Source organism: Lissotriton helveticus, chromosome 4_1 (genome assembly GCF_964261635.1).
Source record: "Lissotriton helveticus chromosome 4_1, aLisHel1.1, whole genome shotgun sequence".
Lineage (NCBI taxonomy): Eukaryota > Metazoa > Chordata > Amphibia > Caudata > Salamandridae > Lissotriton > Lissotriton helveticus.
The window spans coordinates 1975738977-1975883155 of NC_136063.1; positions in this window are offsets into that span (position 1 = coordinate 1975738977).

Genomic DNA, 144179 nt, shown 5'->3' on the forward strand with positions numbered 1-144179 from the left:
AGAGAAGCTGTGGTCTTTACTGACCTCTCTTGGGGCAGATCAAGAACTGATTAAGACTATGAAAGCCCTACATTGGAACACTTCGGCCAAAGTCAGATACAACTTAGAGGGCGGATGCACTGAGACCTTTACTTGCACTAGTGGCGTGCGACAGGGGTGTATCTTGGCCCCATTCCTGTTTTCCCTATATATAAATGGTCTAGAACAAGCCCTAGTAAGCCTAAATGTGGACTCTCCTAGAGTAGGCAGAAGAGTAATCCCTGTTCTGCTCTATGCAGATGATGCGGTACTGTTGGCACGCATTCCACTGGGACTACAGCGACTGATAGTTGGTTTCGTGGAGTTTATAAATAACTTAGAGCTGTCTGCCAACTTGACCAAGTCATATGTAATAGAAACAGCAACCAAATCAAGAAAAAGTTTCAACTATAGAATAGGTGACCATAAACTAGAGAAGGTGCGATCATTCTCGTACCTGGGCATTTTATTTGATAGACATTTAAATTTTAAATTATTAACCGAGGAGCATTGTAATAAGTTAGTGTCCAGTGCAGGGGCCATTATGAGTTTTGGCCGCAGACTTGGACGCTGGTCCCCGGCTGAAATTATGAAATTATATAATTCAATCTGTTATTCTAAAGTGGCGTATGGGGCGGAACTCTGGGGGTTTGCTGATTGCAACAAATTGCAGGTAGAGGAGAACAAGTTTATGAGAAGGCTCCTCAAAGTCCCACAGTGCATCCCCTCCCATATTGCTCATGAAGAACTGAGTGAGGTTTTGTTCATAGAGGACAGGGCCCAGGTCAGACCCCTGATAGCATGGCTAAAGATCTGGGACAATCCAGAGGCAATACTGACTAGACAAATAATCATGGATTGTCTTGCGAGGGACAGGGGAATGAACATCCCATGGCTGAAGTATCTAAAGGCGGCTTTTGAAAAGATTGGCTGTAAAGATCTCTTCTCAAACCCGACCGGAATTACAGGTTGGGATAAGGCTAGTGTGAAGACGAAGTTTTTTAGGCACAAAATCCTCTCTAGAGACGAGAAGGAATGGGGTAAACAGTTGATCAAAGATTACAGCTAAGTGAGGACCAGCGATGGAATGGAACCGTTTCTCGCCCTCATGCACAATGCTCAGGATAGATTTTTAATCACACATTTTAGGCTCAATCTTTTACATTATTTGTTAGCCGATCCGGCAGGTTTTACTAGTGTAGCTGAGCCAAAGGGTCCCTGCGGCTGCGATCAACAATCTCCACAGGATACCCTTCATTTTGTATTATTTTGCCCTTTTTATTCATTGCCCAGGCGCCGTTTTCTAGTTAGTCTGTTGAAGAAAAATACATTCAAACATGCTAAGGTGGCTCTTCTATATTTACAAATGGCACAAGGCTCCTTGACCCTACTCTCCATCACACGCTTTTTGAGATTAGCAGTCAAACTAAGAGAGACAAGAGGGATCTGCTGAAAGGAGTGACCCTAAAGATAATAGCAAAATGCGGGGGAAGGGTTTGGGTCAATGTATTATAATTGAATCAGTTTATATGTATATATTAATGTTATTTTAAACTGTACTTTTATGGTGTTTCTTAATGCCGAATAAAGATTCTATTGAGTACATATACAGACTGGGCAAATCTGCTCCTCACAGAAGTGCCATGCACCTGAAGGTAATATTCTCCCTCAAACTCGTAAAAAAAACTACGAGTTGGCACCAGGTGGGACAGATACAAAAAACTCATATGGTGTGATGGATTCCCATTTAGTGCACTTTGAGATCTTACTACCCCTAATGTGGCTTCCTGTGGAAAGATTAGTGACTATGTGAGTTTTGGGTTCTGCTTGTAAATGTGCATATTGCTCGGTATACTTTGAGCAAGGGCATTGTGCTAATAATCCTAAAAGGAGGATAAGAGAATGGGCTATACTGTATCCTTTTCCCATATTTATGTGAGTGTAGCCTGAGTGATTGAGTATGAGCAAGACGTGTGAGACTAGGGAAGTGCTCGGTGATTCTCTGAAGAGTTCCTGTGGTGCAAATACTTCTGTCATTAAATATAGAGCCTAGAATTATGCCTGCTAATGTTCTTTATGGTGGTCGCACTGAAAGTATATAGTTGCACCGAGGTGCTGGTGGTGATTGCATTTAGAATGTTCAATTCGAGCAACAAGTACCTTGTCTTGGAGCTTGATGCACCTATGCCATGTATATACCGTCTTGGCACCAATGAAAAGTATGAATGGGCTACATGATCTTCAGCCCACTTCTACCTACTAAATATAGTGTGAGGGACTGATAAAAAGAGCATTCGCTTTAAAATGAATGGGTGTTCAAGAAGGAAAGGGGAGATTTGGTGATATTCATGTTCAACACTTATTATGTGCTATTTTCCTATAATTTTCCGTGATTAGTGTGTGACTACAAAGGACACCACCACCTCCTTGATCAGATAAATAGTATCCTGTAAAATCTCCTGTAAGAAGTTGTTGTTCAGTAGCTATTTTTAGATTACTTAATGAGGTGTTATGAAAGAGTTTATAACAACAATACTTCTTATATAAGAGGGTTGTGTGTGGCTTCAGGAGGCGTAATCACCTTTTACTCATCATGTGTGACCTGCTGCAGTGTTTTACATTGCATTTGATTTTAATTAATTGTTTTAGCTAGAACATTACGGCTTTATAGTATATACAGACAGATCAGCACAGCCCGCAATTGGGGGAAAACAAGCTTACAGTGCTGCATGCAAGATTGTTAAAGGTCGCTGGCGTGATGGTCAATTCAGACCTATGATCACAAAAACTCAATCCCTAGGAGACTGTACAGCTCTGCGAGCTGAACTACAGGCTTTCAAGATGGCACTTGAAAATACCGATCGCGAATTCCCCACTCTCATAGTGTGCGATTCATATTACTGCGTCCAGTCTTACAATGAATGTCTGCAGAACTGGGTTCAAAATGGTTTTAAAGACACAAAAGGTGGCACAATCAAGCATAAAATGCTTTGGGAACAAGTAGTTCTTTTACAGAAAGAACTACAAAAGACTCACATAATCCATACACTGAGTCATCAGCGTGATGGTGTTCACGTTGAAGGGAATTCATTGGCTGATGAAGCTGCGAAGGGACCTGTGCAAACGGCTTCCGTAGCTGCAATCACCCGTTAAAAAAAGAAAATAGACGGTAAAACGATGCTCACTGTCATTGCCATTGAGGTACTGAAATTCTGAACCCGTTTTTATAAAAGTCGTCGTATCATGACGATTTTGGTATCAGCAGACCGAATATGGCGAGTGTAAGATGTATGAGTATTTTCGTCATATTCGAGTGACGAGATCACCATGAAATCAGGGAGTCCGTTCTGAACCCTCGGGTTCCAATTTGTGTGCGGCAGCCATTTTGTGGTTGCCCTCACATAGGCAGATGACAGTGGCCGAACGAGTCTCCAAGCACACGTACACTTTAGCTGACTTCTGAATGACCTGAGCGAGCGACCCTCTTGCCTGAAGCCAAACTTGTTAAGCCAGTCCCTTTCCCAGTAGCTGATCAAGATTACTGATCAAGACACAAGACACCATCAAACCTTTTATTGCGCATAACTATGTCTTATCTTGCTCACACCTGTCTCTGCTCCTTTCTTTATGATCCGTTTACGATGGGAATGTGCCCGTTTTTATGGTGGGTTCGATCGTCCTGTCTGATGAAGAATGTTGGGTTTGACCAATAATTGATTATGGGCTGGACAAACTGAAAAATGGGCTTTTCATCATGATCCTGCCTTTTCTTTTTCGTGAAAACATGTGAGTGGTCAACTGTAAATAAGGAATATTTGCCTGAAGCATAATATTTGGTATAAAAAGGGATGACTGGTTTTGTAAAGTTGAGCAGTCTCCTGAGAACATACACCGTGTTGTACTTCTAGGATCTCTGTTACAGGCTGCAGCTAATAAAATTGATCTTTGACGTCACCAAAAGTACCCCGTGTCTCTGTACTCTAAGACAGGTGGACCCGGAGACTAGGGCGTTTCAGCGGTACCGGTCCAAGCCTGAGGTTCGTGAGGAGCTTCGTGTGAAAATTCTGGTGGAAGGCCAGCCACTTCATCGGCCCCTGTATGTTGTCGTGGTCCGAAAGTCTTTGCTGCGAGGTTCCCCGCTTTCCGACGGCTACGAAGGACTGCTGCCCTGACTGTCGCCCTGTCTTGGAGCCTTCGTTGATTTGTAAAGCGAGACCATAGACGGGTCTTCTGGTGCCGACATTGATACCTCAGTTAAGTATGAGTGGAGCGTCTCTCAGTCCTTAGTTTTTGGGTATCCCCTTGGGATCTTTGATTTGGGACTTGCAAGTACCAAAGCCGAGGGACTTGTGTATTCACGAGACTATCGTATTCGATATTCCCTTGAAGTTTGAAGCTAGACTAATGAGCGAAGATACCTGGTCTTAGCAGACTTGGAAATTTGTTTTGTTGTGGTCGAAATAGGGATTCCCGATTGGAGGACTCGTGTCCGGTTCCTCCGATTGGAACTCCAACCTATGAGCTCTATGTGAAACATGGCGTGGGCCCCATCACATATAACGAAGTATGGATTCGTTACACGAAAAAGGACGGTGTTCTACAATGGCCCCAATATGGTAGTTTTGACACGGAAATTTTAGACAATCTAGAGGTTAGACTTTTTAAGAAGAAAACCCGGCCGGCGATGTTTGACTCTTTCCGCCTATGGCGAAAGGAAGCCAAACAGAAAGAAATTAAATTAGCAAAGAAAAATAAAAGAGAAAGGGGTATCTCGATAATGCAAGCTGCTATGCAGTATAAAGATAACGAAGAAGAACAAGCGAGTGAGCAGTTGCACAGGCAACATAAAATGGCGATTGATAAATGCTATCCAGTTTTGCCGCTTCTTCAGCAAGATGCAGCAAAGGAACTTGAGAAAGATCCTTTAATGTCACATTTGTTGAGTTCGCCACCCCCTTATGCGCAGAGTGCTACAGCACCTCCGCAACCTTTAGTTGCGCAGCAACCTCTGGTTGCTTTGCCTCTTGCTATTGCACAGCCGCCAGCTCCTCTTCAGTTGGCTCCTACTCCTCTGGTGCAGCCTTCTCAAGGGCCGCCGACTTTGCTACCTGTTCCGTCTTTAATTCCTACGACTCTTCCGCCTGTTCTTGCTGCCTCTTCTGCTACTGCTCCTACATTAGCTCTTACTCAGTCCGCTCTATCTCCTGTTCTGTCAACTTCTCCTTCTGTCCGACAGAGAATGACGGAGACTGTTACTAGTCTTTTTTCTCCTTTCTTTGGGTCATTGAGCACGACCCCCATTTCAGAGCGTAAACAGTTGCGTAGCCAACTGCCTGATTCTAGAGAGAAGGGAGTATTGGATCATTTGGCGCATAAATGGGTTACTGACCCTACAAGATATGAGTTAGAGTCTGTTATGGATGTCTTCAGCCAATGGGAAGCACCGAAGCAGAGGTATGTTTTTCACAAAATGTGTGATTTTCTTTATGAAGAATTGGAAGATGGTGATCTGGGACAAACTCCGCATGAGTTGTGCTGTGTACGGTTCGAGTTTGCAAAAGGCACGATTGTGGGTCCCGACGTTGAAAGAGCGGTAGCGACACTGCTTTCGTTTAGGAACGAGTCTCCTTCTCGGTCGTTGTTTGAGCCTGATCCTTCTGTTAGGAGGAAAGTGAGACAATATCCAATGAGAGAATTTCCTCCTGTATGGAAGGAAGCAGTTCAGGCTGATGCCGCTCATAATATTGATGCTGTACCAGCACACTTTCAGCGTGTTTGGGTACATGTTCCGTGGAAGCGAGCTGAAGTTCTGGCTCTTAAGCAGACTTTGCCTGATCCTCGTAAAAATCCTGCAGGGTACTATAAAGAATTATCACAGACTGCAGACTCATGTGTTATGAATCTCGCTGATATAGACATGTTGTTTGGAAATGTGGTCCCACAACCTTTATGGGGTTTAATTCCGCACACGGACCATGCGCAGGAGTTAGGTGATACCTGGGTTAATATTAGCGCTGCGGATGGCTGACAAGTTGATGGTGCTAAACCTGAGCCTGTAGTTGCAGAATTTCCTGGTAGGATCATTACTTACATGAAGACTTTAATGCCGGCTATGCGAGTAAACTGGGACAAATTGTCTGCATGTAAGCAAAAGAAAGATGAAACTGTGTCAGATTTCTTCACTAGGTTTGAAGAAACATTTATTGACCACAGTGGTCAAGACATGAGTACTGAAGGTGGTCAACGGTTGTTTGTTGATAAGTTTGTGCATAATTTGCTTCCCAAATTATGCACCCAGTTGAAGGATTCCGAGAGTTCGTGGGCTGTTTCCTAATCGGCACAGATATTGGCTATTGCACAATACTATGAAAATAGGGATAAGGATGAGAAGGATAGAGCAGACAAAAACACTAAAGAGGTAAAGACAAAGGTTCTTTTACAGCAAGCGTATCCGCCCCGTAGTAACCAGCGTGACTATCAGCAGCCTCAGCAGTTTCAGCGAAACTCGCAAAGGTTCGAGCCTCTTCAACAACGTTTTCCTGTAGGCCCTAATCAATGTGCATATTGCAAAGAAGAGGGTCATTTTAAGAGTAGTTGCCCTGTTTTGTCGCAGCGTATGAATGGTGTTACTAGCGTAAGAGGTCGGAGTGTTCCACAAGCTCCTAGATGTAGAGGACGTGGAGTGTTCCCCCTGAACGCACGTTCCTTTCCTCCACAAAATTCAATGAATAGTTTTGATCAGCAGAATAACGCGTCTGGTAGGACGCCTCAGTACTATGCTGACGACTACTATGTCGAAGGTGAGAATATGGAGGGTAATGATTGCTAGGACAGCCATAGACAAAGAGAGGGAGTTGTTTCAGTTCCAGTAGATCAGAGTGGACCTTATGTTGAGGTGATTATATCAGGTGTGTCAGAGCCTTTTCTGATGGATACTGGTGCTACAAAGAGTTCTATTATGCACTCTAAACTCCCTGGCGCACCTTTGTCTGGCGAGACGAATGTTTCAGTAGGTTTTTCTGGCGCCCCGGTTAGGAACCCGATTTCTAGTCCTATATCTCTTTCTGTTGGACCTTGTGAATTCGAAGCACCTCTTATTCTGATGACAGGTTGTGGTGAGAACTTGTTGGGATTGGATCTGTTGAAAAGATTGTACGCGACATTGTATTGCTCTCCTTCGGGAGTACAACTTACATTAGGTAAGAAAGTGGTCTCCCCGATGTATTTGTCGAAGGATAAATTTCCGACAGAATTGTCTTCTCTTCCTGATATTCTTTGGGCTACTGGTCCTAATGATGTGGGTCTTTTGGAGATACCACCATATGTTGTGACGTTGAAAGCGAATGTTAAAATGCCACGTATTCCCCAATACAAGATCTCTAGTGAAGGTGAAAGGGCGTTGCTAGCGATCATTCATGACCTGATTGAGAAAGATGTAATTGAAGAAACGAGAGGTAATGTGTGCAATAGTCCGGTTTTGCCTGTTCGCGAGGTGAATAGATTGTAGTTCCGCAATTTCCTGTTGTTCCAGATATTACTGCCTTACTGACCATGATTCCAGCTTCAGCCATGTGGTTTTCGGTGATTGATTTGAAGAATGCTTTCTTCAGCATCCCGATTGCCGAGGAGAGTAGGGATATTTTCGGCTTCTCTTTAGGAGGTCAAAGCTTCCGGTTCAAGCGCGCTCCTCAAGGCTATTGTGAGAGTCCATCAATATATAGTCAGGCTTTGAAAACACAGCTTGATACAATTGTTTTATCTGATGGTGCTGCTCTTATTCAGTACGTCGACGATTTGTTAGTAGCTGCAGATACTGAGGAGATTTGTAAAGAAGCCACCTTGTCGTTGTTGCGTCATTTGTCTGATCTGCATCATAAAGCGTCTCTTTCGAAATTACAGCATTGTCGACAAGAAGTGACCTACTTAGGTCATCTCTTATCGAAGGAGGGAAGAAGATTGACCCCAGAACGAATTCAAGCGATTGCAAAATTGAGTGTGCCAATTACACAGAGAGAAGTGCGCACTTTCTTGGGTATCACGTCATATTGCAGACAATGGATACCAAATTTTTCTCTGCTGGCCAAACCTTTGGTGGCATTAACTTGTAAAGATACACCGAATCCCCTCCCGTGGTCTGATGATTGTCAGAAGAGTTTTTCGGAATTGCACGATGCATTGTGTTCGGCTCCTGTGTTGGGTACCCCCGACTACAGTAAGCCCTTTACAATGTATGTCCACGAGAGAGAAGGATGTGCGTTGTCAGTATTGACACAATCTTTTGGGGACAAGCAGCGTCCATGCGCGTATTTCTCGTCAACTTTGGATCCGGTAGCTAGAGCGTTGCCAAGTTGCTTGAGAGCCACGCCGCAGCAGCTGTTTCTATTCGACAGTCTGCTGGTTTGGTGATGAATAATACGTTGATTGTAATGGTTCCACATGCAGTGGATACTTTGCTAAACAGGACCAAGACACAGCACTTAACTAGTGCTCGATTGTCAGGTGAGTTGACACTTTTAGCGAGTCATGTGCACATAAAGAGATGCAACATGTTGAATCCAGCTACGTTGTTGCCGATTGTAGCAGAGACAGATGTTTCTGAACAGCATGATTGCTTTCTCAGGACAGAGGAGGAAACGAAAGGGAGAGTAGATCTTAGGGACACTCCTCTTGTGAAGTGTGATGGTACCTTATGGGTGGATGTTTCATGCTTCAAGCTTCCAAATGGTGATACGACTGCGGCTTATGCTGTCACGACTTTGCATACGGTTGTTGAAGCTGCACGTATCCCACATAATTCACCTCAAGCAGCAGAGTTGATTGCACTTACAAGAGCGTGTGTATTATCAAAAGGAAAGAAAGTGACCATATATACTGACAGCCAGTATACGTTTGGTGTGGCTCATAGTTTTGGACGATTGCGGAAGGAACGTGGGTTCCTCACTTCTCATGGAACCAAAATTCAGCATGGTCAGTTGGTGAATGAGCTTCTTGAGTCACTTACTTTGCCGTTGCAAGTTGCGATTGTGAAATGAAGTGCAAATAAGAAGGTTACTGACGACGTTGGTCGCGGTAATGCGTTTGCTGATGAAGTTGCGAAAGAAACAGCGAGGGATGTGATGAGTCGAATGTATGTTGCGGGCCCTGCAAGATGGATTGGTGACGTTGGAATGTGTGAAGATACAATAGAGAGTGTGAAGTCTATTCAAGCTGAAACTACAGAGAAAGAGTTGAGTTTGTGGAGAGAGAGTATGGGTAAATTAGATGCGAATGGTTGTTGGGTTGAGTTGTCAGAGCATCAGCGATGGTTGTTACCCGATGCGTACGTGCTTGCGGTGGTTACAATGGCGCATGGAATGGCTCATATCAGTGTGAAAGGGATCTGTAAGTTGTTGGCTCCAGTATGGCAAAATACTGGAATTCCTAAGTGTGCATAGAATGTGGTCAAGAATTGTATGGTTTGCCTGAAATACAATCCTGGCAAGGGAACTCCAACTCCAGCTGGTCATTTTGCGCCTCCGACGTATCTGTTCGAGGTTTTGCAGCTAGATTTCATCCACATGGAGAGATGCAACAACCTAAAATACGTACTCATGGTTGTTTGTGCCTTCTCAAGATGGGTAGAAGCATATCCCCTAAAAGATAATACTGCCTTGTCCACAGCTAAAGCACTGATCAAAGAGTTTTCCCTAGGTATGGTTTGCCGAGAATGGTCTGGAGTGATAATGGGAGTGAATTTGTGGGTCAAGTGATGAAGAGAGTGTGTGAAGGGTTAGGAATCCGCCAAAAGTTCCACGCTGCAAATCACCCCCAATCAGCTGGTCTAGTGGAGTGCTATAATGGCACCCTCAAATTGAAGTTGGCCACAATACAAGCGAGCTCTGGTCTTAAATGGCCTGATGCTTTGCCATTAGCACTCTTGTCGACTAGGATGACTGTGCATTCACGAGTGGGACTTAGTCCTTATGAAATAATTTTTGGTCGCCCGGCAAACATATGGGGAGTACCGAGGCTGACGAAATTTAGCGAGATTGAACACCCTGTATTGCATGACTATCTGTATGATTTGACGGCTAAATTGCGTGTCTTAAACCAACAGGTTCATGGTACACTGCCTCAGGCTCCTGAAGATCCAGGGCATGCAATCGATCCCGGATCGTGGGTGCTGATCAAGAACTTTCAAAAAGGGGGTGGTGATGGACAGAGTATCTGAGTTAATCAGAACACTCCTACCCAGTCAACAGATCAGGGCCCGATCCATCACCGTTTTTTAGCTCACTGCACCATCCCAGTTCAGAACCTGGCTATATGCAAATTAGTCTGTCCCTGGCCCAGTGCATCATGGGAACAGGGCAGACCAAACTACCAAGCCAATTCTTCACTGGAAAGGAAACAAGCTTCCGGGGACTGGTTTCTGGCATTTCAGCCTCGTCGGTCCGGCTTGCTTGAATCCATCACCACCCCTTGTTGTAAATATTTTTGTACACCCCAAGCGTGGAAGGGTATACTCAGATGTGAGTCCCTTGCTCATTGCACCATCAGGATTCAAGCAAGCCGGGCCGAAGACGGCTGAAATGCCAGAAACCGGTCCCCAGAAGCTTGTTTCCTTCCCATTGTAAGAATTGGCTTTTGTAGTCTGGTCTGCCCTGTTCCCATGATGCACTGGGCCAGGGACAGACTAATTTGCATACAGCCGGGTTCTGAAACTGGGATGGTGCAATGAGCTAAAAAACGGTGTTGGATCTAGCCCTGATCCCTTGACTGGGTGAGAGTATTCTGCTTAATTCAGAGACTCTGTCCATCACCACCCCTTGTTGTAAATATGATCAAGAACTTTCAGCGGACAAAGAATGATCAGCCCCGCTGGACCGGTCCATACTTGGTGCTTTTATCTACGAGAACTGCAGTACGAGTGCAAGGGAAGAAAAACTGGATCCACGGCGTACATTGTAAGAGGGTTCCTCTGCCTCTGCCGTACGACCAGTGGGTCCAGGAGGGCATTCCTGATTCTGAGACTGAAACTGTGCCTCGTTTTCTGCCTTTTAGCGATGAACGTTTAATTGGGACAAGTTCTGAGCATGAAAGTGACGATCTTTTGCAAGAAGCCGTGCCACCATCAGTGCGACTGGACACTACCGAGCCTGAACTCTTATTCTGCGATCACACAGTGCCCGGCAAAAGCCGTTATAATTTGCAACCAAGAGTCATGGGACTAATAAAATAAAAATCCTTTTCTTTACTATTTTTGTAAGTTCAGCTCTCCCATCTGAGAAACTGTTTTGACCGATTTTTGTTTTTCGAACCGCCATCCGGGTTCAGCTGTAGGGTCGCGGCGTCAAGTCTTTGGAGTGCAAGCCGAAGACACAAGGTCGACGGTTCTGGTTGGTCCTAGGGCGTTTCCTGGACTGACAGATGCATTCCTTAGCACGGAAGACCCTACCTCCGCGAGCAGCAAGGTTAGAGGATGGAGTTTTTCGAGATGGAGAGACCTGTTGAAGAAACACATTTTAGAGCCAAAATATGTGAACTAATGAGTAGAAAATGTTTTTTAATATTGTGCCTTTTCATGTTGCTTAGCTTAATGATGTTTTTAATGGGATATGTTATATTCTCTTTTCAAGTGATGTTTGCACCCACTACACAACCCATACCTTCTTCTACTGTTTCTTCGCATTCTTTCCATCCTCTGCCTGAACATGAGACCGTTAGAAGATTGGAATTCGTTCAGCTTCTGCACCAACACCAATTAGTAGTGAACACGACTAACTGTTGGGTGTGTGGTCTTATGCCTCATACTACTGATAAAGGTATTCCTTATCTGGTCCTGCCATTTAGCTACAATGGTTCTGTATGGGCATACAGAACGATGTTCATCTATGCTCATGAAGTCCACCCCCTACGTTCTGTGAAGGATAATCTAAAGAATAGTGCTCTAGTTAAGGGAATAATGGATATGATTAAGGGAGCTAGTTCCTATGAGATTATCCCGAAAGATGAGACACTAGCGTATATTGGATGTAACGTGACTGGATATGAAGCGAGTCTGAGCGAGAACCAGCGAGCAAAAAGATCCTCTCCGATTTGGATTGTACCCCATCAGGGTCATCTATGTCTGCAAGGTAATGACAAGAATCCGAGAGCTCAGTTAGGGAGTAGTATCTGCACTGAGACTTATGTTTTTGCGACCCAGACTTCCCCATCGTTCCTAGCAGCTAAGGGTACCTATTTCATCTGTTATGATAGAGCATACATATGGTTGCCCCCTGATTTCTCGGGCCCATGTTTTGTCTCGTTCCTGTTGCCTCCCACCTACACAGCCGCGGCAGATTACCACAAGACAAGGGTACTCAGAGGTGTCTTCAGTAAGGAAGATACTGCAGGACAAGAATTAGGAGATTTCTTGAAGGGTTTTCTGCCGTTTTGGGGACCTATGGTGAACAGCAGGAACATACGACAATTGACGAGAGTGGTTGAGTCCACCGTAGTTGAAACTGCCGGTGCCCTTAGTAACTTGACTGCTGAGCTCCAGTCGGATCGGCTTATGACTCTCCAGACAGAGTTGCGTTAGATGTCATACTTGCAGATCGAGGTGGGGTATGTAAAGTGATCCAATCAAGTTGCTGTGTTTTCATTCCAGACAATGCTCCGACAGTGTACCAGGCCATTTCCAAACTTTATAAAATCTCCGAATCTATACACGTGGATAAAGGAGATTGGTCGTTGATGGGATGGTTCTGGGAACTGTTATCCATGTGGGGATGGAAGATTCTGATGGTCATTGGGGTGATCTTAGCCATCCTTTTCCTGCTCTGTCTTTGTGTACATTGTGCTCCTGCTATATGTGGTCTCTGTGCTACATCGTGTGTAAGGAAACCTGTATCAAGAGACGTGCTAAGTAATAGGATGATGCTACAGCAACATCTTGATGATCTGATGAGTATAGACCTGGACTCAGACTGACATGGGTTTAGGTTATTGCCTATGTAAGGGCAAAAGGAGGGCTGAGGTACTGAAATTCTGAACCCGTTTTTATAAAAGTCGTCGTATCATGACGATTTTGGTATCAGCAGACCGAATATGGCGAGTGTAAGATGTATGAGTATTTTCGTCATATTCGAGTGACGAGATCACCATGAAATCAGGGAGTCCGTTCTGAACCCTCGGGTTCCATTTTGTGTGCGGCAGCCATTTTGTGGTTGCCCTCACATAGGCCGATGACAGTGGCTGAACGAGTCTCCAAGCACACGTACACTTTAGCTGACTTCTGATTGACCTGAGCGAGCGACCCTCTTGCCTGAAACCAAACTTGTTAAGCCAGTCCCTTTCCCAGTAGCTGATCAAGATTACTGATCAAGACACAAGACACCATCAAACCTTTTATTGCGCATAACTATGTCTTATCTTGCTCACACCTGTGTCTGCTCCTTTCTTTATGATCCGTTTACGATGGGGATGTGCCTGTTTTTATGGTGGGTTTGATCGACCTGTCTGATGAAGAATGTTGGGTTTGACCAATAATTATTTATGGGCTGGACAAAATGAAAAATGGGCTTGTCATCATGATCCTGCCTTTTCTTTTTCGTGAAAACATGTGAGTGGTCAACTGTAAATAAGGAATATTTGCCTGAAGCATAATATTTGGTATGACTGGTTTTGTAAAGTTGAGCAGTCTCCTGAGAACATACACCGTGTTGTACTTCTAGGATCTCTGTTACAGGCTGCAGCTAATAAAATTGATCTTTGACGTCACCAAGAAGTACCCTGTGTCTCTGTACTCTAAGACAGGTGGACCCGGAGACTAGGGCGTTTCCCCTGGCGCCGCTGGGTCTTAAATAACCCGGTTCTTCACCATAAGGAAAGGCAGCGGAGCTGCATTACCTCTTAACTATCCACTCGAATATACATACATAATTGATGCAAACTCCATTCTGGAGTGGGGGAAAGGGTAATCTCAAACAGGAATCGGAGCGGTGTTTTGATACAAGAAGAACATATGGGAGAGGGTCTGATACATCAAGGGATCTCTAAATCTTTACTAGAATTACAAGAGATGTACTGGTGGCCAGGGATGAATGCCCACATTTACGAATTTGGAATTAATTGTGATGACTGTTACAGAGATCACAGCTTGGAGCACCACCAGATTCCTGACTACAATGTAGCCAGCCCGGCACATACACCATTGTTAGAGAGCATCAGACTATCCACGCTCAGATGTCCCTTTGGACAAAAGCGGTCCAGAAAGTATTAGGGACAAGATTCATTTGGATGTGGCCTCAGCGCTCGGCTGATGCCCGAACTGTTATAAAAGATTTGTGAGTCTTTATCGGCACATACGCAATTGGCATACTACATTCTGACCAGAGTCCTGCTTTTAGATCTAGGGCTTACAAGTAGGCCATGGCCAGCTTGGGTGTTGCGTTGCAGTACTCAAGGCCATTCCATCCTGAGGGAAACTCGGCTGTGGAAAGAAAAAATGTGACATAAAGCAATCTATAACAGCTAGGGTATTAGGTTTTGGTGACGGGTTGGTTAAACATCTAATAACTGTCCAAAGTAGTCTTAATAACCTGCCATGAAATTCTCTGGATAGAATCACTCCATATGAAATCCTTTTTGGTACTAGAATGTGGTTGAAGACCTCGATCGTCATACTTCAGTGGTGGAACAAAAACCCTTTGATATCAAAGATTGTTTGGCTGTTTTGCAGGACTTAAACGAAACAAGAAGAAGTTTAAGCAACACCATACAGAAGCCAATGACCACTGAAGAAAAACCACCTGTCCCAGCAAGATCTGTCTGGATTCCAAAGATTGGGGATCTGGTCAGAGAGAAAATAGCGGATAAGAAGGAATTTGAGCCTTCTTATAGAAAAGCTGTACCTGTAATAGCAATCCAAGGATGAAGAACAGTGTTACTGCCACCCCTTGCTGGAAGAAAGGAGAACTGGTTTGTATCCATCGACCTGGTAAAACCACACCATGTGGCCGATAATAAGTAGTAGGCCCAGTGGACTCCAAAGATGTAGCAGAAGACTATATCTTGCTACTATCCAAGAGGTTCAAACTGAAAGACTCCTCACCTTTGAAGAATCTGCAGTAAGGAAAGAAGGACTATGCAACAAAGCCATGGAACTTGTGCCTCTGGAAACGCAAATAACAGTTTGTCAAGAAACTCCTGTCTACAAAGATGTAGCATCTGACTATACTAAAATGTCAAGGGAACAAGCAGATCCAGCGATTTCAAATAATCTGGATGCAATACCAACAATTGACAAAACTGCCTCTGGCTATTTCATCAAGTTCAATACCTTTTCTGAGGATCCCAGTGAGCCTGAAACTATGGCAACAAACAAAACTTTCAAGGAACGAGTAAAATAACTTTTTCACCAGCTTGCAAATACATATCTGGTTTCACCATCGGTTGAACTTTGGATTGTGTTGGGTATACTTTTTCTTCTACTATGGCTCATTCTTATTTTAGGTTTGGGAAAGCTGATAGATGGAAAATATAGTAAATGGAGACAGCAAGTAAGAACATCAACTTGCTCCTGAACCACACAAATCATCTCATCGTGAAGAAAGAGACCTGTCATCAGTGAACCTCACAACTGTTCCCCTACCTGGTGGAATAGCATGGGATAGAACTGATTATGACATTTATGTCCCGGTTGAGCTGTTGAAGATTCTACACCAATTTAAGGTTTCCTTGAGTGATTTTGTTTCACTGAGTACATTTTCTGATGATTGGGACTTTGAAACTGTTATTAACATGATGGCAGACTTAGAAATGTCAGCAAAATTTGCAAAACATGAATACTTAGAAGGTTCATCAAATTATGAAGAAATGTATTGTTTTAATCATTTTGGTCATCATTATTTGCACAAATCTGCAAATCCTAGTAATGTTTTAACTTATAATCAATGGGAACATTGTCCAACACCACCAAAAGGTAGCTCTAAAACATTCTGTAGAAAGTTTCCATACTCTACAGGTTTTAATGTCACAAATCCAGAAACCTTTTACTTTAAAAATATTAATAAGACGGCCATGAAAACTATGTTAACCAATACTAAACAGATTTACTCTGTGGCTTTTTATGCTCGATTGTCCACATTAGGTTTTGACTTTTGGAAAGACAACATTGAGACAAAAACTGTCTGGGGCACAAAAGACTGGCAGTTACAAGGTTAAGAAGCATTATTCAGAGCCTGCATCATCCCAGAACAAATAATGTTCTTAAATGAAACTGTTCAACAGACATCTTGTCTTGGCCTGGCTAAGATAAAAGATCTGTCCATACCTAAGCCCACACCTGATAGTAATAGAACTACAGATGAGGAGGTAGACGTAAATTATATTTTACAACAAAACAGAACTAATCCTGAATGGAAACAATGGTTAATCTAGCCCACAGACACGAATAACTGTCAAAATAGATTCCTGAACAAGATACAAGGATTTACAGTAACTAGGCCAGATCCAAGATATGTCCAGAGACAACATCCAGGGATAATAACGACTTACAGTGTAGGGAAACTGTGCCTTGAGTGGCTACAAAAATCCATACTCCCAGAAATAAAGCAACACTTGACTTTACTGAAAATGACATTGATTTACGAGAATTCTTACTTGGACCTCGCAAAACACGTCATAAACGTTTCATATACGCCGGTATCTACTCTGCTTACAATGAAGCATGGAAAGTCACGCAAATGAAAACTGCAGAGCAAATACGAGAAATTGATCGTATTAATTTAGACAAAGCTCTCTCTGTAGTTGACAATGGGTTAACAACTCTGTCGTTCAGAATGTATTCTTTGGACAGCATTGTATCCTCTGCCATAGACATAATGGAACAGGACATGCTAATGTTACAACATGGCCAGTCTCAATTACGTTCTATAATGCTGCTAGGCTGGAGATTACAAAACCTTCATTCTGGCTATGTGCCTTGGCGTCTAATCAACACCACGTCATTGTTTACTGTAGTTAACCTTACAGATAAACAAATCTCTTTGTCACAGAGGGGAGCAGACTATACGGTGCTGAGCATAGAACAACTGGAGAGATTACCATTGACCGTTTCTGAGAAACCATCAGTTGAATGGATAATACTTGGCACCATCACGATACCAGTGACGATTTTCCAGTTTCAGTATTGCTTAAAACACATACCAGCAGACCTGTATGAAAGGTTGGGTAAGGAGTACATAACGTCGACCTGGGATTTACCATACACACACAAATGTTGGAGTGGGGGAAAGGAGTTATTTCTAAGTGTTAAAAATTGCAAAAAAATGTTAAGCGGTACACTTCTATGTCAAGGCATTAATTTACATGGGTTCTTCAAACAACTTATCATGCCACCTGCAGGGTTCCCCGGCAGCAGTGATAGATCCAATTTTTAGGCAGCTTTCCAATGGAAGCTACATACATCTGAATGATCACAGCTGTTGTGAAATGATGCCAGGGACAGCCTATCTCGTTAGTGTGTCAGCCAGGGTCACTTGTTGTATGCAAGTATTGTTTCCAAAATCTAAGACAGACGGGGAGTCACCACTAGGGCCTTCACTGAACATCTCTTCTATACGAATTGATACTTTAAGCAGAATGAAAGCCATTCTTTCCAAAAAACGGTGCCACTGACCTTGTCCAGAGAGACGTATGATCTGCAAGTTACAAGGTTCTCTGCGGAGATACATGCATTATTATCAACAAACTGCCCCATACATTTCGCAGAAATGTTAGGTTGTGTCTTAAACATGTCCGATACCAGTGGCAGTGTACATGTATTTAAGACGATTTTTTCGGGACTGTTAGCATTTTTCCTAACTTCGTGCATTCTGTGTTTGGCGGCCTGGCTCTCGTCTTGGGACTCGTAGCAGGGATACTATTTTTATTTCTCCTGCTCCGCTATGGCTAGTCCGGCTACCAGCGATACCCAAATTACCATGGAGAATGCTCTTCTGGCAATGCAGTATCGGGAACGCATAACGCAGATCCTTGGCTTGGCTTGTTTGAGAGATCTGAATACCACAAGGTTCCTGTCATTCAGACTAATCTGGCAAGATTGCATCTTACCCGTTCTACGATGCCTGCTTTGTGGAGAGGAATGCGTGATAGATATCTGTCTAACACTTCCTTCGGCAATGCCAACGGATGTGGACGCATTACTGGGTCCAGTAATGGCTCATGTATTGTGTGGCCCCCAAAGGCTACCAATCCTGATGACGGTATTCATTGAGATCTCACCGGCAATTCCAGCTGTAGGTGTGATACTCGGACCAACAGGCACACAGGTACCACCAACTGCGAACATTGCTAATGCGATTGACGCTGACGGCTATGCTTCACATCTGTGTACAATTGACATACTTAATGAAGTGGTTCAACTTTCACCTACTATGGTAGACGATTTCTTTGCCAGCCTTGACAAATTAATCTTTTCTCCTGACTCCGAGAATAACTTGTGAAGTTAGCACACAGCGTTCTTTCAACTCTGAAATTCGACCTTCGCTTTTTTCAAAACAAAAACTTCTAACTTTGGAACTCTATTTTTCTTCAATTTGATTAGACTTTTTCCAAATACAATGAACTTTGGCACAAAGCAATCTGCTTAAAGTAGAACTATTCTTAGAGAACAAGAATTCATTGAACACTTCCTAGAAACAATATTGAGATAATCGGCAAACGAAAACAACTTGTATATTCTGCTATGGGCTGGTCTCGATTTTTCTTCTGTAACTAATAGCCATTTCATAAATGTAATTTCATGATTCATTCGGTTAGCATTTAAAATATGACATTATGTGCTTACGATGAATTCTTTGCTTTTAAATGCGTTCAGTACAAATGCTCAGTTTTTCGTGTACAACCATTTCAAATGCATTTTTAATGTATTTTGGGGTGGGATTGTAAACACATGCTCTAGATTATGTGTTTTAGTGCTTGAACTTAATAATGATGAACATGATAACGTGGAGTGGGTGTTGTATAACATTTTAGGACCTTATTGTAATTTTCCCAATTCATGCCCTTATATAGGTATAAATCACCATATCCTTATATAGGCATAGAAATCCTAACCATATTTAGACATAGCTCATGCAGTCCAAATACGGCAGGGCTACTTCCACTAGTTCCGAAAATCCACAATGATTTCTTGGAAAACTCGTCTTAAGCAGCTAGGGACTTCCCCTTGCTCGAATACGGACTTATCCAAGAACACATGGAGTTTTCAAAGAACTGAGACTCTTTGATGATGTTATTATGTCCACCTTTACGTCAAACTCGGTACCTTCTAGGTATAAATATGCCCACACTTGCCATAGCAAACACACGGTGGTTTGGAGCAGTTTGACTATCTACTTGCCCGACGCATCCTGCTACTGTAAGTGTCGAAGGAAGCCGACCCTCCAGCAGACGCACTGAGAAAAACGCTGTCTTTTCTACTGCCGAGAAATCCAGCTCCAGTGTTTCCAAGCTACCCTTGCAGGTTGTTGGGAAGTCGAGTCCTGAGACTGCCCGTCTTCCTTCCACACCAAGGTACGGAGCAGATTAAACCCTTAGAGAAATCTTGGATAGATTCTTGGCAAAAGATTACTACATTTATGCTACACCTCACTTACTCCTTCCCTCGTACTAAGCTTAGGTTAGATACATCGGGGTAGGCGTATTTTGGACGCAGCAGTCGAATACTTTTTAGCCTCTGTTTTTTATGTATGTATTCATCTATGGTCTAGGAGCCACACAATGCTCTTACAGTATTATTTTATTCTACTATTTCTACTGTATGCATTATATTTCGCAACCAGTATCACGATTGTAGCAGTTCATTTCTTATGCTTGAGAAAGAAGGCAGTTCAATAAATACCTTTTATTGAAAACGCCCTTCTCTCTACTTCTCTGCTGTTGAAATGACTTAGTAAAATATCTATCTATTATTTCCACGACTCTGAAGATCAGTTTTATCTTGGGTAAACAAAGTTGTCATGTTTATGCGGTTGTCAGAAACTAATTCCCTTCTTGTGACCTCGAGAAAGTTTCTAATGACCTCTGAGCTAGCTGGCACTCACAATTAAGTCTAATATATTCGATAGAGACTTAGTAGACAGAAGTCGTACGTCACATCTATAGGATAAATTATTCCAATGCGCAGAGCCTATTGGAAATACAGGAACTACACTACACTTATAGGAACCCATCCAGGGCCTGTGAACATCCAACACACCTGAAGGAATCTCCCTTGAAGTGAAAGAGTCACTTTCCTGCACCTGCAGGCACTGAAACTAAGCTGACCAGTCTGCTGATCCTGGGCTCCTACAGAAAACAGATGGCTCATCAAAGCAGGTGGTGGCTCCTCACATCTCTCGAGACCTGCCCTTTCCCCTCACCAAGTTTGAGGCCAGAAGTGCAATATGTTGACATGCAGTTGCAAAGGCTTGTTGGCTTCTTTCCACCATGATCTTCGGGCTCCCAGTAGCCCTATCCTGAAGCATCACAAGTGACCAAGATGTTTGTCCTCACCACATCACTGGCACTGTGTGCCTGCATATTTGGTGAGCTGCTCAAGGTCCTCTGCGACTCCAGTGCCTCCGGCTTGTGGTTCCACTTGAGGGTCACTTTTGAATTATTTTAGGATTCTCTGATTGCCCGGGGCCTGCCCTGACTCCCCTGCTTGTGGTGAGTCTCCTGGACTGTTGCTGGTCCAGACATTGCACCTTCTTCCACTTCAACGTTATTGCAGTTGTCATGGCTGGTCGGTGCTCCAGCCTGACACCGACCCCTCATCTATCGACATCTGACACGGGCCAGCTTGTGTATGGCTCCTGGACTTCCAGAGCATCACCTGATCCACATAACTCCAGTTCCAATGCCACTGTCAACTCTTTTACAGCAGCCAATATTGGTGGGCATTCGTCGTCTGTGCCTCCTGGTCACTTCCAAGTGACATAGACTATGTCTCCTCGGCTTTCAGGTACTGCTCAACTTTAAACCACCTTTGGGTTCCACCAGAAGGTACTTGGCTAACTGGTTCCTTCTATACAAGTGGCTTCCTTTTCCTTCTCTTCTTTGCTTTATTTTGGTATACCTGCTACTCAACAGCAGGGGCTTGTACCCCAGGAACTTTGTGTTGGGGGCTGCTCTGGGCAGCGACCCACTTGGGATCTTACCAACCTCTGGTGGGTCATTTCTCAGGAGGTAATCCAAGGTGAGGTCAAAACTGACAACCACCTTGTGCTAACTAAAGGCACCCTCCCACTCCAGGGGCACTAACTGAGACATTGCATGAGGCTACTATTATTTCCTGGTTTTTCCATTCACATACTGATCTGGGGGTCATCAACCGGTGTGGTGTGACTGGCACACGTGTCTATCAGGCCAATGTCTCGGATCCTAGACACCTGAATGGAGTGGAAGTGCCTACTCCGACCTTCAGGGATTACCAGCTTACCATATGGTTCTGTTTCCCAGAATAATGCTAAGAGGGCTTCCTCGTCTGAGGAATCCTCCCCTTTGGGTACACTGAACAGCCCAGTGCCACCTTCTTCCTGGAACAGGCTGGGTCACCTCTGTAGTGACCTGACTGCAGGCAGTCAAAACACAGACTGTTGCCCAAAAATGTGTTATGTCATGGGTCCCCTGCCTCTGCTTGTTGGAGTTGGGTTGAGATTTACTCTCCTCCTTTTTAGGGTTCTGGGGATCAGAGGGATTCTCTTTGGTGGGATTACCACCTCCCTCCTCTGACTTTCGTGGGCCTAACCCCCCTGTTTGAAGTCACCCTCGTAAATTCCTGGGTACTCTTGACCTTACCCACTTATCTGCTTTCTTCCACAACTAGGTTGGGGAATTCAAATCAGAATCTACTAGACGATATTTCAATAACTCTGTGGTACAGTTACTCATGTCTGTATCAGTCTCTCTCTTGTTGTGTAAGCTTTATAAATAAACAAATAAATAAATGAAAACTTGTGCCTTCATAATTGAATTATACAGCCCACTTTATTACCTACTATCTAGTCACCCAGTGCTTTGACGGAGAAGTCAACAAAGTCCCACCAAGTTTGTTCCTGCCTCCTTTGGGTCTCTCTGAACTTTACTTTGTTCTCCTCTGTGGTGCATCCAAACCCTTCAATCAGTATCTCCTTCATGTGTGAATAGAACTTAGCCACAGTCTCATCAAGGGTAAGAAGTCTATCTCTGCCCTTCACTTAGAATAACTCCCAAAGGAGAGAGTCCCCGTGTTGGCAATTTAATCTCCTCAGTCTGCAAACTCTCTCAAAAGCTGCAAACTGCATGGTTATATCTTCTCCATTACTAAATCTAGGGATAATCTCTTTGGGGATTCTGGAGTCAAACAACTCCTTTTTCCTTTGTTGCTGACACCATCCTTGGAAACTAGGCCCCACCTAACCCTATTTTCATTCATGGCTAGTATCCTCTCTTCCAGTTCCAGTCTTGTCTCCTCCAAGGAGAGTTCATCAAGCTGGTCAAGGAAATTTCATACCCCTACACCTGTGGAGAGGATTCCAGAGTGACATCGGTCACTTCCTACTGGTGAAGGGGGTCTGGGGAAGTTATGTGATTCAGGATCATCTGAGTCTTCTCCTTTGTCAACTTGGGCGGTGATCAACTCCTCTTATTCCTCTACTGGTTGACCAACAGAGGAGTTATCACCCCTATCTAGGTGTTCTACCTAATATTCTCTGTGGGCCTGTTCCAGGTACTCTCTCTCAGTAGTTGCTCCAAAGCTAATGCCTCTAATCTTCCATAATGCCCTTAGACCATTGATCTTCAGGATGGAGAGAACGGACTGATCGATAGACATTCTCCATTATTCACTAATTTTTGTAGCTGGTATGGAAACTTATTAAAAGCGTTAACAGCTTTTTAAACCTTTATCCTAACCTACCTACTGCGACCACTTTTAACTCTTAATGTAATTAGAGCAGGGATGTAACACAAGGCCCTAACAGCTTACAATTAAATATTATTTTCAGAAAAATCATACAAAATACTTCTGATGCTAAAGTTAATTGAGGATTCCTCATGTACATTAACCTATGACCAGCGGTACTACAAAACACACATTCAGGATCCTCACCACTGGACACCAATGTGCAAGGTGGAATTGTGTCTGGATTGGCTGGGAGGCATTACCAGGCAATATTCTCACAATACACAGAGAATGATCCTTAGATTATACAACAATAATCCTGATAGTGTGGCCAAGAGCAGTCAGTGGTTACAGGAGGAACATGTGTAAAGCATTTTACAGTGACATTATGGTGCATAAGAAATTGAGGCAACTTGCAAGAAATCCACCAGCTGTATAAAAATAGAGCTTATCTTTATATAAATATATACATCAAAATGAACTTTGGATTATGCATAGAACCAGAGTTGTGGATTTTCAAAGTGCTCAAAATAGATGCATTACATCTATCAGACTGGTCCCATTGAAGTCAATGGGGGACAATACTCTTGTGGATAAGGTCATGCGGGTCCCTAGACCAAGTTCCAACAGTTGTTACTTTGTTACCTTGCCCAGGGAGTCCGAGTGCAGAGGTGAATTGGCTATCCTTGGTACTGAACGTGATATGGTGGAGATGTCAAACGTGCAGCAGTTTATAATTTCACACTTGAAGATGGCGTCCCACTCCACTCACGAAGAGTGGAGGCCTTTGGGGTCCAAGGAACTGGGTTGTACAGCTGGATTACTTCTACCTTGCTCGGTGGATTGGTTGCAGAGGTAGCTGGCAGCTGTCAATCACAGGGGCAGGTTGCACCAAAGATGTTTTGCCACACAGTCAGCTACATCAACTTCAGGATGCAGTAACATAGCAGCGGCTCGTTGCCGACATTGGTAGCCATCGGTATGAGTTGCTCTCGGACTAAAGACTTCACTCAAGGGGTCAATCACCTGACTGGTGATCACCAAACCTTGGCTGCGGCAATGTAGTCCATCGTTACTTTATCAGGGCAGGGCATGGTTGTGTAAATGGGCCACCTTGTAGGTGGAATCCCATTTCAGCCCTTGCAACCCAAGTTAGGACATTACTTGGCTTCACTGGGTACTAAAGGAGGTTTGTGAAGGGATATGTGTCCATAATGGCCCCCCTCACAGAATTGATCTTCAAGAAGATGTTCAAAATGGTTAACTGGACATTGAGCTGTCAAAAGGCGTTTTACAATCTGAAGGAAGCAATGGCTCAGCACCCATTCTGAAAGCTCCAGATTATCCCAAGCAGTCCATAGTGCAGACAGATGCCTTTGAACATGGATATGAGCAGTCCTATCCCAGATAATGATGATGGCCATGACCAACCAGTTGCTTTCATTAGCAGGAGGTTACTTCCCAGAGAGCAGCGTTGGATTGCTATTGAGAGGGAAGCCTTTGCTGTGGTTTGGTCCCTGAAGAAGATGAGACCATAATTGTTTGGTTCTCACTTCCTAGTTCAAACTGACCACAGGCCTCTAAAGGTAACAAACCCAAATGGTTAGGGTGGTCCATGTCTCCATAGGAAATTAACTTTGCAGTGGAACACAGACCTGGGACCGACCATGCCAAAGTAGATGCCATTTTCAGGTTCCTAAACTTAGAAGATGAAGAATTTCTAGTGAAAATATTGCGTCATCCTCTTTTACTTCGAAGGACCCATGTAGTATAAAAGTGGTTCTTTTGACATGGCTGGTCCCCAACTTTTGCTTGGAACATAATGTGATATTGAATGAAAGTGCACTAGGTCCCTGGTAATCCAGTTCCTTGTGCCAGAAGCTATTTTCCCAATACTATACCATGATTGTCATAAAGTTAGCAACCCTAAAAGCCCCCAGTAAATGGTACCCCTGGTATCTGGGCATTGGGACTGAAGATGGTCCAATAGGGCTGCGGTAAGGAAATGTGCCACCCTAAAGACCCATCACCAAGACTATGCAAACTACCATTGGAGAAAAGTGAAGAGTCAACATGGCTTACATCCCTGTGTGCCATGCCCACTGACCCTGCATGATAAATGGGTAAGTCACCACTACTGATGGCATTCTAGCCCTAAGGAAGGGTACAGTATATCACATGTGTGGTCATATCTGCACTGCAGTGGTCTCTGATTGACCTGCCCATCACATGATTCCCTCCATGGCCTGCGATACTAAATTGTTTGAAGGTGACACAGGTTACTGGCGTGGATTCTGCATTGATCATCATGGTAAATTCTCAAGGATGTTTAAGTATTATCTAATGCAACTGAATTCTACTGCAAATGCTTTCTACTGCAACTGATTTCTACTGCAACTATTTTATACTGTATTTTCAAAATGAAACTGCATAATCATATGAAACCACTCTCCTTGTTGCAACAGATGACATCTGCACCCTCCTCGACTGAAGCGAGACTGCTGACTCATCCTCCCAGACATCAGACCCACCTTTGATACCGTCTCCCACCACACCCTCTATTCAAGACTCCATAACGCCGGCATCCACGACAAAGCCCGGGAATTGATCTGCTCCTTTCTCACTGGACAAACACAGAGTCAGACATCTGCTGTTCACCTAAGAACCCACAAAGAGCAGTTCATTGTGCCTCAGGGATTCTCCCTAAGCCCCACCCTCTTCAACATCTACATGACCCAGCTTGCAGTCACTTTCAGAGTCCACGGACTCAACATTGTCTCCTGCGCCGATGACAACCAGCTGATTCTCTACCTCACAGATGAACCCACAGCCGCTGAGAGCAATACCCACAATGGAATGAAGGCTGTCGCCACATAGATGAGGAGCTGCTTCTAGTTTAGCTCAGACAAGACTGAAGTCCTCATCCTGGGCTCCTCCCCCTCCACCTGGGACAACTTTGCTCTAAACCCCCCACTCTCACAGGCCAGGCACAAAACCTATGCATCATCCTCGCTCTCAATGAAGCGCCAAATCAGCACCACATTATCCTCCTGCTTCCACACACTCTGCCTACTTTATAAGATCTCTAATTGGATCCAACGTGAGTCCAAAAAAACAGTCACCCATGTGCTTGTCAGCAGAAGACTTGACTACCGCAACACACTCTACGCCTGCACCTCCCAGAAACTCCAGAAAATACTGCAGAACATCCAGAATGCCTCTGCCAGACTCATGGTGAATATCCCACTCTGCAACCACATCACTGACCGTCTGAGAGACCTACACTGGCTGGCAGTCAATAAAAGAATCACCTTCAAACTCCTCATGAACACCTACAACACTCTCCAAAACTCTGGAGGAAGATCCTTCTCCTACCTCACTGTGAAGACCTGGAGCTCCCTACCTCTGCACCTCAGACAATCACCATTGCTGCCACAATACAGGAAAGACCTCAAGACCTGGCTCTTCAACTGAACAGCAGGCCCAACCCCCACTTAGCACCTTGAGACCCTCATGGGTCAGTAGTCGTGCTGAATAAGAATACTGGTTGATTGATACTGATTTTATTGCCTAAAACATCTATAAAAACACTTCTTATTTTTACAGATTTGTCTTGGATTTATTCTTGAGTCTGTGTCTCATTTGTTGCCTCTGTGAGTACAACAAATGCCTAGCACTACACTCTGATCAGCCTAACTGCTCACTCACACTACCACAAATATAATATTAGTGTTATCTACCTTTGCCGCTATATACTAATCTGTGTCTCTACAAAGTGTACTTCATTGCAGTGCACTATATAGAGAGCCGGCTTCCTACAGCCCGTCTTTCATCCAGTCATAGAGCATGTACAAGCTGTTTTTCAAGTCTAAAATCCATGTTTAGTACACATAACTCACTTCTGAGGCATGCTATAGGTATGTCATAAAGCACAGTGCTTTGTGCTGAAAAGATTGAGAGATGTCCTTATCAACTTTTAGTAAGTTTAAGTTACTCATGCAGTTGCTGACCTTTAGTCCAAGTGCTACACTCTGATCAGCCTAACTGCTCACTCACACTACCACAAATATAATATTAGTGTTATCTACCTTTGCCGCTATATACTAATCTGTGTCTCTACACAGTGTACTTCATTGCAGTGCACTATATAGAGAGCCGGCTTCCTACAGCCTGTCTTTCATCCAGTCATAGAGCATGTAAAAGCTGTTTTTCAAGTCTAAAATCCATGTTTAGTACACATAACTCACTTCTGAGGCATGCTATAGGTATGCCATAAAGCACAGTGCTTTGTGCTGAAAAGATTGAGAGATGTCCTTATCAACTTTTAGTAAGTTTAAGTTACTCATGCAGTTGCTGACCTTTAGTCCAAGTGCTACATAGAGTATGCCACCTATACTACAACTAACATACACGTTTACAAAGCATAGAGCCTGTCTCTCACCCAGTCACAGAGTGAGAGGGAGATTTATACATTCACTCACATACCTAAAATCTGCTTATGTTTGCGCAAGTATCAAAGCCAGTTGCACCAACACCTACATACCCATCTATTCCCTAACATAGGTACTGAGGTATTTGTCAGGTCAATTACATACACATTTAAGAGAGTCATTAAGGTACTAAAACAGACAGTCACATACCGGCACATTTACTTAAACATCTCATGGCACCTTTATAGTTGGACCCCTACACTTGCTGAAATATACAGCCAAGTAGTGGCACAATCTCGACATCCATTCAGACAAATAGTCCTTTAAATATGGAACAGGCCTAGTAGTGCAGACTCTGTCTGTGCACTCTCACTGCTGGCTCCACTTGGCTTGTAAAAGCTGTTTAAAAATCTTAAATCCATGCTTTAGTATACATAAATCACCTCTGAGATACATTGCAGATATGACATAAAGCATGGTGCTTTGTTCTTAAAATATTCAGAGATGTCATTTGACTTTCAGTAAGTTACTCATGTATTTACAGACCCTTATGCCAAGCACCACAAAGAGCATGCCAAAGGATAATGCAGCTGACATACATGTTTCAAAAGCATAGAGCCTCTCTCTCTACAGTCACAGAGCAACAGAGAGACTTATCCATTCACTCACATACTCATAAACTACTTATTTGTCTACCAGTATGAAAGTCAGTTGCACAGACCCCTCTATTCCTTAACACAGACACTGAAGTATTCGTCAAGCGACTAACGTACACATTTAGAGAGCAATTGAGGTGCTAAAGCAGTCACATACCACCACATTTAATTCAATGTCTCATGGCACTGCTGTAGGTACACTCCAACACTCACTGAGATAAGTAAGCAAGTAGTGACACAACATTGTCATCCATCCAGACAAATAGTCCTTTAAACATGGGTCTGGCCTACTAGTGCTGACCCTCTCTGTGCAATGTCACTGTCAACTTCAATTGGCATGCACTAGCTGTTTGTCACATCTTGGGAGATGTCCTTTCGAATTTTAGTAAGTTGCTCATGCATTGCTGACCTCTATGCCAACCATTACATAGCGTATAGCACCCATACTACAACTAACATACATATTTCCAAAGCATAGAGAATGTCTCTCACTCAGTCACAGAGTGAGAGATACTCAGTAACTGCTTTTGTATGCAACATTATCAAAGGCAGTTTCCCAGACACCTACATTTCCCTCAATTACCTAATACAGGCACTGATGTATTTGTCAGGCCAGTTACATGCACATTTTGAGAGCCACTGAGGTACTAAAACAGTTACATACCCGCCCATTTACTTAAACATCTCATGGCACTGCTATAGGTGGACTTCTATACTCACTGAGATATGTAGGCAAGGAGTGCTTCTTCTTTCTCATCCTTCCAGACAAATAGTCCTATAAGCATGGGTCAGGCCTACTAGTGGAGACTCTGTCTGTGCAATTTCACTGCCAGCTTCAATTGGCATGTAAAAGCTATTTGGTAAATCTAAAATACATGTTTTAGTACACATAACTCACTTCTGAGATGCACTGTAGGTATGCCATAAAGCACTGTAGTTTGTGCTTAAAAGACTGACACATATTCTTTTGACTTTTAGTAAGTTACTCATGCAGTTCCTGACCTCTATTCCAAGCACTACATAGAGTACACCACCCATCCTACAACTGACACAAATGTTCCCAAAGGCATAGACACTCTCTATCACCAAGTCAGATAGTGTCAGAGAGATATATATATCCACTCACATAGTTAGAAACGTGTTATGTCTGCACCAGTATCAAAAGCAGGTGCAGACACACCTACATACATCTCTATTCCATAACGGAGGGACTGAGATATTTGTTCAGTCACTTACATACACACTAGAGAGCCATACAGTTACTAAAACAGACAGACATATATCAACACTGTTACCTAAACATCTCATGACACAGCTACAGTTGGACCCTGCTACAGGTGGACTCCTACACTCACTCACAGTTATCTGCAAGTACTGACAGAACCTAGTCTCCCTTCCAGACAAGAAGTCCTTTAAATATGAGTAGATACTCTAGAACTGAGTAATGAATATGGTAGTATACTCAGTAACAGGTTAATGCATATAGTGTCACATAGAAAGACACAGAGTCATTAACATGAAAATTAATAGAATAATGTTGCCTCTAGTATAGTATGAAAACTATTTTCATTGGTAGTTAACTAATACAAATATATAATGTTATTGTCACATTACACATGTTAAGTAGTCAACTACCAATGTAGTTATCTACTAACTTATTTTAAGTGGTTAACTACTAACTATTTTTTTTCCTTTCAGACATCAATTCCTAGCTAACTGCAGACAATTACAATGTCATCATAAAGTGAGAGAAGAAAGAAACAGAAGCAAGGATACTATTTAGTCACATTTAGGAAACAAAAGGGGCAAGATGTGGAAAAATGTGGTGAAAGATGTCTGCAAATGTTTTCAACTTAAAAACGGGAATTTGCAAGTTCAAGTTCAAGTTCAAAATTTGTATAGCACACTACTCACCCAGAGGGTCTCAAGGCGCTTGTGGGAGGGGAGGACTTTACTTATCGAATATCCAAGTTTTGAGTTGCTTTCTGAAGGAGAGGTGGTTCAGTGTAAGGCGGAGGTGGGTGGGGTGAGAATTCCAGGTTTTGGCCGCTAAGCAGGAGAAGGATCTTCCTCCCATGGTGGATCTATGGATGCGTGGAATTGTGGCAAGGGCTTGATTGGACGATCTTAGTTGGCGAGTGGGGGTGTAAAAGGACAGGCGCGTGTTGAGTCATTCGGGTCCTAGGTCGTAGAGGGCTTTGTGTACGTGGGTGAGGAGTCGGAACGTTATCCTCTTGTTGACGGGGAGCCAGTGGAGGTCTTTCAGGTGACCGGAAATGTGAGCTTGGCGGGGGATGTCTAGTATGAGTCTGGCTGAGGCGTTTTGGATGCGTTGGAGTTTTTTCTGTAGTTTGGCTGTGGTTCCGGCGTAAAGGGTGTTTCCGTAATCCAGTCCAGAGCGTGGGTGACCGTTTTTCTTGTTTGGTGGGGATCCAGCGGAATATTTTTTTGAGCATGCGTAGGATGTTGAAGCATGATGATGAGACGGCGTTGACTTGTCTGGTCATCGAGAGGCAGGAGTCCAGGATGAAGCCCAAGTTACGTGCGTGGTCCATTGGTATGGGTGCTGTTCCCGGGGCCGGTGGCCACCATGAGTCGTCCCAAGCGGATGGGGAAGAGCCTAAGATTAGGACGTCCGTTTTGTCCGAATTCAGTTTTAACCGGCTGATCTTCATCCATTCGGCTACATCTTTCATTCCTTCGTGTAAGTTGGTTTTGGCGGTGTATGGGTCTTTGGTGAGGGAGAGGATCAGCTGGGTGTCGTCTGTGTAGGAGATGATGTTGAGGTTGTGTTGGCGCGCGATGGATGCGAGGGGTCTCATGTATACGTTGAAGAGGGTGGGGGTGAGTGATGTTCCTTGTGGTACGCCGCAGATGACTTTGGTGGGCTCCGATCTGAAAGGGGGGAGGCGGACTCTCTGGGTTCTTCCAGCGAGGAACGAGATGATCCAGTCCAGTGCTTTTCCTTGTACTCCGACGTTGCTGAGTCGTTGTATGAGGGTGCTATGACAGACTGTGTCGAAGGCTGCGGAGAGGTCAAGTAGGATGAGGGCAACTGTTTCTCCATTGTCCAGTAGTGTTCGAATGTCGTCTGTAGCTGCGATCAGGGTGGTTTCGGTGCTGTGTTTGGCTCAGAAGCCGGACTGTGAGGGGTCGAGGGAGTTGTTTGGTTCGAGGAAGGCGGCGATCTGACTATTGACGGCTTTCTCAATAACTTTGGCAGGGAATGGGAGGAGCGAGATGGGGGCGGTAGTTCTTAAGTTCAGTGGGGTCTGCTATGGGTTTCTTCAGGAGGGCGCTGAGTTCGGCATGTTTCCAGCTTTCCGGGAAGGTAGCGGAGTTGAGGGAGCAGTTGATGGCGTCTCGGAGATGGGGTGCGATGATGGAGTCTGCTTTGTTGAAAATGTGGTGTGGACAAGGGTCGGTTGGCGATCCTGAGTGGATGGAGTTCATCAGGCGGATGGTGTCTTCAGTGGTGATCGGGTTCCAGGCGCAAAGGTTGTTAGAGGGGGGTATAGGTTCGGGAGGGGGTGGAGTGGACTGGTCTCCGGACTGGTTTTCAAAGCTGTTATGTATGTCGGCGATTTTGTTGTGGAAGAACGAGGCTAGGGAGTCGCAGAGGTCTTGGGATGGAGTGATGTTGTTGGTGCCGGCGGTGGGGTTGGTAAATTCTTTGACGATGTTGAATAGTTCCTTGCTGTTGTGGGTGTTATTGTCAAGTCGATCCTTGAATGCTGATTTCTTGGTGGATCGGATCAGTTGGTGGTGTTTGCGGGTGGCGTTCTTGAAGGTGGTCAGGTTGTCAGTGGTTGGGTTTTTTCTCCAGGCTTTCTCGAGGGTGCGACAGAACTTCTTGGATTTCTTAATGTCATCGTTGAACCAGGAGGCTTTTTTGCTATTTTGTTTGATTTTATGGTTTTTCAAGGGTGCTAGTTCGTCTGCGCTGTGGGTGATCCATTGTGTGAGGTTGGTGGCTGCTTGGTTTGGGTCCGATGATTTGGCGGGAGGGTTTTGGTGGAGCGATGTGAGGAGTTGGTCGGTGGTAATTTTGTTCCAGTTTCTTCGAGGGATTGGGTGTGGGAGGTTGTGGGTCGTGGTCTTTTTGTAGTTGAAGTGAACGCAGCTGTGGTACATCCAGTGGAGAGCTGTGGTGTGGTTGAAGGAGATGTGCTTGCTAGAGGTGAAGATTGGGTCGAGCGTGTGTCTGGCATAGTGGGTGGGGGTATCAACAAGTTGTTTGAGTCCGAGATTGGCCAGGTTTTCCAGAAGGGCGGTGGTGTTGCTGTCGTTGTTCTTTTCCAGGTGGAAGTTGAGGTCTCCCAGTAGAACGTATTCTTTGGAGGGGAGGGCGTGTGGGCTGATGAAGTCAGTGATGTCTTCGCTGAACTGTGTGCGGGGTCCTGGTGGTCTGTAGATGAGGGTGCCTCTGAGTGTGGTCTTGGGGTCGGTGTGGATCTGGAAGTGAAGGTGTTCGGCGGATGTGAGGTTATCGTCTGAGCTGGTCGTGATGCGGATGGAGTTCTTATGGACGATTGCGATGCCTCCTCCTGTTTGGAAGGTGCGGTCCTTTCGGATGATCTTGTAGTCGTCCGGGATGGCTATGGCGATGTCTGGAGCTGATGAGGCGTTCATCCAGGTTTCTGTGAGGAAGGCGACGTCCGGCGATGTGGTGTCGAGTAGGTTCCAAAATTCAATGGCGTGTCTGTGGACCGAGCGGGTGTTGAGTAGGATGCACTTTAGGTGGTTGGTGTTGTTGCTCTGATTGGAGTCTGTGTATTTGGTGTGGGGCCTGATGCAGTCGAATTTGCAGGAGAGGCAGGTGAAGGGTCCATGGGTGTGCTCTCGGGCGGCTTGGTAGCAATCTTGGAGATGGCCGGGGTTGAGTGCTGAGAGGGATGCGGCATCATATGTAATGCGGGTGGAGTGGGATTTGCGAGGGCCAGGGGGTCTGGCGCTGGGCGCGGTCCAGGCGCGGACGGGCGTAGACGAGCTTACCTTTGGCGCACCTTCGGCGCGCATGGGGCGCGACCGCTGCGCGTGAACACTGCGCGTAAGCTGCTCTGACATAAGTGGATAGTGGGGGGGGCGGAGCGAGGGAGGGTCAGCTGGGAGGCGGGAGCGGGTGGAGGGCCGGGCTGTAAGGCACAAACAAACAACAAAATGGCAGCAAGCCAAAGGACGAGACTGGGACCCCAAACGAAAGCTGAGAGAGGGAAGCGTCACCGGCACACACAGAATAAACAATGAAATCAAAGCGCAGCTCAGCAGTAAAGCGCTACGATAAATTTCCTATAATGCACACAGTAAATTCTGTAGCAATGCGAGCAAAGCAGTAAAGCGCTACGATGAGTTTAAAATTTGGCACACAAATAGATCTTGAGCAATGCGAGCAAAGCGCGACAGAGAGCAATATCAGGGAAAGTAGTCTGCAAGTATAGCGCTACGATACCCGGTTCAATCTAGGGAGCAGCGTGAGGAGCGACCGCTTCTGAAGAGTTCAGGACGGTCACAGCGCTAGCCCTGGAGGGTCGAGCCTAATCTTTCAGTGTGAGGGAGGGGCAGCTGGGAGGCGGGAGCGGGTGGAGGGCCGGACTGTGAGGCACAAACAAACAATAAAATGGCAGCAAGCCAAAGGACGAGACTGGGACCCCAAACGAAAGCTGAGAGAGGGAAGCGTCACCGGCACACACAGAATAAACAATGAAATCAAAGCGCAGCTCAGCAGTAAAGCGCTACGATAAATTTCCTATAATGCACACAGTAAATTCTGTAGCAATGCGAGCAAAGCAGTAAAGCGCTACGATGAGTTTAAAATTTGGCACACAAATAGATCTTGAGCAATGCAAGCAAAGCGCGACAGAGAGCAATATCAGGGAAAGTAGCCTGCAAGTATAGCGCTACGATACCCGGTTCAATCTAGGGAGCAGCGTGAGGAGCGACCGCTTCTGAAGAGTTCAGGACTGTCACAGCGCTAGCCCTGGAGGGTCGAGCCTAATCTTTCAGTGTGAGGGAGGGGCAGCTGGGAGGCGGGAGCGGGTGGAGGGCCGGGCTGTGAGGCACAAACAAACAACAAAATGGCAGCAAGCCAAAGGACGAGACTGGGACCCCAAACAAAAGCTGAGAGAGGGAAAGCGTCACCGGCACACACAGAATAAACAATGAAATCAAAGCGCAGCTCAGCAGTAAAGCGCTACGATAAATTTCCTATAATGCACACAGTAAATTCTGTAGCAATGCGAGCAAAGCAGTAAAGCGCTACGATGAGTTTAAAATTTGGCACACAAATAGATCTTGAGTAATGCGAGCAAAGCGCGACAGAGAGCAATATCAGGGAAAGTAGTCTGCAAGTATAGCGCTACGATACCCGGTTCAATCTAGGGAGCAGCGTGAGGAGCGACCGCTTCTGAAGTGTTCAGGACGGTAGGGTTCAGATCCATACAAACTAAGAGAGTATACTAATTTACAAGGTCATTCACTGGCATGTCTATCAAAGAAAGTGTGCAGAAGTACCTTTCATCACTTTAGAATGTTAGCAGTTCACCACTCTGAAATTTGAAAATTAGTATAGGAGGCTTTACTATGTTAAAATTCCTGCCCTATATTTGGGAGACATGAATAGAGCAATTTTGCATGGAATAGTAGTAGTGTAGGGAAAATGAGGACTTGGTATCTACAGGTCTTGCAGAACAGGACACAGGTGTCACTGTTGATAATTTTCAAGAAGAGATTGGAAAGTTTAACACAGTGTGTTCAGAGAAACCGGACTATGTCTGATAATGTTGTTGATGCACTCAATACAAAACTCAAACTTGTTATGTTATTGTGTCTTCAAAAACTGGCGAAGACAACAGAGTTAAGTGGCGAGAATTTGCAGGGTATTTTGGTTGGTAGAGAAATATTTTGATTATTCCACATGAAAAATTATGTGTGAGTGCATTTATATTAAGTTGGAGGGTACTAAAAGACCAGCTGTGGCTCCACAACAAGTTAGAATTAGTTCCAATCCGAAATGTTTATGAATCAATTCTAATACAGCGTTTTCACTCATTCCAAGCTATAGTTCGTATGGAGCCAAAGACAGAGAAGTTACTGCCAACAGAGTTACAGAAAGGTCTTAAAGGTATAATTGCGTACTTGCCATTAGATTTCAAGCAGAATATTGAGACTGGAGGGGTACAGAGACATATAGAAGTACTTATTATTCTAGTTAATGGTGTCCCTACCAAGAGCAAAAAAAATGGCAAGAGTTAGTAGATGTTGGAAAAGTGAAAAAAGCAACATGCTATCTGGTACAAAATAATATTCATAATAAAGATGTATATGTTTTTCAAAATATAGCACATATTGAGGATGACACATCAACATCAAGACGTCATATTGAAAAGGTCGATAGAATGAGATACAAAGACATTTATGAACACTACAGTAGCCATCATCTGCATTCTAAAGAGATTATTGATGATGCTATTAAATGCTATTAAATCTCTTTCAAAGAAAAAAAAAAGGGGCTCACTTGAGTGTGTGGGACAAAAGTTTAGAAGCTCACTGTCCTCCACATCTGTTTCCTATTGGAGTAGGTGGTAGATATGATGACGACATTCAGAGGATACTATATTTTTCCTATATATTCCCTATATATTACATCTACTATTTGAGAGTGACTTGTTAGGACTGCCTTATGCAGTAATCTGCACTCTCAAGATAGGAGTGAATCTACAAAATCTCTCAGCAAGGGGATTTTTTGAGAAAGTTCCAGGAAAAGACAAAACCCTGGAATATAACTTGATTGATTTAATGGCGTATCAATATGGTACCAACGAGCATTGGTATTGTAGTCATGGTGAGCTGAAATGCATGTTGAGAAAACTAGGAGCAGTTCTTTGTTTTTTTTAACACTCAGTTGTGCTGAGTATGCATGGGACGACCAGCTTGAATTACTGCAAGAAGCAAACTCAAGCATAAAAGACATCAATCAATCTGAAGATATCCAGAGAACTTTGCTCGTTGGACCCTTCAAACGGTTGCAGATATTGTAACCTCAGGTTTTAAGCAATGATGACTTTCATCTGCAAAAAAACGAATCCTCCTTCTTGTTGGTGAAATAACTGATTTCTTTTAGGGAAAAGAGTATCAAGCTAGGGGTTCTCCACATATTCACATGCTGTATGGTGAAAAGATGCCCCAAAATTTGGAACACACGCTGATGAGTCTATCTTGTCTTTCATACAACAGCATGTAACATGCGTCATCCCAAAAGACACTGCTGATGAGGGCTTAAGAGAACAAGTTCTATGATTTCAAACTCATAGATGTGGTAAATAGTTTCATTGAAAATACAGATGCAAAGGAAACTTTTACACACAATCTGGCAGATGCATCAATCAAAATAGCTCCCGGTAAAATGGCGAATCGGTAAAACAGGCCGTTACCGAACACAAAACCTGAAATCCCAATGCATCAACCCCAATACAGAAAAATTAAAGAATCACAAAAAAACTCCCACGATAAACTACCAAATCGCAAAATAGCGATTCGGTAACACCGAGAAAAACATTAGCTCCCGGAAATACCGAATCGCGATAAAAAAGTCGCTACGAAATGCATCAAAAATCGCAAATAATGAAAATGCACAAAAATCGATATTTAGCATGAGCAAAATAGGGGAATCTCAACCAGGATGTAAAGTTGTTTGATCGAAAAATAAAAAAGATACAAAAATCAGACAGGTGTATACAATCAAAAACCCTTCAAATATGCATCTGGAGACCCCGTATGTCTTCCAAAATGGCTTCCCTCTACGTGCTTGCTAGGAGGATGAGAATCAATGCTGCAGCACAGCGCAGGAGGAGGATCCAGGAGAGGCTATTCAGGGTACACATCACATTGCTGGACCAGACTCAGGAACTAATCTATGACAAGTACAGATTGAATCATGCGATGATCATGTGCCTCATTGCTGACCTGGAACCACTACTGCAGCACCAGACCCGTAGGACCAATGCCATCCCTGCCCACGTCCAGGTCCTATGCAGCCTGCACCTGCTGGCGTCTGGAAGTTTCCAGGGGATTATAGCAATAGCCGGAGGCGTGTCGCAAAGTGCACTTTCATGCTTCTTCCGCAAATTGCTAGATCCCATTCTGACATTGATTCATACCCACATCACCTTCCTCACAACCTCACAGCAGTTGAACCGCACCAAACAGGATTTCTACCAGGTGGCACAATTTCCCCATGTCATAGGATGCGTTGACTGCCCGCATGTCCCCATCTGTCCCCCCTCAGCCAACGAATACATATTCCGCAACCGGAAGTCCTATTACTCCATTAACGTGCAGGTCGTGTGCAATGCCAAGCACATCAAAACGGACATTGGAGCACAATTTCTTAGAAGCACACACAACTCATACATATTCCGACACAGTGGCATCCACAGGCGTCTGCTCAACGGTGAATTTGGAGAGGGACACCTACTAGGTACATACTTATGCCTAATCATTAACCCCATCTTCACATATGTAATTGCATTCATGCCGCTAACCCTTTGCTCCTCACCCTGCAGGTGACAGCGCATACGCCTTACGTGTATATCTCCTCACTCCCTACCTCAACCCAGCAACACCTCAGGAGCAGCGCTACAACGCAGCACATATCAGTACCAGGAATGTGGTAGAGCAAACCTTTGGCATCCTCAAGAGTCGCTTCCGGATCCTACACAAGATAATAGGGGTGTGTGCCATGCTGCACAACATTGCCACAAGATGGGGGAAACCAATAGAGGTGGATGGAGATGACATCTTTCATGCACAGCACCCCCCCCCCCACAACACCAACAGGCACACGTGCCTAACACAGCTGAAGGTCAAAGGAGGCAGACATACATCACACAACATCATTTCAGAGACAGGTAAGAATGAGCCATCACTACATAATATGGTGTGCAAGTGTTTAATACACATGAGCACTTGTCAGGTGAATATGAATGATATGTCTACATGACGCAGACTCAAAAGATTGTTAAGGATACATATCCGTTGTCATCACAGGAGTATCTTGAAGTAATGTAGGTGGCCCATGGTTACATCACCATGGCCAAATACCCGGTAGTACATGGCTATTTGAGCCTTCCACGTACCCCCAGCCTCCTGTCGCGTGACTCCTCCACATCACCACGATGTGTGTCATTGGCTGTGGAGCTGCGCGAACTACGCCTCCTATCGCTGGGATCCGGCACAGAGACACTGCTGACGCTTGATGCCGCCTCACTCCCCTCCTCCACTCCCAAATTGCTGGCACCAAAAGTCCCAGACTGCAGATGCTCCACTGCAGTGGTCACTTGGCCCAAGGCCTTGGCCACATCACCACAGTAATTGCCCAGGTTGACCTGCAGTGACACAGATCTCAGTGAAAGTACAGCTGTGCTGTTGCAGAGCTTTGTGATGGCCCTAATGGATGCATTGGGACAGAGCAAGTTCTGGTGTTGCCTCCTGTGCTCGCTGTGTTGCCCTGCTAGGACGGCACGGGTTAGCTCCTGTAGGCACAGTTTGATGTCTCTGTTACCCTCAGCAACGGCTGTGGTAATTTCACACACAGCGTCTGTCATCGTGCCCATTTTGCTAGCCAATTTTGCCATGTTAATGTTAATTATTCCCATATGTCTCCCCTGCAGGATCTGAACACGCAACATCCGTGACTCAACCACACCATAGCCATATGTAGGCTCTTCAGATCCCTCTGCAAGTCTTCCCAGGGGCCTGACCCGCTGTCTCACTCGGACATGTGCTGGTGTTTGAGCTGGCGGAGTGACAATTGACTGTTGTGGGACATTTGTGGCTGCTGGCCTCTGCTCCGTCTCCATCACCTGCAGGGAGGGGACAATTGCCCTGCGACTTGGTGGTGTTGTCCGCGGTGGTGGTGGTGGTGATGGTGTTGGTGGTGGTGGTGGTGATGGTGTTGGTGGTGATGTGGCATGACTTCCCTGCGGAGTTTCTACATCGGTCCCTGCCGATGTTTCTGATATGATGAGGCCTCCGCTGTCATCAGAGTCCAGGGGGTGATGCATCTGTGTGTGAAACAGTGCATTGTTATACTTTTGTCTAAATGTATATGTTTTGCATTCTTTCTACATCATAAATTACATATTTGGACAGACTGTTGGCCCTGTGCTGCTGGTCTCATTTCTTTAACATTGGTGATCATACATGCACACTTGGATGACATGACTACAACTCCTACGATGCAACACTTCGGTGAGGGCATATGCGTTAGGCACTTCTACCTGTGCACTGTGATTGGCCTGGGGGGATGGGCATGGGTAGACAACACGCTGCGTATCAGCACTGGCATGCATCTTACCTTGTTCTACTGGGGCAGCGCCGGAAGTGTCCAATTGGGTGACCCCCACGACTGCCTTAGGCACAATGGTACCCTCAATGAGGTCCTCAAGGGCTGTGTTGGGTGTTACTGTGGATGTCCCCCCTCCTGTGCCAGCTGCATTCTTCGCCCTATCAGCAATCCTCTCCTCCCTTTTTCTGAGGTCATACCATCTCTTCTTTAGGTCATCTATGCTGGGGTGCGTGACTCCAACGCATTTATCCTCTCCTTGATGCACAGCAAGATCTTGCGCTTCTCCGTCTCAGGCACCTTTAGTGACAGCTTACCAAACAGCCTGTCTAGCTTGATGCTCACCCCCTCGATCAGAAGTTCCAGTTCTTTGTCAGAAAACTTCCTCTTCCTCTTTCTGGGCGTGTCTGTGTTTTGGCGTGCATCCTTCTCTATACTGGAATGCAGCGGTATTGCTGGTTTGTGGGATCAGTGTTTTTCTCCTCAGCTCCTGTGCTCTGCCTCCTCCTCTGAGCTCCTCATGGCACTGAATGAAGCATGGGCTGGAAGACTTCCTGGTTGTGATGTCATCAACCGGCCTCCGATGCGACTATTTTATTTGCGAATTCGCTAATACCAAACTCGCAAATACCGATTCGGTATTTGCTAATTCGGTATTTGCTATTCTTTATTTTGGACTCTCGATATCGTGGTTTCTTTATATTTTAATGATTTTTAGCAATTCGGTAAAAAATACCGAATCTGTTGATGCATCGCGGAAAACGAATCCTTATTTGCGATTCCTTATTTATCGCAAATAAGGACTCGTTTTACCGATTTTTGATGCATATGCACAAATGTTGTTTTGAATTCCCACGACATGTCATTTGTGAAGAAAAAGTAAATAGCTTTTTGTCTGAATTCAGACATACGCTAGCATGAAAATCACCAAAAAAAATACAATCTCAGAAGAACAGAGGGTTTAAATGACTACAATCGTGTTATTTTGAAGATGTGGAAGGCGAATATGAATTCACATTTTGTTGCAGATGACTCCATTGCTGTTGCTCAGTACGTGACTTCATATATAACAAAATCTGAGAAAACAAGAATGAAAGAAATGTGGGAGGAGATTTCTGCAGAAATTAGTCTTACTAAAAAATTGTGTTGTTTCAGCTTGAAGATGCTTACCCACAGAGAAGTAGGTTCCTATGAGTGTTCGGACAGTTTGAGCTTGGCTAGTTTTTTCTCAAAGTCGAGGGGAACTGAATGAGTAAGTCTAGGTCTTGCAAGCAGTCAAAATAGAGTGCTAAAGTATTTTAGTAACTGTACCAACATGATTAGCTGTACATATTAGTAAAGGAATTACTCTACATTGACTACGAATGCTACCTGTTGACAATGACAACAAACTGGAATGTCTGAAATTATCTGATGACGCTTGCTATGAGGTATCAAGAGTATTGAAGAAATTGAAGCTTCTAATGATTGATGAAGTGAGCATGGTATTGAACTCAATGCTTGCCTTCAGACACATAAGAATGCAGCAGATTTTAAGAACAAACTGCAATTTACTCTTTGGAGGAAAGCATTTAATTGCGTTTGGTGACCTCCTGCAATTTACGCCCATAAAAGAGCAACCTGTTTTCAAAACACTTGCGTATAATGAAAAAGATATTTCACAGGGAGTATTGGAAATGGCAATATTTGGTTAAACTTCGTATACAAGGAACTAGTAAAAAATATACGTCAAGTATCTGAAGTGGAATATGGAGATATATTAATGGTTATTAGAGTAGGATTTCCTACAAGAGAGGAGATACATGCTTTGGAAAGTTGCCTTATCAAGAAATCATTTCCTTCGAACATTACAGCACCATAACTAATGTACAAATTCATTGAAGAACAGAAATCTACAGTTTGTCTAAGCCTACACTTTAAGAGTGCTGCAACTTCAACCCCTTCAATGCTGACGATGTAATTTTGACGTCCTCGGCTGCTGTACTGCTGTGCCAAAGACTTAACCATTACATCCTCCGCACAGCAGTCAGAAATCCCTCTGCTGTAAACAGCAGAGGGAAGTTTTTTTTCAGCCACAGGAGCTGTGGAAGATCTCATTTCACTTTCTTTTTTAATTTTTTTTATTTCAATCCATAACATGATTCAATATACAAAATACAACAATTTCATTAGAAAATAGAAGCCCCGACCTGATCAAGGTCCTTAGCAATTTTTTAAAATCATCCGACAGTTACAAACATGGTAAAATTGTGGTACCAAAATAGGGATATGATACAAATTAGTTTTATTCATTCATCTGTGCACCCAATTTCCATCTGCATGTGCCCTTAAGGGAGTACAGGCTGTATTCAAGAATATATACAGCAAAAAATCTAGCTCTTCACATCTCAAAGGTGGGAGCTTCTTTCTGTAACCAAACTGAAGCAGTACATAACCTTGCCACAGCTCTGGCTATGAAGATTAAATAGCTAAACGTATGCACCACATGGCCCTCCGTCAAACTATCCTGACTCGTAGTGACAATAATTCTGGTGAAATATGAATTCCTTCCTCAGTAATCTCTGTTAAAAACCCTTTAATGTTTCCCACCAGTGGCGCTAGGTGAGTACAGGAATAGAAAATATCCACAATATCTGCCTGCTCCTCCCCACAACTAAAGCATTTCACGTCATTTGTCCCTCCCTATTTTAACATTTTAGCAGGAGTGTAGTAAAGATTGAATATTGTCTAATAATTTTGTGCTATTAGCTTTGCTGATACCAAAGTATTTTCGGACAGGTCAATAGAATGCTCCATGAAAAACCCTTGCGGCCCCAACCGACTGTTCCATTTAAGAACTTTAGCAGCAAGGTCATCCTGCTGTGTGTCCAACAGACAGGTATATTAAACACCTATCTTATCATTATGTCTTATGGCCTAAACCAAAGAATTAAGATTTATCACCCTCTGCTTCTGGCTTCGATATAAAAAATCACAAATCAGTAGGTATTTAAAAAATTTGGTTTTAGGTAGAATACATTTTTCAACCAAAGTTAAAAAAGAGGAGATACCTTCATCATTGTAAAAACACCTATCTATTGTGTTCCCTTAGATCTCCATCTATCAGTTCTGCAAACCCAAAAGATAGTGGGCAATAATGTTGAAGCAGCCGTGGGTGTAAAAAACAAATCCCCTCAATCTGAAGGCTTCTCCGCACCACCTTCCAGAATTTAAAAGCAGTTAACAACACCTTAAACTGTTTTTTTTTATAATAGCTTGGATCCAACATCCTTAATAAACACTTCTTGACCTCTGAACCAAGCAACGGCTGATATATAGAGAGTGCTTCGGCATCACTTCCCACTTCCTCCCCCGTTAGCAGAATTCACATATTCTGTAGAATACATATATAATAATAAAACGTAAAGTTAGAGACTGCCCAACCATCATGCTTACGAGGTAGTGTCATGAATTTCAATGCCCTGCCCCATATAAATCTTCCCTTGGCCCCATATAAATCTGCTGCAAATTGACTGCAGCCTTTGCAGCTGTGCCCAAGTTAGTTCAAGTGGTACTGCTCTAAAGTAGTATAAAACTTTGGGTAGGATATTCATTTTGAGGACATTACACCTCCCAAACAATAAAAGATGATGGCATTTAATACAATCTAGTTCTTGCTTGATTCGCACAAGAATGGACCTCTACTAGTTCCAGCAGACACACCCTAATTTTGACACCAAGATATGTAACCTCATTTGCTACCCTAGTATCACCGGCTCAAGCCGAGTTAGTGCAGATAATCTGTGTTTCGGTCAGTTGAGTTTATACCCTGATACCTCAGCAAACATATGGGCAAGCTGTTCTAACTCAGGAATAGCCGTAGCTGGATCAGAGGACACTACTGCAATGTTGTCTGCATAAGCAAACACCCGGAAATGTAGTCATCGTCAAGATACAAAACTAATCCTGTTACTACCTTCCAGCATTGTTAGAAAGGGATTAATATACAAAGAAAACAAGAGCGGGGAGCAATGGCAGCCCTACCTTGTCCCTCTAGTTATACACACTGGTATAGACTCCTTACCCATTATGCATATTCTGGCTATAGGGGTCTTATACATAACCTGAAGGGCCTTCATAAAACTCATCCCAAACCCCAAACGTTGAGGTACCCCCTATAAAAAATCCCAAGAGACACGGTCAAATGCCTTTTCGGCATCTAATACCACTGGGCCCATGGTAGTGTGTTGTACAGCAGATTCACTACCCTGTTTATATGGTTGACCGAGCCCCTGCCAGGTATAAAAACATGCTCAGATCAGTGGGGTAATCCCCCGAGCCAATCGTGAAGCCAGAATTTTGGCATCGATTTTCCCATCACAATTTAGCAAGGAGATGAGTCTATAGGAGCCCGGCAAAGCCGGAGGCTTATCTGTTTTAAAAAAAAACTATGATATTTGCTTTATCCCAAGAAGGTGGAGCATTCCCACATTGTGCGACTTGAAAAGTTGCCAATATATCAGCCATTAGCTCCTAAAAGAAGATTTTGTTTATTTCCGGCGGAAGCTTATCTGGACCCGCTGCCTTGCCACTGGCTATGGAGTTTATTGCTTCATCAAGCTCTTCCATAGTAATGGAGGTGTCCAGCATAATCTTTTCTTTCCGGCCGAGCACTTCAGTGTGTAAATTCTGTAATAGATCCTCTCCAGTCTGACCCCCAGGATTGCTCACTGCATACAGTGCCTCAAAGAATGTGTGAAAGAAGTTTAGAATCTCATCACTAGTCTCCACTATCTTCCCCCTTGAATCCATCATAGAGCCATTTATTTGGGCCGCTACGTAGGATTGTAAACTTTGTGCCAAACACTGCCCTGTGGTTTTGCCATACTCAGCGCCCTCGACATACAGAAATAATCCAGCCTGACCAGCTTATTGTGTGGATGTGAGTAAAATATTCATCCTGGATCTTGGTGCCTCAGAACATACCCCATATCAACCAATCCTTGATCAACCAATAGCTGCTACAAAGACATAAAAGCATTGGGTTTTCTACCACCATAAATATTGGTATCAAGCTCTGATTCCTGACAGCCCAAGTGGATGTTAAAATCGCTGCATTAAATCACTAGCGTAGGCCAGGAAGCCAAATCTGCATTCAGCCCTTCAAGTACTAGTGCCTCTTCCAGGTTCGACCCATAGACGGATCACAAAACAAACTTGGCAACTCCTATGGCACATTCCATGATGATCCAGCCGCCTTGCTTATCAGTCAATGTTCTATCTGTACCCTGAATCCCCTGTTTAGCCAAAATAGCCACACACTTGTTTGTTTTAGCCTGTTCCAAACTACACAGTTTCAAAATTATCAGGGGCCTTTTTAGGAAGAGGCCGGAACAAGGGCCGCGGGAAACAGAGAGGCCAACAGCGAGTAACCTGGGACAATCAGGATCAGGAGATTACCCAACGGGTGACCAGCAGCATGGCATTGAGCAGTCTACTGAGCACCAGCCACGGGCCATCCTAGTTGTGAATGAATCTTCTTGCGTTTTATCTCCTATGCAGGAGCAAATACTCAACAAAGGGTTGGGTTTTGTTCCTACCAATCATCTGGACTTATTCAAACTACGCCATGACTTGGCAGCTTTTTTTCGTAACCTGAGATTAAAAGTCTTCTTTCAGGACCAAGATTCCTCTGACTTGGAGAAGGGGGATACCCCCTTCAGTCCTAAATATACTTTCACCCCTCAACTATCCTTATTAGCTCCACAAGTGGTGGCTTTTGAGCAGGCGGTTGTTCATGATCTGGAAAATTTAAATCTGTCGCAGTACAATCACTTTTCGAACTTGTCCAACTTATAAAAAATGGCATTAAAGGAACTCATGAACAAAAGGGATATTATCCTGAAGCCGGCTGATAAGGGCGGGGTCACAGTGATTCTGGATAGAGACAACATATAATGTTGAACGTACCCGCCTTCTTTCGGATCAAAGGACCTACCATAGCTTTACAGATGATCCTACAGAGGCCATTACCAGGGAAATCACGGTGGTGGTGGAGGAGGCTCGATCAAACGATTGGATCTCAGGACATGAGGCGGAGTTTCTAATGAAAAAACAACCTAAAACCCCGTACTTTTATGTCCTCCCAACGATCCATAAAGCAGTGAGACCCCCTCCCGGGAGACCGATTGTCTCTGGGATAGGGTCCCTGCTGAAACCGCTGTCGCAATTTTGCAACTTTTTTCTGAAACCGCTTGTGCAAAAATTGCCTGCCTACTTGAGGGATACCCTTGACATTTTGAACCATCTAAAAAATATCCATTTTGAATCCTACACTGAGTTCCTCATAGGCCTCGACATCGAGGCCTTATACACGAACATCCCACAAAGGGAAACTCTAAGGGTCCTGGAGAACATCTTATTTGAGGAGGAGTGGCCTTATCAAAACGCCTAGGGCACTTGTGTTACATTTAGCAGAAATAGCGCTAACGAAAAAATTCTTTGAATTTGAAGGTACTATGTATCTACAGACCCATGGTACCTCCATGGGCAGTGTCTTCGTGCCAAGTCTGACTGGATTATACATGGGGGCTTTTGAGTACTCAGTGATTGATGACACCGCCTGCCCTTAGGGATCCCTTTTGAAATTGAGGCGTTGTTACATCGATGACGTCTTGGTGATTTGGAGAGGCGATGAAACATCTGTTGTCCTCTTTTTAGAATGGTTGAATGAAAGAAATCCAGTACTCCATTTCACCTCGACTGTCATCAAAACCAGTTTACCCTTCCTGGACCTATTGATAGAACCGAGAGAGGGATGGTTACATAAGAGAGTATATCATAAGCCTACGGATAAGAATGCACTGTTGGCTTATGATAGTTTCCATCCAAAGTCCCTGCGGGGCAATTTACCGGTGGCACAATTATTTTGTATACATCGCAATTGCTCGGAACGAGCTGATTTTACGACTGAGGCGGATGTGCCTTCCTAGAAACTACAACAGAGGGGGTACCCGTCAAGGGTCATCAAAAGAGCCAGAAAGAGGGCATCTAATATCGATCGTGAAGCCCTGCTGTCTAAAACCATCAGACTAAGATTGAACGAACCAGTATTTGTTTCAACTTTTAACACTGCGTCACAACAGATTAGAAGTACTGTGTTACGGAATTGGAACATCCTTAACTCAGGGGGTTTGAATGTGGACAAATCATTATTCTCCTTCAAACGTAGCCAAAACCTTAAAGATCTTCTTATTCACACGAGACCGAGGGCACTTGGAAACATCAGGGGTACCAGTACAGTTGCAGGCTTCCCCAGGTTAATGGGCCACAGGCGCTGTGGCTCTTGCAGCGTATGTCATCTTACCTCCAACACCAAGTATATTGATCTGGGACTTCATTCCCCTAGGGAACAGAGATCCAATACCAATTGTAATTCACAGGGGGTAATTCATCTCATTTCATGCCCATGCCATAAACATTATGTAATTTACAACAAGGGGTGGTGATGGACAGAGTCTCTGAATTAAGCAGAGTACTCTCACCCAGTCAAGAGATCAGGGCTAGATCCAACACCGTTTTTTAGCTCATTGCACCATCCCAGTTTCAGAACCTGGCCGTATGCAAATTAGTCTGTCCCTGGCCCAGTGCATCATGGGAACAGGGCAGACCAGACTACAAAAGCCAATTCTTACACTGGGAAGGAAACAAGCTTCCGGGGACCGGTTTCTGCCATTCCAGGCGTCTTCGGCCCGGCTTGCTTGGATCCTGATGGTGCAATGAGCAAGGGACTCACATCTGAGTATACCCTTCCACGCTTAGGGTGGACAAAATAATTTACAACAAGGGGTGGTGATGGACAGAGTCTCTGAATTAAGCAGAGTACTCTCACCCAGTCAAGAGATCAGGGCTAGATCCAACACCGTTTTTTAGCTCATTGCGCCATCCCAGTTTCAGAACCTGGCTGTATGCAAATTAGTCTGTCCCTGGCCCAGTGCATCATGGGAACAGGGCAGACCAGACTACAAAAGCCAATTCTTACACTGGGAAGGAAACAAGCTTCCGGGGACCGGTTTCTGCCATTTCAGGTGTCTTCGGCCCAGCTTGCTTGAATCCTGATGGTGCAATGAGCAAGGGACTCACATCTGAGTATACCCTTCCACGCTTAGGGTGGACAAAATAATTTACAACAAGGGGTGGTGATGGACAGAGTCTCTGAATTAAGCAGAGTACTCTCACCCAGTCAAGAGATCAGGGCTAGATCCAACACCGTTTTTTAGCTCATTGCACCATCCCAGTTTCAGAACCTGGCTGTATGCAAATTAGTCTGTCCCTGGTCCAGTGCATCATGGGAACAGGGCAGACCAGACTAGACTAGACTAGACTAGACTAGACTACAAAAGCCAATTCTTACACTGGGAAGGAAACAAGCTTCCGGGGACCGGTTTCTGCCATTTCAGGCGTCTTCGGCCCGGCTTGCTTGAATCCTGATGGTGCAATGAGCAAGGGACTCACATCTGAGTATACCCTTCCACGCTTAGGGTGGACAAAATAATTTACAACAAGGGGTGGTGATGGACAGAGTCTCTGAATTAAGCAGAGTACTCTCACCCAGTCAAGAGATCAGGGCTAGATCCAACACCGTTTTTTAGCTCATTGTACCATCCCAGTTTCAGAACCTGGCTGTATGCAAATTAGTCTGTCCCTGGCCCAGTGCATCATGGGAACAGGGCAGACCAGACTACAAAAGCCAATTCTTACACTGGGAAGGAAACAAGCTTCTGGGGACCGGTTTCTGCCATTTCAGGCGTCTTCGGCCCGGCTTGCTTGAATCCTGATGGTGCAATGAGCAAGGGACTCACATCTAAGTATACCCTTCCACGCTTAGGGTGGACAAAATAATTTACAACAAGGGGTGGTGATGGACAGAGTCTCTGAATTAAGCAGAGTACTCTCACCCAGTCAAGAGATCAGGGCTAGATCCAACACCGTTTTTTAGCTCATTGCACCATCCCAGTTTCAGAACCTGGCTGTATGCAAATTAGTCTGTCCCTGGCCCAGTGCATCATGGGAACAGGGCAGACCAGACTACAAAAGCCAATTCTTACACTGGGAAGGAAACCAGCTTCCGGGGACCGGTTTCTGCCATTTCAGGCATCTTCGGCCCGGCTTGCTTGAATCCTGATGGTGCAATGAGCAAGGGACTCACATCTGAGTATACCCTTCCACGCTTAGGGTGGACAAAATAATTTACAACAAGGGGTGCTGATGGACAGAGTCTCTGAATTAAGCAGAGTACTCTCACCCAGTCAAGAGATCAGGGCTAGATCCAACACCGTTTTTTAGCTCATTGCACCATCCCAGTTTCAGAACCTGGCTGTATGCAAATTAGTCTGTCCCTGGCCCAGTGCATCATGGGAACAGGGCAGACCAGACTAGACTACAAAAGCCAATTCTTACACTGGGAAGGAAACAAGCTTCCGGGGCCGGTTTCTGCCATTTCAGGCGTCTTCGGCCCGGCTTGCTTGAATCCTGATGGTGCAATGAGCAAGGGACTCACATCTGAGTATACCCTTCCACGCTTAGGGTGGACAAAATAATTTACAACAAGGGGTGGTGATGGACAGAGTCTCTGAATTAAACAGAGTACTCTCACCCAGTCAAGGGATCAGGGCTAGATCCAACACCGTTTTTTAGCTCATTGCACCATCCCAGTTTCAGAACCTGGCTGTATGCAAATTAGTCTGTCCCTGGCCCAGTGCATCATGGGAACAGGGCAGACCAGACTACAAAAGCCAATTCTTACACTGGGAAGGAAACAAGCTTCCGGGGACCGGTTTCTGCCATTTCAGGCGTCTTCGGCCCGGCTTGCTTGAATCCTGATGGTGCAATGAGCAAGGGACTCACATCTGAGTATACCCTTCCACGCTTAGGGTGGACAAAATAATTTACAACAAGGGGTGGTGATGGACAGAGTCTCTGAATTAAGCAGAGTACTCTCACCCAGTCAAGAGATCAGGGCTAGATCCAACACCGTTTTTTAGCTCATTGCACCATCCCAGTTTCAGAACCTGGCTGTATGCAAATTAGTCTGTCCCTGGCCCAGTGCATCATGGGAACAGGGCAGACCAGACTACAAAAGCCAATTCTTACACTGGGAAGGAAACAAGCTTCCCGGGACCGGTTTCTGCCATTTCAGGCGTCTTCGGCCCGGCTTGCTTGAATCCTGATGGTGCAATGAGCAAGGGACTCACATCTGAGTATACCCTTCCACGCTTAGGGTGGACAAAATAATTTACAACAAGGGGTGGTGATGGACAGAGTCTCTGAATTAAGCAGAGTACTCTCACCCAGTCAAGAGATCAGGGCTAGATCCAACACCGTTTTTTAGCTCATTGCACCATCCCAGTTTCAGAACCTGGCTGTATGCAAATTAGTCTGTCCCTGGCCCAGTGCATCATGGGAACAGGGCAGACCAGACTACAAAAGCCAATTCTTACACTGGGAAGGAAACAAGCTTCCGGGGACCGGTTTCTGCCATTTCAGGCGTCTTCGGCCCGGCTTGCTTGAATCCTGATGGTGCAATGAGCAAGGGACTCACATCTGAGTATACCCTTCCACGCTTAGGGTGGACAAAATAATTTACAACAAGGGGTGGTGATGGACAGAGTCTCTGAATTAAGCAGAGTACTCTCACCCAGTCAAGAGATCAGGGCTAGATCCAACACCGTTTTTTAGCTCATTGCACCATCCCAGTTTCAGAACCTGGCTGTATGCAAATTAGTCTGTCCCTGGCCCAGTGCATCATGGGAACAGGGCAGACCAGACTACAAAAGCCAATTCTTACACTGGGAAGGAAACAAGCTTCCGGGGACCGGTTTCTGCCATTTCAGGCGTCTTCGGCCCGGGTTGCTTGAATCCTGATGGTGCAATGAGCAAGGGACTCACATCTGAGTATACCCTTCCACGCTTAGGGTGGACAAAATAATTTACAACAAGGGGTGGTGATGGACAGAGTCTCTGAATTAAGCAGAGTACTCTCACCCAGTCAAGAGATCAGGGCTAGATCCAACACCGTTTTTTAGCTCATTGCACCATCCCAGTTTCAGAACCTGGCTGTATGCAAATTAGTCTGTCCCTGGCCCAGTGCATCATGGGAACAGGGCAGACCAGACTACAAAAGCCAATTCTTACACTGGGAAGGAAACAAGCTTCCGGGGACCGGTTTCTGCCATTTCAGGCGTCTTCGGCCCGGCTTGCTTGAATCCTGATGGTGCAATGAGCAAGGGACTCACATCTGAGTATACCCTTCCACGCTTAGGGGCCGATTAGGATGGCGGACGGAAATGGGTACTGTCCGCCATGGTGGGGGAAATTTTACTCCCGGCTGCGCCGCGGAGAAACCGCGGTTGGGATTAGGATATTCATGTCACGAAACTCCGACCGCGGCGGACGGATCACAACCAACACCGTCCGCGGTGGACGGAACACAACCAAGTCCGTCCGCGGCGGACGGAGTCCAATGAACAACCACTGCCGCGGACGGAAATGACCGCGGAAAATAAAACATGTACCGCCATACCTGAGAATACTCCGTGGCCGCAATTAGGATAAATCCGCCCGTACCACGGAACTCACAGCCATCCACGTCCGCGGCGGAAACAATGCTACGAGAACCACAGCATCAGGGCGGAAGGCCAACACGCACAACATCCCTAGCGCCTAACAAATGTATGAAAGTGCACCGCAAGTCCTAAGCAAACATACGAACATTGACAAGGTCCCCCCCCCCCAAGCACAAGCCACCATGACACGTCCCAATTATCCAATAATGCACACAAGTCAACACGCCCACCTACCACCTGACTCGCAACAACCATTGAGACACGACTACAAAAAGACACCCCCACACAACCACAATCCCTTGCACCACAGCATTGCTGCCAGCAAGAGGGCCATTCGAGACACTGCTAACTCACATAAAATCACATAGAAGACACCCACCCACCACCCTACCACACAAACACCCACCACACAAATCCTACACATCACACACCACACACCTGCACCTCCCAACTCACTCAACTCACACACTGAGCACCACACACTATGGCACCCAAAAAAAACCCCAAATTCACGGAGACAGAGTTGCGGGTAATGGTAGATGAAATTATCCGTGTGGAGCCCAACATCTTCGGGGCCCAAGTCCAGCAGACGACCGTGGCGCAAAAGAACCACATGTGGGACAGGATCGTCACTCGGGTGAATGCGTCGGGGACTGTGCCGAGGACCAAGCACGACATTCAGAGGCGGTGGCATGACCTTAAGACCAGGGTCAAGGGCATCCGAGCGAAAAACCACGCCAGAGCCAATCTTACTGGCGGTGGCACACCCCCGGAGCCCATACCCTACACCGATTGGGAGGAGAAGGTGCTGGTGATACTACACCCAGAGAGCCTAGACGGCCTTGACGAAGGAGAAGAGACTGGTGAGTACAAACCAAGCACCACGATCAGCACGACATGGTCAGGCTCACACAACTGAGAATAAACATCCCCCACGCCCCAACCCATGCACGTCGGACACCAACACACTAACATGTCCATGGCTCCCAACAGGCCCCCATGTTCACGGGGAGGGTGGTGGTGGTGGTGGTGGTGGAGGGTGGGGTGTGTGAGAGGCCCAAACTACAACTCCCAACAGGCCCCCATGTGCACGGGGAGGGTGGTGGTGGTGGTGGTGGTGGAGGGTGGGGTGTGTGAGAGGCCCAAACTACAACTCCCAACAGGCCCCCATGTGCACGGGGAGGGTGGTGGTGGTGGTGGTGGTGGAGGGTGGGGTGTGTGAGAGGCCCAAACTACAACTCCCAACAGGCCCCCATGTGCACGGGGAGGGTGGTGGTGGTGGTGGTGGTGGAGGGTGGGGTGTGTGAGAGGCCCAAACTACAACTCCCAACAGGCCCCCATGTGCACGGGGAGGGTGGTGGTGGTGGTGGTGGTGGAGGGTGGGGTGTGTGGGAGGCCCAAACTACAACTCCCAACAGGCCCCCATGTGCACGGGGAGGGTGGTGGTGGTGGTGGTGGTGGAGGGTGGGGTGTGTGAGAGGCCCAAACTACAACTCCCAACAGGCCCCCATGTGCACGGGGAGGGTGGTGGTGGTGGTGGTGGTGGAGGGTGGGGTGTGTGAGAGGCCCAAACTACAACTCCCAACAGGCCCCCATGTGCACGGGGAGGGTGGTGGTGGTGGTGGTGGTGGAGGGTGGGGTGTGTGAGAGGCCCAAACTACAACTCCCAACAGGCCCCCATGTGCACGGGGAGGGTGGTGGTGGTGGTGGTGGTGGAGGGTGGGGTGTGTGAGAGGCCCAAACTACAACTCCCAACAGGCCCCCATGTGCACGGGGAGGGTGGTGGTGGTGGTGGTGGTGGAGGGTGGGGTGTGTGAGAGGCCCAAACTACAACTCCCAACAGGCCCCCATGTGCACGGGGAGGGTGGTGGTGGTGGTGGTGGTGGAGGGTGGGGTGTGTGAGAGGCCCAAACTACAACTCCCAACAGGCCCCCATGTGCACGGGGAGGGTGGTGGTGGTGGTGGTGGTGGAGGGTGGGGTGTGTGAGAGGCCCAAACTACAACTCCCAACAGGCCCCCATGTGCACGGGGAGGGTGGTGGTGGTGGTGGTGGTGGAGGGTGGGGTGTGTGAGAGGCCCAAACTACAACTCCCAACAGGCCCCCATGTGCACGGGGAGGGTGGTGGTGGTGGTGGTGGTGGAGGGTGGGGTGTGTGCGACAGGAAACAGAAATGTCTACAAATCAATGTAACCATGTACTGTCCACATTACTGACCAGCTCGATCTTGTCCCTCAGGTGATCGTCAACTGACTGGGGAAAGCAGTACCCGGCCGCCAGCCTCGCCTCCCACACCTACAGGACTCTCTGCTGACGACGACACAGGCAGCTCCGGGGCGGAGGATGGAGCGGGACCAAGCACGCAGCCAGGGCCATCTGGCTCACAGGGACTCCCGGGACCGACCAACGTCGCATGTGTGACTCCCGCGGCACCTGTCTCTGTGATCTGCACAGTCCCCACCACCACCAGTACCACCAGTACCACCAGTACCACCAGTACCACCAGCACCACGACTCCTGCCGGTGCCACCCAGCATGACCCAGCGCGCAACGCTGGTCCAACGGCCCCACACACAAGCAGGGTGAGTGGGCCACAAACACAGGCAACGGGACAACTGCCAATCAGGCGAGCCACACACCGCCGGTCAGAGGAGGGACAGCTACCCGAGCCAGTGGCACAGTCCCTACAAGCTCTTGCCAGGTGCCAGGCCTCATACGACCGGTCCCAGGCAAACGCTGATCGTGTTCACCAGGACTCAGTGGACAACACCAACATCCTGCGCGAGATCTCTGGCATCCTTGGCCAGATGTTGGTGATCATGGGCCAGCAGGCAACGATGTGGAGGGAATGGGTTGGCCGGAACAACCCCCCCCCCTCCACCAAGTGTGTCAGCGCCACCGCCACCGTCACCTCCGCCTCCCCCGTCACCTCCGCCTCCGCCTCCACCGCCGCCACCACCACCTGAGCCCCTGGCGACGGATGTGGCCCATCACCAACCTGCCCTCCCAGCTGACTCTGTACCACCTCCGAGACGGAGGGGGCGGCCGAGGCAGGAAGTGGCTGAGAGCAGTGTTGGAGCGCCAGGCACACGCTCCAAGAGGGGACGACCTTGACAATGCCACTGCCTGTGCCAGACATTCACCCTGCAAACCATCCTGTCCCACATAGACAATCATTGCCACTGGTCTGCTGGACTAGCCTGACACCCCCCAATGTGGTGTCAGCACGGACATTTCATCTGCCATTACCTTCAACTCCAACTCCCTCACCCCCACTTACTTGTAAATATTCACCAGCACAAAAGCACAACCTGTCAATAAATTGCATTTACTCACACAATGATGTTTTGCCTCCATGTTTATTCACATGATTGCCATCAGATACAGACGTAAACAGGTACAGGGATCATAGTCGCACATGATCATGGCGCTGCGGGAGTGACCTAGAGAAAACCAGAGACAGCAAACACACGTCACTAAAGAGATTCACACACATCACAACACAATGCACAGCAACATTACACAAACGACAACCATCACACAAGCATGGGATGGGAGCACACACATCATGGACACTCCTATGTCCAAAGACATGAAGACACACATGTGCAACCATCACAAACCACACCCAGCTGATTAACCCCATATCCACACAACACCAGAAAACATACATGAGCCATTGTCAACCGCCACTAGAGGTACATACTCACATTCAAGGGAAGTAGCGATCAATGAGCTGGCGCCTCTGGTCCACACCTTCCTCCTCACCACTATCCTCATCAGTCGACATGGGTGGGATGGGAGGCCGAGGAACTCCTTCGTCTTCAGGGTCCAACAGCAGTTCAATGTTATTGCGTACTGCCAGGTTGTGGAGCATGCAGCAGGCAATCACGATCTTGCATACTTTTCCTGGTGAGTAAGGCAGGGCCCCTCCGGTCTTATCGAGGCACCGAAACCTAGACTTGAGCAGTCCAAAGGTACGTTCGATGACTCTCCGTGTCCTTCCATGTGCCTCATTGTACCGCATTTCACCCGCCGTCCTCGGATTACGTAGGGGACTGAGGAGCCAGGGCCGGTTTGGGTAAGCCGAGTCGCCTATGTAGGGGGATGACAGAGACAAACATCAGAACAAGATATGGTGGGTACCCCATGCAACACAGAGATCACAAGAGTCCCCACTACACACTCACCAACAAGCCACGCTTGACCGGGTGGCAGATTTGCCATGAGTCGTGGGACATTGCTGGTTCGCATGATGTGGGCGTCATGTGCGGATCCAGGAAATCTTGCACACACATGGGAGATGATGTTGCTCGCCAGGCACACCACCTGCACGTTCAGCGAATGAAAGTGTTTTCGATTCCTGAACACTTGTTCGCGTGCCCGTGGTGGAATGAGCGCGATGTGCGTGCCATCAATTGAGCCCACAACGTGAGGTATGTGGCCCAGTGCATAGAAACCAGCTTTGACAGCTGGCAACTCTTCCGGACGTGGGAAATGTATGTACTCATCCTTGTACAGCATCATAGCTGTTAACACATCCCGAAGAACCGTGCTGAACATGGCCTGTGACATACCCCCGGCACCTCCAACTGTATACTGAAATGTGCCAGTAGCGAAGAAATGTAGTACCGCCATGACCTTTGCAGTGGGTGTAAACGAGCCAGGATACGTTCTACGTGGCTGCAGATGAGGAGACAATTGAGCCACAAGCTCCAGCAACCGACGTCGATCCAGCCTGAATTTCCGAATCACCTCCTCGTCTACCATATCCTCCAGCAGAGTGTATGGGCGATGCACATTTGGAGCCCTCCTGTGTGGGAGAGAGATGTAACTTAGGTCAACTTACAAACGACGCATACGTGTACAACTCCATCACATGTGTACCTTACTGACAAAACTTCAGTCGTCACCCTAATGTATCGTAGACACATCACAGACACTCATGCAACTGCATGCACACAAACGATAAGTTTACACACGCCATGTCATCAAGCACAAATGCCACCACCAATGATGATGTGCATACGGTAATGACATGCATGGTGACAGAACGTATAAATCACATACACGGAATGCATGTGTACCACCACCACTGTAGTCACCTCGACACAACAAGAAACTGACAACAGATGCATTAATTGGCCACACAGCCGTGATGTACTGTGTAGTTGTGAAGATGTAACAACGTCTGTAGGGTCAAACCCGACGTCAACACGTACAAATGCACATCTGTTGCCCATTGTGTGCCGACCGATGTCCATTGTATGGACACACATGCTATATTGTATGACATATGACCTTTCACAATCACGCTCACATCCCTCATGACGCAACTGCACACAACACATCACGGTGCAGCGTCTGACAAGATCACATATTTGGCGCCGCCATGGCGGTGCTCAACTTCCGCTACTTCCCAAAGGCCATATGCGGCCTGCGTCCCTCTTCCCATTGGCTGCATGTGCATGGACCGTCACGGGCACACATCGGCAACCGCACGTGCAAGCTTCAGGCACGGATGCTTCAGTTGCAACAATGTACTATCACTGGCGCCTCCATGGCGGTGCACGTACACAGCGGGGGAGGTGCAGGCCTATACACCCTGCAGATGTACTCAATGGACATGCCAGTTCATGACCCCCCTTACAGTCACCTTGCATCATCCACCGTACACCGGCCGGAGCGGCCGGCCCATGAAAAACCGCCGTGACCGGCCATGAACAACCGCCGTGCCCGGCCATGAACAACCGCCGTGCCCGGCCATGAACAACCGCCGTGCCCGGCCATGAACAACCGCCGGTCCCGGCCATGAACAACCGCCGTGCCCGGCCATGAACAACCGCCGTGCCCGGCCATGAACAACCGCCGTGCCCGGCCATGAACAACCGCCGTGGCCGGTGAGCCAAAATGCACTGTGTGCTGAGGCCGTTGATCTGCTGCGACAGCTGTGTGTGGGTCAGACCAATATGACAAATGCTTTCCAGGACCATGATAGGAAGTTGGGGCAGGTGGTGGCATTCATGGAAGGGATGCATGGCGATCTTGCAGGTCTACACAGGACAGTGCAGTCATTGGCAAGCAGTGTGTCGTCTGCAATAGTACAGTCGAATGAACAGGGTGCTACTTCTGTTTCCCCATCTACACCGCTGGATGTCTCAGGGGGTAGTGATTATTCAGAGCAGGACTCAAATACAGGTTATTGCACTAGAAGCAGCGTCAGACAGCACGTCAGGGCACGCAGGGCACAGACCCCATCCCCTAGATCAGCTAAATCTGTTCACGTAGACGACGTCAGATGCACTGGAGTACACACACAGGATCCACAAGTGTTGTTGGGGGACATGCCTTCCGGAGCTACACAGGCATTCAACACGAAAGGTACTCTGAAGGCAAGGGATACTCACATGTCCATGGACTGTTCCTTGGACAAGGCCAGTCAGAAGACAAAGGCACCTGCTAAGAGCAGGGAGACTCCCAAGAGCAGGCCCACAGCAGAGGTAAGGGACACTCCCAAGGACAGTGAGAAGACTAAGGCACCTACTGAGAGCAGGGAGACTCCCAAGAGCAGGCCCACAGCAGAGGTAAGGGGCACTCCCAAGGACAGTGAGAAGACTAAGGCACCTACTGAGAGCAGGGAGACTCCCAAGAGCAGGCCCACAGCAGAGGTAAGGGACACTCCCAAGGACAGTGAGAAGACTAAGGCACCTACTAAGAGCAGGGAGACTCCCAAGAGCAGGCCCACAGCAAAGGTAAGGGACACTCCCAAGGACAGTGAGAAGACTAAGGCACCTACTAAGAGCAGGGAGACTCCCAAGAGCAGGCCCACAGCAGTGGATAGGAACACTCCCAAGGACAGTGAGAAGACTAAGGCACCTACTAAGAGCAGGGAGACTCCCAAGAGCAGGCCCACAGCAGTGGATAGGAACACTCCCAAGGGCAGGGACACACACAGGGAGCAGGTGTCTGCTGGAGGCAGGTGCACCACAGACGACAAGTCTGCTGGCAGGAACAGGGCGGCGAGCAGGGCACAGGCTACATCCAGAGACAACACTCCACCTAAGGATAAGGCACAACCTACGGACAAGGCATCTAGCATGGACAATGGCGCTATCAAGGACAGGCATACTTCACCCCTGGCTGCACTGAGGCTGATGTTTTCTACTAAACGCCAAACTGATGTCTCCGCGGCGGAGTCCCCCCATACCTCCACTCCCATCCAGGCCAGTCAGAAGCAGAGGAGGGTGTCCCCTGTTGTTGCATCCCCCATTACACATCATTCCGAGTCCAGGCGGCAGGCACAGAGCAAACGACAAGCAGGCTCCAGCACCTCCCCCGAAACCAGATCCCCGGCAGCAGTTGCTCCACCTATGCTGGGTGGTGATTCTTTGGAGTCCCCACCACTTGGCAGTCCTGTCCTGTCCAGGGTGCACTCACACCTCCCTAAGAAACGCAGACACACACCATTGACACCTGCCAACCCCGATTTGGCTCAAGGTGAGCTATCCCCAGCTCCCAGGCCCACCCTGCCTCCTGGCCCATACAGCCCTGTGGCTCATCATTTCAGTTGTCCCAGTGGCGCTGGTGCAGTTGACTCTCATGTATCAGATGGTGGCACAGTGTCAGTTGTGCCCTCTCCTGTTGCAGGTCCTGGCAGTGTATCTGGGTCTATGGCTCACGTGTCAGTTAGAAGATCTGTGGCTGTGTTGCACACTCCTGTTTCTGGTGCTGGCAGTCTGTCTGGGTCAGTGGCTCACGTGTCAGTGACTTCATCTGTGGCTGTGTCTCACACTCCTGTTGCTGGTGCTGCCAGTGTGTCTGGGTCCGTGGCCCATGTGTGTGTCACTCGGGCTGTGGCTGTGTCTCACACTCCTGTTGCTGGTGCTGCCAGTGTGTCTGGGTCCGTGGCCCATGTGTGTGTCACTCGGGCTGTGGCTGTGTCTCACACTCCTGTTGCTGGTGCTGCCAGTGTGTCCGAGGCAGGTAGTTCACGCAGTCCCCCTGAATCTGTGATGTGAGGTGCTGTACACTTCACTCAAATGTTACTTCACATGGTGTGTCCATTGAGAACTGCGTGGCACTCTTGTGGTCCCTGTGACGGGTTGGTAGGGACACGTAGTTGTGCTGCCTCTGATGTACCTGCTCTGTAATGCACAATGCCCTGTTGATGCTCTGATACTGCATGCTGACCTCTCGTTACCTGCTGTGATGTACCTGCTCTGTACTGCACAATGCCCTGTTGATGCTCTGATACTGCATACTGCCCTCTCGTTACCTAGCTATGATGTACCTGCTCTGTACTCTACAATGCCCTGTTGATGCTCTGATACTGCATGCTGCCCTCTCATTACCTGCTGTGATGTACCTGCTCTGTACTGCACAATGCCCTGTTGATGCTCTGATACTGCATACTGCCCCTCTCACGTGCTGCCTCTGATGGGCCTGTTCTGTGCAATGGACTGTTGATGCACTTTGCCCCTCTCACGTGCTGCCTCTGATGGGCCTGTTCTGTGCAATGGACTGTTGATGCACTTTGGCCCTCTCACGTGCTGCCTCTGATGGGCCTGTTCTGTGCAATGGACTGTTGATGCACTTTGCCCCTCTCACGTGCTGCCTCTGATGGGCCTGTTCTGTGCAATGGACTGTTGATGCACTTTGCCCCTCTCACGTGCTGCCTCTGATGGGCCTGTTCTGTGCAATGGACTGTTGATGCACTTTGCCCCTCTCACGTGCTGCCTCTGATGGGCCTGTTCTGTGCAATGGACTGTTGATGCACTTTGCCCCTCTCACGTGCTGCCTCTGATGGGCCTGTTCTGTGCAATGGACTGTTGATGCACTTTGCCCCTCTCACGTGCTGCCTCTGATGGGCCTGTTCTGTGCAATGGACTGTTGATGCACTTTGGCCCTCTCACGTGCTGCCTCTGATGGGCCTGTTCTGTGCAATGGACTGTTGATGCACTTTGCCCCTCTCACGTGCTGCCTCTGATGGGCCTGTTCTGTGCAATGGACTGTTGATGCACTTTGGCCCTCTCACGTGCTGCCTCTGATGGGCCTGTTCTGTGCAATGGACTGTTGATGCACTTTGGCCCTCTCACGTGCTGCCTCTGATGTACCTGCTCTGTACTGCACAATGCCCTGTTGATGCTCTGATACTGCATACTGCCCTCTCGTTACCTGCTCTGATGTACCTGCTCTGTACTGCACAATGCCCTGTTGATGCTCTGATACTGCATACTGCCCTCTCGTTACCTGCTCTGATGTACCTGCTCTGTACTGCACAATGCCCTGTTGATGCTCTGATACTGCATGCTGCCCTCTCGTTACCTGCCTATGATGTACCTGCTCTGTACTCTACAATGCCCTGTTGATGCTCTGATACTGCAACCTGCCCTCTCGTTACCTGCCTATGATGTACCTGCTCTGTACTGCACAATGCCCTGTTGATGCTCTGATACTGCATGCTGCCCTCTCGTTACCTGCTCTGAAGTACCTGCTCTGTACTCTACAATGCCCTGTTGATGCTCTGATACTGCAACCTGCCCTCTCGTTACCTGCCTATGATGTACCTGCTCTGTACTGCACAATGCCCTGTTGATGCTCTGATACTGCATACTGCCCTCTCGTTACCTGCTCTGATGTACCTGCTCTGTACTGCACAATGCCCTGTTGATGCTCTGATACTGCATGCTGCCCTCTCGTTGCCTGCTATGTTGTACCTGCTCTGGTGCCCACTTTGCCCATGCTCACGCATACACTGTGATTTGACCCCTATTTTGGACAATAAAGGTAGTCTATCAAGTCTCGTGGTCTGTCGTTGCCATTCCTGCTTGCGTACTGCAAATGTGTATTCGTATATGCTTCTCATCAGTGGTTTCGGTAACATGACACTCCCCCTCCCTACGTCACGTCCCTTGCTGGTATTCCCCTCCAGACAGCCAATGGTTTGTACCTTACCTGCGTCGTCGTCCATAGTAGGCCATGACTAGGACGTGGTGGATCGCGAAGAGCATCGGGAAAGCGTGTAGCGCCGGGTCCATGGTGGTGGTCAGCTTGCGGTGGGTATCTCGGCTGTGTCACCTATGTTCGCTGTGGGGATTCCGCCGTGTTAAGACAGGTTGTTTTTCCGCTGCGGTTTTATGTGTGTTTTCCGCCATCTTGATTTGGGGGACGGTCTTAGACGTCAGTGCGTACGGCGGAGCGTCCGGATGTGTTCCGTCCGCCGCGTGGTCGTGTGTAGTTGGCCGGCGGAGCGTGCTTTTCCGTCGTGGATGGAAATTTGACACGTTTTCCTATCCTGATATGGCGGACGGAGTATCCGCGGCAGGCGGACACGGAAAAGGCTTTTTCCGCCTACTCCAGGGCCGCGGTGGCTCTTCCGTCCGCCATCCTGATCGACCCCTTAGGGTGGACAAAATAATTTACAACAAGGGGTGGTGATGGACAGAGTCTCTGAATTAAGCAGAGTACTCTCACCCAGTCAAGGGATCAGGGCTAGATCCAACACCGTTTTTTAGCTCATTGCACCATCCCAGTTTCAGAACCTGGCTGTATGCAAATTAGTCTGTCCCTGGCCCAGTGCATCATGGGAACAGGGCAGACCAGACTACAAAAGCCAATTCTTACACTGGGAAGGAAACAAGCTTCCGGGGACCGGTTTCTGCCATTTCAGGCGTCTTCGGCCCGGCTTGCTTGAATCCTGATGGTGCAATGAGCAAGGGACTCACATCTGAGTATACCCTTCCACGCTTAGGGTGGACAAAATAATTTACAACAAGGGGTGGTGATGGACAGAGTCTCTGAATTAAGCAGAGTACTCTCACCCAGTCAAGAGATCAGGGCTAGATCCAACACCGTTTTTTAGCTCATTGCACCATCCCAGTTTCAGAACCTGGCTTTATGCAAATTAGTCTGTCCCTGGCCCAGTGCATCATGGGAACAGGGCAGACCAGACTACAAAAGCCAATTCTTACACTGGGAAGGAAACAAGCTTCCGGGGACCGGTTTCTGCCATTTCAGGCGTCTTCGGCCCGGCTTGCTTGAATCCTGATGGTGCAATGAGCAAGGGACTCACATCTGAGTATACCCTTCCACGCTTAGGGTGGACAAAATAATTTACAACAAGGGGTGGTGATGGACAGAGTCTCTGAATTAAGCAGAGTACTCTCACCCAGTCAAGGGATCAGGGCTAGATCCAACACCGTTTTTTAGCTCATTGCACCATCCCAGTTTCAGAACCTGGCTGTATGCAAATTAGTCTGTCCCTGGCCCAGTGCATCATGGGAACAGGGCAGACCAGACTACAAAAGCCAATTCTTACACTGGGAAGGAAACAAGCTTCCGGGGACCGGTTTCTGCCATTTCAGGCGTCTTCGGCCCGGCTTGCTTGAATCCTGATGGTGCAATGAGCAAGGGACTCACATCTGAGTATACCCTTCCACGCTTAGGGTGGACAAAATAATTTACAACAAGGGGTGGTGATGGACAGAGTCTCTGAATTAAGCAGAGTACTCTCACCCAGTCAAGAGATCAGGGCTAGATCCAACACCGTTTTTTAGCTCACTGCACCATCCCAGTTCAGAACCTGGCTATATGCAAATTAGTCTGTCCCTGGCCCAGTGCATCATGGGAACAGGGCAGACCAAACTACCAAGCCAATTCTTCACTGGAAAGGAAACAAGCTTCCGGGGACCGGTTTCTGGCATTTCAGCCTCGTCGGCCCGGCTTGCTTGAATCCATCACCACCCCTTGTTGTAAATATTTTTGTACACCCCAAGCGTGGAAGGGTATACTCAGATGTGAGTCCCTTGCTCATTGCACCATCAGGATTCAAGCAAGCCGGGCCGAAGACGGCTGAAATGCCAGAAAACGGTCCCCGGAAGCTTGTTTCCTTCCCAGTGTAAGAATTGGCTTTTGTAGTCTGGTCTGCCCTGTTCCCATGATGCACTGGGCCAGGGACAGACTAATTTGCATACAGCCGGGTTCTGAAACTAGGATGGTGCAATGAGCTAAAAAACGGTTTTGGATCTAGCCCTGATCTCTTGACTGGGTGAGAGTATTCTGCTTAATTCAGAGACTCTGTCCCTCACCACCCCTTGTTGTAAATAATAAACATTATGTAGGCATGACCAGTAGGAAGGTTACGACCCGAACCACAGAACATCGTAGCACTATTAGATGTGGCAGATCTAATACAAGGCTTACTGCACACTTCCTAGAGGTAGGGCACCCTTCAGAAGATCTGAGGTGGACTGTGATTGGAAAACTCCAATTGGGCAGACAAGCGGTGGATGATAATTGAACTTTACTGCTGCATGAACAGAAGTGGGTCTATCGGCTCAGGAGCCATATTGTGGGTCTCAATGACGATATACCTTGGCCGGCTCTAGCTAGATAGTTTTCTGTTCTCCCATTTGTTGAACTACATCACAGGTCTAAGAGTGTCTGGATTCATGTGATCACTAAGTGGGATTGTGATGATTAGCTAGGAGAGATAGTGTTAGCTCTGTTCCTGTATTACAATCGTATGGGCTCTTTATCTTATTCTTCTTGCCCTTGTGGAGTGTCACTCATCTCTGGTTTGACCTATTTTTCTCCTTCCTTCTCTCTTTCCTTTCCTCACTATCAGCATACACACCTTTGTGTCATCAAGACTGTGAGATGTGTTCTTTCTCTGCCGGAATACCTTTGTGTGACTTGCCGAAGAGACCACGGGCCGATGTAGGTAATTTAATTTTACCACTTCTTAAATACCGAATCATACTGATTCGGTATTTATGAAGTGGTAAAATGGAGGGGGGGGATGTACGTATTTCAGAATCGGTAAATACCGAATCGTTGAGATTCGGTATTTACCGATTCTGTAAATACTGATTCGGTAATGCCCATTGATTCCTACGGGCATTGAAGCCCATAGGAATCAATGGGCATTACCGAATCGGTATTTACCGATTCGGTAAATACCGATTGCAGCAAGGGTGCAGGGGGTGTCACTTTGACAACCTCTGGCACCCCAAATACAGGCATGTGTGCCATGTGGCACACAGACATGCCCTAAGGGCATGTCTGTCTGTCACATGGCACAGGTGTACATGCACAGATGTGCATGTACACCTGTATTCGGTATTTTATCACCCAATAGGATTGGGTGGTAAAATACCAAATTCTGAAGGCCTGTAGCACTGTAAACAGTGCTACCTACATCTGGAATTTACCGAATCGGTAAAATTACTGATTCGGTAAATTTACAGATTGAGCAAAATATTGCCTCCTACATCTCAATCACCAAATACCGGTCTGTAACGGCCGAATTTGGCCGTTACGACCGGTATTTGGTGACCTACATCGGGCCCCACGTGTCTATGCGTCTCTCCATAATGCCACCTCAGGGGGTCTTGTCTGCTACACGAACCGGGGCCTTTCTAGGCCCCATGGAGGATGCTGTTCATGTGTTATTGTGAACGGGATGCTGATTGTGCATTTAGAACTGGGGCAGTGAGGTTTGCGTTCAAGAACGGACTCCATTTCCCATCAGCCCCCGACGTGCTGACGCAATGACGTCGCCACGTCATGACACACTGACGTTTTTGACGTCGTTGCGTCATGACGGCCTTGTGAGGGTGGGATTGCCGAGGCAATCCACTTTAAAAATGGAGCCGCCAGATGCTATGTATACTGTGCAGCGATCCGGAAGCAGGCACACTTGGAGGGGACTTCCTTTGTAAAAGTAAGGAGGATTGGTGTGCGGGCAGAAAGGGGGACTAAAACTTGACCGCTCTTGGAAACAGGGTGATACATACGATTTTCGACACGGCCAATATTTGCATGGTTAAATTTGTTTGGAGGCACTAAACGGGTCTCTAACATCCATTTGTGTCACAGAGAGTGGCTCTATGTTTTCTTCTTCCGTTTTTAATCTGTGTTAGTTTCCTTTGACTTGAACACAGGTTGTGTTCTTTGGAATCCTTCCTGCCGGGCTCCATTTCGAGTTTTAATCATTGATAAACTTGGTGAGTACGCTGTATGGGACAGGTACAGATGGCTGCATTTTTTATTATTCTAGATGCATGCTTCTTTAATGAGATGTATGGGAGAAAGGTGTGTATCTTCAGGGGGGTGTTGTAACCTCTGATGCAGCAATATATTTCATTTAATATTCTATTTGTTATAGTATTGAAAGGGTGGTTGATGTTATTAACCAACCCTGGGTTTAATTAATTAAATGCCCCATGAACTATGTTTTTAAAGGGGACATTGTAGACACAATACAGTTGGACACCTTGGATGGGGTCCATGAACGAGCATCATACATGTAAGCATACGATCTATTGTGCTTTCTTTCAGTATTTTGCATCCCGTGATGGTGGGAATTTCCTCCACACGTCGTGATCAATTTATGATCTAGAGAAACCTTTTTTGACCACCCATTTGCCGGACTGAGGTTGGGTGAGTATCAAGACTGGGAGAGATAGACGTTCTGAAGAAGACCGGTGTGACCTCTGTGGCACAGTAAGTCGGTCGAAACATGTTGGCACAAGCAGTGCTAGGAGGGGTGTTGTGAGAACGTAACTTTCTCTACTAACATGACCAATCCTTCACTTCATTAACCCTGGCTGTGGAACCTATAAATAAAGGCTCAAGTGGTATCCACAAGAAAGTTTTAAAGCACTTTTCAATGCTGCACTTTGTTCTATCACCATTCCCAGTCACAGGGTGATATTCACTGGTCTATCACTGTGTTTGTTACATTTGTGTTGTGTCTTGTCATTTTTTCCTTTTATTCTTTTTTCCCCCTCCCTTATGCTCCGCCCTGAGCATTGCTACGCCGGGGCGTTTTGTAAGCAGACCTGATGATGAAGCATGTCACACACTTTTGTGTGTGAGGGCAGATTTCAAAACATATTTGTTTTACCTGTCTTGTGTTGTTTAATTGCACGTGTATTATATTTTTTGTCTCCTCACCCCTTCTTGTGTTTACATATTACCTTAGGGGGTTCGGGTGGTGGAGTTTTATTTGTTTTTTGACCCTCTCCCCTCATATGTGAGTAGTGTTCAATAAATTGCCACATTATTTTAGAATCCACCGTTTACCCCACAGAAAATGCGTTTCCTGGAAACAGACAATGTCAGGTTTAATCAACCACAGTTCCGCTGCCACCCGCTGACTTTTCCTACTAATATTCAGCCCACATACATTGAAAGGCAAAAACATACCCCTAGAGGTGTCACCCTACCCCCCATAATTCAAATCAACATTAATCAGACGGATGACTCTTCTACCTATCATGACAAAAATACAACCCTCCGGCTTCCTCATGTTATGAATTGATTTTTCCTCCCCAAAAACACCCCATCCCCCATCACCCCACCCTTTGACCCCATCCCACCCTGTTCCCCCCTACCCAGCCCCCCCGAGCCCTCCTCCCAACACACCCTTCCCAAAGACGAGGCATTAGGACCCTTAGTCTCTTGAGATGAGAAGCTCCCATGATACCCGGCATACCCCCCTCATATTATCTTACCTACCCAGCCCACCAACTTTCACTAATACCACAGTTATTTTTAAATTAAGAAAAAAGAAAATAGATGTCTAGCAAAAAAGAAAAAAAACAGAGCCTTGGGCCCCCACTACAAATATTGTAAATATTCCTTGGCTTGCACCTCCGATTAAATAAAACGCGTTTCCTTCTTGTAAACAATCTTTAGCTTTGCTGGGTTCAGCAGAAAAGCCTGTGCCCCTTTGCCTTGAAATGATGTGATTAGTTGGCGAAATTCCCACCATTGTGTCACCATTTGGTGGCAAAAGTCGGGTCTAACAAAAAGCTGGGACCCCTTCCCTTCCAATCAGGTTGTGCTACATTGCATACTGCCTAACGGGCCAGGAAGTTACTTAAGCAGATCAAATTAGCCATGGGTCTAGGAGGGGACTGTCCTGACCTAACTGATTGCTTTTTGAAAGGGCATCAGTGTACCCTCTGATTTTCTTAGTCCCAGTTCCACTGCGATAACTCTGGAAATGCCTTGCTAAAAAGACCCACCACAAATTGTCATACATCCCGCCCCTCATTTCCCTCTGGAATGCCCAGAATTCCGTAGGTAGTTCTCTAAGTCATCTAGTTTCCATTGAGTGTCATCCTTATGCACCAACATGGCCTCGGTCATGGATCTGTGAGCTGGAAGTTCATCCTCTAGGGTGAATTTACGAGCCTTTGCTTCTTTGATTCTTTCTGTGAATTTTGTGCAGGTTATTGCAATCCTTCTAACAGTGTTCTAGAGTTTCCGACAGCCACCCTGTATCTTCTGACTCTCTGTGTGAGTCTCCGCTCTATTAGCCATTATGCTTTGATAAATCACGGCCAGTGAGATCGCTTCCGTTTTTTTTAGGAAGGGCTTACTCCGTGTGATTGGAAGCGGCCCTCCACCCAGCGCAAGCACAGCCAAAAATTAAGTGTCCAAACAATAGTGTGCCTGTATCATCCGTTTGTGCTGCCCTCTCCAGCAGTGCCATGGTTCTTTCGCACTGTCATCAGGCCAAAGACTATATTACCAATGACATCTCCTTTGAACTTTGTGCTGCTGAGTTTGCTTACACTACTGCCTGGTGACTCTCCTTCAGAGTGTAATTTCAGACCCAACTCCATTTCCTCTTCTGATGAGTCAGAAGGATCTGACATAGAAAACACATTTTCCCCAGAGTCACTTTCCTTCACTACATTCTGTGTGCTGCCATCATACTTTTCCCCTTGCATTTTGGCTGCCGATGTTCTTCCAGCCTTAGATTTACTTATAGGAGATCTGGGTTGAGCAGACACGCTGGGTTCAATATTCTCAATGTGCCACTTGAAGATATTTACGTGACTTTCAGCCTGAGGGGATGCTGTGCTTTGGTTTCCGTCTAATGCCTCATTAGTGCCTGCATCCCCCTCTTTTGTACTCCAATTAGAATTACAATTATTAGAGTTGTCCAGGGTCCTCTGATCATGCTGAACACACTCCCGTCTAGACAGGGGGTGATCACTTGCCACAGACAGGTCAGCACCCTAGAAATGTGGAGGAAAATCTGTTTGTTTCCACTCTACTTGAGGAGGCTCTAGAGGTGACATGAACAAGGCAGGTACCTTTTACTTCCCCCCTGCTCAACTTCATGAACTCTATCTGGCTTTGCAGCTGCCCCTTCCTGCAGACTGGCACTGTTACGCTGTGCTCCAATAATGAGACCTCCCCTTGCAGTCTTGGCAGCATGTCAAGCAGCGCGAGATTTCCCTCTTCTGGCTATCTTTGGTAGCATGTCGATAGAGGGTGCGGCCAACGCTGAAGCACCTCCACTCTGAGCCGCGTAGCAGGAGCCGATAACCAAAGGCAGAAGCCGGCACACTGAACGAAATCCAGGTGGCGTCACACCCAGCGATAGAGCAAGAGCCCTGCAGGTACGTGGCAGCAAGACACTCGCGAAAGAGCACCACTTATCACTGGATCAAAATAGGTTAGACTAAGCAACATTTTTGGCTTCAGGAAGGCGAACCCCAAGCAGGGATCCACCTACTAGACACCAAGGAGGGGGAGCGGCCCCTTGGGCAAGGGCATTTGCACCTCAGATACATGTGGCCATTTTCAGTCTTTAGGTCCCCCCCCCCGAAAGCAAACTAGACAACAAGCATTTTATTTTTCTGAAAATGTTGGGATTGGGGTTGCCCTAAATGGGCATTATAATACCCCATAGCTCCTGAAAGTTGGCACAGTCCTTATGCCCCCCCCTGGGGTGCAGACGGGGGCAATAGTCTCCGATCTGCCTTCCCCCGGGGCAGAAAGCCCACTAGGCACCAGGGAATATTGTTGTTTTTAAATAACAGAGAGGAGGGGCTGCCTGCAATGGGCATGGCAATGTCCCCACTCCAACACAAAAGGGACAGTCATTTTGGCCCTGGAGGTAGATTGGGGTTAATACCCCCAATCTGCCCCCCAAGGGGGCAGACAGCCTCCAAGTCACCAGGGATTCTTTCTTCCATCTATATGAGGGGTGGGGGCTGCCCAGAATTATCATGCTAATGTCCCATACCCCAAAACAAAAGGAACAGTCTTTCTACCCCCTGGGGGCAGATGGGGTTAATACCCCTGATCTGCCCCCAGGGTTGGCAGAAAGCCCACTAGACACCGAGGTTTCTTTTTATTATAAAAGTGAGATGGGGCTGCCCACAATCGGCAAGGCCATGTCTTCACCAAACATTATAAAAACAGAAGTCTTTCTGCCCCCTCTGAAGGCAGATGAGGGGACTAACCCCTGATCTGACTCCTCGGGGGCAGAAAACCCAATAAGCACCAGGGAGTTTTTGTTTTGCATATGTAGGGGTGGGGGCTGCCCAAAATGGGCATGTCAAATCCCCCACCCCAAACAAAAAAGGGAAAGTCTTTCTGCCAGCCATGAGGGGGCAGTTGGGGTTATTACCCTCGATCTATTCCCAGGTGGCAGAAAGCCGACTAGACACAAGAGATTTATTTTTAATAAAAGAATGGTGTCAGCTGCCCATAATGGGCGATGCCAATGTCCCCACAAAAAATAGACCCAGTCCTTCTGCCCTTGGGGTTAAATGGGCAATAGCCCCCACCCACCGGAGACATTTTTATGGGCATGTCAGGGAGTGGCCCCTTAGACAAGGCTTGCTACCCTTTTCTTTGTGGACACATTTTGGCAGCTTCTGCCTTCCCTTGGGAGCAGATCAGTGATATGTTTAGGCTCATCTGCCCCCAAGGGGGCAGAAAAGCACTAGACACTAGCGGACGTTTCTGTATGTGTGTGAACTGGAATTCGGCTCATGTTCTGTGTGTATTGGCGTTTGGCTGACTGAATGTGAACCTGCTTTTTGCTGGTAGTGTGTGTGGCATATGTCTGGCGGTGTGAACTGTTGCTTGGCTGGCGATGTGCGTGGATGGTGTTTGGCTGGTTGTGTACATGGATGGCGCTTGGCTGGTGGTGTGCATGGATAGTGCTTGGCTGGCAGTGCGGCTTGTATAAATCTTCCACCGTTTTATTATCCAGAATTCCATCCAAACCTTTCATTTATCTAAAAGTTCACACTTGTCTCACATTTCTGTGTGGAAAAGTTGTGGGATCACCGCGCTGGCACAAATTTCCCACCAGCTAGCATTCCCCTTGGTCTCCTGATAAAAATGGTACCTCAGTTTTGTAGTTGCCTAAAGCTGAGAATCTAAAAACTAATAAAAGGAAAAACTGAGGGGAAACCAAAGTGGGTCCAAAATGGCAGTCTCTATTTCATAAGTTTTTAGGCTCACTCTGCTTTGGACATCCACACAAGAGCGGTATCGTTTTTATAGGGAGACTGAGGGGAACGCTGGGTGGAGGGACATTTATGCTGGTGCAGTGATCTCACAACCTTGCCACACAGAAATGTGAGGAAAAGGTGACTTTTTAGCTGAGATTGAGGTTTGCAGGCCATTCTGGGTAAGAACACTTTGTGTTGGAGGACCAAGTGCCTGCAACAGGGATGGGCCCAAAATGTATTTTAGAGACGTCAAAATGATCTATCACAAGTGTAGTTTGCAAGGGATTCTGGATAGCATAACATAGTGAGAGCCACTGAAGTTACGCCATCCTGAAATCATCTGGGTGTCTAGATTTAAAAAATGTACAGTTTTGCTAGGTTTCTCAAGGTGCCGGATGAGCTAGTGCTAAAAAAGATTTAAAAGGGTCAGTTTTCAGTAGAAACGTTTGACCCGTTACCTGTTGCGGGCACTAAGTCTACCCAGACGTGTGAGTGAGCATTTTTTTTTGCAAATTACTTTGGCGCTGCTTAATGAATATTCACAAAGTTTTTTTAAAACTCCCCCTTTTTGGTTCAGCTGCTGTATGAAAAGATTCAGAGTGATCTGTCAAGCGGGGGCTGAGAAAAAAGGGGGATCCAAAAACTCGTTTTCTCCATTTTATGTCTATGGTTACTTTTCATTTTTTTAACATGACTTCAGCCTGAACCACTCAACTAAATTACACCAAATTTGGCAGAATGCTAGATGTTGGTCCAGAAAGTGTGCTTCTGTGATTTGGTACAAATAGGTTCACTAGTTTCAGAGATATTTAAGTTTAGAAAATATAGATATCTGGGGATGCAAGTCCTTTTGGTAGACTCGCGGATCCTACTGAAATTTGATAGGCTGCCAACACTTCAAAAATTAAATGTTGGCAGCCATCTTGGGATTCGGCTTGAAGCCAAGTCCTGAGAAAAAAGGGGTCGGAGTAGGAATTCCCTGCCCCCCAGATAGAGTGGAGGTGGTTAAAAATATTATTTTAATCAATTTTACTGCAAATTCATGGGTGGACCTGCATATCCATGGCAAAATTTTTTTTAAAAAAGATGCTCCCGTGCATCTTTTATATGAAGCCCCTGGGCTAAATCCTAGGGGCTGTGTTTTAAAATTATATTGCGGGTGCCCATGTGGCACCATCCACAGTCTAGGAGACTGTCACCTCTGAAGGGCTATTTGTTACATTAGTACAGGTGAAGCCCATATGGCCCTCCCCGTGAATCCCCAGGGACTGCCACCTCTCCAGGGCTATTTCTTAAATGAGTGTGGGGTAGGCCCAAATGGTCTCTTCCACAGCCCTAACCTCCCTGGGGTATTACATTTAAATAATACAAGCGGGCTGCCCAGACTCAGCCACAGTCCCGATGACCACAAACAGCACAGGGATTTACCAAAAATGAATACAGGGGTGCCGGCCCCCACAGCCCATGGAACTACCACCTCCCTGGGGCTTTAACTTTAATTAGTGGCAGGCAATGCAGACCCCTTTGACCCAGGACTCACCATCTCCACGGGGCAATTATAGTAGAAATTTGTGGGGCTCAAATAATATAATGGAGGGGGTCCAGTGCCGACCCCCAGGAACCACCACCACCTGGAGATTACACGGGGCCATGTAGCCCCCCCTCCTGGAGCCAAAGTTGGCCCTGGGGACTGCCAGTCCCCAGAGCCAGCTCCTGCTATGATCTGGAGAGTCTGCAGCCCCAAGGACCACCACTTCCCGTAGCTTTAACTTTAATTAATGAGGGTGCGCACGGACTCCTACTAGCAAATTGCCACCTCCCCAGGGCCAAAGTGAAGATAGTAGGGGGGGCGTATGGCCCACCACTTGTGGACAAAGATGACCCTGGGGTCAGCCACCCCAAGGTCCAGCTACTGCTATGTTGCAGGGTGCCTGCACTGGGACATAGCTGTTTGCCATGGCTTGGCGGGAGCTTCCTGCTCCCGCCAAGCTATAGCAAAATGTGCCCTGCTTTGAGCAAGAGAGAACAGTTTGCTCTCGCTTACTCAAAGCAGAGCACAATTTATTTTACACCCATGGGGCTGCATGTTAGCAGCTCCCTATGTTTAAAAGAGATGCCTGGTCCCACAGGGACCGCACAGTAGTTGAGGCCCTCGCGGTTGCCAGCACTTGATAGTGGGTGCTCTTGTTGGGACCAGGGCACCCACAAGTGAATCCGGGCCCTGGGGGATGGGATCCTCAGGGTAAAAATCAGTCCAGGAGGGGTGCTGCACAACCCCCTACCCTTTTTCTTTTATGAATAATAAAAAAAGAGAGCATGCCCCTTATTCTATAAAATGAATTATGAAAAGGTTGGGCCCCAGGCGTGAGGCTCACAGGGATGAAATGGGCCACAGGAGGAGGGACACATTGCCCCCCTCTCCCCTTAATAAAAGGCCTGGCCCTGGGGGATTGGTGTCCCACAGATTGAAAAGGGCCCAGGAAGGAGGGCCACTCAGCCCCTCTGCTCTAAACAATAAAAAAATAAAGATAAGGAAGGAAAACCTCTGGCAATTTGCCAGAGACCCTGCCCCTTTCACCAATGTGTCCACTTGACTGCAGATGGTCCTTGGAAGTCCCAAAGAGCAGGATTGCTGAGAGGACCTAGGAGGACACATCCCCTTTCTCCACCACACAGCAAATGCGCCTCCTGGCACACTATTGGTTGGGGAATGAAGTCTCCTTTACTCCAGATGGTCCTTGGGGGCCATCAAACCCTCCTATTACATCTGGTAAGCCCCACACTGCAGGATTTATGAGAGGTCTTCGGAGGCCATGCACCCTTCCTCACCACTCTGCAAACACACCTCCTGGTGCATTGTTGGTTGGGGGATAAAGCCCCTTTGGCTGCTGAGGGTCCTGGGGGGGGGGGCAATTACCCCTCCTGTTACCTCCAATAAGTTCCACAGAGTGGATTTCTGAGAGTTTGTCGGAAGCCCCACCTCCTTTCTCCTCCACTCTCCAAATGAGCATCCTGATGCACTGCTGGTTGGGGGATAAAGTCCTCTTTTCCCCACTGGGTGCTACTCCTCTTATTGCCTCCGTCAAGTTCCACAGAGTGGGATTGCTGAGAGCTTCTTGCAGGCCATCCCCTTTCTCCACTACTCTGCAAACGTGCCTCCTGGCACACTGCTGGTTGGGAGATGAAGTTCCTATATTCTGACAGTGCTTGGGGGCCTCGAACCCCTTCTGTTACCTCCAGTAAGTCCAAGATAGCAGGATTGCTGTGAGCTGGTCCGAGAATCACTCCCTTTCTCCACCACTCTGCAATTGCGACTGCTAGTTAAAAAAAACATCGAAATTCACAGAAAAAAACAAAGGTTAGAGGGACATTACAGTAAGGAATTAGCATTTTAAAAACCTTACAAATTCACTGAAAAAAACAAATATTACAGGGACATATAGTTAGGCTTTGATGTCACTCGTACAAAACCAGTTAAATTCAGTAGTTATAGTTAGCTGAGCTACTTACGACACCAGCGCTGGGAGAAAGCAGTAACACATTTTGGATCAGATCTTACTAGATATGGCAGATTCTTGCTCTCTCTCTGTTATGCAGTTAAACAAGTTGTCTTGCTGTGGAGTAGCATGTTGTAATGGGGCATGTGTGCAGATGGACAGTAACATTTTCAATATCGTTGTAATGACTTTGTTGAAGAAATACAGCCAGTGTTTATTTTGAGCCAGTGGTTTCTGATGCTCAGCACCACCAATTAATTGCCAACATTGGGTCTTATGAAACTCTGCCACATGGTGGCGCTGTTTGTCTTTTTTAGAGATGAGCATAACAACAATTGTTTATTAATTCAATATACATTAAAATAACTAATACCGGACACCCAAGCCATTCCTATAGCTTTGGGGGCCTGGAATAGTCTGAAAATGCACACATGACGGACTGTGATGTCCTTAGGTATGTTTGTACTGCTACCGGCATCGCTGGCTGGGGCAATGGGTGGTTCAAGCTGCAGAGGCCTCCTGACGACATCTCTGCCATTTATTTTTCTACAAATCAAGCACTGAATGCAACTGTATTGCTTTCCAATTGTCAGCTTAGTTTCAATGGTTCTTGGTGCTATTTAGCAGTATTGGGCTATGTTTATTACTCACTTGGTGTAAATAACCAATCACATAATCAATCAATCAATCAGTGCATTTTTAGAGTGCACTACTCACCCACTAGGGTCTCAAGGCACTAAAGGGGGAGGGGAAATGCTGCTACTGCTCGAACAGCCAGGTCTTGAGAATTCTTCTGAAGGTGAGCAGGTCCTGGGTCTGTTGCAGGTGGATGGGGAGGGTGTTCCATGTTTTGGCCGTGAGGTGGGAGAAAGATCTGCCGCCGGTGGTTATTCGGTGGATGCGTGAAACAGTGGCAAGGGCGAGGTCAGCAGACCTGAGCTGGCAGTTTGGGGTGTAGAAGGTGAGTCGTTTGTTGAGGTATGCTGGTCTGGCGTAGTGGAGTGCTTTGTGCGCATGGGTAAGGAGCTTGAATGTGCTTTACTATTAATTGTATTTCTTATTTAGTTTTTCTATTGGTTTTCATTGTCATGTGACCAAAAATGTGTGTTTCAAATGCCTTTCTAATACTTTTTAAAATGAATTGCTGCAGACTACTTCATTTTTTCTTACCTCATCTTGGTTTTTGGTATAATTGTGCTACATTTGTAGCCCAAATCATATTTAAGCACATAATTGTCCTCTTTTCAAAATGTAGTTTTTCATGCTATGTATTTTCCTAATGGCCAATCAAGTGACACCTTCGGGTTTTAGTGCACTCTATAAATGTTATCCTATCCTTTATCCTATCCTAAGTAAATGTTTTGTTTATCTGTCTCTGTGTTCCTCACTCTTATACGTCAGTGTAGGGTCAAGATGGTTAGGGTTTGGCTTGTTAGGCTCAGTTTCATTTTTTGGGCAAGCAAGCATACCATGAAAGCAGATGTTGAAGAGAATTCGGTTTTTAGCAAAGTTGAAATGACAGGGGTTGGTGAAAGAGGTTTGAAATTGAATCAGTTACTCCCTCAATTTTTCTCTGTTAGTAAATGTGGCCACCCCAACTTTATGGGTATTCACTCTGGAGGCAAAGATCTAGGATACTTAACTGGAGCCCTCATTATGCACTGCTTTTACCCTCACATATTATAAATCACTCAATCAAATGATTGACTACATTTACAGCATCCTTAATCACATCTGAAATTACATCATTGTTGACAATATCATTCAAAGCGGGGGCCCGAGTTATATTTACTTTAGGGCACAAGTTATAGTTCTCTGAGATAACTGTAGCTGATAAATCTCAGTGGATAGTTACTTTCAATTGGTATGTTTTAAGTCACAATTTCACCATGACGCAAGTTGTCATCTGCACACGGAGTCACTCCAGAATGCAAAGATTTATAACTTTGATATTTGATATTTTATTGACCGTTCGATTGATTCAAATCATTACAGTAAAACCAATGACGTTTGGGTGCATAGTGCAGTCCCTGATATTACTTGAATTTCATTTATGCTAAAAACAATTTTTATAAAACATTAAAATGCTCAGACTTGATAGTTCTGAATAGCAAGGTGGGACCCCTTGGTGCGTATTGGGGACCACTTTGATTGCTGCAGCATGATTTGGCATGTCATACAGGAGCGGGGTTACATTCCTGTGACTCATTTAAGGAGATCCTGACCAGAAGCGTACATTTCCCCAATCTTGCCAGATTCATTGTTGTTGATTTGGAGAAACATAAGGCAGAGGCTCTCTGCAGGTCTTTGCATCATTGATAATACAAATCTGGCGAAGGAGGAGCTGGCGTTCATTATTCAGTTTGGAGCAACAGCACTGAAGTTCCTGCCAGGATTCCTTCTGAAAGGAGTACATCCTTCATTCTGTATTTTCCCCCTTAAGTGCCCATGCTGGATTGAAATCAGTGATACATAGTGTTATTAGTCTCATAAAAAGTATTTTACTGTCGACTTGTGGTGTCAGGGCCTAACTTAGGAAGGTTTGAGCTTTCCTAGGCTTGTATGATTTGTTCAATGGCTCTAAGTTAGGGCTTGAGCGGAGGGCTTTGATATCTTGGGCAAAAAATGTTTCACAGACTTGTTTATTTACTGCTTTCTTCCAGGCCATGAGCAGGATTTCAAAAAGTCAAAGGCTTGCTGCCTCTATCTTCATAGTGTTGATAACATGGCCAAGATTGGCATCCCATGCTGTCCCTACCTCCTCAAAGGCGGTTCGCAGTTGGTATCTTAGGGAGTCAGCTGGAGCCCTCAAGATCCTTAGGTATATCGTTATAAGGCCCCCTGGCAAGTCAGGTCCGGCCTCTCAAGGCTGAGCTCCAATCTCAGCCTTAATTTCCTGACTGCCCACAGAATAAGCAGCACTGATTTGTATGATTAAGCTTGGACTAGGTTTAGAAAAGCATCTAGTGATCCTGGGAAGGGAATGGTGACCGTAACTGATAGTTGGAATCATTTTTGCTTTTAGCACCATCAGTATTGGTCCAGCTCTAGGGCTTAGCAGATGTTGGCTCAGTTGTTTTAGTGAGTGCATGACATTCTTGGCCTTGGAGTTCAGATGAATATTTGCATTAGCCCGTTCTGAGAACCAGACCCCAAGATAGTTATAAAAAGCCACTGTGCTGATTTGTAAATCACCAAAGAGCCACTGTGTTTGCCTTTTGAGATGATATCTCAAACCCTGCCAATGCGGTCTTCCCTGGTTGACCATCAGGGAATTTGCCTTGTTGAAGCGATCCAATGCATGCAAGGCTCTTTGGAGGCTCATTTTGGTGTAGTCCATTATTGTTGTATCATCAACATATTGTAGTACTGGCAGCCTCATACTTCCCAGCCTGGGAGCTACTAAGTTGGCACCTTGCAAAGCAGCCCCCATATCTGCAGTGTACTGATGCAAGAGATTGGGCACCAACACACAGCCCTGTTGTAGCCCATTGTTTGTGGCAATTTTGGGGGTCACTGTGTGGGAGCTTGTTTTGGCCCACACCCAGTTATCCTCGTTTAGTGATCTTATTACATTCAATGATTTGGATGGAATTCCCCAGTTGTCTAGTTTCCACCATAGCCTTGTGCAATCTTCTTTCTCAAAAGCTGTGCTGTAGTCGATGAAACAGCAAAACAGTGGTAGGCTATTCTTTTGCACCGCCTGGGCTGATAAGTGAGCTAACGCTATGAAGTTGTCCAAAGTCAATGACTGTGACCTGAAGCCGGACTGACAGAAGGGGATGATGCCTTTCTCTTGTACCCAAGACTCCAGATCCTTCAGGAGTAGTCAACCGTAGGCCTTTGCTTCAAGGTCGAGAAGGTCTATAAGCCTGTAGTTTGATCTCTTCAGGCGGTTGCCTTTTTGGAAGCTTGGGCGAGTATAGTGCCCCTCCAAAAATCCGGTGTCTTAGCTGTAAAGAAGACATTGTTAAAGAGCAGAGTTAGGATTGCTGCCCAAAAGTGCAGCGCTGTTTTAAACAGAGGAGCTGTAACCCATTTGGCCCTGGAGCTCCGTCGTTCATCATTTTCCTGAGGGTCGTGATCACCAAGTCGGTGTTTATTAAACCTGGTGACCTGCAGTGCTCCTCTTCACAGGTGATCTGATCTGTGTGACCATTATTCCAGAGGACGATGAAATCTTGAATGTTTGTACTGTTTATCTGGCTCTGCCCTTCTCCCCAGCACATCGTTTTAGAACTGCCGTTGTCGGAGGAAGTGTACGAGTATAATTGTGTTACATGGTTTAACCAGTCATCCTCCGCCACTCCATTTTCTCTTAGAGCTCCTCGACTTCTCAACTGATTGATATGCCTCCACAGCCCAGAGTGGTTCTTTCCCTTAAGCAGGGAAAACACTTTGAGCCACTCTATCTCTATATGTTCCTTTTTATGTTTCCACTGTTTCTTTCTTAAGGCTGCCTTTAGCACTGTAACCAACGGACCCACAGCTGGTATTCCCCCTCTTTTCCTTACTTCTAGGGCCTGGCGGTGTACACGTTTGCCTTCAAGTATGTCTTTTTGGGGACGTTTGCTTTCTGCTATTGATGGTACCTTGATATATGGTAGTTGATGTAGAGGGTTTCCCAGCTGTAGTTGTAGGTCTTCTACGCACTTTACATGGCTGAGATCACAGCACTCCTCTCCTGGCATACGGGGGATGTGGGACTGCCCCTGCACATAGGCAACAACATGATCTGTACGCAGTCACTTTCCTCACACCTCAGGAAGGGATACCATTTGGCAGGACTCCCGAGTGGACTACACTCTCTCCAATGTTCTCCATTTCCTCATAGGGCACACTAGTCTAGGCAAGCAGGAATGCGATTGTGCTCCAGGGCAGGTTGATCTTGGTTTCCCTTAGTGATTTCTCTTCATCTAGCAGGGAGATTAGCAAGCCTTGGCCACCTGTCCTGGTCAAATTCAGAGGTTTTGCAGACCTATGCCTCCTCACACAGCCTGGCTGGATGCTTTCCTGATGAAAATGTTTGGGTGCTCAATCTCCCCTTCCTATATTTCTTTTCCAAACACCAAATGTGATTAAGGGGTTGGGTCTTTGAAGGTTTATGGAGGGGTTCTGCATATTTTGAATATGGCACTTCTCCTTTACATCTTCATTCATGAAAAAGGTCTGTCCCAGCAGCGACAACTCAGAAACTGTTTGTCCACAACATAATTCATGGGAGTGACTGGAGTTTACACCTGGATGTTAGCCACAGTGATATGTGCATCAAAGGATAATAACAGATCCTCGGCCCTACTCGTTATCATTCTGTTATCAGCCCCATGTTCCTTTCTGTAATGTATCCAGGCCCCTTCCTTATGATATATCAATAAATCAAAAAGCAGCCCTTTGAGATGTAAAGGAAGTATCTTCCTTGTCTCCAGTATTTCCCCATACACCTCACAGGAATGCAGCAATACACAAATCTGTGTGGGGGGAATTGCTCCCCTCCTCATGTATTTACCAGGCAGGCCTGGGACTCCCAAAATGGACCTAGTCTCCTCCATACAATGTATCATTGCAGGAACACTCACTCAATGTACATTCATAGCACACTTTCTGTTCAGCACTAATATCTCTATGCATTGTACCCTTACATGTGCACATGCATTCACAACAAAGACTCAATCTGTGAGCACTGGTCAGTCATAAAGCTTTCCTTTATTCAGCTAAGATGTACTTATTTTAAAAAACATGCGCTGCCGCACACACATTCACTATGTGCATGCTGCACAACTCTTCACCCATCATGTATTGTACGTCACACAAGTACATTGTTAGATTTGGGGTCTCTAGTTGGCACAGGCAGGTACTTGTGACAAATAGGGACCCTTGCCTCTAGTCAGGGTAAGGGGGTACACTTCTAAAATAACCCCTGCTCACCCCCTTGGTAGCTTGGCACGAGCAGACAGGCTTATCTCAGAGGCAGAGTGTAAAGCATTTGTGACCACATGCAGTAATCAGGTGACAACACTACAGATGTACACCACACAGGTTTTATATCAAAAATAAGTATGCTCTATATAGATTTAACACACGACTATAAATTACAAAAATCCACAATACTGTACTTAAGATGGTAGTTTTAGCTTAGTTCTGTTCAGTTCTTAAAATGCAACACTTTGAGTCAATGTACCTTATGATGCGTTATGCTTCCACAACAAAAGTGTTGCAGCGATGGAACTGCGGCAAAGTTCCTGTGCAAAGAAATAAAGACGTGAAGATCTTCCAGATGCTGAACGCTTCTCGAGGATTCGAGAAGTCTCAATTCGATGTGTCAGCGGCGACACCCTTTTTCCGTGATGCGACGACAACAGCTTCGGCCGCGACACTCCTTTCCGACATTGCGAGCCGCTTCCGCACAATGTGACAACTACAGCAGCGACATTCAAGATGCCATGGCAGCAGCTCCGGTGGCGGCACGCTTCTCCATGGATGCAAGGGGCTTTTCTTGATGCAGTGCAATACGACAGCTACATGGTGACATCCACGATGCGACAGCAGCAGCGACACACTTCTTCATCTTGAGTCGGGCTTCCAGCTCCTTGTGACATGCAGTCCCTCTAAAGGCCCAAAACAGCAGCAGGCACTTCCAAAGAACTCTGTTGTCTTTGAGACTTCAGCAGGAGGCAATCTCTTTTCCAAGTCCTTGGAGATCCTTAACAGTTGATGAAAGTACACAAAGTCCCTTTCTCCTCTCTTTGGCAGTCAGGCAACGACTGCAGGCCAATCCACCAAGCAGCACTTCAGCTAAGGGATAGCCTCTCCTCAGTTTCTTCTGGTTCCACTCCTCAGCAAAGGTGTCTTCATGTTTGTCCAAAAGTGATCTAATTTCTTGAGATCCGGGTCCCAATATTTATACCCCAAAATCCTTTGTCCTCTGAGGGTAGAGGGGCCTTTGCCCAGTCCAAACCAGTTCTGGAGCACTCTGTTTACATAGCTCATTCTTTCCTTTCACAGTGCTGCACAGAGACATCATATGCCCCACAGGAGGTGAAGCCAGCATTGTGGAGGGAAAGCACAGCCCTGAAACACTGTGTTGATCTTATTCCTCCTCTTCTTTCACAGTGCAGGGCATAGACATCAGCCGCACCCCAGGAGGTGGAGCCGGCATTGTGGAGGGAAGGCACAGCCTTATTCAGGTCCCAGGTGCAATTCCTCCCTCCCATCTAGATGCAGATCTCTCTATTCACCACTGAGCTGACTCTTTCTGTCTCCTGGAATCCCCCAGCTGTGTCACTCAACCTCCAGACAAGGAATACACAGCCTATCAGAGGCATGTTTGTATAGTTAGACAAGAAAATACCTACTTTCTAAAAGTGGTATTTCCAAACACGGAATGTTAAAATCAACTTCACTAAAATATGTATTTTATCATTCTGAGTTCAGGCATTATAAACTGGAATTTCTACCATGTTCCCTAAGTCAGGTAGGATTATAAGATGTAATAATCTAACTGTCCATTCTTGCCTATGGAGAACAGGTAGCCTTGCAATAGTGAAAAACGAAAATGGCTGTAATGCACTATTAGGACATGCCACACACACCAGGGCATGTCCTACCGTATACTTTCAATGTACCCTGCCCTTGGGCCTACCATAGGGGTGTCTGCTATGAAAAAAATGAAGGTTGAGGGACTGGCAAGTGGGTGCACTTGCCCTGTCAGCATGGCAGTACCAGACTGCACACAGGCTCTGCAATGGCAGGCCTTAGACACACTCTTACAGGCTGCTTCTGTGGGTGGCCCAACCAGTTCTGCAAGCCCACCAGCAGCATTTGGTTTACAAGCCCTAGGCACTCCTGGTGCACGATACTAAGGTCTGACAGAAAAACCAAACCAGCCAATCATGGAATCACTAATTCATACATTAATTTACAATAGGGAGAACATATGCACTTTGGCACTAATTAGCAGTGGTAAAGTGCCCAGAGTCATAAAACGAACAAAAACAGGTCAGACAAAATACAGGAGAAAGGCAAAACGTTCAGGGATGACCCTGTAAAAAGGGCCAAGTCCAACACAACCCTCTTCCAGCCAAACCGCAGGGTAGACCAATCATTACCTTGATGGGCAACCCTGCTTTGGGCCTTAGAACATGGACCTGGCCCACAACAGCAGGGGCATATTCCAGTTCTACGCCAATCTGAACCTATTTCAATTCCTCTGTCCCTACTCTCATGGTCCATTAAGCTAACCCATATGGAACCCTTCCCCTCACCTGTAGACACCACCTGTGCAGCATCTAACCTTAACTTGCTCACAGGTGTGTCCCAACAGACAGACTGACAGCAAGCCACAGTGGCCACTTAAAGTAGTCAGGGATGAGACCCAGGCCTTATGCCTCTCAGGGCTCTCAAACCTCTGTGGCATCAGAGAGTGGGGGCATTAGCCCTAGGTGCTTGGCACCCTTTGTCTACTCTCCCTCCTGTCAGGTCAGGTATGACATCCTGACACTGACCCACCAGCCCGCTGACTGTACCAGGCTGCTGGAAAAGAGACAGGGGGGCTCTCCCACACCCGGTCCTCATCCTTGGGGCTCTGTACCCTCCCACCTGGAGTGGTACCCCCTTCTAGAATTATCAGGGTGCCTGTAACAGGTGTCCTGCACAATTCGCCCACCAGTTCAGGGGTTCTATCCTGCAACTGGGCTTATAGGTCAGGGGGGACACCCTGAACCTGGCCCTCCAACCTAGGGTCTAAACCCTTGAGCTGCACCGGGGTCAGAGGCGAGGACTCCCTCCTTCTGCACCCCCTTCCAGAGCACTGCACCCTCCGAACTGGAGTGGTACCCCTAGAAGCTACCTCGGTCAGGACACTGATTACAGTTGCCCCTTCCTCCAGGTCAGACAACACCTGAACCTGGCTTCCCAACCCAGGGACCTAACCCTGCCGTGGAACACTTGCCCGGTACACCAGGACTTCCTTGGGAGCACGCATGCCCTCCCTGAGGGTAACATATAACTCATGTGTTGTGTGATAGTCTGCCTGGCACAGATCTCCTGACCCCTGTCCATCTGACAGTACGCGAAGATTCCCCAGGACAGAAGTGGTGTCACCATGGTAATTCACTGGTGATGCAGCCCTTCTGGCTGGCCCCTGACCCTCTGATTCATCCATTGGGGACTCTTTCCCCCTCTCACCCCTCAGTCTGAACTTCTGTACCCTCCACTTAGGAGCGGCACTGCCAGACACCAGAACTAATGGAGGCCTGCTTACAGACACTCCCAGTTTAACAGACACTAGGGGATCCCCCTCAATGAGCGGCCCATCTGGACAGCCTAGGCTCCCCACCTGTTGTTCCCTTAAAGAACCATCAAGGCTCCGAGACTGGGTTTCGGGCACCTTGGTACACGCAGCCACACACTCAATTCTTCTCCAGTGAGACAGGATGTGAGCCCCTACACCCCTCCCATTACAACAGGACCTAGCTGTGCTACTCTGCACCACTTCACTACTCTGGGTTGGAAGATACCTGAGCCACTCCCCACAGGGTCATTCCCCAATGCCTCTCCAGACCCTCTGGAATCCACCAAAAGGTCAGCCTCCAATGTAAGCTCCCTGGGGTCAGAGAACTCACTCTCCAACAGGTGTTGGCATAGCTCTGGAAAGCAGTGACTTACAATATGTTCTCCCACAATTGGATCACACAGCCCCCTACAGGTGTTAACCAAACTATCCTTCACCTCACCATCCAGTGCCTCGCACACGTACCTCACACCACTCTCCTGAGATTGATTAGCAAGACAGTACCTGACTGTCTGTGTCATTCAACCCACACTCTTCTGGGCAGTCTTCACACTCACATACCAAGACTTCAAACTTGGGGAAACCCCTCTCCCTGCACCTCTCATCCAGAGTCAATAGAGTGTCCCTCCTACCAGTAGGACCATGAACCTCTGCCCCAGTTTCCCAATTCTCCTCAGGGATGCTGCGCACTACTGGAGCTACCTCATGTACTTGAACCTCCTGATGCATGTTAACTCCCTCCTTCAAGTCAGGCGCCACATCTCTGGGAGTATGTGCTGCTCCCTCAGCACTAGATAACTCAAGTTTGCTGCCACCATCTCTGCTGGACTCCACCTCCAACTCAGCAAAGCTCAATCTCTGAGCTACACACACTTCTTGTTACTGGGCTGAGACACTCATAGCCTCAAGCCTCTCGAGCTCTAAATCAAGCTCCCTCTTTCTCAACTCATGCTCCATTTGTATTCTATTTTCTCTAGGGCCAATTTCCTGTTCTCTAACTCCAGCTGTCCACTCAACTTGAGCTTGGCCAGCTCCATTTCATGCCTTCTGCATCTCTCTCTGTCCTCCAGCTCCTCTGGAGATAGACTTTTGCCAGAAACACTGCTACCTGTGGTAGGAGGTGCTTTCCTCCCTCCTGGGCCCAATGGCCCTTCTATCTGACTTACATTGTAGCATTCCAGTTTCTCCTCTTCCCAATCATAATCAACAGATGCTGTGGATGTTGCTTTACTCATGGTGGTTAAACTTGGCAAAAATAGAAAATCCCGGGAAAAAGAAACCTATCAAAAAGTATGTGGTCGTGTTTTAGTCTGCACTCGGGTGACAACACTACAGATGGACACCAAACAGGTTTTATATCAAAAATAAGTATACTTTATATAGATTTAACACAAGATCATAAACGACAAAAATCCACAATACTGTACTTAAGATGGTAGTTTTACCTTAGTTCTCTTCCGTTCTTAAAATGCGACACTTTGAGTCAATGTATCTTATGATGCGTTACGCTTCCACAACAAAAGTGTTGCAGCAATGGAAATGCAGCAAAGTTCCGGTGCAAAGAAATAAAGACGTGAAGATCTTCCAGATGCGGCATGCTTCTCCGATGATACGAGAAGTCTCAATTCGATGCGTCAGCTGCAGCGGCGACACCCTTGTCCCGCGATGCGACGACAACAGCTTCGCCTGCGACACTCTTCTCCGACGTTGCAAGACGCTTTCGCACAATGCGACAACTACAGCAGCGGCATTCAAGATGCGACAGCAGCAGCTCTAATGGCGGCACGCTTCTCTGTGGATGTGAGGCGCTTTTCTTGATGCGGTGCAATATGTCAACTACAGCGGCGACATCCACGATGCGAGGGCAGCAGCAGCGACGATGACACGCTTCTTCCTCTTGAGTCGCGCTTCCAGCTCCTTGCAACACGCAGTCCCTCAGAAGGCACAAAACATCAGCAGGCACTTCCAAATATCTCTGGGAAGCTGGGGGTTTGAAGTCTGATGTCCCTGAGACTTCAGCGGGAGGCAAGCTCTTTTCCAAGCCCTTGGAGATCCTTACAAGTTGAAAGTACACAAAGTCCCTTTCTCCTCTCTTTGGCAGTCAGGCAACCACTGCAGGCCAATACCCCAAGCAGCACTTCAGCTTAGGGATTGTCTCTCCTCATTTTCGTCTGTTTCCACTCTTCAACAAAGGTATCTTCTTGTTTGTCCGAAAGTGATCTAATTTCTGGGGATCAGGGTCTCAGTATTTATACTCCAAAATCCTTTCTCCTCTAAGGGCAGAGGGTCTTTTGCCCAGTCCAAACCAGTTCTGGAGCACTCTGTTTACACGACTCCTTCTTTCCTTTCACAGTGCAGAGCAGTGACATCAGACGCTCCACAGAAGTTGAAGCCAGCATTGTGGAGGGAAAGCACAGCCCTGGAGCACTTTGTTTACATAATTCCTCCTCTTCTTTCACAGTGCAGGGCAGAGACATCAGCCGCAACCCAGGAGGTGGACCCGACATTGTGGAGGGAAGGCACAGTCCTATTCAGGTCCCAGGTGCAACTCCTCCCTCCCATCTAGATGCAAATCTCTATCCACAACTGGGCTGACTCATTCTGTCTCCTGGAATCCCCCAGCCGTGTCACTCAATCTCCAGACAAGAAATACGCATCCTAGCAGTGGCAGGTTTGGATAGTTAGACAAGAAAATACCTACTTTGTAAAAGTGGTATTTTCAAACATAGAATGTTAAAATTAACGTAACTAAAAGATGTATTTTATCATACTGAGTTCAGGCATACTAAACTCAAATTTCTACCATGTTCCCTGAGTCTGTTAGGGTTATAAGATGTAATATTCTAACTGCCCATTCTGGCCTATGGAGAACAGATAGCCTTGCAATAGTGAAAAACGAAAATGGCTGTAATTCACTATTAGGACATGCCACACACACCAGGGTATGTCCTACCTAACACTTACAATGTACCCTGCCCTTGGGCCTACCATATTGGTGTCTGATATGAAGAAAAGGGAAGGTTTAGTGACTGGCAAGTGGGTGCACTTGCCCTGTCAGCATGGCAGTACCAGACTGCACACAGGCTCTGCAATGGCAGGCCTTAGACACACTTTTACAGGCTGCTTCTGTGGGTGGCACAACCAGTGCTGCAAGCCCACCAGCAGCATTTGGTTTACAAGCAATGCGCACTCCTGGTGCACGGTACTAGGGTCTGACAGGTAACCCAAACCAGCCAATCATGGAATCACTAATTCATACATTAATTTACAATAGGGAGAGCATATGCAGTTTAGCACTAATCAACAGTGGTAAAGTGCCCAGAGTCATAAAACCAATAAAAACAGGTCAGACAAAAGACAGGAGGAAGGCAAAAAGTTCAGGAATGACCCTGTAAAAAAGGGCCAAGTCTAACATACACAATCACCCAGCACAAGCTTTACCCACACTTGCATAGTCTCAAATACTGTATTCCCCTCAGGCATATAAACACCAAGCCCATGTATTAGCCACATATGTACTGCACAGTACTGCTCAGTTCTTGTACTCTACCTTTACTAGGCATACATACAACTAATTCAGTCACTTCTCCTGCGTACTGTAGAAATCCCTATTAACCTGATATAGGCAAAGGTTGAGTTAAACACACAGCAGCATTTTTTTAAGTGAGTGAGACTGTAGGCCTCACTCCAGTGGCACAGTGTAAAAAGGTTCTGTTCACTACCACTGATCACTGCACAGTATGCTGGCTGCTCTGCACTTCTGCTTCTTAACTCCTGATTAATGTGGTACCATTCCACCACCACAAGGGTGGTGCTTAGGGTACCCCTCCTGGTCCAACAAGACTTCAATCCGTGAGACAGGCCTTTGTTATGGAGCACACGCATGATCCTTGTTCACTTATGACAAAAAATCTGTATTAGGTATGCATACAACAGTAAAGTTGGATACTCTGATCATGGGTACACACCTCTCTACCATGCAGAGGACTTTTCCGTCCCAACACTTAAGGTTTAAGAAGCTTTTGTTATAAAACAATAAAAAAGATTTAAAGTGCATTTATGATTACAAATCAAAACAAAAAGGTTTTAACTTCAAAAGTTATGGTGGAGCACAATCCGTAACTCACACAACAGCCATCTGAACCATAACATGAACGCTAAATGCAATGCTACATATCACATTTCCCTTTCTACTGTAACTGCTTGATTTTATACTGTGCTGTTAATTGCATTTCACCTTTATGTGTTGTTATTCATCTGACCCTGGGTTGTGGCAGCATTTCTATTTTTTATAAAAAGGAAACTGCACCCCAAATTGATGAGCACAGTTGAATTAAGTTCATTTACATGGGCCAAACAGATTTCTTTATTTTTATTTTGATGAATGTAAAGGTTAAAGGCATGGTTTTCTCAGTACTGCTTGTGAACATTGGAACAAGTTTTGATGGACAATTGATTACTGTAATCTTTGTTGCACCTGCCCTTAGAGTTAATCTGGATGAACACAAACATCTCTCTTGTACTAAGTGAATAGGTTAAGATGGAGGATGTATGAGACTCTCACAGGATGTATGACATTCACATCCTACACTTGTCTTTCATCTCTGGCACCTTTGCTTCCATACCCTGAATTTGGGGAACACTATGTGTCCTGCCTGAACAAGTCACTATAGATTGGACCCTCCAGTATTACATAGGCACCAGTTTCCAAAGCTTCCGACATACATTATTGATTTATTTGAAAGGTTTTGGATAGCATGAACATGACCCGTAAGGGCATCAAAGTGTTGTACAGCAGAAAGAGGATACCATTGGTCACTAAAAAAGCAAACATAATAAACATTTGTAGTTAACCAGTCCAGTTACAAAAAGAGCAAATCAAACATGTAGAACATGTAGCGGGAACATAAGTTGCATCTAGAAAATGCCTCAAAGAATGAGATAACCCTGTTGTCTGTAAAATAGAAAAGTTAGTTATTATTGTCTTCGGTACAATTGTTGCAGGTGGTTATTCAGGAGAAACCATTGACTTATTTTTAGAATGAGGAGGTCAAAGGGTTAGAACAGGTATTGGGTGCAAAAGCGTTCCAAATTTTTGGTGCCAGACCCGAGAAGGCGCGGTTGTAGGTTCTTTCTTTTTGAATTTGTGAGGTTTCAGCAGGAGTGTGCTGGAGCTTCTTACGGTCCGATTCATACCAGAAAGTTCAAGCTGTATGCCAGGTGAGTGGGGGTGTTATATTGAAGAGCTTAGTGCATCAGGAACGCAATCTTGAACCTAATCCGATCTTTGAGCAATAGCCAGTTGAGTTGAATAAGGTCTGGTGTGATGTGATCATATTTTTGTGAGCCTGTGATGAGTCTGGCAGCAGAGTTCTAAGTTGCTCTAAGGGGGGGGCAGTCTAGCTTTGGGCAACCCAGCCAAGGTCACAATTTCATATTCCACACCGAAGCTAACTAGGGACTGGACTGCAAGGTTCAAGTCCACAGGAGGCAAGAACGGCTTGATTTTCCTAAGTGTGTTGAGCTGGTGGTTGGCTCCCTTATTTGTTGCACTGATGTGGTCTTGCATATTCGGGTATTTTTACAGCGTTATGTCTAAAGACCTTGTGGAATCAACAACATGTGGATCACAGTTAGGAGCCGTAAGTTATTTGAGCCGACCTTGTATGCGTGTGAAGTGGGTGGGCGGGGCCATCAGGAGGAATTCAATCTTGAGAGTATTCAGCATAAATTTATTGTGAGTTAACCATTGTTGAGGTTTCAGAAGAAATAGTTTAGAGTGTTGATGTCTTGCAGAGAGGTCAATTTCATACAAAGTTGCTTGTCATCAGCGTAAATGTGGTACTGTGAGGGGTTCCATGAACAAGTTGAAGAGTGCAGGCGAAAGTGTGGAACCTTGAGGCACTTCAATTGAAACTGGTGTACTGTTTTTGAGGGAATGGTTCACTTTGATTCTTTGCATTCTGTTCTGTAGGAATGAGGCAAACCAATTTAAGGCCGGGCCCGCTATCCCCATCCTTTTTTCCAGAAGATCAATCAGGTTTTCGTGTTTGTCTGTGTCAAACGCCGAGGATAGATCAAGAAAGATAAGTAGGTAAGGATAATTCTAGTCAAGTAGTCTCAAGGCGTCCTCAACAATGTGGGTTAGAGCCGTTTCAGTACTATTTCCTGCTTTAAAACCAGATTGGTACTGAGTAAGCAACTGAAACTTTTCAATGTGATTGCACAGTTGTATATGCACGCATTTCTCAAGAAGTTTCGCCAGAGTCATGATATTAGAGATTCGATGAAAATTGTTGGCATCAGATAGGTCTACATTAGGCTTTTTTGGACTGGGTGTAACTTGTCCTATCTTTAGGCAATCAGGAATACTACTCTGTAAGATCGATTCATGGATAATCAAGGGTCAGATAGGGAGAATGGCAGATCTAAGCTATTTGAAGAATTTGGGAAAGGATCATGGAAATGATTAGAGGGTTTTAATGACATTATTATTTTTCATAGCTCAACATCGTCAGGAAGTCCGAAGTTGTTCCATGATGCAATATTTTTTTAAGATATGATCTATGGCTCTGGAGGACGAAGCACACTTTGAGGTTTGCCATGTCAATGTAATGGGCTGGGTACAATGAAGCCCATTTTGTGATGTAAGTTGCAGTTCTAGTTCAATCTTTCTGGACTTTTCAATAAAATGTGCGGAGAAGACCTAATTACTGGGGAGAGATATCGTAGGATAAAATTGTTGGCCGGTTGTAAGGTTTAATAGTTGTTCAATGATTTAAAATAGTTTTTTAGGTCTTTTTTGGCATTGTCTAGCTGAAATATAAAGTGTTTGGCTTTTGCCCTGCAGATATGTTTATTGTAAAAACGTTTTCCTCTCCTCAACTATTTGAGCTTTGTTAGAGAAAGAGAATTTCTCCATAATCTCTCAGAGAGCCTTAGAATTCATCGTTCCTCATTGAAGTAGCCATTAAACCAGAGTTTGGACTGTTTGAGCGGTATCCTCTTGAGTTGCTTCGTTGAATATAAGTATATTTGTCATGGCATGTATATAATGCTCAGTGAGGTCATCCAGATTAGTCATGTTAGGGGTTGGAGGAAGTAAGTTACTGCTAACAGAGGTTAGATCCATTCTCCTAATGCCTTTCACATTCCTAGACCACAATTTATTCTTATGAGTTTGACCTTGTCTAGACAGTTCCATTTCCAGGATGTGAAAAGAGATTTTGTAGTGATACGACCAGCCACACAGTGAAATGCTTTCCAGTTGATTCATGTTATCTTAAGGTATGATTAAATCAAGGGTGGAGCCCTTGTTGTGGGTGGGCGGGTTCATTGCAGACATGGGTGAAGTTAAGGTCTAAGAGGAAGGCCTTGAAGGTGCACAGTGAGGGATCAGTTGTATTGTTGCAGTACAAGTTGAAATCCCAAAGGAAGATATGATATGGTTGGGGGTGTTGGGCAAAGTTAGAGGCTATGATTTCCATCATTTAATCGATAAAAAGAAGATTGTCGCCTAGAGGATGGTAGATCATGTAGAGCATACAGATGATCTTGTTGTTGTTCCAGATTTATCAATGCCTAGGTGTTCATAACTGGACATCGGCACCATTTGTAAGTGTCTTAGGGGAAGCCTGGAGCGATAAATGTATGCAATGCCACCCCCAAATTTAACAGATCTATCCAGTCTGATGATGTAATATTCGGGAAGAACTATATTGTCCAAAATTAGCAAGGAGGAGTTATTAAGCCAGGTTTCAGTTAGTATCATGATATCTAGCTCATGTGTAAGAATGAGGCCTGCAATATCAGCAGTGTGTTTGACCGCTGACCTGCACTTATGGAGCATCAATTTGATGTGCGATTTAGTTATTACTGATTCTAGGTGTGATGTGGGGACAGGGACTAGGTTGTTCTTGTTCATAGTTCTGTGCTTGACAGGGGTTTCTCTAAATGGGTTGGGAGAAATTGATTGAATATTGAGTGCCGAGGGTTGAGAAACAATGCAAGTGCCATTATATATTAGAAGGAAGGAGTGGATGACATCCTCAGAAAGATGGTTGGTAAACCAATGGGGTCAGGAGTGATTATTGGGATAAGGTTATGTTTATCCAAAAAAACTGAGCGCTTATTCCCTGGGCAACATATTTATCATGCATTGCTTTCCTGTTGCAGGAATATTGGGATGATTAGTCTCCGAGATCAAATTGATCTTTCAAAAAGTGCAATAGGTTCTGCAAGCTACCTTTAACTAGTTGAAGATCTTGCTTGAGTTCTGCCAACTTATCTTTGATAGAGATTGGGTTGGAAGTCTATGAGGTCGGGCTAGGGGTAGATAGTAAATGAGGCTCCTCAGTGAAGGGGGTAGTAGAAGGGAATTGGGAGTCCACATAAGTGAGGAGGCACGCAGGAGTGAAGCTGTGCAGTTGTAGGCTTGAGGAATGTGTACTGGAGAATGAGAGTGGGTGAGGGCAAGACAGAGTTAACCTATTAACTGTCACTGCATGATTGCTGGGTTGAGGGGCAGTACACACCAGGGTTATGGTAGAAGGGTGTGAACTACGCAGGGGCCAAGCAGTGGTAGGTGTCAGATAGTTGGTAGAGCTGAGGTTTTCCTGATTAACATATGTGCAGACTTCAGGCAGGAGGGCTTTGTGATTCAGTCTCATGAGAGAAAGGGAGTAAGGCAAATCTCCTAAATTGGTGTTCAGGCAGATTATGTTGGATATACTAGATCCAGGTTCTTCATCATTGATATACTCGTAGTTTTTAGAAGGCTGTGTGTTCGAGGTCTGCTGAGATGGGGGAGAGACAACTGCTGTGGTAGAGTTATATGACGTGTCATGCGGCTTCAATGCTGATGGAAGGCTTTGATTCGGTGGAGTATCCAGCCCAGTATTATCCAAGGTATTTATAATCCTCATAAAGAAACTGTCGAACTGATTAAGATTTCTGTCAGATGCTTGTATGAGGATGATTGCATTGTTATATAGGGATATGGTAAGCTCTGCATAGAAGTCTGGTGAGGGTATTATGGTTACTCGGAAACCATGAGGAGTTTTCCTCATTAGTTTAGATTGAAACATTGAGGTTAAGACTATTCTCTACTGTGCTCTTCTCTTACTGAAAACTAGCGTTTCATGGAACTATTTTTTTAGAATGGTTTGGGGTAAACAATCTTAGAAGCGTTATGACCTACTTTTGATAACAGGTTAGACTTAGAGTAAGAATTAGTTGGTGCCATGTTGGAGTTTAAAACAAAGAGGTTGCTTGCATGGGGACCAGGTTAGAGACTGATATCTGTCTTAGGTTTCAGAAGGCCCCTGATAAGCTGAAGATTGTTCAGCGAGAGGGTAGATGTACAATGAGCGAAATACTACTGTGCTTTCATGTACTGGCAGAAGAAGGGGAAAAAAGTAAATCCTATGTTTGTGACAGTTAAATCTACTCAGGCCGCTATCTTGAGGAAGAAAAAGCATCTAGTGCAGGCTGAATAGAAAGACCCTCTAAAATGGAGTCAGGATCCTCATAACACCCTTCTCCCAGAACATCAGGGAGATAAACATCCAAATTCTGCCTCCAAAGTCACGACTCCGATCCGCTGCCTGCATGCGTGTGCTCATAGCCTGGAGTCATTAAAGGAGAGCATGCTCCATATATAAAACAGAGGCGGGCACTGCACAGACCCGAGCAGATGGTGTGCGCTGCCCTTTGAGAACCACAACAGGTCGCATTGAGGGGCCAGCTGAGCTGTGAGGATCGGACCCCGGCAGCCCACTCACAAGGCAGCCACACAGGGACGATGTGGTAGAAAGGGTCACCATTGGCAGGAAGTCCAATCCAAAAGCAAGCTGCCAGTGAGGCCGCTGCTCACTCAGACCATGCCTGTCACGCTATGTAGGCCGGCAGCACCAACAGGGATGACGTGGTAGAGTGGGTCACCATCAGCAGGAAGTCCAATCCAAAGGCAAACCACCAATAAAGCTGTGGATCGCTCAGACCAGGCGGGTCACGCTATGTAGGCCAGCATGGCCTTGGAGCTGCAGGCGCACAAGATACATGCCAGATCCAGATCAGCTTACTATTCACTACTCAATATGTCAGTCTGGAAGCTGGTGGAAGCACTAACCTTTCAGTAAGGTGCAGAGGTGGCAGGCCCTATCTGCAACCTCCTGTGTGGAGCCTTCACAACTTAGTTGAACCCAACTACTTGATGCGAGGGCTCCCAACCAGCGTGGAGGTCTCCTGGATGACCGATCCCAGGATGTGCACATCCCACAGAGTGCCTGGGCTTGTGAGTACTGTGCATCTGAGTGGGGGGATGAGGTACGACGGGCTAACAAGAGGACGTACCAGGCTCCTGAGTAAAGGGTGGTGGAAACATCCTTTAATAAAGCATCCTTGCTAGGCCACACCTAGGTGCCTGGGAGGGAGCTCATCTGTCCATGGTATTTAGTCGAGCGAGTGCCCTGCACTCAGAATCGGAACTTTGAAGTGTGGTGTAGATGTGTTGGTCCCGCTAGAACAAAGAGATGAGCCATCAATCATGGGTACTCATGTTGCTACCCCGGGTGACTCCCGGTCAAATATGGCTATCCTCTGTACAACCAAGACAATAGGCAGCGCACTACCAGTGCAATCCCGGAAAGCGCTGTTATCTCGCCATAGGGGTCAACATCCATCCACAGGTCTGAGAGGAGGGCAAAAGAAGCAGTTGAAGCTTCAGCGAAGTCCCAGCGGAATCTGCAGTTCCAGAAACATCTGTCCAGGAGCCCGAGTACAGTCATGCCACAGGTATGGATTTTGAGTTAAATTGTTTAATTCTTAGTAGGGTTCCAAAATTGCAGGCTTGCCAGTTTCATGAAGACGTATGGGAAGAGAGGGGCTGGGGTTCACTGGAATTAAAGCCGGTAGCGATCCCTTTCCCTGGAAGCCTTCGGTGAGAGCTCCTTCTCTGTTGGCCATATTTTTAGTATAATTTAGTTCAGTATGAGATTTAATTGATTTCAAGGTTGATAAGGGTTGTTATAGAAAAAAAATAAGGTCACTTTTGCTGGTTGCATAGTGGCATGCTATGTTCAATCCAATTTAGGGTATGATCAGTCAGTCCCTTTAAATCCATGGTGCTGCTATAACTTCACACAGATGAAAGTGAAAGTCTTCTGTCCAGAAGCTCATTTTAAGATTGCTATTGTGCCCAATTCGGTAGGAGGGGTATACAACCTGTTTGGATGCACTCACTGATTGACTGTAGTCAGCTGCATAAATGTGAAGGACTGTAAAGATAGGCTGAAGTTTTACAAGAATCCTGGAAGCATTAACTTTGCTACAAAACATCCTGAGACCCTCCCCCCGCCCCACTGATGATTCCTTATTGTGGAGCTCTGTGTTCTCCATTTAGGAAAGGACTATTTCCCTTCTAAACTTCATTTTTTGATTCCTTCCACAGATGCTGGTGTTGCCTAAATGGATTTCCTCTGCTATCCTGAAGAGTAGCAAGACAGATACATATTGTTCCCAAAAACTCCTCATTAACCCAAATCCCAAAACACGACCATCTATGAGTGCAAATGGTCTGAGTGATTATTTTGTCTGGTAAGCACACTCCAACCTTAACCAACAATTTACATTTTCCTTGGCTTTCTGCCCACCTAACCTGCCCTTTCCTGTTTTTCATATGCCTTCATCTGTCACGGTGTGAGCAAAGATCCATCACTGGTCTAAACATACTGGGGTGCCAGATCAACTATTCTCATGCCACACTTGGGAACACCTGTCCCTACATTCTGAAGCACAGATCTTCTTCTTCTTCTTCCGAGTTTTGTATAGCGCCTGGTTACCAATAGGCATCCCCGCGCTTATCAGAACATAACACAGCTACAAGAATGCAAGGATCAAACAGAGAACAAAAAAGTTTTTAAAAGATCGAGTTCCAGGTTGACTCAATCACTACCCAGATCTATATATTTTTAAATTACACATGATTGATCCTAGTATGTGCACCTGTGTCTTGAGTAGACATACTGAGTACCCCTGAAGGCATGTCAGCTATCTGTCCCATCATACCTAAATGTATCTCAGAGACTGTGCAACAATGAACTCAGTCTTAAGAAACCTCATGCTATGACCAATACCTTTTTCAAGGAATGTATTTATTTATTTTTGTTTATTTACATAGGTTTCATAGCACTAGCTTGACCCGTAGGTATCAGAGTGCTTTACATAATAGTGAACAAGACAATAATCAAGACGCTGAGCAACAGATGCAAGCCATATTAGATTCAAATCAACACAAAATATGCAGGGAACAAATGTTAGGCAATGAGGGTCGTTAACCATATGTGGTCAATTAGCACAGTATGAGTTAAGGGAGAGAAGGACATATTAGACAATGGAGAAAAACAAAACAAACTTAACCATCTGTCACACGCTGTTTCTAGTCTTTAGAAACGGAGAAAATTTAAACATCATTCAGTTTTCTCCTGTGTTAAAGTATTTGTGGAGGAGATGTAGTTTCAGGTCTCTCTGGAAGCAGGAGAAGGAGGGGTTGCATCAAAGATCTCAGGGGAGAGAGTTCCATATGCTGGGTGCGCTTCAAGAAAACAAGTGAGTCTGTTTTGTTTTTTTCTTTTTTGCTTGGGGGAACGAGAAGAAGTGAGTTGGAACTCCTCAGAGTTCTGGTTCTTCCTGCTTTTCTGAGTTTGTTATTTAAATAGTCGGAGTATGAGAATGAAGCGCTCTGTAGGTGATACAGTCATTCCTAACGTATGAGATACACGTACTGTTAGACCTGGCATCTTTTGCAGTGGTTTCCCCAGTGTTTTTGCTTCAGACCTCACTTTTTGACAGTGTGCTGAACTTTGTTTTTTGCTGGTTTTAGGACTCTGGGCACTTTACCACTGCTTATCGGTGCGAAAGTGCAAGTGCTCTGTTTCTAAAGTCTGATGGTAATTGATTTATTCATGATTGACATATTTGATTTACTAGTAAGTCCATAGTACAGTGCCCCATGTGTACCCAAGGCCTGTAAGGCAAATACTACTAGTGGTTCTGCAGCACTGATTGTGCCACCCACATGAATAGCCCTGCAAACATGTCTCAGGCTTGCTATTGAAAAGCCTATGTGGGCAGTTTTGAATTACCACATCAACCTGAAAAATGTACCCACTTGCCAGGCCCAAATCTTCCCTTTTATTACATACACCCCAAAGGTAGGCTTAGGCAGCCCCAAGGGCAGGGTGAAGTGAATTTAAAATGTAGGACATGTATGGTGGTGTTTCACATGTCCTGGTAGTGAAAAACTGCTACATTCTGTTTTCACTATACCACAGCCTATTTCTCCCATAGGTTAGCATTGGAGTTGCCTTGTAATTATTACAAATGTATCTTCCAAATGGGAGCTGATAGAAAATTGGAGTTTGGTGTCTCTGGGCGCACAATTTAGAAGCAAATATTTTTGTGAAGTTGGTTTTTAAATTGGCGGTCCGAAAATGCCACTTTTAGAAAGTTGGCATTTTCTTGCTTAACCATTCTGTGCCTCTGCCCGTCCCTATAATACACACCTGAATTGGATGACAGTTGGGCTTTGTAAATTCACTCTAGACAGTCACACACAAAGAGAACTGAGATGTGCCCTGCTTATCATGATGGCCCATCACCATTCCTGAACTAGAGTGGTGGGAGAAGTTGACAATGGCACATGAATGGGGCTGTGGCTGTTCCCCCCAAAGCAGTCTCCACCTCCCTATTATGTATGTCTAGAGCCAAGGCCAGGAAGGGCAGGGTTTTGTACACTACAAAGACTTTTCTTTTGCCTACTTAAATGGCCAAATTAGGTATAAGTACCAGACCTCCGACACCATATACTCAGAACACTTCTGGGTTGAAGACATTCTGCCAGGAAAAAGAGTTGCATCGCTGACAGGAGGAACTGCCGCTTTGCCATTTGGTTTGTTCTGCTGGCCTGCTGCTTGCTTCGTCTGTCCTGGTAGTGAGAGGGCTGGACTTTGCTCTCTATATCCTGCTTTTACCGTTTCTCCAAGTGCTTGATTTGAGCTTGCCTCCTGTTGGAAGTCTCAGGGCCATCAAAGACTTCATCTGCCAGCACCTGGACTCCTCTGCTCTGCCAATTGGTGCCAATGCAGTTCTGGGCCTTTGGAAATGAGTTCTGGTGCTAAAGGAAGAAAACTATGCATCAAACCCAAGTGTCACTTCAGATTCTGTGCACCTCTGCAAGAAACACTGTATCGCCACTGTCTGCACCGAAGCTGTGGTCCCTGCTCACTGAGTGCATTTTGCGCCAATAACTGTTTACATTCCAAGCTCTGACTTGCCACAGGGCCCTGAAGAATCACCGCTGTGTGAGTCTCGAGCATGGCATCACTGATGTTGATGATGCACCGCTCTGACTCTGACACAGTGCCTATGGTGTGACATTGATGCCGTGGCATCAACATGTTGCACTGTGACAATGATGCATCATTGACACCGTGTGGCCTTCCCGAACCAAGGTATCAAACTTGCAATTGACGCATCGTCTCTCCTGTGCCTTACATCATCACTGAGCGCCAATGTGCCAAAGACCGGCTTGGCAGTAAGGAACTGATGCCTCACCTTCTTTAATGATACCTCAGCTCCTCTGCATCACTCATTGACTTAGATTTTTGACACATTGAAGGTACTTTATCCTGGTCAAGTGCAACCATTGATTTCTAAGTGCTATAACTTTATTTAAACTTTGAAAATTCATATCCTGACTTGTGTATGTTGGATGTTTGTCTTTTTGGTCTTGTTTTATTAATGTAGATAATGGCTAGTTATCGAAACTGGTGTGGGGCACGTTTGTATTTTTTTCACTGTAATACTGTGTGTATGTGTGTTCAAATATTTTACACATTTTCTCTGAGGATCAGCCTGACAGTTCTTGCCAAGTTACCAAGGTGGTGTGTACAGGTGTAGTGTAGTTCCTATATTCCCAATAGGCTCTGCGCATTGGAATAATATATCCTATAGATATGACGTAGGACTTATGTCAGTAGGTCTCTATCGAATATTCTAAACTTAATAGTGAGTGTCAGCTAGCTCAGAGGTCACTAGAAACGTTCTCAAGTACACAAGAAGGGATTAGTTTCTGACAACTGCATAAACATGACACCTTTGTTTCGCCAAGAATAAGAACATATCTTTCAGAGTTGTGGAAACGATAGATAAGTATTTCACTAAGTCAATCGTGCATGCTTCATTTCTACAGAGTTGCAGAGAAATAGTGAGATGGGCGTTTTCAATAAAAGGTTTATTGAACAGTCTTCTATCTCATGCAAGAGAGGTGAACTACTATAATCTTTAAGCAGAATGCAAAGTATAATGCGTACAGCGTAAACAGTAATATGAAATAATACTGTAAGAGCATTGTATGGTTTCTAAGCCATATAAAAATACATACATAAATAACATAGACTAAAATACTCAACTGGTGCTTCTAAAATATGCCTACCCCAATGTACCTAACCTAAGTCTAGTACGTGGGAAGAAGTAAGTATGGTCTTTAGCATTGGTTTAGTTTTTGCCAAGAATCTACCAAAGGTTTCTCTAGGTTCTAATCAGCACCATACCTTAGATTGAAGGAGGTCTGGTATCTCTGTTTCGGGACTCAATTTCCCAAAACCCCACAAGGGGAGTCAGAAACACTGGAGCTGGATTCTCGGCAGAGAAGGGCAGCTTCCTGATCAGTGCATCAGCTGGAGAGTCTGCTTCTTTGGCACTTGCTGTAGCAAGCTGCGTCAGGCAAGTAGGTCTTCGAACAGCTCTGAACCACCATGCCTTGCCATAGCAAGTGAAGGTATATTTATACGTTGAAGGTGTTTAGCAATGCCAGTATTGACGTCAAGTCGGGCATATGAACGTCATGAATGAAGCCCTGGGGTCCCTAACTGCTTAAGCTTGCTTTTCAAGAAATCGTTGTGACGTTTAGTGAACGGATGGAAGTAGCCATGTCTGTATTTGGGTAACATGGGCTATGCCTAAATAAGGGCTTGATTTCTATGCCTATATAAGGGGAATATTAATTTTACCTATAGAAGGGCATGAATCTGGAACATCCATTCGGAATCTAAAACGCCATACAACACAGGTTGTTCTGAGAGTGTAACTTGCTGACCCTGACTAGAGTGCAGGTCCCGGCTGGGACCGTGTGCAAACCACTGCCACCCAGAAACCCCATTTCTAAAACTTACCTTCCTGGATCCATGATTTTGAATGTTGGACATATTTGTCTTGATTTAGTAACAATTTGCATAGGACTCACAACCTGAAAAAATAATCAAAGCAATGTAAACAGTAGCAAGGCCTCAGTGGCAGCCCATGTGCTGTAGAATGACCACAGAACCAAATGATACATAAATTAGGTCCCAATAGTGAAGAGGTTAAGACAGCACCCCTGCCCTTGTCAGTGCCCCAGACATTATGGGAGCTCTTCAGAGTACACACGTTACAGTCCCAAAGTGGATATGGTGCTCATGTTAAAAACTAAACAAATGCATTTATTACATGTTCAGGCAATACCTGATGTCATCTGTTGTTTCACCAATGTTGGTGCCAAGTACACAAGGACTTTACACCCTGAATAAAGTACTTAGGGAGTACTTATAATTTGACGCACAGCACAATCAACAAACAAATTTAAAGTTGTATGTAAAGACAAGATGTGCTTGTAGGTTTGTATGATGCCCAGGACCATAAACTCTTGTGGGTAGAGGACAAATCAAATACAGTAAATGCAATTTAATTGGGCGAAACAGGAGACATTTTGAGTAACCCTGGGCGTAGTGTGCGTAGTGGGGCTACGCGAAGCTACGCAAAGTGGGCGAGAAAGTATGCCCACCTGCGCACTTCGCGTAGCCCCACTACGCGGCGCATGCCCCCCCCTCCCCTACATACCTAATTCGGGAGGGCGGGAGGGAGGCGGGGAGGGAGGCGGGTGGCGGGCAACTTCGCTACGCCCAAGGAGTGGGCGTAGTGTTGCCTGCTTCGCCTACTTTGCAAAGGGCGAAGTAGGCAACACTACGCCCACTTCGTGGGCGTAGCGAAGTCCTTCGCCCAGGGTTAGTTTTGAGACCATGACTGATGACATTCTATATCAATCCAAATACTGTAGCAGACAGCCCTACAAAATAGCAAACAAGAGGACAAAATTCCTCATTGAGTGGTTCTTGTTTTGGTTACTGGAATACAAATACCCATGCCTAGACTTGTCTGGGGGTAGGCTCATTTACTGCCCCAACATTATAAGTAACACGATTATGTGACTTATATTACAATAACCGCCTGTGTGAAATGAAATATCTCTTGAGGAATAACAGCAATCTTTGACTTCACATGGATGACACCATCACAGGCCTCAGCACACACAATGACTGATAAACATGGATGGGTATGGAGGCAGTATATTATACTGAACCTCTTCAGAGGTAATTTCCAATGACAGAGTAACTTAATAGCTGCAGATGCCAATAACCAATATTTGAGTTTCAATACTACCATACATCAGCATGTAAATAGGCTAAAGACAGCTCTGTGAGGGTTGTTGGCCTGTAGAAGATGGGCTTAGACCAAGCACTACAATTAATCTTACTATGACTGGCTTTTACAGAAATTTAGTTTACTAAAATATCAAGAAAGTACAATATGTGCACAAAAAGCAGTTAAATAAAAAACATATTTCACAGGGACACATGAAATATGTATTTCCTGGGTCTCTGTAAAATATGCCAAAAATGTTATGGGTTATTGTGAAATATTGGTTTCATAATAACTTCACCATACATTGGGCAGAGTTTTCAAATGTAACAGTTGCGTGTCCATTGGTTACTCAACATCCCAATCAAAACCGTAATATTTTCTCATTTTTAGATTAAAAGAAAAGAAAAATGCTTCAACAGTCTTCAACACAAGAAAAGTCCTTCTACAGAAAGAATGATTTAGGAAACCAAAACATTCTACATGGTTAACTAAGTAAGCCTTACCTTGTTTTTTTTTTTAATAAACTACTCAACACTTTAGTGTAGTATGTCACTAGTTGCATTAAATAAGGATTTCCCTATTTGAAACTAAACACCTTGTTCCGGCTACGTGCCCCAAAATAAAGAATGGAATGCAACAAACACATAGTGGTCACGTGTAAAACGGTCCTATATTAGAATTTCTGGAGGCATTCTCTCTTTGCTCCCTCTCTCTATCTGTTAAAGTACAGTTATGGTTCAAAAACAAAATGTGAAAAACACTTATATTCAGCACTTCTTGTTAGCCATACCTAGCATCATTCTTAGGGACTGTTGATGACGGGAAACGGCCTTTACAACGAAGCCGTTTCCCCGAAATCTTTAACCACGCATGCAGTAATATTATATTATATTATATAATATATAATAATAATATATATAAATAATAATAATACCACTAATGCCTTTACCACGCATACCTTTACTACGATGTTTGTAGTAAAGGCATATGTGGTAAAGGTAAAAAGAAAAAAAAGGGGGGCTTGGGGGGGTCTCCCCCCCAAATAAAACAACTCACCATAAGTCACGTCGGCGTCAGCGTCGTTTAAGAGAAATCGGAAAAAAATGCCGTTTTCTCTTAACGACGTATGACGTCACCACGCAATTATTCGAGGAAAAGTTTATCCGTGGTAAACGAATTCCGTTGTAACGCATGCGTGGTAAAGGCATGCGTTGCAACGGAATTCGTTGCATCATCATATATTCGTTGATGACCTCATCACGCATGACGTTAAATTACATCAATGATAACTTGACATTTTGGAAGTGTGCATTGAAAGCTCTGCCAAGGTACCTGGAAAGTCGAGAAGACTTAGGAGGAGACAGTTTCATCCCTGAGATTTTACACAATGTCCTGCTCAGTGGGGAACACCTATGATATCACCTTTGACTTTAGAAGATTGTCCTTGCTCTGCTAGGTTTGCGAGAAAGACTGCGCTGTCCTACTAACCGACTTTTGGCTCTACGGAGTTCAAAACCATGTTTTGTTTTTAACCCCAAAAGAAACGCTCTCTGTGTATGAGAGGTCTGAAAATGTCATGTTTACAGGCACGAATGTTTTCATTTCTCTCAGAAAGATGCACCAAACTAGTAGTGGCTGGCGTATTTCACGTTTAGATGTGGTTTTAGGCCACCACATGCGTTGTCTGCCCCACTCACACATTAGCTAAAAAATGAAGGAAGCGTTAACATTATTGACACTAGGGGGGTATTTGAATGCAGAACTGGTCCGTTCAGTTGGTTCGAAAATGTTTTCAACAATTGAGTAAACAGTGACCTTGAAAACAAAAAGAAAGAGTATATTAACCCAAGTCAAAGTAAGTGACGCAGTTAATTATAGCTGGTATGATCTATGTGCTAAACATGAAAATGTAGCTTGGATTACCGGTCATTATCGTGCTAGAGCGGGTTTAAAGACTGGATGGTTATTTAAAATTCCTTTATCCCAAATTAAGAGGCTTAAGAAAGAGGCATGTTATCCGCCGAAAATGCATTTAAAAAAAATCAAGGAATACGCAAGAGCAAAGCTTCGCTGTCTGGTGATAATTTACGGATTAATGCTGAAGTGTATTGATTGTTAAAAAGACGGTCTAGAGAGAAGAGAGAAAAAATAACTCCAAAGCAAGTGAAGGAGAATTTTATAGTCCTTGAGAAAATGATCTATAAGACTGAAGTGGTTATGAGCTGCAGTCAGACATTTGTCATGGAGGACTAGTCAGAAAGAAAAAAAAGCTGCTGGACTTGAAAATACCTAATGTTAACGATCGGAATACGAATGCCTAAAGAGATCTTAATCTTGATGATGGAATTCAAATCACTCACGCTGAAAAATTCACATTATTCGCAATATTATTAACCTCACCAGTTCCATGAATAGCGATTCATATTTAACTTTGAAGTGTTCAGTCGTCAATATTGTAGAATCTCGGGCTAGGTGCAAGTAATCAAACCTCCAAATTTAGCGTGGAATGACCTAAATATTGTTTCATAAGTATTGTGGTGCTAAAATGTAATGTGAAACATATCGCGTGATAGAATAAACAAGGTAAGACTGCTGTTTTTTTTAATGTATTTTATAAATTGTTTTCTTTTAAATAACGTTGTATATAATATTGTTTGCTTTAACCACATTGTAATAAATATCAGTTTAATTAATTTATTACATGTCACATTATTTTAACGATTTAATAGTGTTATAATACTTATGTAAACCATTTATAAGATTCCTATCTTAATTATTTGATATTTTTGCATTTGAATTAATTAGTTTTATAGTTATATTTTGTTTAAATATATTTATTTATTTATTAATTATTATTTTAATATTACTAATTCGTTTCCTAATTAATTTTATTTTCTGTTGATAGTTATGTGGGTAGAAGGGAGAGATACATATTTATTTTAAATGTATTCATAGTGGTTTTTTTGGTGTATTGTTTTTGCAATATTAGATTACATTTTTTTGCTATTACGTTGAATGTTATATATTTATAATGCATATATTTTTTATGTTAAATAGTTTCTAATAGTTCAGGCTGCCAGTTATTTAAATGTTTTTCCCCATACAAATGCTTGGGAATTGGAATGCTATTTCTAACCCTTGAAAAAAGTTTGCCCTGCTTTTGATTATGTTAAAGTGGGAATAGTAAATCTAATTCTTCAAAAATCCAACACATTCCCTACTGTAGTTTAGATTGGAATGTGAATATTGATGTAACCCCTCCCCTTCCCTGATTTTGATTATATGTTGCATTGTTACATAATGTTATTTAGATTTTTTGAGCTCACTTGTCACAAGTGAGGGTATCCAGGTGATTGAGCTAGTGTGCAGGTAGAGCAAGACAAGGTATTGGTCATCCGAAGGAGGTACGCAGGGTTAGCTGAAGAACCAAGTCTTCAGCTTCTTGCAGAAGTCAAATAGTGAAGAAGAGGCCCGGATGTGTTGGAGGAGGTCGTTCCAGGTCTTAGCAGCAATGCAGGAAAAAATGTGACTTCTAGCTTGCTTCTGTGGATGCGTGGGTTATTTGTGTGAGACGTGCTTCACAGTTGTCTGTTGGGTTGAAGGTGGTGGTTGAGGTAGACAGGTCCAGAGTTGTAGAAGGCCTTTAACGCTTGGGTGAGCAGCTTGAAATGGCAGTGTTTCTGGGGAGACAGCTGAGCTATCTAAGGTTAGGGGAGATGTGAGTGTGGTGATGGAGGTCAAGGATGAGTCTGACAGTGGTGTTCTGAATTGTCTGGAGTCTTTGTGTGAGGTGGGTTGCGAATCCAGCATAGAGTGTGTGGTGTAATCCAGCCAGCTTATGATGTGGGCTCGAGTGATGGTGCATCTTGTGGTTTGGGGTTGAGGAAGCAAGAAGCTGTGATGGCACTTACCTGAAGTGCAGTGGGAGTTCATTGTCCAGGATAAGTTCTAGGCTTGTTCCGATTAGATTAGTATGGGTAATATTTTTGCCGGGCTCCAGAAGTTCTTGTTACTGACGATCATTATTTCCTTTTTTTCTGTGTTGAGATTCAGGCAGTTCTGTTTCATCCAGTCTGCCATGCTTGTAATGCAGCTTATGAAATTGTTTCTGGTGCTGCTGGTGTTGTCTACCAGGGATAGAATGTTCTGCTATTTTGTTGGCGTAGGGTCTAATGTTGAATTTGTGGACTCTGCTGAATGTCTGCTAAGGGTGCCATGTAGATGTTGAAAAGTATTGGGATGAGAGACGACATTTGCAGGACTCTGCAGAGAAGTTTCTTAGGTTCTGAGGTGTATGTTGGGAGCCTGACTCTCTATGTTCTGTCTATGAAGAAGAAGGCTACCCACTCTAGAGCTCGTCCTTGTATTCTGATGTGGTGGAGCCTTGAGATGAGGGCGTAATGAGAGATGGTGTTGAAAGCTGCAGAGAGATCGCGCAGGATGAGAGCTACTGTGTCTTCATGGTCAAGGATGTTCTCGATTTCATCTATGGTTGTAATAACAGTGATTCTGTGCTCTGGTTGCTCCAGAAACCTGCTTGTGTACAGTTTAGTAGTTGGTGATTTTCTAGATGCCTGGCGAGTTGTCTGTTGATCTCTTTCTTCATGACTTTGGTTCGGAAAGGTAGTAGTGAGATGGGTTGGTAGTTGCTGAGTTTGCTCTGGTCACCCAATGGTTTCTTTACAAGCGAGTAGACTTCTGCATTCTTCCAGTTGACCAGGAAGGTTGCGCATTAAATGGATGTGTTGGTGACAGATGTGAGCGTGGATCCTTCTAAGTTGTAAATGTGGTTGTGGCATGGTTCTGTGGGTGCTCCTGAGTGGATGGATTTCATGATTACGGCAATGTCCTCAATGGCAAGAGGGTTTCCATTTGTCATGTGATTGTCATTGCTTGTAGTAGTGGGTAGATGGTTGATATTGTCTTCTGGGTTAGGCTTGGCGTTGAAGTTGCTGTCGATCTTTATGATTTTGTTGTAGAATAGGTTGGAGAGGTTCCTGAAGTTATTGCAAAGGTATGATAATGTTGGTTGTGGCAGTGGTGTTGGAGAATTCTTTGATGAATGTAAAAAGCTGTTTGTATTTGTTGGAGCTGGTTTCTATCCTCAGTGCCAAGGCTTTTTTTCTTGTTTCTCTGTTTTAGTAATGGTAGCGTATAAATGCATCCTTGTATATGTTTCTAGCGGTGGTCTCTCGGTTGGCTCAATCATCCACATGCATCAAGGTAAATTGCATTCGCATACGGTGCGAATCGCATTTTCCGGCCGTTTGCATTTGGGATGCACCAACCCTTTTTAGAAAATCGCAATTTAAGAAAGTTCACAATTGCGATTTCTTAAATTGCGAATGCATTTAAGGAATCTCAATTTGAGATTCCTTAAATGCAATTCATCATACTTTTTAGAATTGTGAATTTTGAAATTAGAAATGCAAATTACCATGAAATAGACCTTCATGGTAATTTGCGAAAATCTAGAAAAATGCTTTTAAATGCATTTTTCTTTGTTACATGTTACACACCCACGTGCCCTTGGGGCATGTGTGTGTGTAAGATGTATCCAAAAGCAAATTTTAGGGGTGCAACAGGGTGTCTTTTTGACACCCCTGCACCCTTGAAATTGCATTCTCAATTTGCGAATTCACAATGATGAATTGCAAATTGAGAATGCCCTCCCATTCATTCCTCTAGGCCCATAGGAATGAATGTGTAGAAATTCCTTAATTGCGATTCTCAATTAGAGAATCGCAATTAAGGAAAATTACCGAATCGCAAAAACAAAAAGCGAATTATTCATGCATTGCCGTTTGCGAATCCTTAATTGCGATTCCTTAATTTTCGCAATTAAGGATTCGCAAATGTCAACATTGATGCATGTGGCCATTTATTTCCTTTCCAGTTGTTTGCAGTAGCGTATAGGACATCAATGTACAAGCTGGCTTTTTTGTTGGTTCTCCTCTGTTTGATGTGCTTGAGGCATTCTAGGGCATCAGCACAGCCTTATATCCACTTTTTGAAAGTTATGTCGTTGTCTAGATCGTTGGTGGGGATAGGTTGATTGTTCCAAGAATGTTAGTCCAGTCAGCTTTGGTCATTATATTCCAGCTTTGTCTGCTGGTGCTGGATATAGTAAGAATGATGGCTGGTGGTGGGTTGATGAGGAAGTGAAAGATGGAGTGGTCCATCCAGCCGAGCGGGTTGGTGTGGCTGAATTTGATCTTGTTGCTGGACATGAGGTGGGCTTCCAGGTTGTGTACTTCATTGCGCGTTGAGTCCTGGATGAGTTGGGCAATTCCGTTGTTGTTTAGGCTTTCAAGTAGGGTTGAGGAGCTGGGGCCCATGGGGTGATTGAGGTGGAAGTTGAGATCACAGAGGCGGGTGAATATATTTGAGCTGATGGTTAGGTTGGCCACGAAGTCTGTGATGAGGTTGCAGGAGATGGTGAACAGTCCGGGGGGGGTCTGTATAAAAGGGTTCCTCTAATGGTGGTTTTTCAATGTGTATGAAGTTTGAAGTGCATGCTTTCTGTGAATGGTGTATTCTTGTCTGAGGATGAGGTACAGTGAATCATGTCTTTGTGGATAATGACTAAGCTGCCTTCTGGTTTGTGAGTCTGCCTTGGTATGCTATCTTGCTGTGGCAATGACGGGTAAGGGGAACTGGGTTGAGCCAGGTTTCGGTGAAGAAGAGGATATCTGAGGCAAGTGTTTTAATTAGTTTCCAGATATTGGTGGTGTGTTACAGAGGAGGAATGTGTTGAGGAGCATGGAAGCATTGTGGGGAGGTGGTGAGGGTGTGGTGCGGGTAGAGGCTTTTGTCGGGTGGTGGGTGGAGAGTGTTGTCACAGGTGAAATGAGAGTGTTAGCAGGTGAAAGGTCCTGCCATTGTGTGAGGTCCGTTGTTAGTTGGCGGTGTCGCAGTGTGGGTCGGTTGGACTAGGGTGTGTGGTGCTGGTTGCAGTCCAGGCACGGTGGGCCTATATGTGCATATAGTGTCAGTATCAATTAGTTTATTTCTGGATACAATGAACCCATAAAATGTGCATATATATATGTATATACACACACATGCATGCAGCTGCAAAGAGTGTCATTTTCTATTTACTGCTATTGTTGAGTGTGGGCAGGACCATAACTCATAAGAGTTGAAGACTCTCATGTAACCAGTTTCCAGTCACAAACTGTGATTATTATTTTTTTAAAAGATTTATCAGAATGTGAAACAAGAAGGATCCAAATAATAAACAAAAATAATGCACGTTTTAGAAATGATGTGCACAAGTGTGCAAATGGCCTGTTTTGTATATGTAAATGCATCCTTACATTCACAACACAAACATGTAGACTGATTCAGATTCAGATTCAGAAATGCTTTATTAGCAAAGTATAAAATCATAAAAGCGTCGCAATAAATACACATTACATCAAACACTCAAACATCCTGCTTTAAAACAGAATTTAAAAGATATTAAATTGATAACTTTTCGATATAAAGCAGATCCTTATAAACATTACTTTTCAGATGAGGTCGTTAATCAGTCAGTTACCATCATTAATTTACGTTTTTTTAAAATACTTTTAAAAAAACAAGTCATAACCATAATGCATTTCTCACTACCTAATTGCAGGAGGCTTAGATACGCTGGTCTGCATTGGCGCCAATGACCTTGTCTTAAATACTGTCTAATCCATCTTTTACTTTCCCTATCATAATGTTTGCAAAATAAAATCAAGTGGAAAGTAGATTGATTTGACAGGTCATCACAAGTACAGGGTTCCAAGTCCCTGGACCAGTCATTCCTTGATGGAAAAGTTACCATGCGAAAGAATATCTCAAATCTGAACCGCGTTAAGAGAAAACGGTCAAAACCCACACTGCAAATAGATAGATATGGTTGGATCGTCTGGCATAGCAGGGTCATTTGATGCTTTAAGACGGTACGTTTCGGGAGTTCACACGCACTTCTTAACATTCCAAAGTGACACGTACATAATAGTTTCAAGTCTTTCCTGGATATCCCAATGATATTTTCCGGGTCACTGTATAATTCTGGTCTTTGCAGATCCGTAAAGATATTTTTAACATAAATTAGCCACGGGATGCAATTTACATTGTCGAGGGCCATTGCATCCTTTATAATGTCCCGATTTAACTCCAAAGATTCACCGGTCCATACCCTATGCCAGAGTAAAATTGTTTGGATTTTTATAAGGTCAGAAATATACTCTAGACCTAATTCCTCATGGCAATTAAACGTCGCTGTACCCTGTGGCAATGCCAATAGATATCTTAGAAAACAATTCTCAGCTACCTGAATAGTCGGAGCATTCTGAATTCCCCAGATTCCAGCCCCATATAGGGCGATACTCCTGCATTTTGCCTTGTATATTTTTAGAAGAATTTCCAGGGGTCTTTTGCCCAACTGCTTCGAAAAGTTCATAAGTGCCGCTATAGAGCGCTTAAATAACAAGGTCCTACTTTTTATGGCAGCTCCCCACTGCCCCGTACCATCAAGCAGAACCCCTAGATAAGAATTTTTTTTTGTACATTCGATTGTAAGGTCATCCACCCTTAATCCCTTTGCTTCGGCCCGCCCCTTCCCACATACCATCATAAACGATTTCTTGGCATTCATTCTTAGCCCTCTTGAAGCCATAAAGTGATTATATTTTGCTAAATCCCTCTTGGCTCCTATCTTGGTACGGGCCATAAGCACTGCGTCATCCGCATAAAGGAGTGATACAGCTTGTTTCTTGCCAAATCTTGGGCAATCAATGTTGCTGGCCTCCAATTCTTTCTCCAGAGCATTAGTGTAAATGGAAAATAAGAATGGGGCCAGCACACAGCCCTGCCTGACACCCTTCTCTATGGGAAAAGGCCCAGTGCATTCTCCTTTGGTCCCGTGCCGTACCCTAGCTGTTGCCCCAGAATACAGCTGGTGGAGGAATGAGACTAGGGCTGGTTCCACTCCTATTTCCTCAAGGGTCTGCCATAACTTTGCATGATCCACACAGTCAAACGCGGCTGTGAGATCAACGAAGATGGCATATAGGCGTTCTTTCTTAGCCCGAGCGTATTTCCCCTGAATAATTACGAAATTGAGGACCTGCTCCACAGTACCCATCCCCTCTCTAAAGCCATATTGCACCGGACCAAAGATATTGTTGTCATTTGTCCAGGTTTGTAGTTTGCTTAGGACCACCCTTCCCGCTAGCTTCATGAGGGAGTCCAGTAAGGATATTGGCCTATAATTAGATGGGCTCTCTCTATCCCCCTTCTTATATATCGGTATTATAACCGATTCAGCCCACGTTTTAATGAATCCAATAGCACAGCATGATTGTATGACACGCGTACATATTGGGGCCCAGAGGTCCGGGGTTTGTTAAAAAACATCATCTGGTACCCTGTCAGGGCCTGGAGCTTTATTTCCTTTACTAGTGTTTATGGCCATTAAAACCTCATCAAGGCGAATTTCTAGGCCTATTGGTGAGTGGGTAAAATATTGTTTAATCCTTATCCTTAATAGAGAACAGGCTTTCCCCATCCCTTTTATAAACATTAGAAAAAAAGTCGATCCATGTCTTTTCATCAATGGCAACCTCAACTTTTGACATGTCCTCTTTAGTAAAATAAGGTGCTTTCACCGCTTGCCAAAATAACTTTGGGTTTCTACTTTCAGAGGCTTGGAGTAAATTTTGCCATGCTTTTTCTTTTAAATCCCTTCTGCGTTGTGCCCTAGCTTGATTATATAGCCTTCTACAAGTCCTTACTAGTTCGGCGTCTCTGGGTTTAGCACTAAGCGTAGCTTTTAACTTGGTATAAGCTTTAGTGCATTGAGTATCAAACCACCCTTTATTTTTTGGGCGCCTTTTGACATTTCTTCTAAGAGTCTCCTGGATTATCGTAGTAATGCTACCACAGGCATCCAATATCTCTTTACTTGAAGCCGTTTCATCTAAACAGGTCTGAATATATAACTGGGCTTTGGTAACAATCCATGTAGACTGAAAAATGGATGTACTTGCGTATAACAATCTGTCAGTATGGTTTTATTTTATAGGACATCGTATCTTCTCACTTGGTCAGAGAGCGGGCAGTCTGCTGTTGGAATGCCTTGAAATGTTGTGGAGCGTTCACAAATAAGGGGGTTTGCAGTTACTCACATATATTTGTAAGTCACAGCCTCACCATGGATGGACTTGGTAATTTATTCCTGCCAATAGCATGAATAAATCCCTGTTGTACACGGAGGAAGCACCGCAATAATTTGTGGGGGTGCCAGGGAACATTTTGTGCCAATACATATACACATATATCTTTAAAAATGTAAAAGCTCCGAGAAATAAAATATACTACAAACACAGGAGTAAATCTATTGGTATATATTTTTGTTTCCCAATCGGTCCCTTAGAATTTGAGTTTTATTTACCTTGTGTGTTTTATTTGCAATGTGTGAAGACTATCATTTAGACAAAAAAAACTATTCTCCGTAATCGGAAGAGTGGCTGAGTCAGTGGAATGTTCACTACTGAAACATGAGGGTATCTGAAGCTCAGCCGTATGAATTCGACTCAGTTCTCATCCTTTTGAGCTTGGTACATTGATTACCATTCATTTTGGTAAAAATAAGAACAGTGGTTTGCAGTTCTTAAATGCTGCTGAGATGTAGAGTGGCGAGCAGTATAAAACTAAAAGTTTATTATCAAATGTAAAACGGAAAATGTTGCAGGGTAAATACAGCAGGGTTCATAATCCTCAACGAGCAGCTTGAGTGCAAAGCGAGCCCTGGCTTCTGAGTGATTCTTGCGAAAGGACGTCAATCCCCAGTGGCAGGTATTACTCACAGTAGGCAATAGGCTGCTGCCGCCGAATGTTTGTTTTAGTAATCACCAGCAGCTTCTCGGGCACTCGGTAGTCGTCACCGCTAGCTGATTGTCAAGCATCTGGCAAAGAATAATTTGTTCTTCAGCGTAATGCTTACTTTAACAAAAGGTCAGTCCTGTCTGACCAACCTCGTTATTTTCATTGATGAAGTGACTAGTGAAATCGATTGGGGTAATCCAAAGGAAAGAGTCTATTTGAACTGCAGCGATGGCGTATGCCACAGCTGTGAAATTCATTGGCAAAATCTTCCCTTGAGTTTTATGTATTTCGGACTTTTTTTAAATAAATGTACAGGGGTCTGCAAATTAGATGTTCTCTATTCAAAGAATGACATATTTTATGTAAAACCAAAACAGATATCATTGATACGGTTTCGAAAAAGACTCGCAAACGGTGAAAGTAGTACGGCGTTTCAAACTCGATATCTGCAAGGACCAGACGTCACAGTTGCTTAGTGTAGTTCATATTAATTTGCCTACTTCAAAAATATAGAAGGCTGTTTCTACCTGCCGAATTCTGCTTATATACTAAAAGTAAGAAGTAGGGGTTATTGTATATATTATGAAAATAGGGGCAATACAGAATGAGTTGTTTTGTGAAAATATTGCCAGTTTCACATTTTTTTTAAATATTACATTTATAAAATTGCAAATCACGGTTTGTGTCTTGTTCAGTAACTATTACTTGAACAATATGCACCTGATTCTGTCTTAAAAAACCCATAAGGGCCTGATTATGAGCGACCCAGAAAACTTTGATCTTTGAGAGTATGTGTGCATGCATATGGGGCCTTATTTATGAAGGTCTTGCGCCGCCGGTGCGTCACTTTTAAAATGGGAAAAAGTGACGTACCAGTGACGCAAGGCCTTTGTAATGAGGGCCATGGTGTATTTATAACGCAAACTTAGTCAAAAAGCAGCAGGTCCTATACATGGTCAAAGACAGGCCTGAAGTCAACGAGAGAAGGATGTGAAACTGATTGAGGATTGTAAATGCATTGTGATGTAGTGTTCTTTAAAGAGGAGGGTCTTGAACTTTTTCCTAAATAGAAGTAATGTATGGGCAGTCCTGAATGATAAGGGGATGTTTTTCCATATTTAGCATTAAAAGATGGAAAATACAATTTTTTTCTTTTTTTTACACTTTTTAGTCTTCAGTCTGATGGTGTCTTGGCTGCAGGTTTGTCGAGAACCACCGGAAGTGGTGATATGGTTTGCAAGATAAAGTCTCACTCTTGGCTGCCTAGCTCCAATGCAGGCAGTCTTGTACCATTGTGCAAGGGTGCCTGCGTTGTAGCAGGATTGTTTTTGTACAGGAATGGACACCTTCCCTCAGAAAAACAGTCATACGAGGCTTTTGAAATGAGGAGAAGTGAAGATAATCCTTGTCATTATGCCTCACCTGAGGTGGCATAGTATTTGATAGAGTCCCAGGTCTACCGGTAATGGTAAATCTGGGAATGTGCCAAAAAAACATGCGTGGATGCATGGGAGCATCCACACTTCACTCATTGAATGCCTTCCTGGGCAGAGTAAGGCAAGGCAGCGATTTGCAGTGCATCACTCTAAATGTATCTAGCCATGTGGATCCATCATGGCCTCCTTGCGTGGCTTGAAAGATCTGACTTTGTTGTTGCATCACTCTTGAGACACAGCGCGTGGCCCAAAGGTGAAGCAACAACAATGATAAATATGTCCCTAAGTCTACTCATATCATCAATAAATATTGGTTCGGCTAGCTCACAGTGCCGCATCTAAACTCCTAATCCTCCAGAGTTGTAAATGCTGCCGGTAACCTCAAACATGACCAGTCTTATTCACAAAGAATTCTTGGAAACAAATCTGACCCTTTCAGTTGTCAGTTTGGCATGCCCAAAGTATTACAAAGAAAAGAAACAGTAATAAAATATCTAATCCTGGCAAGTCAAACATCAACTGTGATTATTAGACAGATGAAACAAATTATTTTGATGAGCAGTATTACAATGGTGAAAAACGCAAAGAATCCAACCATGTTAATTGTACCTAATGTTACTCCTATCTATCCATAGTACCCCTACTCTGTGAAGAGCATGATGGGAGTACCCTTCTGCCAGACACTCTTGGAATGATATAACCCCATACTGCTGTGCAATCGCTCAGGAAGCTGTCTCCATTTCAGTGTAAAAGCCTGCAGATATCTCAGCTTGCAATCTTCCTTCTTACTATGAATGTCAGGCCTGAGGAGCTGCTTCTCATTCACAGCTCTCTTCAGCATTTGTGACAACTCTGGTGTGAAGTGCCTCTCAAAAAATTCAAACATCAGCCTTATTGCATTCTGCTTGAGATGCACAATAACAACTTCACTTAGTGCCTGATTCGGAGTTTGGCTGTCTCCGAGTGGACCGCCATGCCAGCGCCCCACTCTAAGACCACCACACTCAACCGGCTGCCATATTACGAGTTTCCTCGTGTTCTGCGGGTTGTGCTTTGGCGGTCCTGCGGCGATGCACTTCTAAGGGATATATGTGAGCCTTACAACTGCAGCACAGAGGGAGAGCCAAAGCCTGTTCCTGCATGGCATTACCTGTGGAGTCTATGCTGTGAAGGAACAGGGGTGCATACAGATAGGGGGGCAAAACATGTGGCCCCTGCATGCATCCCAATGCACAAGGTCACCAGGGGCCCTGTAGGACCCCCTTTCTTACCTGACTGACACACCTTTCATGGTGGGCTCACTGCTATGAAAAGTGTGGAGGTCTCTAAAGTTATAATATGTTTGGCATTGTTGCAGCAGCACTGTCAGCATGTTACTGCCCCAGATCGCTGCGCCACAGCCAAGGCATTATGGATCCCTGACGATTGTAGCGGACATGTGGTGTTGGGACCGCCACACTAGTAATCAAGCCCTTAGTCTGGAAGAAAAGAGTTGTCTCCCATGAGCACATAATGAAGCAAGGACATTGTGCCCTAATATGTAATTCCTTGGAACTAACAGTGCAGAATACAGCATAACAATGTCGACAAAAAATAAATGAATGTGTGGCATTCTCTCATGTTAGTGAAAAAGATGTGCAAACCACCATCTTAATAAGATGTTGAGTTAAAAACGAAAACTCAAATGGAGTCTAAGTATAATCCCCATAACAGTTTTTATGCCAGTAATTTTGCGCAGCATTTGTGCAACCACCTCCCAAAGTAAGGTATCCTGTTGCATTCCTGTGCCAGATGCAGGAAACGTATTTGGGTGCTCCACATCTGCTGTACCAGCCATCAGGTCATATGCCCCATTTATAGAGTGGTATCACAGTCTCATATCGTTGGTGTATGTATTGATAATGTATTAATCATAGTCTACTGTGGGGTAGTATATCACTTGTTTTAAGAACAGCAGTAGCCCCACATCTCAGGTGTGAAGGGGCTATTGAGGTTATCATCCCAGCCCACCTTAGCTAAGGTTGCGCTGGTGGGTATGACCTCCTGCATCTCTCTAAAGAACTTGGGGCCATATTATCAAGCAAGGGTGATACATTATCGCCACTTTTATCGGCAGGAAACTGCAGCTAAAGCGGCGATAATGGGCTTGATAATATGCCCAAAGAAGCCCAGGTTAACACCAGAACCTGTGCTTCTATGGGAATTCACAAGGGCATACTAACAAAGCCCATTATCGCCACTTTAGCGGCAGTTTCCTGCCTATAAAAGCGGCGATAATGTATCGCCCTTGCTTGATAATATGGCCCTTGGTGATTAGTTTGCTGGGGTATGTAGCATTAATAGTTAATTGGAGGGGTTTAAATGTATTTGGTTACTGGGGAAATCCCTATGTTTTTTGTTAGTTTGTTAATTTATGCCTGTAGTAGGGAAAGGAATTTAGGGGATTGATTGCCGCATGAGTACCGAATGTATTTAGGGTAATAAATGTGGTATCTTCATATGGATCCCCCATTTAGTTATTCCCTGTTTATATAACATTGATTTTGCTTTTTCCTTTTCTAGCTTTTAGAAACCACAGGTGTGGAGTCAGCTGGACTTCCAGGGAGCATACTAGTAGGGCATAGTTCTCATTAGGTGCAATGCAGTTTCCAATCGATTGGCATTTCCCACTTTCCACTTGACCGTAAGTTGAGCCATGTATTTCTGAAGATGGAACTAATAATGTGCAAAGTGTGCTTGTGTGTTTAAATAATATAGTTCCATGTTGGGGACAGTGTACTCCCTACTTTTATATGGCAGCAGCAGTGTTTCACAGGAAATGTAGTTTTTTCCTCTCTTCATGGCAGTGTCGTAAGTAGTGATGTGAGCATCTGAAAGAAGCCTTTTTGCAAAGAATGGGGATGTTAACGAAGTAATATAAGTGTTTTGGAAGATGATCATTTTGATGAGGTTCAGTTTGCCAGCCATCCATAATGGCAGCTTCAACCAACTGACTTTTTGATTCTCAGGTCGGGCAATGGCACAGCCGTAGTGTAAGTTAATTGTTTCTTCCTGATTAGAGCTAACCTAGATGCTCAGGTAATTAATGGACATGGCACGCCATTCTATCAGGGCGTCTAAGTTTATGGGAGCCATGTTAGGCAACTGTAGAAATACAGCTGATTTACCCCAATTTACAAACAATTCTGCCTGGTGGCCTAAACCTGTGAATTTTCAGACTACTGGGTTAAGGCTAGCCTGAGGGTCTATAAGATAAAAAGCAAAATTGTCCTCACATAGGGAGGTTTTTCTGTGTATTGCGTATGCTGCTACCTGAATTGGGTGGGAAGGGGGTTCAGGGCGTGGGGAAATACGAGTGGTGACAAATGGCACCCCTGTCTTCTAACCCTGTATTTCTTTATATGGTCAGATACCTGGCCATTGATGTATAACCACTTCTGGTTTAGTGCAAAATAATTTGATTATGGAGATAAATGGCGTGGGCATGCTCATTTGTTGGAGGACAGTAAACAGTATGGACATTTGAGAGAATCAAATGCTTTTGTGCAATCTAAAACCACTACCAGAAAATGTGTTTCTGGGGACACCTGATGCAGCAAAGCAAACAACATACAGAAGTTGTGAGCAGTACAGCATCCAGCATCCATTGTATTACATCTCCTTACGTCTCATTTCTTCCCTAATGGTGTTGTTGTCTGCCAGACTTGGAATCCTTGGCATGGATTCCCCTTAATGTTTGCCTGTACCTCCTGTATTTTTTATGCTTGGATGGATTTTGTTTTTGCTGGCTTAGACGCTTTGGACACTTTGCCACTGCTTATCAGTGTCAAAGTGCAAGTGCTCCCTGTGTAAATTGTTATCATGATTGGTTATTCATGATTGGCATATTTTATTTACTGGTAAGTCCCTAGTAAAGTGCACTGAGTGTGCCAGGGCCAAGTGAAATCAAATGCTACTGGTGAGCCTGCACCACTGAGTGTGCCACCCACATGAGTAGCCCTGTAAAGGTATGTCTGACCTGCCACTGCAGTGTGTGCGCGCAGTTTTAAACTGCCATGTCGACCTGGCAAGTGCACCCACTTACCAGGTACCCTCACCTTCCCTTTTCTTACATATAGAGCACCCCTCAGGCAGGCCCAAGTAACCCCAATGGGCAGAGTGCAGTGTAGCTAAAAGGTAGGGCATGTGCTGGTGTATTTTGCATGTCTTGATAGTGAAACACTGCCAGTTTCGTTTCTCACTATTGAAAGGCTATCTTTCACATAGCCTAACATGGGAGTTACTTTGTAACATCCTACAAGTGTAACATTCCATCGGGACAAGATGGAGAAATGGAGTTTAGACTCTCTGAACTCAGAACTCAGTAACACATCTTTTTAAGGTGATGGTTTTTAAATTGGATGTTTGAAAATGCCACTTTTAGAAAGTAGAGAGCAAGCCTTATTCAGTATAAGGTCAGACCGTGAGCACACTAGGAGCGTCCAAGCGCGTAGGTAAGGTAAGACAATGTCAGTCTCAAATTAAGTATTCAATTATCCTTTGGTTTATTTTCATTTGCATTCATCATCATATTGTATCATCATATGATCGAATGCCTTAATTAATTTGGTTGTTTGTACATATTCAATTGTTCAAAAGTACAGGGTGTTAGAAAATTCACATGTAGTTATCAATCCAATCCCCTAGGAGGTGATCACCTTGAGCACCTAAAGTACTCATACTTATCACAAAGAAATCTTCGGAACAAACTTTGAATTACAAGAGAGTGCAGCAGTACTTTCATTTTATTGTAACATTTACTTTTAGAAAGTAGACATGTTCTTATTTAACCATTATGTGTGCCTACGCTGGTTGTGTATTGACTGTCTAGTTTTGGAGTGAAGGGGGATAGGGATATGCATTCACTGTAGACAGCCACATGGGGGATGAGGTGTGTCCTGCCTTTCCTGGGTGACTGAGAGCTGAGCTGTATAGATCTTGGCTGCATCAGACGTTTGAGAGGAGTTTCACTTACACCTGAATATGGTGTGCCTCCTCTGCACAATGCTCTACCTCCTGAAGAGATGCTGCACTAGAGAGGACAGTACTGGTTTGGATTGGGCTCAGAGGGCTTTGCCACATGGAGAACAAAGACACAATGAGGTATAAGTATTGGACCTTAAACCCGAGAGAATTAGATCATTTCAAGACTCAAGAGGAACCTTTTGCCAAGGAGATGAGCTGGAGAGCTGTAAGGAGGATTAGTGCCCCTTTGTTGTGTGCTTTGCTGGGTTGGCCTACAGTTGCTGCTTCTGCCATGGATGAGGATAAAGCCTGTAACTTTGCTGTGAACCTACTTGAGGAAAAATGTCCAAGAGCCTGTCAGTGCTTTCCTCCTGTTCTGAAGTCTCAGGGACACAAATACTTCACCATCAGCTCCTCTGAACCCCACTGCTGGAACGTCTGACCTGCCAGGTGGTGCCTATCCCAGTTTTAGGGCTCTGGAGGTTGTTCCTGCTGTTGGGAGCTGGAAGAAACTTAAAAAAGAAAAAAAACTCAGACGCTACCAGTGATGCTGCAACCTGCACATAGGCCAAGGGCACCGATCGTTAAGTGCACAATACCCTGCCCCGCCTGCACCACAGCTCTGACCCCTTTTGACGTCTGCAGTTATCGACCTTCCCTATGCTGGCACTCACACCGATGCTGCAAGTGCCAGAATCCTGTTATCCCGGAATCGATAACCGACGAGGGTGACTTCACAAACTCTTCGAGTTTGCATTGCATCACCTTACCAGAACCGATGCCTCACCACCGATGCTACCAACTTCCCCTGTCCTAGACTCGACATGTCACCTCCTTGCAGACACAACACCTTGCCTCACCCGCGGAAACCAGGGAACCAGTCTCGACCTCGGCATCAACGCCTCCCCTCCATGATGCCGTGTATCATCCATAGACTTCATTTTCCAAGATACTGTTGTGTGGGGGTCCAAGTGACTCCATGCCCGATGCCAGCACCTCACAGTCAGCGCAGAGATTTGGATTTATACCTGTCACAGCCTTGCAATAGCCCCCGGTGGAGCTATTTGATTCTACCAGTAGCTGTCTTGAAATGCTATTTTGAAATATGTATGTTAGATTTTAGTTGCTTTGATCTTGTTTGGTTTAGATAAAGATACCTTGTTTTTCTACACTTGTGGGGTGTCCATTTGTGGTGTTTTCACTGTGTTACTTTGTGTTTAGAGTACAAATACTTTAAACATGGCCTTTGGAATAAGCCTTTCTGCTTGTGCCAAGCTACCAAGAGGGTGAACAGGGTTATGTAAAGTGTGCATCCCCCTTACCCTGGCTGGAAGCAAGGGTCCCTACATGGACAAAGGTGCATTCCTCTGCCAGTTAGAGACCCCCATTTCTGCTCTAGTTGTTTAATATACTACTCTATTTTCTCTAAGTTTTTCTGTAGAGTTATGAGAATGCCATGCTGCAAAACATTGGTCTCTAAGTAGCACCTTAGAGAGCTCCCATAATGTGGTCTGTCCTTTCACCTACCTTTGAGTTGTATCAAATTATTAATGTATTTCTTTGGGGATCTCATCTCAAAATAGCCTCTTCAAAAGTGTTTTGGGGAATAGGGAACACTGATGAACTCCACATTGTGTGTTTGGGAGTCTGATACGCATTATGGCCAAGAGCAGTCTAGCAAATTTGAGGCTAAATGTGTGATATATTTAGTCAAGGTACTCACATCCCTGGATGTTATCCTTTAATCTAGTCTGGACCACATGTTGTAGGGTGCAGAATAGAATATACCCTCCTTTAAAGATTCATGGCTCTGTTACCATCAGTACAGGAGGCTGTTATCATTGAATATACAATATAATGCATGTGATGCTGCTAAGTGACCTCACGTTCTCATAGGTGATTCCTCTATGTGTGGCTCAAGCATTATGTTGAAGTCTACTTCTCATTTGAAAGATATGGGTTCCAATATTATAATTTTGGCCCAGAGCTTGTTATAAAACTCAGGGTCACATGTGTGTGGGTCATAAATATTGACCAGAGTGATGGGTTTCCAGCCAATGAGCCCTTGAATCATCACATATCAGCTGTTTGCCTCCATGATTGCTTTAAGTGGCTTATATGTTACTTTTGGTATTATTAAGGTGGCTACCCCTCTAGCATATGTTGAGGAAGTAGATACATAGCAATGCCCTGCCCATCAGTGAAAGTGAGTGTTTTCATTATGTGTAAGAAGATGCGTTTCCTGCAACAGCACAATGTCAATGCTGTGCCGCTAGAGTTAGGAAAGGACCTGGCACTTCTAGCTAAAATTATTCAGTTATCACACAATCCAGGTAAGTGTAATACTATTTTCACTCCATGGGGGGTCTGGGATTGTGTGCTTATGAATAGATCTGTCTTGGCTAGTGCATTCAGTGATGTGCCAGAATATGTGGTTTGCAGTGCTGATATGTTGTTAATCAGTGGCTGCAGTTCTAGGTCAGGTAGTTGGCAAATTCCACTCTCCCTTCCCCCACCCACACCAGCCACTTGAGCATGCTGGTGCAATCTCTTATCTCTCCCTTTTCCACTCCCAAAGCCATACATTTTACATTTTGACTTCAACTGGATTAAAATCTGAAAACAAACTTGTTTAGAAACCCAGGGCTTGCTAAAGGAAATTAGGCTAGAGAAAGTTTACAGTCTTGTTAGCCGAGGTGGGGAGCACAGTTGCCTGTTGTGGCATAATAACAGTTCTTAAACAGGGAGGTAACGTTCCTGCGAAGTTGAAATGTGTCTGTGCTTATCACAATTAACCTTGAGGAAATATTCAATTGTCAATCAATATTTTCCCTTGTGCACAGGGGATTTGTATTATCTTTAAGATTATGTGGGTTCGCAACATTTCAATCCACATCATTATCAAAGCACTGCATCTGCTTCTCTTTCTTCTCTGTTTCATGAGTTTTCCATATAACGATCTGCAAAATTCAATTGTTTTCTTTGATGGGTGATCCATGGTCTGGCTGGGTTGAAAATGGCATATGGAATGTCTAATTGGGAATTACTTTTTTTGACCTTGATATATACCCTATAAGCCTCCTGTATGGCCTTTGTGAAGTTGGGGTATAAATAGATGTTGTTGCTGTTGTACTGTAGGACTTTTTACTCTCTGGCCAGCCAACATTTGTTGCCTCTATTTCTGTAATTTAGCATCCTGGTGATGATGGGCTGATGACGCGCACCAGGAGGAAGCGTCGCAGTAATTAAGTGTTGCACCTTCTGCACAATGAGTTGTATGGATAAGCTGTTGGATTCAAATAGCGTGGTGAGTAGTTTTTCCACAAATGACTCAATTTTCCCAGCATTTGTGGACTGGACTCTGGTGTGCCAAGTATGTGGAGATTAATCCATCCAGAACATGTTTCAAGGAAATTCATTCCCGGCTTTGATTATTTATCTATTTCCAATTTATTTATTTTTGAGTTTATATAGCATTAGCTAGACAAGAGGGTATAAAAGTGCCTTACATGTTATGAGAATACATTGAACAGTTAATAACATGTGGGGATTCATGAGGGTAAAAAAGTGATGGGACCATACATTATTCAAGTTTTAGAAAATGAACACAATCATATATTAGAAAATAAACACTAATCAAATATTACAGTAACGCTCTGAAGCGCATATTTTCCTGACGACCTCCTCAGCAGCTTCAGAACAAGCCTGGCCGCCGCATTTTGGACACATTGCAACTGGGTCATTCCCCTTTTACTGAGGCCACAAAGCAAGGCATTCCCATAATCAAGATGGGACATAACCAGTGCGTGGACCAGAGTTTTCCTGTCTCTAATAGATAGGAGATCCAAGATTTTACGCAGGACCTTCAATATGCCATAGCATATCCCCGCCATCTTACCTATGTGTTGGGCGTATGTGAGAATGGAGTCCAAAAGAACACCCAAATTCTTCACAGTGTCAGAGGGGATAGGTGTAGGACCCAGGTCAGTGGGCCACCAGGCTGATGACCAGATTGAAGGAGAGGAGCCAATCACAAGCAGTTCAGTCTTATTACCGTTTAGGCGAAGGCAGTTATACTTCATCCAGTTTGCCAGTGCCACAAGGCACGCAGAGAAATTATCTGCCGTCTCAACTGGGTTGTGGAATAGAGTGACCACCAGTTGCGTATCATCCGCATATGATACGATATCCACCCCGAAAGATTCCACCAACCTGGCCAGGGGTTCCATATACAGATTAAACAGTACAGGACTTAATATGGAACCCTGCGGGACCCCTTGATTTAAAGTTCGAGGCGTGGATCTGAAGGGGGGGCAGTGTATTTGAAATGTTCTACCCGCCAGGAAGGAGACCATCCATTCATGTGCCGGGCCAGCAACTCCCATTTCACTCAGACGGGCAAGCAGTCTAGAGTGCGATACGGTATCAGATGCGGCACTTAAGTCGAGCAATATCAGGGCGGCAGTCTGTCCTTCATCCACTTTCGGGCAAAGCAGTTCTGTGGAAAAAAGAAGGGCGGTTTCAGTCGAATGTTTCGCCCTAAAACCAGATTGGGAGGGGTGTAGAAGATGGTTATCTTCCACAAATTTAACCAACTGATTGGTGACCAATTTTTCCACCACTTTGGCACTGAACGGTAAGAGGGAGATGGGCCTAAAATTCTCCAAGTGGGAGATGCTCAAGTTATCATTCTTTTTGATCGGGACTACCTGTGCAAGTTTCCATTCCTCAGGCACTTGTCTTTCTCGGAAGGAAAGAAGAGCCAGATTGCCTATATAGCTCCATAGGAGGTGAACATGGTTCCTAAGAATTTTGGGGGGAGCAACATCCGTAGGGGAACCTGACTGGATGCTCATAATTATCTTTCTCAATTCCTCCCTCGGGGGGACCGTGAATTCTTTAAGACTTGCGTTCATATTCGGCTCTTTGCCAATATCCCTAGCCAATACTTCTTCAGCTGTCCCTTGCTGAAAAGATACGTATATCCGCTCCACCTTGTTTACAAAGTGATCAGCGATAGATTCGCAAATTTCAGTGGAGACAAGGTCTTTGGTCTCAGTCCTAGTGAGTGCCGTGAGCTCCTTATAGATGGAAAAGAGCTCCTTCGAGGAGTTTGCAGCAGATTCATTCCTCTCTTTAAAGAATAGTCGTTTCGCCTTATTGATCCACCCATGGTACTCCTTCAGACTGTTCTTATATAACTCTTTCCGAACGTCATCGTAGTCTTTACGCTACAGACGTTCCAGTTTTTTACATTTGGCTTTAGCTATACGCAGTTCCTCATTGTACCAGGGGGCGGACTTAGTCCTGCGTGCTGGAGCTTTAAGGGTCCATGATAGAGAACAGTTTAGGGTGTTTGGGACAACTCCTGGTGGCCCACAGTACCGTAGCCCCCCCAAACCCACCAACTAAGAATGTGACTTTCAGGATCATACTTGACTCCTCGCTCTCATTGAACAGCCAAATCAATTCCATCTTATCCTTCTGGTTCCACACGCTCCATTTGCTTCAAAAGATTTTTAAGTGGATCCTCACCGAGTCTGGAAGAAGGGTCACTCAGGCACTTCTCAGCAGCATACTCGACTATTTCAACGCACTCTACACTGGCACCACCCAGAAGCTCCATAAGAAATTGCAAAGAATCCAGAATGCTGCCACAAGACTTATCCTGGACATCCCCCGCCACAGCCACATCTCTGGTCACCTGGGAGACCTCTACTGGCTCCCGAACAAAAGAATAAACTTCCAGGCCCTCCACAACATCAGACCTGCATACCATAACCACCACCTCTCCTTCCACACTCCCACCAGACACCTCCGCACCACCAATCTGGCCCTGACCATGATCCCACAGATCCACAAGACCTCAGATGGAGATAGATCCTTCTCCTACCTCACCACAATGAACTGGAACTCTCTTCTTCTACATCTCAGGAAGTAACCCTCACTTCATAAATTCAGGAAGGACCTCTAGACCTGGCTTTTTGATTGAACTGGCTCTTTGACTTAACTTCAGAAACCTCCTGCCCCCATGCATTGAAACCCTAACAGGTGAATAAATGAGCTCTATAAGAACCGTGATTGAGAACGTCTAGGTTCTTGAGCCATCCGTGAATTTGTAAGGTATTGTTTTTCCGAGAAAGGAGCAGTAATTGATGTTTGTTGGGGTGTAGCTTTATGTTGTTGTTGCTTATCCATGTTTGTATTTTGATCAATGTGGTATTCAGGAGGCTGATGTCATTGGGTGATTTCATTTTGAAGTAGAGTTGCGTGTCATCGGTGTAAAGATGACATTTGACACCAAATTGTTTCGGAATAAATTTGAATAACATTTTCCATTCGAAGACAGGAGTTGCCTTCATATAAGGTTCTGTAAATGCCCTCTGTTACATTGTTCATACCAGTTTCTCTGCTGCAGCCTTTTCTGAGCTTGACTGGAATATGTCATGGAGGTTGAATATGTCTATGTGTTGATTGATTTGTATTGGGACACATTTCTCCATTGTTTTGGTTAGGAACAGAAGGCTGGTGATTGGTCTTGTTAGGGTCCGCCAATGGCTTTTGAGAATAGCTGTAACTTGCCCAAGTTGGAGGAAGTACTGAATAAAGTCTGATTAAAAAGAGCCGTTGAGTTTTTGAGTCCAAAACGGGGATATGATAGGGTTTAGGTACTGTACTATGCTGGATGGGAGGGGATCAGCAGTAAGAGATGTGGGCTTCATGTGCGCAATTTTATTAAAGACTTCACTTCTGTCATGGGTTTGACGTCTGTCCAGTTAGCCTTGTTTTTCAGTTGTGGGTGATCATAGTTGTCATTGGGTTGTTTTGTGGCACTCTGGGCCTTAGTTGTGTCCAAAGGTGGAGTTTACGTGGTGGCCCGAGTAACATTGGAGCATGTGAGCTGGGTTGGCAGACTTGTGTCTTGGATAAGAGATTATTCAATTTTTAGAATGTCACTGAAGAAGTAGGATATGTCTTCACAGTGTTCGTTGGTGGCTGTGATGTTGTGTTTGGGGTCCAGTTTAGTATGTTGAAAAGCTCCTTAAGCCTATTCTTCGCATGGTCAAGTTGTTTGCCAAAGAAAGTGTTTTTTTTCCCTATATATGTGTTTTTTGTAGTAGAGCTATTCAGATCTTAGGAGTGAGAGGTGAGCCAAGGAGGGGTTCTGTCTCCATAATCTTTCGGGCTGTCTTTAATTTCTCCTCTCTTTGTTCAGGTCCATGTTGTACCAGGATCTGGAAAGGATTTTTCTAGAATGCTACAGTTTGAGCTTGCCAGTTGGTTCAAAGCACCAGTCATCATTGAGCTGTAGTGAGCAGTGAGGTCATCTACAGTGAGAGGGAGAGGTTGCGCATGTAATTGGGTCCTGGTCTTGGATTCAAACTCTGTTAGTGGGATTTGTTTGATGTTCCTTGCCCAGTGTGTAGGTTTGTTAGATGGGGCTGTGTCAGGTATGGGGTATGCCAGAAGGTTGAACAGTTTCGATGGTGGTCTGACCAGTCTATGGGCATAATGGATCGAAGAAAGATAAGTTTGCTTCTGGTAATAATCGCATCTAGATTCAAGCCTTTTTTATGGCTCTTTTCATTGCAGAGTTGCTTGAGGTAATTACGTTCAAGCAGGTTATAGACTGAGGCATCTTCAGTGTAGTTCCAGTCCCGGTTGAAGTCGTCTATGAACACTTCATTGGTGTCAGTTAGGGAGAAACGTATTATTAAGTCGCTTAGGGTCATATTATCAAGAAAGCGCGATACATTACCGCCGCTTTTATCAACAGGAAACTGCCGCTAAAGCGGCGATAATGGGCTTGATAATATGCCCTCGAGAATTCCCATAGAAGCCCAGGTTAACACCAGACCTGGGCTTCTATAGTAATTCACAAGAGCATATTATCAAGCCCATTATCGCCACTTTAGCGGCAGTTTCCTGCCGATAAAAGCGGCGATAATGTATCGCCCTTTCTTGATAATATGGCCCATAGTTCTTCTGTGAAGAGTATGTGATTACGAGGTGGGTGATGGGTTGTGTGGAATTTGGTATGCCTGGTGCCTTTAGTTGTAAGTTCGTCTCTGAGGTTTTCAAAAGTCGAATAGTTCATGGTCTCTAGGGTGCTGATCTGGGTCTCTTTTTTATGGATGATAGCTAGCACCCCAACTATTCGTCCTGGTCTGTCGTGTCTGATAATGGAGAAGCCTAGGGGAGTGAGCAGGTCTAGAAAAGGGGTTTAGTGATCATTAAGCCAGGGTCCGTAAGGAATGCAATGTCAATTCCTTCACCCAGTATGGTTTCCGCTATATCAGAAACTTGTTTAACTGCTGATCTGCAGTTTAGGAGCATGCAGGTAAGGGAACTATGGTTATTGTTGGAGAGTTTAGTGTGAGCATGGTGATGTATTGAGCGGGTTGTCTGGGTAATTAGTTCACTCGGGGAAGTGTATTTGGATCTGTGATAAAAAAGGATTGTGGGTGGAGGATTGTGGTCCATTTCCAGGTTTTTGTTGTTGTAGATATCGCTGAGTGACTGTGCTTCCATACGGGATGTGGTTTGACAGCACAAATGGTCTATGGGATAGGCGGCACAAGGGAACAGAGGGCTAGCAGATGGGCTGTTAGAGACTTGATGGATTTTTGTGTGGAGTCCATTTCTCTAATTTTGAAATGGAATTGTGTATTAGCAAGGCTTTGTTCGTGGAGTCATTTTTAACATGAGACATGTCAATCGCTAGAGAATGGAGTTTGTGTTCTATGCATTTCACAGCAGGATAAACATATTCAAGAGGGTTCCTGCTTTGTAAGTGGGTGGAAAGGTGCTGGGTCTAGTATTAATCAGGGGTGAGCGATCATCAATAGAGGTGAGGACAGCATCATCAAAGTTGGAAATGTAGTTTGGCTTGTATAGGCTGGGTGAAAATGTAGGGGTTCAAATGGGTTGGTTGGATTTACATTGGGGTGGGTTGTGTTTCTAGGGGCTTCAGTGGTTAAGGATATTGAATTGGCATGGGTTCTTGTTCCCACAATAACAATGGTGCACTGATTCTGCTTCACACAGTGTGGAGCGCGTCTTCTCCTCTGGAGCAAGCAACCAGGAACCACTTTCAATGGGCCAGGCACAGGAGCAGGAGGCAAGACTTTGATATCACTGAGTCTCAAAATAGGAGGAAAGACAGCGTGCCCTTGGAGATCAGGGGTGAGCGATCATTAATAGAGGTGAGGACAGCATCATCAAAGTTGGGAATGTATTTCAGTTTGTATAGGCTGGGTGAAAATGTAGGGGTTCAAATAGGTTGGTTGGATTTACATTGGGGTGGGTTGTGTTTCTAGGGGCTTCAGTGGTTAAGGATATTGAATTGGCATGGGTTTTTGTTCCCACAATAACAATGATGCACTGATTCTGCTTCACACAGTGTGGAGCACGTCTTTTCCACTGGAGCAAGCAACCAGGAACCACTTCCAATGGGCCAGGCACCGGAGCAGGAGGCAAGACTTTAATATCACTGAGTCTCAAAACAGGAGGCAAGACAGCATGCCCTTGGAGATCACTCTGGGTTCAAGCAAGAGTCAAGTTTTTCATAATTTTTCCCATTTTTTGCATTTTTCCTGTGGGTGTGACAGTCATCTTCTACTATAGATATCAAATTTATTTTCTTCCTTAGATGTGCAACTTTGTGCTTGTTCATGCATATGGTCGTGCCTATGTGCATGTTCACTGAGTTCATTTTCTGGTCTATGGATATGAGGCATACTTGCATACTTTTCGCTAGGGTCTTCATGTCTGAGTCAACGTTATTGTCTCTGGCCTCATTTTGCTCAGTGGACTAGTTTGTAATTGAATTTCGGGCTGTTTGGAGTCTGTTGTTTTATCCATCCTGTCTGCCCAGAATGAGCCACCAGGATGCAGGTGGGCACTCAATCATACCTACCCTTCCTGTGTGTGTGGCTGTCTAGAGGGGGTGTACAGAGTCCAGCAGTTACCCACCCCAGACATGCATTGGAAACAGGCTGCAGGCACACAGAGCTTTAAGAGCAGAGAATTGCCAGTTTTCTAAAAGCAAAAAACACAGTTGATGGACAGAATGTAGAACAATGTCATACATTCACCCCAGTACAAGGATCTGGGCCTAAATCCATTGTTTTTTTGCACTCCACACCACCCTGGGTTAGACACTGGCTATATGCAAATCAGCTCTGACCCTGTGCCTCATGGGAACAGTCCAGTCCAAACTACCAAGCCATGTCTTTCCCAGACCGGAATCAAGCATCCAAGGACCGGTTTCTGGCTATCAGCCTTCATCAGCCTGAATAGCTTGACTCCAGTGGTGTGGAGAGCCTGGGACTCACGTCTGAGCATACCCAGCCCACTCGGGGTGAAAATTGCAAAAAACACAGTTGATGGACAGAATGTAGAACAATGTCATACATTCACCCCAGTACAAGGATCTGGGCCTAAATCCATCGTTTTTTTGCACTCCACACCACCCTGGGTTAGACACTGGCTATATGCAAATCAGCTCTGACCCTGTGCCTCATGGGAACAGTCCAGTCCGAACTACCAAGCCATGTCTTCCCAGACCGGAATCAAGCATCCAAGGACCGGTTTCTGGCTATCAGCCTTCATCAGCCTGGATAGCTTGACTCCAGTGGTGTGGAGAGCCTGGGACTCACGTCTGAGCATACCCAGCCCACTCGGGGTGAAAATTGCAAAAAACACAGTTGATGGACAGAATGTAGAACAATGTCATACATTCACCCCAGTACAAGGATCTGGGCCTAAATCCATCGTTTTTTTGCACTCCACACCACCCTGGGTTAGACACTGGCTATATGCAAATCAGCTCTGACCCTGTGCTTCATGGGAACAGTCCAGTCCGAACTACCAAGCCATGTCTTTCCCAGACCGGAATCAAGCATCCAAGGATCGGTTTCTGGCTATCAGCCTTCATCAGCCTGTTTAGCTTGACTCCAGTGGTGTGGAGAGCCTGGGACTCACGTCTGAGCATACCCAGCCCACTCGGGCTGAAAATTGCAAAAAAACACAGTTGATGGACAGAATGTAGAACAATGTCATCCATTCACCCCAGTACAAGGATCTGGGCCTAAATCCATTGTTTATTTGCACTCCACACCACCCTGGGTTAGACACTGGCTATATGCAAATCAGCTCTGACCCTGTGCCTCATGGGAACAGTCCAGTCCGAACTACCAAGCCATGTCTTTCCCAGAACGGAATCAAGCATCCAAGGACCGGTTTCTGGCTATCAGCCTTCATCAGCCTGGATAGCTTGACTCCAGTGGTGTGGAGAGCCTGGGACTCAAGTCTGAGCATACCCAGCCCACTCGGGGTGAAAATTGCAAAAAACACAGTTGATGGACAGAATGTAGAACAATGTCATACATTCACCCCAGTACAAGGATCTGGGCCTAAATCCATCGTTTTTGCACTCCACACCACCCTGGGTTAGACACTGGCTATATGCAAATCAGCTCTGACTCTGTGCCTCATGGGAACAGTCCAGTCCGAACTACCAAGCCATGTCTTTCCCAGACCAGAATCAAGCATCCAAGGACCGGTTTCTGGCTATCAGCCTCCATCAGCCTGGATAGCTTGACTCCAGTGGTGTGGAGAGCCTGGGACTCACGTCTGAGCATACCCAGCCCACTCGGGGTGAAAATTGCAAAAAACACAGTGATGGACAGAATGTAGAACAATGTCATACATTCACCCCAGTACAAGGATCTGGGCCTAAATCCATCGTTTTTTTGCACTCCACACCACCCTGGGTTAGACACTGGCTATATGCAAATCAGCTCTGACCCTGTGCCTCATGGGAACAGTCCAGTCCGAACTACCAAGCCGTGTCTTTCCCAGACCGGAATCAAGTATCCAAGGACCGGTTTCTGGCTATCAGCCTTCATCAGCCTGGATAGCTTGACTCCAGTGGTGTGGAGAGCCTGGGACTCACGTCTGAGCATACCCAGCCCACTCGGGGTGAAAATTGCAAAAAACACAGTTGATGGACAGAATGTAGAACAATGTCATACATTCACCCCAGTACAAGGATCCGGGCCTAAATCCATCGTTTTTTTGCACTCCACACCACCCTGGGTTAGACACTGGCTATATGCAAATCAGCTCTGACCCTGTGCCTCATGGGAACAGTCCAGTCCGAACTACCAAGCCATGTCTTTCCCAGACCGGAATCAAGCATCCAAGGATCGGTTTCTGGCTATCAGCCTTCATCAGCCTGTTTAGCTTGACTCCAGTGGTGTGGAGAGCCTGGGACTCACGTCTGAGCATACCCAGCCCACTCGGGGTGAAAATTGCAAAAAAACACAGTTGATGGACAGAATGTAGAACAATGTCATACATTCACCCCAGTACAAGGATCTGGGCCTAAATCCATCGTTTATTTACACTCCACACCACCCTGGGTTAGACACTGGCTATATGCAAATCAGCTCTGACCCTGTGCCTCATGGGAACAGTCCAGTCCGAACTACCAAGCCATGTCTTTCCCAGAACGGAATCAAGCATCCAAGGACCGGTTTCTGGCTATCAGCCTTCATCAGCCTGGATAGCTGGCCTCCAGTGGTGTGGAGAGCCTGGGACTCAAGTCTGAGCATACCCAGCCCACTCGGGGTGAAAATTGCAAAAAACACAGTTGATGGACAGAATGTAGAACAATGTCATACATTCACCCCAGTACAAGGATCTGGGCCTAAATCCATCGTTTTTTTGCACTCCACACCACCCTGGGTTAGACACTGGCTATATGCAAATCAGCTCTGACCCTGTGCCTCATGGGAACCGTCCAGTCCGAACTACCAAGCCATGTCTTTCCCAGATCGGAATCAAGCATCCAAGGACCGGTTTCTGGCTATCAGCCTTCATCAGCCTGGATAGCTTGACTCCAGTGGTGTGGAGAGCCTGGGACTCACGTCTGAGCATACCCAGCCCACTCGGGGTGAAAATTGCAAAAAACACAGTGATGGACAGAATGTAGAACAATGTCATACATTCACCCCAGTACAAGGTTTTGGGCCTAAATCCATTGTTTTTTTGCACTCCACACCACCCTGGGTTAGACACTGGCTATATGCAAATCAGCTCTGACCCTGTGCCTCATAGGAACAGTCCAGTTTCGAACTACCAAGCCGTGTCTTTCCCAGACCGGAATCAAGTATCCAAGGACCGGTTTCTGGCTATCAGCCTTCATCAGCCTGGATAGCTTGACTCCAGTGGTGTGGAGAGCCTGGGACTCACGTCTGAGCATACCCAGCCGACTCGGGGTGAAAATTGCAAAAAACACAGTTGATGGACAGAATGTAGAACAATGTCATACATTCACCCCAGTATAAGGATCTGGGCCTAAATCCATCGTTTTTTTGCACTCCACACCACCCTGGGTTAGACACTGGCTATATGCAAATCAGCTCTGACCCTGTGCCTCATGGGAACAGTCCAGTCCGAACTACCAAGCCATGTCTTCCCAGACCGGAATCAAGCATCCAAGGACCGGTTTCTGGCTATCAGCCTTCATCAGCCTGGATAGCTTGACTCCAGTGGTGTGGAGAGCCTGGGACTCACGTCTGAGCATACCCAGCCCACTCGGGGTGAAAATTGCAAAAAACACAGTTGATGGACAGAATGTAGAACAATGTCATACATTCACCCCAGTACAAGGATCTGGGCCTAAATCCATCGTTTTTTTGCACTCCACACCACCCTGGGTTAGACACTGGCTATATGCAAATCAGCTCTGACCCTGTGCTTCATGGGAACAGTCCAGTCCGAACTACCAAGCCATGTCTTTCCCAGACCGGAATCAAGCATCCAAGGATCGGTTTCTGGCTATCAGCCTTCATCAGCCTGTTTAGCTTGACTCCAGTGGTGTGGAGAGCCTGGGACTCACGTCTGAGCATACCCAGCCCACTCGGGCTGAAAATTGCAAAAAAACACAGTTGATGGACAGAATGTAGAACAATGTCATCCATTCACCCCAGTACAAGGATCTGGGCCTAAATCCATCGTTTATTTGCACTCCACACCACCCTGGGTTAGACACTGGCTATATGCAAATCAGCTCTGACCCTGTGCCTCATGGGAACAGTCCAGTCCGAACTACCAAGCCATGTCTTTCCCAGAACGGAATCAAGCATCCAAGGACCGGTTTCTGGCTATCAGCCTTCATCAGCCTGGATAGCTTGACTCCAGTGGTGTGGAGAGCCTGGGACTCAAGTCTGAGCATACCCAGCCCACTCGGGGTGAAAATTGCAAAAAACACAGTTGATGGACAGAATGTAGAACAATGTCATACATTCACCCCAGTACAAGGATCTGGGCCTAAATCCATCGTTTTTGCACTCCACACCACCCTGGGTTAGACACTGGCTATATGCAAATCAGCTCTGACTCTGTGCCTCATGGGAACAGTCCAGTCCGAACTACCAAGCCATGTCTTTCCCAGACCAGAATCAAGCATCCAAGGACCGGTTTCTGGCTATCAGCCTCCATCAGCCTGGATAGCTTGACTCCAGTGGTGTGGAGAGCCTGGGACTCACGTCTGAGCATACCCAGCCCACTCGGGGTGAAAATTGCAAAAAACACAGTGATGGACAGAATGTAGAACAATGTCATACATTCACCCCAGTACAAGGATCTGGGCCTAAATCCATCGTTTTTTTGCACTCCACACCACCCTGGGTTAGACACTGGCTATATGCAAATCAGCTCTGACCCTGTGCCTCATGGGAACAGTCCAGTCCGAACTACCAAGCCGTGTCTTTCCCAGACCGGAATCAAGTATCCAAGGACCGGTTTCTGGCTATCAGCCTTCATCAGCCTGGATAGCTTGACTCCAGTGGTGTGGAGAGCCTGGGACTCACGTCTGAGCATACCCAGCCCACTCGGGGTGAAAATTGCAAAAAACACAGTTGATGGACAGAATGTAGAACAATGTCATACATTCACCCCAGTACAAGGATCCGGGCCTAAATCCATCGTTTTTTTGCACTCCACACCACCCTGGGTTAGACACTGGCTATATGCAAATCAGCTCTGACCCTGTGCCTCATGGGAACAGTCCAGTCCGAACTACCAAGCCATGTCTTTCCCAGACCGGAATCAAGCATCCAAGGATCGGTTTCTGGCTATCAGCCTTCATCAGCCTGTTTAGCTTGACTCCAGTGGTGTGGAGAGCCTGGGACTCACGTCTGAGCATACCCAGCCCACTCGGGGTGAAAATTGCAAAAAAACACAGTTGATGGACAGAATGTAGAACAATGTCATACATTCACCCCAGTACAAGGATCTGGGCCTAAATCCATCGTTTATTTACACTCCACACCACCCTGGGTTAGACACTGGCTATATGCAAATCAGCTCTGACCCTGTGCCTCATGGGAACAGTCCAGTCCGAACTACCAAGCCATGTCTTTCCCAGAACGGAATCAAGCATCCAAGGACCGGTTTCTGGCTATCAGCCTTCATCAGCCTGGATAGCTGGCCTCCAGTGGTGTGGAGAGCCTGGGACTCAAGTCTGAGCATACCCAGCCCACTCGGGGTGAAAATTGCAAAAAACACAGTTGATGGACAGAATGTAGAACAATGTCATACATTCACCCCAGTACAAGGATCTGGGCCTAAATCCATCGTTTTTTTGCACTCCACACCACCCTGGGTTAGACACTGGCTATATGCAAATCAGCTCTGACCCTGTGCCTCATGGGAACCGTCCAGTCCGAACTACCAAGCCATGTCTTTCCCAGATCGGAATCAAGCATCCAAGGACCGGTTTCTGGCTATCAGCCTTCATCAGCCTGGATAGCTTGACTCCAGTGGTGTGGAGAGCCTGGGACTCACGTCTGAGCATACCCAGCCCACTCGGGGTGAAAATTGCAAAAAACACAGTGATGGACAGAATGTAGAACAATGTCATACATTCACCCCAGTACAAGGTTTTGGGCCTAAATCCATTGTTTTTTTGCACTCCACACCACCCTGGGTTAGACACTGGCTATATGCAAATCAGCTCTGACCCTGTGCCTCATAGGAACAGTCCAGTTTCGAACTACCAAGCCGTGTCTTTCCCAGACCGGAATCAAGTATCCAAGGACCGGTTTCTGGCTATCAGCCTTCATCAGCCTGGATAGCTTGACTCCAGTGGTGTGGAGAGCCTGGGACTCACGTCTGAGCATACCCAGCCCACTCGGGGTGAAAATTGCAAAAAACACAGTTGATGGACAGAATGTAGAACAATGTCATACATTCACCCCAGTACAAGGATCTGGGCCTAAATCCATCGTTTTTTTGCACTCCACACCACCCTGGGTTAGACACTGGCTATATGCAAATCAGCTCTGACCCTGTGCTTCATGGGAACAGTCCAGTCCGAACTACCAAGCCATGTCTTTCCCAGACCGGAATCAAGCATCCAAGGATCGGTTTCTGGCTATCAGCCTTCATCAGCCTGTTTAGCTTGACTCCAGTGGTGTGGAGAGCCTGGGACTCACGTCTGAGCATACCCAGCCCACTCGGGCTGAAAATTGCAAAAAAACACAGTTGATGGACAGAATGTAGAACAATGTCATCCATTCACCCCAGTACAAGGATCTGGGCCTAAATCCATCGTTTATTTGCACTCCACACCACCCTGGGTTAGACACTGGCTATATGCAAATCAGCTCTGACCCTGTGCCTCATGGGAACAGTCCAGTCCGAACTACCAAGCCATGTCTTTCCCAGAACGGAATCAAGCATCCAAGGACCGGTTTCTGGCTATCAGCCTTCATCAGCCTGGATAGCTTGACTCCAGTGGTGTGGAGAGCCTGGGACTCAAGTCTGAGCATACCCAGCCCACTCGGGGTGAAAATTGCAAAAAACACAGTTGATGGACAGAATGTAGAACAATGTCATACATTCACCCCAGTACAAGGATCTGGGCCTAAATCCATCGTTTTTGCACTCCACACCACCCTGGGTTAGACACTGGCTATATGCAAATCAGCTCTGACTCTGTGCCTCATGGGAACAGTCCAGTCCGAACTACCAAGCCATGTCTTTCCCAGACCAGAATCAAGCATCCAAGGACCGGTTTCTGGCTATCAGCCTCCATCAGCCTGGATAGCTTGACTCCAGTGGTGTGGAGAGCCTGGGACTCACGTCTGAGCATACCCAGCCCACTCGGGGTGAAAATTGCAAAAAACACAGTGATGGACAGAATGTAGAACAATGTCATACATTCACCCCAGTACAAGGTTTTGGGCCTAAATCCATTGTTTTTTTGCACTCCACACCACCCTGGGTTAGACACTGGCTATATGCAAATCAGCTCTGACCCTGTGCCTCATAGGAACAGTCCAGTTTCGAACTACCAAGCCGTGTCTTTCCCAGACCGGAATCAAGTATCCAAGGACCGGTTTCTGGCTATCAGCCTTCATCAGCCTGGATAGCTTGACTCCAGTGGTGTGGAGAGCCTGGGACTCACGTCTGAGCATACCCAGCCGACTCGGGGTGAAAATTGCAAAAAACACAGTTGATGGACAGAATGTAGAACAATGTCATACATTCACCCCAGTATAAGGATCTGGGCCTAAATCCATCGTTTTTTTGCACTCCACACCACCCTGGGTTAGACACTGGCTATATGCAAATCAGCTCTGACCCTGTGCCTCATGGGAACAGTCCAGTCCGAACTACCAAGCCATGTCTTCCCAGACCGGAATCAAGCATCCAAGGACCGGTTTCTGGCTATCAGCCTTCATCAGCCTGGATAGCTTGACTCCAGTGGTGTGGAGAGCCTGGGACTCACGTCTGAGCATACCCAGCCCACTCGGGGTGAAAATTGCAAAAAACACAGTTGATGGACAGAATGTAGAACAATGTCATACATTCACCCCAGTACAAGGATCTGGGCCTAAATCCATCGGTTTTTTGCACTCCACACCACCCTGGGTTAGACACTGGCTATATGCAAATCAGCTCTGACCCTGTGCTTCATGGGAACAGTCCAGTCCGAACTACCAAGCCATGTCTTTCCCAGACCGGAATCAAGCATCCAAGGATCGGTTTCTGGCTATCAGCCTTCATCAGCCTGTTTAGCTTGACTCCAGTGGTGTGGAGAGCCTGGGACTCACGTCTGAGCATACCCAGCCCACTCGGGCTGAAAATTGCAAAAAAACACAGTTGATGGACAGAATGTAGAACAATGTCATCCATTCACCCCAGTACAAGGATCTGGGCCTAAATCCATCGTTTATTTGCACTCCACACCACCCTGGGTTAGACACTGGCTATATGCAAATCAGCTCTGACCCTGTGCCTCATGGGAACAGTCCAGTCCGAACTACCAAGCCATGTCTTTCCCAGAACGGAATCAAGCATCCAAGGACCGGTTTCTGGCTATCAGCCTTCATCAGCCTGGATAGCTTGACTCCAGTGGTGTGGAGAGCCTGGGACTCAAGTCTGAGCATACCCAGCCCACTCGGGGTGAAAATTGCAAAAAACACAGTTGATGGACAGAATGTAGAACAATGTCATACATTCACCCCAGTACAAGGATCTGGGCCTAAATCCATCGTTTTTGCACTCCACACCACCCTGGGTTAGACACTGGCTATATGCAAATCAGCTCTGACTCTGTGCCTCATGGGAACAGTCCAGTCCGAACTACCAAGCCATGTCTTTCCCAGACCAGAATCAAGCATCCAAGGACCGGTTTCTGGCTATCAGCCTCCATCAGCCTGGATAGCTTGACTCCAGTGGTGTGGAGAGCCTGGGACTCACGTCTGAGCATACCCAGCCCACTCGGGGTGAAAATTGCAAAAAACACAGTGATGGACAGAATGTAGAACAATGTCATACATTCACCCCAGTACAAGGATCTGGGCCTAAATCCATCGTTTTTTTGCACTCCACACCACCCTGGGTTAGACACTGGCTATATGCAAATCAGCTCTGACCCTGTGCCTCATGGGAACAGTCCAGTCCGAACTACCAAGCCGTGTCTTTCCCAGACCGGAATCAAGTATCCAAGGACCGGTTTCTGGCTATCAGCCTTCATCAGCCTGGATAGCTTGACTCCAGTGGTGTGGAGAGCCTGGGACTCACGTCTGAGCATACCCAGCCCACTCGGGGTGAAAATTGCAAAAAACACAGTTGATGGACAGAATGTAGAACAATGTCATACATTCACCCCAGTACAAGGATCCGGGCCTAAATCCATCGTTTTTTTGCACTCCACACCACCCTGGGTTAGACACTGGCTATATGCAAATCAGCTCTGACCCTGTGCCTCATGGGAACAGTCCAGTCCGAACTACCAAGCCATGTCTTTCCCAGACCGGAATCAAGCATCCAAGGATCGGTTTCTGGCTATCAGCCTTCATCAGCCTGTTTAGCTTGACTCCAGTGGTGTGGAGAGCCTGGGACTCACGTCTGAGCATACCCAGCCCACTCGGGGTGAAAATTGCAAAAAAACACAGTTGATGGACAGAATGTAGAACAATGTCATACATTCACCCCAGTACAAGGATCTGGGCCTAAATCCATCGTTTATTTACACTCCACACCACCCTGGGTTAGACACTGGCTATATGCAAATCAGCTCTGACCCTGTGCCTCATGGGAACAGTCCAGTCCGAACTACCAAGCCATGTCTTTCCCAGAACGGAATCAAGCATCCAAGGACCGGTTTCTGGCTATCAGCCTTCATCAGCCTGGATAGCTGGCCTCCAGTGGTGTGGAGAGCCTGGGACTCAAGTCTGAGCATACCCAGCCCACTCGGGGTGAAAATTGCAAAAAACACAGTTGATGGACAGAATGTAGAACAATGTCATACATTCACCCCAGTACAAGGATCTGGGCCTAAATCCATCGTTTTTTTGCACTCCACACCACCCTGGGTTAGACACTGGCTATATGCAAATCAGCTCTGACCCTGTGCCTCATGGGAACCGTCCAGTCCGAACTACCAAGCCATGTCTTTCCCAGATCGGAATCAAGCATCCAAGGACCGGTTTCTGGCTATCAGCCTTCATCAGCCTGGATAGCTTGACTCCAGTGGTGTGGAGAGCCTGGGACTCACGTCTGAGCATACCCAGCCCACTCGGGGTGAAAATTGCAAAAAACACAGTGATGGACAGAATGTAGAACAATGTCATACATTCACCCCAGTACAAGGTTTTGGGCCTAAATCCATTGTTTTTTTGCACTCCACACCACCCTGGGTTAGACACTGGCTATATGCAAATCAGCTCTGACCCTGTGCCTCATAGGAACAGTCCAGTTTCGAACTACCAAGCCGTGTCTTTCCCAGACCGGAATCAAGTATCCAAGGACCGGTTTCTGGCTATCAGCCTTCATCAGCCTGGATAGCTTGACTCCAGTGGTGTGGAGAGCCTGGGACTCACGTCTGAGCATACCCAGCCGACTCGGGGTGAAAATTGCAAAAAACACAGTTGATGGACAGAATGTAGAACAATGTCATACATTCACCCCAGTATAAGGATCTGGGCCTAAATCCATTGTTTTTTTGCACTCCACACCACCCTGGGTTACACACTGGCTATATGCAAATCAGCTCTGACCCTGTGCCTCATGGGAACAGTCCAGTCCGAACTACCAAGCCATGTCTTTCCCAGACCGGAATCAAGCATCCAAGGACCGGTTTCTGGCTATCAGCCTTCATCAGCCTGGATAGCTTGACTTCAGTGGTGTGGAGAGCCTGGGACTCACGTCTGAGCATACCCAGCCCACTCGGGGTGAAAATTGCAAAAAACACAGTTGATGGACAGAATGTAGAACAATGTCATACATTCACCCCAGTACAAGGATCTGGGCCTAAATCCATCGTTTATTTGCACTCCACACCACCCTGGGTTAGACACTGGCTATATGCAAATCAGCTCTGACCCTGTGCCTCATGGGAACAGTCCAGTCCGAACTACCAAGCCATGTCTTTCCCAGAACGGAATCAAGCATCCAAGGACCGGTTTCTGGCTATCAGCCTTCATCAGCCTGGATAGCTGGCCTCCAGTGGTGTGGAGAGCCTGGGACTCAAGTCTGAGCATACCCAGCCCACTCGGGGTGAAAATTGCAAAAAACACAGTTGATGGACAGAATGTAGAACAATGTCATACATTCACCCCAGTACAAGGATCTGGGCCTAAATCCATCGTTTTTTTGCACTCCACACCACCCTGGGTCAGACACTGGCTATATGCAAATCAGCTCTGACCCTGTGCCTCATGGGAACAGTCCAGTCCAAACTACCAAGCCATGTCTTTCCCAGACCGGAATCAAGCATCCAAGTGATGGAAATCAAAAATCCCATCTCAGGGGTTTGCACTAACACCTGATCCTTTAAAGCAGCATGAAAAAATTGGCACAGAATCTGTAATCAAGAGAAACATATTTATTAAATTACAACAAGTGAGGCCATGTCACACAGAAGCCGCAGCACTCTGTATGAGATGGTCTGAGGACTGAAGGCCACAGTATCTCTTATATACCCTCACAGGGGCTAAAAAAGGGCAGTACAAGTGCACATAAGAAGAGTTACACACATAGATGGTCATACAGAAAATGCACAGTCGACAAGTAGGAGGAGCTAACAGTTTTGCCAATGCTAGCAAGCACATCCTGACAGTTACAGAATATTAGCAGCTGCAAGCACAACTGAGCATGTGCAAAGTAGAAGGAAGAGGCTAAATATACCGAGCAGAGAACAGCAAGATAGGACTGAGTACATGGTGAGCACATGGCCATCTAAAATGGCTGCCAAATACAAAATGGATTCCATAAAAAGACAAGATAGTCTCTAAATACAGGATGTCTTCTGCTAATGCTTAATCTAATCGCTGCTAAATTACGACAGACGACCCTTTCAGCATTAGGTGAAGACATTCCCATGATCCAGTAAGAACATAGAAAATATTTGTACATTAATTTCACAATTTATCAATATCCTAATTTATTGCTAGGGGAGCATTTTCCAGTCTAAACATTTCACTAAGGGTATCAGCAGGAATCCAAGAAAAACGGGCATTGGATCATAATAAACATACAGACAGTAGGAGAAAGCAATGGCCACTATTATAAACAGAATTATCATTTTTCTTGGCCTAAGCTAAAGCAAATCCTAAAATCATCTAGTAGACATTTTCAGGGCTCCTATGCATTTCAGTGACTATTCATTTTAAATTTCAGAACAGCTAACAGCTCATATCTAATAAAAACATTTTCCAATTGACTGTTACATTTTCCTTTTATGATGGCTAGAACATCAAGCATATCTGGGACCAGGAGGACCACACAGGGCCATAGGAATTAGGGCCAAGAGCTGCAAAGGGCTGCTCTTCAAAAATGGGACAACTAAAGGGATACATTATTAACAAAAATAAGAAGTCCTTGGGGAAATTGAAGCCGTTGTACAACCAACCAGAGGGGGAGTCTTCTCCCTGTGTCCGTTTGAGCCTCACAGGCAAGCTCTTGTTGTTTCCACGGTGGAGCTGCACAACTCGCAACTCAAGAATCACAGTCCAGTTTCAAGGAAAAAAGTCTCTTCTTTCAGGATAGGGCAGTCACCCAACAGGCAAATGCTCTTAGCGATCCTGTCCAGTGTCTCAAACAGTGCACCACTTCTCTTCACTTCAATCTAACAGGCACCAGAGACACAGCACTTGAACCCTAATCTCAAGTCCTTCCCTATCTCCTATATTGCTCTGCTGGCACACTGCTCATTCGTTGGGGCTACACATTTGCATCCAGTGTACCCAGGTATCTCTTAACCAACAAACAAAGGTGCAAACTTGTATTCACATAGGACCAGAAATCAGAGGCCTTATTCTAGGATCTCTGAAGCAACCCTTGTTTCAGAAGGGGTCACCTCAAGCAAAAGCCTCCTTGCCATTCTGGTCGGTCTGTGACTCTCAGCTGGGCATGATCCACGATTTCTCCTTTCTGATTTGTGACCCCGTCTTTCGCTCAAAACAGTGGCAGGGGTACACACTTAATCACAGGGCTTCCACCTTCACTGAGGTCCTAGTTGCCAGCAATGCTTGTGCTGGTTACCTTCACTTTGGTTTCAAGCTGCACTGGTGCTGACGCTGACTCCCCAGGCTGAATCTGATGTCCGGGCCCCTCTGGTAGTGGTTTGTACAGCAGCAAATATCTATTGGTGGACAGAACAAATTGTCTTTAGACAAGGCACAGAAACAGTCTATCAACAGAGTGTTAGAAAATACTTCCTAGTCTTGGGATGCCCCATATATTAGCAAGGCACCCAAGAACCACTTCCATCTATCTATGTGAGAGTAAAGAAAAACACAGGCTGGACCTATTGGCAAGTATACAAAAAACAATTCATTGCAGGGGATTTGCAAGCAGGTGGCCTGCAATCTTCAAAGGAGTGGCCATACACCATGGGACTATAGTGATCTAAAACAAAATACTGTCATTGTCATAGAGTACAAAGACAAAAGGTAGTAGGTAAAACAGCACCTCTAGCCTCTTCAATTGGGGTTCCATGTCAGAGCATACCCTCATCCATCTAAAGGTAGACAACTACATACAAATTCTGTTTGAGTGGATGTTTTTACACATAGTGACATTGTCTAAGGGGGTAAACAAACTTTCCTCAATGATCAAGTCTAGGTGTTCCTAAATTCCTTATCTAGAACACCTCAAAAAGAGAAATCACATAATACAGATTATCAGGGACATGTAGACTAATTGTGCGTCAGGTGGACTATACAATACAAAAGCTAATAGCAATGTAGAAACAACAGACAAGAACTAGAGTCCTGGTATTTCTATGATTAGGACACATCTGATCCCACCAAAAATTAAAGCAGCAGGGAAAAATAACTAAAAACCAAATTAGAATAGGCATTTGAATTTGTCATACTAAATACTCGTGAAAGTATCTCCTATTGAGGTGGACAACTGATCTTACTATAATCTATCACTACCCTAACAGTCCGACTAGAAAACATCAGAGTAGGCCTGAAGAAATTTTGAAAACCAGTTTGGTCATACAAAAGGGAATTACACATATTATAGAGGAACCTGATACATCACTGTAGTCTGGAAATGTAAACCTCTAAATGGTGAAAGAAAAACGAAAAAGAAAATAGGACTAGAACACAGCTAAAATCCCCAAAAACTAGGCACAATGTGACATCAATCAGGGGAGAAGCAGCAAAAGAAAAATCTATAGGAAGGACAAAAAATGACTTGGGTGATAATCAAGTTTGTGACATAATGCCAAGAGCATGGGTGATACAAAAAAGTCAAAAATAGTACACATATTATAACTCTACCGCTGGCCACTACACCATCTACGGTAATCTCAGCTAGTGATCCCATTCCTTCCTTTCTCGGGGAAAATGAAACCTGGTTTCCTTTTAAGACAGAACATCATTTAACTAATACTATATAGAAATTAGGTCACCTTGCATAAGAGTCACAGATCTATAATTGCTTCCTTAGGTCCAATCAAGGAAATATAAATGTGAGGCTGCCTTTTCCTTAAGGGAAAAGAGCAGTAACGACTAAAGGTGGCACACTTTGCTGTATATATTATAACCACATAGGCATGCACTTGGTGAAGTGCTGTCTGTTCTTGCTCACAATATAACAATATCATATATCATAATTTAGTATCAGCAAGTTTTACCACTTAACAAGTTTTAACCACTGTTGCTCAAAGGATATACATCGTCATGTCATCCCTTCACAACACAGCAAAACTTACAAAAGCACCAACATGGATCACAAACATATATAATATAGGACATGTCATGCCAAGCCATCAGATATACTTTGCTGTATACCTAAGCACAGAAAAAACACAATAGCATGCAACACCATTTCATGCACTTTCTGCACAATAAACACTCCAATAACATAAAAAAAAAAACATTCGGGCCCATTTTAATTTTGTCAGACTTATACCTAAATAACACCTTCTTTTAATCCATCCTCACCCCTTTTGACAGCAGATCAAGCAGTCAGTGAAGATCAGCTTGTCAAATATAACTTACTGTGTCGCGTCAGACACACAGGAAAAGCAGGGAAAATTCATGGAAGAAATGCAAAAAACATGAAAATGCACAAATAATTCATTTCAAATAAGTCATAAAAACACATCTTTGTTTCATCATACAGCCAATACTTCACATAACACGCAAAATCTCAAGTGGAACCACCCAGTTTTTGTAACTGTACAAAATATCTTAAGCAAAAACTCTTTCACAGCCTCTGCGTGTCCCTTACACCAACCCCCCAGTTTAGGCCCTGCTGTTTATAAAAAGCCGTGTCAGGAATGCACTCTTCAAATGTCGACGTGAATGGCTCCTTTGCGTGACGCTTTTCCAAGCAATCATTTCACCATTTGTTGTCACATACTCCTAAGCCCCCACCACACTGACTTAAAGGTCAAAATCTGGCTGGAGCACCAAGCTTTCTTGTAACCTCCCTGTGAAACTGACAAAGACAATAAGTCTCTGCAAGTCTGTGCAATAATCAACCCTATTTAAAAAAAGACATTTTAAATATATTACTTCTTTTAGAGAACTACAATTTATTTATTCTCAGAGCCTGTGAATAATTTATGGAACATAACAACACACCATACCAGCTTCATAATAAATGTGTGTCACTATCTCATGCAATATTGTATCAACCTTAAATAAATAAATGGCTCAGTAGGCTCCGCTGAAATCAAAACTTTCAACCCTGATATTAAACATAAGCCTCTGCGCTGGGCACATTAACTCACTAAGCTATGAAAAAGCAAACGTGCACATTTGTATTATACTTGAATGTATGCATTCACTGAAGCCTAAGGCACTATAAAACTAGTTTAAATGGCAAGAAAGCCTTTTAAAATGGTCTATTTAACTCAATATCGTTTTTGCAATTTGAGGTACTTAAAAATAAATAACCTATAATTGTGTTACATATTAATCATCCTCAAAATGTTCTTTAGAGATTGCAGAAATCGGACTTAGACATATCTCATGTAAATCTTTAAAAAAAATGACTTCTTACGCCTGCGCCAAGTGAAGGTCCCATACATAAATGTCCTCATTATGCAGTACTGCACAACTTAAATTAAATTATAATGCTAGGAGGTCACAATATGAGTATTGAACTTTATGAATATCAAAAAACGATTTTAAAAAGCACTTATTTTTTTCAAATTTTTTTTTATGTCATAATTCAAAATTACTCTCCATATTTCGTTTTTGTAATAATCCTATATTTAAAACCAAGCTGCATCCCTATCATAAATCTGCCCCTTGCTTATGTTTTTAGAGCAACTATTCAAAAGCCTAAGTACATAAGCTCAATTTTA